Source organism: Haemaphysalis longicornis, unplaced genomic scaffold, assembly GCF_048455015.1.
Source record: "Haemaphysalis longicornis isolate Haplotype H1 unplaced genomic scaffold, Haemaphysalis longicornis Haplotype H1 scaffold_4, whole genome shotgun sequence".
Classification (NCBI taxonomy): Eukaryota; Metazoa; Arthropoda; class Arachnida; order Ixodida; family Ixodidae; genus Haemaphysalis; species Haemaphysalis longicornis.
Window position 1 is genome coordinate 26,859,815 of NW_027526361.1, and position 114,682 is coordinate 26,974,496.

General features: G+C 48.0%; 3 protein-coding genes across 3 annotated transcripts; all 3 read right to left on the reverse strand.

Annotated features, from left to right (window-relative positions):
* Positions 1 to 3,979: 3,979 nt before the first annotated feature.
* Positions 3,980 to 44,178, reverse strand: LOC144179694 (beta-mannosidase-like). Its single transcript, XM_077708140.1, has 17 exons — positions 44,022 to 44,178; positions 40,123 to 40,269; positions 37,516 to 37,664; positions 36,339 to 36,544; positions 31,278 to 31,354; positions 30,360 to 30,550; positions 22,741 to 22,894; positions 22,511 to 22,647; positions 21,493 to 21,669; positions 18,838 to 18,920; positions 17,512 to 17,702; positions 13,823 to 14,005; positions 12,278 to 12,372; positions 11,192 to 11,336; positions 9,538 to 9,761; positions 5,989 to 6,180; positions 3,980 to 4,419 (listed from the first exon to the last, which is right to left on the reverse strand). The coding sequence occupies exons 1-17, from the start codon at positions 44,176 to 44,178 to the stop codon at positions 4,153 to 4,155; spliced, it is 2,775 nt and encodes a 924-aa protein (XP_077564266.1). The 3' UTR covers positions 3,980 to 4,152.
* Positions 44,179 to 51,119: 6,941 nt separating this feature from the next.
* On the reverse strand, positions 51,120 to 54,278 carry LOC144179695 (beta-mannosidase-like). The gene is made up of 3 exons (XM_077708141.1): positions 54,264 to 54,278; positions 53,935 to 54,126; positions 51,120 to 51,380 (listed from the first exon to the last, which is right to left on the reverse strand). Exons 1-3 carry the CDS (start codon positions 54,276 to 54,278, stop codon positions 51,120 to 51,122), a joined length of 468 nt encoding a protein of 155 aa, XP_077564267.1.
* A 1,363-nt stretch (positions 54,279 to 55,641) lies between these two features.
* On the reverse strand, positions 55,642 to 107,821 carry LOC144179696 (beta-mannosidase-like). The gene is made up of 16 exons (XM_077708142.1): positions 107,623 to 107,821; positions 96,499 to 96,645; positions 95,065 to 95,206; positions 93,119 to 93,128; positions 79,497 to 79,699; positions 76,486 to 76,556; positions 75,922 to 76,010; positions 72,211 to 72,358; positions 69,474 to 69,616; positions 69,221 to 69,397; positions 66,872 to 66,954; positions 62,983 to 63,173; positions 61,671 to 61,853; positions 60,378 to 60,490; positions 59,507 to 59,657; positions 55,642 to 55,883 (listed from the first exon to the last, which is right to left on the reverse strand). The coding sequence occupies exons 1-16, from the start codon at positions 107,819 to 107,821 to the stop codon at positions 55,642 to 55,644; spliced, it is 2,292 nt and encodes a 763-aa protein (XP_077564268.1).
* Positions 107,822 to 114,682: the final 6,861 nt, after the last annotated feature.

The window sequence follows — 114,682 nt, forward strand, 5'->3', positions numbered from 1 at the left end:
TTTCTTCAAAGGAAATATTACATTAGTCAGTGGTGTTTTTTTTTTCGGTGTCACGCTTAATATAAACTCCACTTTTGTGGAAACAAAATTTACGTTTCGATTCAGGTGAAATCCGCTTCCACATCAAAGTGAAAATTCGGATGGAGGGATAGAACCATGAGCGGGGCGGCATGTTTCGTCGGCGGTCCTCGTCCGAGCACAGATCTGAACCACAGAACGCTTTTAACACTTGTGACTAAGTCCAGTAGAGCAAACCCGGGCCCTGCACATGTAAAGCAGGAATCATGAGCACCGATTCTCGTCTAGCCATGAGACTCAATAGCTTACTGCGAGGTAAAATGGCGGGATTTTTATTCAAGTCATCACGTTTTACGACAGGGACAGCCGGAGGAAAATTCATCATTTCTTGTGTATTTTCGATTACTGAAATTTGGGACGTCAAGAAATTTTCGCGGGATGTTAATGCAGTTAATATTTATGAAAAATTATAAAGTACAAATTGGGACTTACAGTAATGCATATTGATCGACAGCGCCAAACTTTCTTCGTAACAGGCGCGTCTCAGGATTGTTCAGTGATAGCATATCGTGTGAGCCAGAAGCCTTAAGTAAACTGCTAGTATGAAATCGCACTGATTGTTTTTTTTTTCGGCTCATGCACACCAATAGAGAAAAAGAAGGGGTTAAGGCTGAATAAAGAAGATATGGGGCCGGATTTTCATAGAATTTTTGTTGCACGTCAGGGAACAAACTGCAGAGCTCCGAAATCTCGTCAAAATTCTTTTGTGAATCCGACCCATGGTGGCCTTCCGCCTTTCTGGAAAATAAAATTGTCGCTTCCTTGAGAGTCTTGTTCTAATGGGACAATATCAGTCCGGGCTTTTATGTAATTAGCGTGCGCCTTCCGGGAACTCTTGCTTTGCTGATGTTGCAGATCGTTACGTAATGGCTTGCATAAATGGCTCTGTCACGTCCTTTTGAAAAACCAATTTGTGTTGAGCGCAGCCCACGCCTGTATGCCTCCTGCGCATGTTTACTCCTAGCTCGAGGACCTTCGCTGGGCGCTGTGTTTTGCTGTCAGTGAAATGACGCTGCCGAAATCAGCAGTTTTTATGTCCGCGGCTTGACCGGTACACTTGATTACGTCACTTACATGCTTCAGGAGGATGGCAGGGCAGTCCCGGTTGCCAAGGTCCCGACTTGAATCCGTATCGAGTGTTGCTTCATGTAACTCACGCTTGACTCTCCTTCATGAGCAGTTTGTTTGGTGTAACGTAAAACCACCCACCTTGAAGGAATTCGATCCGGGAAGGCCTTGGAGTGGCGTCCCATATGGCTCCCGACATCAGCTTGGAGACCCGCGCCGTTGTCGTCTACTTCAGTAAAGTTGAGTGGGGTCACGTTTTCTGTGCTCGTCTTCGCCCGTATTCGGGCTATGTTGATTCTAAAAGCGTTTTTACACCAGTCCTACCGCATTGTAAGTTCACGGCCGCTCGATGGAAACTAGTAAGTTACTGAAGCCTGTAATCAACCCTCGAGCTGTCTGTCGCAACAAGTTATTTTTCAACAAATCGGGGTAAGATCACCGCGAACAGCAGCATCGCACGGCAATATCTAAGACGGCTGTCTTCCTTTTCGTTCTTTCATTTGTACAGGTTAAAAGAGTGTTTAAAGCGAAAGCTTTCTTAGTGGGACAAATGGCGTCCTGTAAAAGAACTAATGCATCTCTCCATAGACTGGTTGGTCGACCGAAAAGCTCGGATAAGATGTCTGGACACACAGCGCTTGTGTTAAGCCTGTCTTCCATTGTGTCAGCACGGTTACTTGAAAAGCGGGAAGAAGGAACGGTTCTAGATTAGACAATACACGCATCATAAAAGAGGAGTACAATTGTACACCTTTAGGTCACAATTAAACTGTGTATCGGCATACATTCACATAGAGGCGTTCACTTAGTGCGCGAAAAATCGTCTCATGGGTTTGTTCTTCGCTTGCGATTTGGGTCTTTGAAGCTTTGACGATCGGTTGGACGCACTTTTAGTGAAGGTTTTGACGCACTTTCGCCGCAGTTTCGAGGTCAGAAAGCTTTCGCGCTTCTCTCAACTTTCTTTAAGAAGGGATAATAAAGTTTTCTGCTTAGGTTGGCGTAAGGGCGCATCTGGCTGTGATACGAAAAATTCGGACCCTATAGCCGGTATTCAATGGCGTGGAATGCATGCAGGCAACCAAGTGTGCGCCGCCATATCTGTGGCCAAGCGTCTGTTGCTAGGCGACGTTGTGCGCACCGCCCGCAGATAAGGCACCCCTCTTCTCCTCCATGCAACCGTGCAAGTGCGCCGTCATTCGTTACGTCGGGCTCCGCGGGATGGCGGTACTTGTCCATGCTAAGCACGGCTGTGAAACACATGACGGTGTTTCAGTCATTTGTTTGCGTTCAGGAATGTGTCTGCAGCCACACCGAACGCAAAGTATTGCGTCGAGTTCAATGTGAGTGGGATTAATAACATCTCTGTTGAAGCCACCGTTTAGAATCGGATTGGAACGGAGCAGATGACGCACGCCGGTGTTTTTTTTTTCTTCGGCGTGCGGCCGTAGTGGCCCAAGCCGCGCTGTGTCCGTGGCGCATCGGCCATGTCTGTGGCGGTTTCCAGTGTTGCCAAGCGAAGAAATTGACCGCTAAACTTTTCAACGAATACCGCCTATTGGCGTACACAAGCCATCATCATCATGCCATCATCATCATTGCCACCAATGTTGGACGGGAGACAAAGGTCGGAGAGTTGCCCTAACTGGCGCTATAGTGCGTACTTCGTGGAGCATGTCTATTGCCTCGAATGGGAAATGCAGAGTTACTGGATATATCCCATTTGCGAAGCTCCCCATAGGCCCCATGTATCAAAAGCCGGACTTCGGTTTCCCTCCGCTGGGGCAAGCACGGGGCAAGTTGACCAGCAAGCACTTCAGTAGTACTCAAGTGCTTGCGGCTGCTGCTGTACGAAAAAATAAAAACATAGGTACATTTCACCTAATTATTGTCTTCTAATTTTAAAAAAGCAAGCTTTATTTTACAAAAATTTGTGATTAAGTAATGCTTTATCGAAGTTCAGTTTCTCAGCTTCAACGGAGCATGGGGGCACGCGCAGCCCGGATTCTGAAGCTGAGTTTCGCAACTGGTAAAAGCCGTGTCTAGATTGCCGTCCGACGGTATTATAGCAAACCACTATATCGACGACCACCGGCGTTTCGCAAAAAAATTGCCGCGTCTGGCACTGCCTCGCTCTGGATAACGTAAAGCTAGGTAACCTAACCTAAGCATAACATCATGAACAAAAAAAAAACATTTAAAGCACCAAAAACTAACCTCAGCCATAAAAATTATGGGTCAATTCAAATATGAAAAAGAAAACCGAGCCATAAGCCGGTCTCGAACCACTGTCCTTGGGATCAAGAGGCTCAGACGGATCCTCTACACTACAACGATAGACACTTATACCGCTGCTAGCCTAGTCTTAAATATTCGAATGTCGTCGGAGGCCACTCAAGCTGATCGCTGCAGGCATGGCTAGAGTGCCGTAGGACGGCACTCTAGACATTGCGATTGAAGAACTCTGGTGAATGCACATATCTAGAGCGCTCAGTAGTGCTCCGAAGTCAGGCAATATCGCTGCTGTGTTTACCAGAGTTTGTATAGGATGCGGCAGCATCGGAGCGCATTTACTGGCGCCTAAAACAATGCCCTATAGTTGATGTGCTGCACGTAGACGCTATAGCGTCTACGAGCAGCACATCAACTGTCGCTCGAAAACAGCGCAATACCTGCGCTTTTCACCACCGAACCCCTTTCCGTGTGCCTTTTGCTCGGCGGGGTGACCTGGACAAATTGGCAATGCGATTCCATCGGCATAATTCTGTAAACATATTTTTTTTTCTTATTACAACCACTGCTTCAAACCATACCGCAAGGCAGAAAAACAGCTCACCACTTTATTTTTAAAACCTGAAACGAGAAACCGCGAGAGTTTCGGAAACTTTAACAGAACGAGGAGAAGTGGAAGTCACAGGAAACAAACAAAAAAAGCTGAACTCAACAAAAGAAAACAGGTGCAGTTTTGGTTACGGCCCAGCCCAGAGCCCCTTGGTAACACGCGGTGACTCAGCGGGAGAGCTTTGTGTAGTCCGTCATCGTGGTCACGTTGATGGCCTCCTTGAGCTTGTCGGCGCTGATATTCTCGGTCGTGTGGAACTCCACTGTGACGGCGCGATCTTTCATGACGAAAGCGTTGTTCGCGAAGTGGCCTTGCACTCCGGGTGCCTTCAGCCAGACATACAGGGCGATCTTGTTGGCAGCCAAGTGCACCTTGAAGACTCTCTTAGAAGGACCCAGTAGTGACAGGCCGCCCGCGGCGGTGACCGACGTCACCTGCGAGTGAGGCCGCGTAACGCACTCCGTAATTTCAGTACAGAAAAGAGGGTACGAGGTAACCGAAAAAAATAATAAGACTGTGCTCCAACATCTAGACAGACATGAATCCTTCCAATAATCTAAATCAAATAGTCTATGACCTGTACGATACTCAGGCTTGAACTAAAGCACTTGCAACGCTATAGGTGTAATGTCTAGATAACCCACACCAGCATGGGAAGGAACAAAGATTGCCTCTTTTGTGGCGACCTGGTCACGTTTTCTACTCTATGTGGGCATGCCCCCAAGATCCTTTTCGATGTGCAAATAGTGACAACCTGCGGGAGGGTGCGCTGGTCAGCGCGTACCTGGAAGTCCGGACACTCCTGGTCGCTCGGGCTGACATCGTCACCGCCAGACTTGAACAGGCGGCCACCATGCAGCACTAACCGACAGAACTCAATACACGTAAGTCTATCTCTATCGGCTCTGTACGTGCTGACATTACGTTTCCTCTCAGTAATCACTGTCCTCCTTTGCCCTTCGAGTATTTTTTCTCTTCTCTTCGTTACTATATATAGCAGGGCTATGGTCAATAGCCCTTATTAGGCCTATTTGCAGCTTAGCGTTAAGTATGCGCAACCTTGCGTATTACCCCGCGCCAAGCAACGGCAATCTCCTTGCACGTAAATAAAAACTGCGGGTGCCGGATGACGAAGTCACAGCTCAAAGCGTAATTTTAGGTCTAACATCTGACCGGCATACACCCGCATTCGCATCTCCAAGGAAAAAAAGACATTTAGCAGAAACATACTTTCCGACTTGCCTGTTTCTAACACACGTTGTTAAATCGGAGGACACAACACATTCATTTCGTACACGTTTAGTTACTTAGACCCACGGGGCCGTAGTTCTATATCTGCCCAATTTTCTTTTCGACTTATTAACTTTCATTCTTTTCACACCATGGGCCATTTTGCCTGCCATCTTATGGTTACGATGTACACTGCAATTTATTTTCGACCTACCCTGTTCGGTGATCTGGTAACAAGGCCTGAAGCTCTCGTAGCTTTCGGGGCACCGGAGCGCATAGCTGAGGGGCTAGCAGGTCATGCACAAGCCTTTTCTCACTTTCAGGGTTTTTTTTTTTTTTTTTTGAACACCCACTACGTCTCCCCCAGGAGTGTTTGAGGTTATTTTACAGCCAAGCTGTTAGCCTCTCGCCGGTCGGAAAATTTCGCGTCGTAAACAAAAAACCCAGCAGTTCTCGCCCAAGACGCCGAGTGCATGCGTCAGAACCCAGCATTTGCCGCCAGAGAAGCCGAGTGTAAGCGACAAGCCCGCCGAGGCAAATCGTACCCTCCCCCATCAGCATGTGTAGTGGTTTACAGCAGCTGCGCTGGCCATCGCTTTTCGCAGGGCGGGATGGCGACCATTTTTTTCGTCCGCTTTTTGTTTCCACTGATAATTCAAGCGATGGAAAATAACAAAAGTGCACGATGGTTTTTTTTTTTTTTTTTTTCATGAATTCTGGATACTCAGGGAACTTATGGTGAGAGGGTATTTCCTAAAAAGTAGGGGCCCCACCTTGACCGTCGGCCTGCGGTGCTTCGAGTGGTACGGCGACGAGGGCCACACGAATGACTCTGGTGCGAGGAGCTTGCCGGTCTTCTTGTCACGCAGCGTGCACCACAGGAAGCAGCGCTCGTCGTCGCAGAAGTCCTCGTTCAGCAGGGACTTCAGCAGTGACTCGAACACGTGCGTTGCCGTACCGTTCGGCTGCGCCCAGGTGGATCACGTTGATGGGGCGCACTCTAAGCATGGCGCGGCAAGTCTGAGGTACGTATTGCATAGAGATTCGACAATACATCATCTGACTATGCTAGTTTTGTGTGCCGTGCCCATCTTGTCAGGTGAGCTACCTACTCCCCGCTATACTGTTGCTATGACAGCTGACTTATTAATGGATCTGTGAACTTCCTTTGCTGCCACGTATCGTTATCGCAAAGAAAGCCTACCGTTTTGCAGGAGCGCCAGAATTGTGTGTAGTTGCAAGGGGTCTCAAGCCGCAGCAGCGTGCGGGTCGCAGTAACGACATTTAGTCCCGCAAGGGCCGGGACAGCGAAAGGGCTGAAATAAAATGTCAGCTAACGCTGCCATTTGAAAGAGACAAGTCATTACCCGCATCATGTACATATGCCGGGTCATTTCTGATTGTAATTTGACGTCAGGATACGAGAAACATGTCGATACCAATAAACTCGACTTAACGGCGTTCGAGTTGAGTGGCCTCCGAGAGCCTGTTCTCTGGTAACGTAAAGGCGTGAAAGACGATATCTGTTGAAAATATTACAGACTAAGGAGAGGTGGCTGTTAGTAGCTTCCTTACAATCACCATCGTTACAGAGCAGTTCCATCCGCCATTAAAGAATCACTCACGCCCCGCGATCCCCGCCCGTTTCCTCAACAATATCAACGCGTTTTCGAGCAGTCTCTGGCCATTTAAGTCCTTGGCTACGCGAACAAATAGCGCACTCACGCATTCGCTCTAAAAAAAAATAAATGAACGAACACACGAGCTTCCGGGCCATAATCGAAAGGTCCGCGGGCCGGGTGTTTCAGACCTCTGGCTTAGAAGTTGAGAAGCGATTTTAAAAGCGAGTTCCCACACTGTTCTTTCGGTGAATAAGAGGTGGGAAGAGGGTTGCTGGGGATGTGGCGAAGAGGAACATGGCAGAGGAGGGGAGAGGAGGAGGAAGAGGAGAACACACGTAAGGGACAGACGGAAAAGGCCGGGGCACATGGGAGGAGCGTTGCCTGGCTGGGAAGGCAGAACTTTCGACAATATTGCAGCGAAGCAACCAGATACGCGACTATTTTTACAGCGAAGCTGCAGTATAGGTTTAATCTCTTGATATGGCTCCCGCAAGCCGCTACATATATGAATTCTAATTCACGCGTAAGTTTGCTCAGTGTTCGTGTGTTCAGCAAATGAAAAAAGTCATAAAACAAAAAAAAAAGCTCTTACGGTCTCCATATTTCGACATATCTTACATTTTACTTCGATAAATGTCTTCCCAGCAATGCATGTGTGTTTAAAGGTGAAGCCGCATTTTTAAAAAATCGGTGTAAGCTTGTTTTTTTGTAAGCTGGCTTTCGAACCTTGTGCTTTGCGCAGTGAAGCGTGGCTATCTACGGAGGGAGTATGGTTAGAGCCCCGCTTTATACTCCCCTGCACCGGTGTCGCATCTTTCCCAAGTAGTGTATACGGTTCGCCACGTCCGGGGTGACACCCCCCCCCCCCCTCCCCCCGCTACCCTATGCTTTTGCGCAATGCCACGTGCTCTGGCCACCTGTGCCGCGCAATAGAGTCTGCGCTGTCATTGGCGTAGCTGCCCTATATTAAAGGTTCATTGTGTCTACCCACCCACCTTGCGTGTTTGTTTATTTGTTTCCATAAACGTACACACGTTGTTGTTGTTGTTGTTGTTGTTGTTTTTGTTGTTGTTGTTGTTGTTACGGCGGCAAAAAGGGTACAAAGCAGCACTGAGCTACTTGACAATGCCCTACATCATTCACAGAGTCAGAATAACAGCGGGGTGGAAAAAAAAAAAAAAAACTCAATACGTAGACACAGCTTGTGGGTATCAAACAAAACTCCTAGCACCGAAATACAATATACCCAAGAGCGCAATAGATAGTGCATCAATCAGTGCACATAACGACGTGCATACATTTAAAAGAAAATGTATGCAACATACTGTCCAAAATAGCAAGAAACTAATCAGAAACGTCATAGTCTTTCCGGAAAAACAGGTTATAAAGCATAAATATAGCGCACGAGTCAATATCAAAACCAATAAATGCAAGCCCATTCAACAACGTCAGAAGGGTATACCCAATAATCTGCAAGGTCTAATTTGAACGTGGGCGAGGAACTTGCCAATGTTCACGCAGTTTAGTCAGATAGGGCGTTTGATTAATTTGGAGATTAGCTATCTACGAAATGTTCTTGAAATTGTGTGTGCGTTCTAGAGTATATGTGTAGGCTAAGCGGTACTTGAAAGGTCCTGGATATTCGGTAGATGAAGTTTACTAAACAAAGGGGCAGTAGGAGCATCGCAACGTGCGTTACGTAGAAGCTGAATAATCTTTTTGTAGCAAAAATAACGGATTGTTATTAGTAGCAGAAGTTGTGCTCCACACGAGACAACAATAGTTTAAGTTACCTAAAAATTGCGAATTGTACAACAGTAACGTTACTTTAAACGGAAGATCACGTACAGAATATACCATCCCAACTATGCGCGAAAGTTGCCCTTCTAGAAAATTTATGTGTATTGAAAGACATTCCTTGGTCGAATAAAACACTAAGCCTTTTTGAAGACATGACCACTTCAAGTTTGCAGTTTCTTAACATAATATCAGCCGGTAAAAAGATATTTCTGTTTCTGGATTGAAAAAACATCGCTTTCGTTTTATATACGTTAATACTTAATCCGCTGCCTGCTGACCACCTGTGTATTTTTTCAAGCACTTCATTAGCGGTTCGTACCAACTACGTTTGTGCTTATCTGTGACGTAGAGATCGGGCAACTGTCCTTATAATTCAGTATAGCAAATCCGCAATATGGCTAAACCCCAACATGGCAAATCCTACAAGACCACCAGCTTCGCTGGACTTCCCTCTTTCTGGAGTGGAAGGGCTCTAACTTTTTTGTTTGTTTGTTCTGGTTTGATCGAGTTAACCATGGCCTGCAGGTGTGACCATGCGTCACGTATCGCTTCCCGATTGCGGTAATACTCACACATAAGTACGCACGTCACAGAGATGCGCTAATGACGCGCGCGTATTTGCACTGGTACTCCTAAGGAACCTATTAAAACCACTTTCTTTTCAACGCGAGCGTCACGCTCCAGCCATGTACCGGAACTTTTCACAATATTCCATGACTACCCGCTCACAGAGGCGCGCTCCAGTAGTAATACCGTTCGAGGTGTACAGGCAAGAACAGCTTACACACACTTTACATCCAGTAGAAGCAACGCGCCCAAAGCCGGTGCCGTTTTCGTGCCATTCTGAATGCCCCTTACCTTCGTCTAGCGGGTGCCATTTCGATCGGCCGCTGTGCTTACCAGTGTCTCGACCTCAACGATCTTTTCGCCGACTGGTTCGAAGGACTTCCACGTGTACTGCTTTATGGAAAGCGTGGCGGGGCCCAGGCTCTGACGCAAGTCGTTCACAACGCACACTTTGAGCGTGGCCGTCAGGAACTTCCACTCCAGGTACGCAGACACCAGCACGGGACTGAAGAACCGCTTGGCGAAGTAGTGCAGCATCTTCCAGCGGCCACCGTACTCTGCGCGTGGACAGCACCTTCAAATTCCCGCCGCTGGTCTCACACGCCGAGGCCGAACCAGGGCTTTACCAGATGCAGCGATATTGATGGTTACCGATTGTTAAAGTAGCCTGAGGATTCCTAAGGCGTAAGGAAACCCTGACCACTTCCATAGGGGAAAGAAGCAGAAGCTGCTGCGACCGAACCCGCTGCCTCGCTTTCAGGATGACATCGTTACAGCATTGAACCTTCTGTAAAGGAGTTTCGAAAATGAAACATCACCCACCCCCCTAAGAAACACGAAGTCTTTGAAGAGATAAATTATTTCTCAATAATTTCGTTGCAAACGTCGTGTATACTGCCACAAACCGACAATAATCTGCTTGTGGCAGTTGACTAATTGTCAGATATGTTGTACTAAATACAAGAAATGCGGAAACGCGGATTCCCTTCGCGTTGCCACAGACGGCACATCGAACGCGGCAAATACTCCGGGGACTTCTCCCCCATGAGATGACCTGCAAAGTACGTCCGTGGGGTTTTTGTTTTTTTCGAGGGATGTGCCAATGGCTGCAATAATTCTTTAAAATGAACGTATTAAAGGATTAGGTACCCAGTCATTTCCTCCAACCTTCTGTTAACCTCTTCGTTTTTCTCTACCATATATAAGCTCGACAAGTGGTGGCTATTTCAGCTGCCTTTTTTTTTTTTTTTTTTGCGCACAATGGAACTTAGAGCCTTAAACCACAGCCAATCGTCCACAAAATAGTTGTTGGCCTAGTATTTGTTTCGGCATAAAACAAACAACACAAAAAAACGGGTACGCTCTGCAACAATGCCAGAGAATATGGAAATGATTAGCGCAGTCGTTGAAGGGTCGCAAGCTATGGCGGAGGAAGAAGCGTACTGGTGGTGGCCGAGAACAGACACACCCTCCCAAATCCATGGAATCAGTCATATAGCCCCTTTTCTAACATGCTCCGCTTAATTGAAAAATTCATGATTTATATATTAACTGCGCAACGGACGAGGAGTTCAGTGGAGGATTTCAGTACAACTTTCTGTTAACTTACGTGCAGTAGCACATGAAGTGCCTTGTCAGCACTTGCAGCACCTTTTTCATCAGAAGATTTTGTTGTGGAACTGCGCTCGTTTGTGCCCTCTCTTGTCCTCGTCCGTTGCGCAGTTAAAATTTAAATCATGAGTCTTTTTCAACTCGCCCAGCTCTCTCTGATTCACTGAAAAAGAAGGCCATGTGAATGCGTCTTGTACATGGCCCAGGCAGCGTCCGCCACATCGATACTAAAATTTCGGAAAAAAAGTAAAATTGCCCGAGCAGCCCCGAACAGGACACTGTAAAGCGGCGAGGAGATCCAATGAGGTGACGGACTAGCCTTCGTGCACCCGGTAACCGTTTGCAGTTGACCTTGTCGCTCACTCTAGCAGCTCACCAATGGAAGACCAGCTGGGAGCCGGCCAGACGTCGTTCAGGTGCCAGTACATAGCCCCCATAGTGTGTCCGTAATTGTTGTCCATTTGGCCCTGGTTTCGACGGAACTGCTCCGTGGCGATGCGCACAGACTCGGCTTGGATCAGCTGCGTGAATGAGTGCGCTTTTAGGAATTCGGGCAAGCATACAGCGCAACTTAAATTGTGGCACGTCCGCAATTATAGTCTAACGGTTGATATCTCCTTCGGTGGAATCAATGAATACGTTCTATCTAGGCATACCAATCGGTTTGCACGCAAACACACGCACGGACACACCCACCCACCTCAGCCCAAGGACGCGGGTTCTATCCCCGGCCGCGGTGGCTGTTTTTCAGGTTAAGGCTTCCGGAAAGCGAAAACACCCGTTTGTCGAGATTTCTACGAACTTTAAGGTTCGGCAGGTAGAAAAATTATTCTGGAGCCCTTCACTACAGCGCGCTCCGTAGCACAGGTGTTGCTTCGGCGCGAATAAACCACCCACACACGTACCCACCCACACGGCGAAAACACACTAAAACGGGGCTTAACATCCTTTAACAATACGAGCTGCGCCATAGACAAGCACGACAGATTAATTTAAACCATCTTCAACTTCTCAGTTTTGTACACGAACAACGCACGCATGGCTACTCTGGCATTCCGTCTTCACCATAGAAATGCAGCCTCCATGGTCGCGAATGAATTCTGCAAACTTGTGCCTCAGCACAGCCCCATAGCTATGCAGAACCGAGCAGGGCTCTCGTGCAACTGACAGACGCCCAAGTCTTCACTAACGTTATTTGATAACTCTTTGTAGAATACTCGATTTATGCTCAGCTCATTGCCATCGCTGCTGGAGTAATCGGTTTATTTTTATTGAACAACTGTAGATGTACAACGAAGACAAACTACACGTTTAGGATCTATGCTTTTGACTACAAAATGCAGACCAAATATTCTATTGGTCCACAGTGTTCACAACCGTAAAAAGCAAAATTTGTTGGTAGGCATCGGCAAAAAATAAAAATAAATCAGTAAGCGTTAGAACCCCGTCGGGGCAAGCTCACCTGGCTTAAGTAGGAGGCCATGTCGTAGCCTTTAGCATCCGTGTGATCGTTCGGCCGGAAATGACGGTGGAAGTTGGTTGACACACTTTCAGCTCCTGTAATTGGACGGTAGTATTTTTTGAAGCTCCTTTCGTTTTTAAGTTCTTGAAGTTTTGAAGTCTTTTGAAGTTTTTTGGAGTCTCGTTTGAGTGGGCGGAGTACTACGATTTACACAGGGCGTCGCAAACCAGCACCGCAAAAGAAGTTTCTTTTTTTAATTTTTTTTTTCTGAGCGATATCGTATCAGACAATCACGATGACACCTAACACTACTTCCTATGATGCAGTCAATGTGAAAATATTAGTAATCAACTTCGTAACAGATTTGCCGGAACTGTGGGCGCCTGTGGGGATTCTGGTGAATGCAGCGCCACCGGGCGAGGAAGCGGCGTAAGCGCGAAGCTCGCTGCAGCGGGTGCTCAATTGGCATGTCCTCTCATACTCGTCGCCTTCCTTTTTCACACCATTTCCTCAGAGCCTTGGTTGATCACCCTTGTTAAGCCTATGTGTAGGCTTAACTTTGAGTAGGCGTCGCGTTCAGCCTTACAATGGGCCAAGCAACTTCAAACTTGGTATTTCACATAGAGCTGCGGCCACCGGTTGACGATGGAGCTCAAGGTCACGTTACGCCTAATGTAAGGCCGGCACGTAGCCGTGTCCGCATCCCCAAGTAAAGAAGGCACTCGGTGGCAACGTACTTTGCTACTCGCCCAATTGCCACTTCTGCAATTAGCATGCGCAAATTACCCATTCAGGTCTCTAATACATGTTTTTAGATGCAACGCATCTCATGCTCGCCCCTCTGTCCTTCCTGCGTCTGTCCGGCGTTGTCCGCACAGCTGCGCCTCTCCTCCTCTCCCCTCTCCGATAGCGAACACTCTCTCCCAAACAGCTGCGGGTTGGCGCAGCGCGCTCTCACTCCGTTGCTAGGCGAAGTGGGCGGCGGTGCACTCGGCGCTGCGCGCGCTGCGCATGTGCAGTACTCTCTCTCTCCGCGCTCTCCTCTCCTTCGGGCGCTGTGAATATAAAGCGGCATGCCGCGCTCCGGCGGTCTCAGTCGACGGTCGTCCGCCCACCTCCCCTTCGCGTGAGAATACCTGCTATAAGCGTAATCAATACGATTGAAAACGCCAATGGAACCCCCCATGAGATGCCTTGCATCACACCAGGGTTCCCGCGAGGGGAGGTGGGCGTAATTTTAAATCGAACGCCGCAGCCTATTCCACAGGTCCACCTCTGGTGAGCTAGAGCCACCGAGCTGTCGTTGCGTAGGGAATGCAATGATCGTCTGGCAATCCGTAACCTCTAATTTCGATTCCAATACACACGCACATTTCCCAATTTTCTTTTCAACTGAATTACTTTTGTTTTCACTTCGTCGTCGGCAATTTATTCCTTCATCTCTCGGTTAGGACGCCGACGACGCCAGAGTTTAGCACAATTGAGTCTCCTAGCGCTTTCGCGTCAGCAGGAAGCCAACCAAAGGCAGGTGGGAAGCCGCCTTACCTCCAGCCCTGTGCTCGCGGTGCTTGAGGAGCTTGGAGAAGGGGTAGGCAATCATGTTAGCGTCGGCGTACTTCTCCATCAGCTCCCGGGAAGGGTACGACTGCACCCCGTAGGCGGACATGAAGCGAGCCAGCGGGTACGTCTGGTAGATCCAGCTGTCGTCGTTGTAGTTGAAGTGGTGAACTGAGGAGCCAAGGGAGAAGCGCACACCGACACGCTCACTTTACGCCGGAAGCTCGAATGGGATTAAAGGGGCCATGAAGACAAAACACAAGTTTGGTTCATTCAAAAGATTGTCTCGTTAGAATCATACTGACACTACTTTTAACGTAAACTTGGCTAGAATAAGCGATATAATTAGAAAAAAAGGGGAATGGCCATGCGACCCACTAGCTCATTCCCCGTAACAGAACCTATGCTGTCATACCAGCCAGCTCTGCGATTGGCGGAGGCCGGCAAAAGCAAACGCAAATTAGGCAGAGCTTATAGTCTTGCCGAACGAGCTATGTGCGCTTAAATTTAGGCCACATTCTTTTTGAAGCAGTAAGAATGGTCGGACCTACAGTGGAAGTTACGGAATCACACGTAAACATAGAAGTACCGATGCGTACTGCTGTTGGTACTATACGAACTACGTTTGGTTTAGCTGCACAGAACAGCGGGGCTTTAGAGTAGTTTTAGACGACACTAGCCGATTGACGCAAGCAACGGTGTCTTACGTGACCATATTTGTCGAGCGAGCACTATGTTTCACGAAACGATTATTTGCTCCCAGAACAAAAACAAGCCACGTTTAAATACGGCCGAAAACAAACCAAAGGCAGAAAACGGCTTGCAGCGGTATGGTGGCGCCATCTAGAATCACGAATGGTAAACAAGGCTTCAGAATCGGCTACACAGCGGTAGGTTCCTGTGATGTCATTGCGGACCACGATAATACACGATTTAGCGGGAAAATCAAAATTTTAACCTAAATTGAATAATTTCTTAGTAAACAAAGCATCGATTGTATCCGGACAAGCACTGGGGGCACTATAAAACATAAAATCTATTGAGCAGAACAAACTTGTATTTTGTCTTCATGGGTCTTTAAGGTTTCGAATGGGATTGAGGTAACGAGAAGTGGGGGTCCCAGCACTGGTCCCTGTTGCTTTCCTTAAGATAGTGAGGAAACCCCATTTGCCCACACTAGACAGAACAAAACCTATCGTCCTGAGCACAAGTTAAAGCAACTAAATCGCTCTGACAGAAAAATGCACCTGTATCCCCCCCCCCCCTCCGCCCCCGCCCCCGCCCCATATTCGGGCTCTCTCCTAAACCACTCCTTTATCTGTTCTAATTGATTCCTGAGAGGTTTGTTAGCGTTATTTAATTATTGGTAAATTTCGCAGCTCGAGCGATAACGGTGCATCCCCAGTACGAGAAGCGCTAATATATTTGTGCTGAGCACAACTGTCTTGAATGCTAGCTTTGATTAGCCGTGAAGACTTCCAGCCACCGCACAATTTGCTCTTGTGTTACATCTAATAGCACGTTGACGACGTCAGCATCTTTAGGAAACCAGCTGCCCTGGTCGTGAGTAGAACATCAGTCCACCGTTCCCACCGAGGTGAAGGTTATAATCTCTGAACGCTCTGTCCACAGCTGCGCCAGTGACATTAATTGGCGGTAAGTTAATGCACTTTGTTAGCAGCGCTGATATCGTTATCTCAGATAACTTTATAATTTTGGGAAGTTCGACTCTCAAGTTGTGAATGAATTCCGCCTGGCTGCGTGTTTGCCTACCAGTTTGAAGGGAGCTCGACGTGTGTGTTACTCTAGTGTCCCTAATTTCTTTGACGCAAACAGTCATGGTTACGTGAAGAAACAATTCAAGATTTCAACAACAATTTGAGAAATTCTGTCATTCAACATCAGGACACTGGCTAAAACGGGTCCTTAACAGCTTCAAGACCGAAGACCCGCCTGTGGTCCTGCGAGCCTTACCATTATGCACGCTGGCGGTTGGGCTGTACATTCCAGCAACTCTCAACACTCGAGTAGTCATCTGCGACTGTCTATGCTTTCGTTTACAATGAGGATAAAGACGAGCAGTCTATGCGTATGACATGTAAAGTGATTCTTGAAGAAACGACCATTCATCTAAACAACACAAGGACAACAATTCTTGAAAAGTGGTCCGGTTAAACTGTAAGTTGTTGCAGCAATACATTAAGGCTCTCAGAGCAGCTGTGGCAACAAAAATATGCGGTCCACGCGGGCGCCGCATTCCGAGGCGTAGTCTCGTGACCAGTATGTTTTGGAATAAATTATGTTTCTAAGGGACTCGTGACGAAATGACAAAAAGTATTGGTAAGTGCGGACCGTCCTGCAGCAGGTTGGCCTTGTTGCTTTTCTTTTATTTTTTTTTCGCTTTGCATTTCTATTGAATTAGGATGAAACCAACCTGACAAACCTTGTTTCAATATGTAATAACACCGTTAGGCGGGATAGTTGGTACTCAGAATTCATGCTGAATTTTAGCGCAGCGTAAGACTAGGACAGATAGAACAAGGGACACGAAGACCAGCGCAGTCTTCGCTGGTCTTCGTGTCCCTTGTTCTATCTGTCCTAGTCTTACGCTGCGCAAAAATTCAGCATGAACTTGTTTCAATGTTCGGTTGAGAATTGATGCAAGCAAAAAGCTGCTGCTACGAGTTCATCAAGCTGCAAATGGCTTGAGGCTCTGGGGGGCTCGGACCGCGACCGCCAAGAGCTGGTCACCGGTCGGGCTCTCGACGTCGCGGCGGCCTTCTGGGCCACCGCCACTCCCCCATCCTAAAACCAGAGTTCCAAATAAAGTGGATTCTCTCTCTCTCTCTCTCTCTCTCTCTCTCTCTCTCTCTCTCTCTCTCTCTCTCTCTCTCTCTCTCTCTCTCTCTCTCTCTCTCTCTCTCTCTCTCTCTCTCTCTCTCTCTCTCTTGCAGCCACGTTCTCCCTGAAAAATCAATGTAGACCCTTAGTGCGTTGTCTTTCCTTTTTTTTTTTTTTTTTTCGGAGTGAGGGCACCCATATCACCTATATTCAAGGCGGCTGTCACGCACGAATAAGTCACATCTTGGCAATGCCCAGAACTGTTCCGTATGGTTTGCTAAAAAACTTTAGCACGTTTTCGCGTGGCTTTGAGGAACGTCTAGTTCGTGTAGTAGGCAGTACTATGTGTACGTAACCTAGTGTACGCAACCTAGTACCCAATCGCGTAGTCCTACATATGTCTTGTCCCAAACGGAGAGAAATGGGTTCCAACAAACTATTTTGCAGTCGATCGCATCACTTCAAAGAGCAGCACGGCACAGACTCCAGATTTTTTGCTGTTCCAATAGTTCTCTTCGGTTGGAGCGCTTGCGATATGCGCGTGAAGGATACATCTACTGCGCAAGGGGCGCCCGCATCTGTAACGCATGCGGACGTGATCATGACAACCCAGCCTAGAAGACCTTCAACATCACCGCTCATGCCAATGAACTTGCGCTCACCCCGTGCTGATGAGAATGGCTTCTTTTGCGGCAACCATTTTGTACACTGCGGGCACCTGTAGGTACCCTTCCGCTTTCTCAATTCTCTGAACGCCCAGCTGCGGCATGCCTGACCTTGTTTGCCTCTCCTCCCCCTCCTGCATGATTACACGGTGTGAGAGATGGGCTCCTCACCGTCGCCGTACCGCCTGGTGTTCGGGTTGAGCGCGATGCCGTCGCTGAGGCGGCTGTTCTTGCCGTTGGTGGGGCTGGAGAGGATGTAGGGCCGCGAGCCGTCCTCTTCGTTCACCAGCCGCTCTATGGTGTCCACGAAGAGCAGCCGGTAGTCGAGCTGGTGGCGCATCTCCCGCACTAGCATCTCGGGCCTGCACCAGGCGGACTTTTCTGTGATGGCCGAGGCGTCGTCGCATTGCTCCTTCAACTTACTATGTGCATCGAACTGCTTGCCACAAGAAGAACGTCCCCCTGTCCGCGCTAAAAATCTTCCGCCAAAACAGGTACATAAAAGTAAGAAAATAAAAAAGACGCTCCGTTCCATTCGCTGGAGCAGCCTCGCTAACATCCCTCGTGACACCCCCTCCTCCATCTACCCTCAAAAGGACGCTGTCTAGTGCAGTCAGCAAGAAGCCCGCTGCTGGCCTTTCGTCGACGTGGTTGCAAACTACACGGTCCACAGCTCAGCAGTGCCTGCATTGGGGGACACTCATGACACACCGCGTGAGAAAAAAATGCTCGTGGTGAGCTAAAAAGACAGGAGAGAAAAATTATAATGGCGGTATGCGTGGCCAAAAAAAAAATGATGGCAAGAGAAAAAATGGATGTATGATATTATTCAATGAGAGCAGTGGGCGGGACTACTGTCACTAGATAAGGTATCAGAGTACCGCAGCTGAGGCACGCAAGTCAGCAACGGCGGCCATTTTGGCGTTTATGAGTGTTGCAGGATTGCCGCATCTACGGTCTCACCGCTAACTTCGGCCATCGTTTGTAAACAACACTGCCGAAGACGCAGCAATACGGCATTTTCGACACACTTCTGCAGCTGAAATTCTGCTTAGCGCGTTATCTTTGATTCGCATTTGGAAGGACGTCAGTCGCGCGCAGCCGCAGAGAAAGTATGACAAGCTAATCCTACCAGAGTTGGCGGTCTAAAACGCATAAACAACAAAATGGTGGCGTCCATGAACCGTCGCAGCGTAAACAAATGTCACGTGATGCGCACTGACCAATGATCATGGCGGCGGCACGAAACAACATGAGAAAAGAGTGTCGATACTCTGTACCCTTATCTAGTGACACTAGGCAAGACCACACAGTAATTACCGCGTTTCGTAAAGGCTCATTCATCGTTTAGTGCATCTTGAAGTATAAGGTTACAAAGGTTGTCACCGGCATCTGGGCGCAATTTCTGAATATAAGTATTCTGACAAAATCGGGACACGAGCCTACGTGGATAACTTGTAGTTGAACAGACGGCACTGTAGGGCTGCTGGTACGTACCACCACTTAGAAGCGATTCCCTGCTCGATTTCATAGTTTCCAACCCAAAGGATGATGGAAGGATGTCGTTGAAGTCGGCGAACCTGAAACGTAAAGTACGAAGTTAGTAAAGGCCGGTACCCGATTCAGGTGCTTCATTTAGATTGGGGGATCCCTCTGTAGACTGTGTGGGGGAAATTTCGCAAGGGGAAACGCGCTTCTTCCCACGAGGCGATCCGCCACCTACAGCAATTCTCCTTTCATTCCTGCTGGGCATTTGCAATGATGCTCGAGAGATAATGCTCGGAAATGGCACTATCAAAATTTTCTATATTACTACCAGAGGAGAATCTGAAGTATCAATGCGTGCGTGAGATAACATAAATGTAAGGGAAGTGCACATTTTTGTGTTGACTCAACTCCCGATGCCACCATGGCGGCAACAATACTGTTTCATTTAAAAAGTGCGGATGTAGCATTCAGCGCACGAAGCCTCAGAATAGTCCGGCAAAGTCGCATGAACAAACACTGAGTAAAATTGAACGCTTCTATGCGGGTAATATTTAATGCGAGGGCGTTATTAGGCTCATCTGGCAATTTTCCGTGGGTGCGTGGGTGCTAGCCGTGCTCATCAACCGTGCTCATCAGACGTCCGTGTAACCTCATCACCGCCAACAGGAAACTATGCTGGCGGCAACCAAAAGCGAGCACCCACCGAAGCCGTCATCGGACGCAGCGACAACTGGAGAATACAAAGCGGGAGGAATGCCTTTCGGTTCACCGACAGTGATAAGCGTCGGAGACGAACGAAATGATGCTCGAGTTCAGCCAGCGCCGCGGCTGCGTAGTTGAGTTCGTGTACGGGCCCCCGTCGGTTCTCGCATGGTGTTCGTCAGAAACGGGCGCCACACGTACCCAGAACCGACGCCAACACACCGAAACGACCCTCCCACCGGAACTGATTCTGGCACGTATACACTGCACCACTTAACTAAAAAAAACTTATAATCTGCTGCACACATTTGACTTCTGTGCAGCGTATTATGATGTCAATCGCCCTTACGGAACACGGCCACCAGTATCGGGAATAGAAACCGTGAATCTCAGCGCTATAACGGTAATGGAGTGACTTCAGGGTTTGGAGCTACGAGAACTGAAGCGAGGACCCCAGCGCCTTGCGAATTGCGATAACGGGGTGGATTTCGCTTGATGGATATTTGTGGAGGTCGATATTTTTGGAGCCATTCGGAGCCATTTCATTTACGTTACTCGTTAAGCGAAAACATTAAGACGACAAGGAAAGAAACAGACTTTTTAGAAAAAGACTTCCCTCTGTACGAATGGAGCGGTTATGAAATGCCCATTGTGCGCGCCATCCGATCGTTGAAGAAGGCGCACACACCCCGCTCGCGTTATCGGGACACACTGACAGGTCGGTAGTCTCGGCGCGGCCATTGATCGGCGAAGTAGCAATGACGACCGCCGAACTTGTCCCGTCCATCACAAGGAACGGTGAGCGGGCGAAAAAGTTTTTGAACACGGACTGGCGCCCGGACTCGCGTATGTGAAGCATGTGCACTTCCAATTTCCCAGGTGGGTACTGTCGTAACGATTTTTGCTGCATTTATAATAATGTACGGCATGTTTATGTTGATTGCCGAAATTAACAAGGGTGGGCGGAATCTGTGCGTGGTTATTCACACGAACGACGCCTTCACCATCGCTCCCAGCTGTTTAAAATAAAGATGTTATTTCTCGTTCGATTCCCCAACTCGTCTTCAATGTTCATTTCACGACAACATTGACCATAACGGTGCTGACATATTTTTCAATAGCATCTGTCGTTTCAGGTCTATTCTTAGATCCATTTTTGAATGGAAGCTTGTGCACCATACTGAAATTTGCAGAAGGGTGTGCGTATAAAATCAGAGTACAGCTTATACAAGGGTGCGGTTTAATTGCATATGACACACGCTGAAGGAATATGATTGCACGGCAGCGACACCGCCTCTCCGTTTCAACGAATGCGAAAAGCAAGTGCTCCACCTAAGCAAAAAGTCAGTCGCGTTTTGGTAAAAGGGGAACTACGCACCGCTACCGAAAGCATTTCATTGTATCACACCTACATTGGCGCACGAAATTCTACCTCTAACGAGCGAGATTTGAATCCAGCTTTTATCTATCGCTCACCCACGAAGACGTACGCCGTAGCGGAGGGGGCTAGGAACTGATTGGTGAACACGGGGATGTTCAGTTGAATTAAGATGTCAAACAATCGGGAGCGTTCGCTTGTAGCCTGCCCCACAAAACTTTAACTGCGGCCGGAAATCACATCTTCGCTTTATGTTCAGTAGCCTGTGAGCCGCCAGTGGGAATAAAGTGAATTCCTAAAGACACGACGCGTAAACTGGTGAAGAAACTCGAAAACAAAAAAAAATGTTAGAGAAACAGAAGCAGAGCCTTCATTAAAAGAAACCCCGCAAGTTCTTTCTTAAAATGTTGCATATTTAGCAGGGAACTCGATGGATCGGCGCACCGCAGGCATGGTGAGGGTACCCGGCACCTCCGTTTGTTGCCACATCAACCGAAAGCATACACGGTAGCCAACCACGTATTCGTACTCGTAACTTTTCCGGAGCGCTATGTTGCATCAAAAAATCGACTGCACGTACGTACCTGCTGCTGCACTTCGAGCGCTACGTCGGCGAGGAAGCTGTTGTGCGCCGGGTAAAGGCTGGTGGCGAACATCATCTCTTGCCACACGAGGATCCCCAGCTCGTCGCACAAGTCGTAGAAGGCATCCGACTCGTAGTAGCCGCCTCCCCACACGCGCAGCATGTTCATGTGCACAGCCTGAGGTGCGCGATAGAATGGCACCCCCAGTCCGCATTGAATTAGGGTGATTGATATTTCAGTTACTATGTTAAATAAATCTCACCAGGGTAGTGAGAACCCTCATATACAGAGCTTTGTGTAGTTTTCTTCCGAAAGGTGGTGCCATCATTAGTTTATTGCGCTTTACAGTATGAACAGGACTATTAAGGACGCTGCAGTGCATTCGTCGAACTCGTACTTGTGCACATGGCTGCGCTGTGTAGCGCACATAGCCTTACTTCATTTGTTGACCCAAGAACGCAGGCGCACTTAAGGGCTGCCTCATGAAGCATCCAAATGACGCCACAGTAGCTTGAAACGTGGCTTCATTCTATGCCAGTCTGAAATTTACCAATATAGTTAATTTATGCTTAGAATTGACCTTGTTCACGCACAGTTAATGTATGTTAAAAGCACTTCCAAACTGCTAAATTTCCCCCGTGGAGACTTGACGCGTCGTCGTCACAGGCAGCGTCACGACATCGGCAAAGATTGTGGTGCAAAAACAACCCTTTTGAATGCACTTTTCTCGCTTGAAATGCTTAAACCCCCTAAAAGAAACTCAACATACGGCGCAGAGATTTTCAGCTCTGAGCTGATAAAGTAATTTCGGACAATCTCCTTGGCTCCCCGAACACGCGCAGGAAAAGTTACTTAAAAGTTTAATCTTCCCGCCAATTTATTTCGAAGTAGAAACTGGCACTTCCCTAACAACGCTTTGCAGTATAAAGTCGGTTAATTTTGAATTTGGGCTAGGGATTTCGGTGCAGAGGGAGGTTTTTCCGCCAAGATGGAAATGGAATGCTTGAAACAAACTTACCTTCGCCGACCTCAGGAGGTGCTCCACATACTCGGCCGACACTCTCTCTGGAAAGCTGTCCGGCGGAACCCAGGTGCTGCCTTTAGCGAAGATGGCCACGCCGTTCACCCGGAAGTAAAACTCCGCCCCATTTTTTTCTGCGACCGCAGGAATGTCGCAGTGCCTTGCTTAGAAAGGAAAAGGGCGCGCTAAGATCGGAACTCGCGCATGATAAGGGATGGGCAACCCACTCTTTCCGATGACGTCCTCAACCAACTCCACAGTACGGAAGCCGAACCTGGCCCCTTTGGTGTGCTTCTCCTCGCGTACAGATGCGGTCACGCTAAGGGAGTACAGAGGCTGAGCTCCGTAGCCGTTCGGCCACCACCGCTCGACCGTGATGGTCTGAAAGGGAAACGTAGGAAGAATCCCCTTGAACGCCCGATTGAAATTACTACCGGATTGATTCGTCGCCCGGTCCCGGAGTAAAAATTGGCCGCGTATCTGCTCCTTTCGTGGCAAATGTCGACAAAAGACGATAGTCTTTGTGAATGCCTCCTACGGCTATCCCGCTCACCTGTCATGCTGTTCCTCTTCCGTCGCGCCCCTCCCGAGGTAAACCCACTAAAGGTATGCTCAAGTCAATTTAAATTTACCGCGTTCCACTGCTACAGGCCGGGTTCCTCGATGCCAGCGCCTCGATGCCCTCGATACGGCGGAAATGTTCGTGAATCGAGGCGCTCTACCTCGACGTCTAGTGGAACATTTTGTTGCTGTTGCCGTGTGATTTCTCAAATGCCGCAAGGAGCGCGGGCAATTGCAGGCGACGGTTTTCTGCAGTAGATGTAGTATATCATTTGCTATCGCAAAAACCAAGCATCCGTGAATTTTTTTTAATAAAGTGACACTGCAAATACCACTTATGTATTGATTTCCTGCCTCACATTTGCGTAATGCTTTGTTCTTGTACAACAATTTTGATAAGTATGAAGATTACCACCGGACTTACACGTTTAGATTTGGCTGTGGGTATATAAGAGTATCGCGCAGTTTCTGATTCACTTTGACCGGGTGGCTGAATAGAGTCACAGACAGACAGACAGACACACACGTACAGACAGACCAAAATTTCTGGGTTTAAGTAGCCCAAGAAAGACTATCATCTTCGAAAGACCACCGGCCCCACCGATTTGCGTCGTAGTTTTTCAAGTCAAAGCCCGTATCTTAAGAGAAAGATCGTTAAAAAGCGAAGCTGCTTCGACCGGATGGGGTGAAATGTGTTATCGGGATTGCTTCGCTAGTCTTATTGTCAATAAGCAAGTTACGCCAGGTATTCAGCTTCTATCGTCGGTTAAGCAAGGCTCTGAGTGCTCTGTTGTTTGCCATCTACTTAGAACCGTTTTGTTTAAAGATTAAGAACCGTGGAAAAATAAGTGGTTATAAGTTCTTTGAGAGCGAAGTAAAAGTATTAGCATACGCGGATGACATAGCCATAGTCTGCTGCGACAAAGAAAGTGTTCGAGAGGCAGTAAAAGAAGCTGGAAAGTTTTGTAAACATACGGGTAGTGCTATAAGCTGGAAAGAGTCACTAGGTTTTTGGCACGGGGGGTGGGAAGACGCCTGAGATCTTTGAAAATATGCAGTGGACGTTAACTCCGGCCAAATACTTGGGCGTACCACTCAATAACTACAGGCAGCCTACCGAATTTTGGACGCTGGAAACAGAGCGCGCAAGAGTTCAGACAACCAGGTGGGGTGGGAAGGATTTGTCGATGTTTGCACGAGCTACTGTGTTCAACTTATTTCTTGTAGCCAAAGTGTTCTATGTCCTTCAGGTGCTGTCCATGACGAGAGTTTCTGTTCAGAAGCTACACAGAGTGTTTGCGGTTTTTATTTGGGGATCGACTTGGGAGCGGACCAGCCGCTCGAACCTGTTCCGCGCGGTTCGAAAAGGACGCTTGGGGCTCTGCCACTTGTTTCTGAAGCAGATTGTGTCCAGGTTTTGTTTCTTATGGGATCAGAATAATCCCTTTCTACGTACTGTCATTCAAGTGCGCCTTCGTGATCACATACCTGAATTTGTTGTGTCCTCTTTTGGGGGTAGACGAACGAGTTTATGTGGTTTCAAACGCGAAGTTGTATGGGCGTTCAAATTATTGAGAGTGAGATTTTCGATTGAGTACTTGAGCAACGTACCACGCAAAAGTTATATAAGGACCTTATTGATGTTATGTTACCCTTTCCCCTATACAGGTCTATGTATGCAGTGGGAAGGGAAGGTGATGTGCTCAAGAGGGTAAAGAGAATGCCCGTGCGCGCCTCCGTTAAAAGTTTCTTTTTTCAGCTCCACAGTGGCACGCTTCCTGTAAAGCCATGGCTCTAGGAGAAAGGATTAGACATACATTGGAATATTAACTGTCGCATATGCTTAAAGCCGGAAACTATTGACCACATTTTTCTAGACTGTTCAGACGCAAGATTTCACTGGGACATCCTACAGCGCACTGTTAAAAAGGACCTGCCCATAAACCCTTTCGGGATCCGTTTTCTGTCTGTGTGTGATACAGGAGGCGTGCCATTCGACATGTTTATGTTGATAAGCATGCACAGCTTGTGGCGCACAAGAATGGCTGACAGGCATGCCGATCCCAATGCGCGGCCCGCCAGAAAGTATGGTCAACATACGTGAGGTATACAAAGCGCTAAGCGAACCACCTGAATGGTTACCAATGCTTGATGACCTTGTTCAGCTGAAGAGATTTTAAACTTGTGTTATCGCAAAGGTGGCGAATGTTATAAAATCACTGTAACCTAGTTTTTAGTTTGAGACAAACGGTAATAAAGAAAAAAAATGTCGGAATGGCGCAGTCGGATAGACGTCGGATTCATAACGCGGAAGACCCAGGTTCGATTCCGACCTCGGGAAGCGTTTCTTTTTGGGGGGCGCTTGATGTGTATTCACTTATCATCATCATCGTTTTGTGAAACCCACTGTGTAAATTTAGATTCCCTGCAGTACACCTTGGTGCGGCAGCTAACGCCATCAGTGAGGCATAGAAAGCTGTGCTTTAAAACCATTGAAGCAAACGCAGTAGAATCTCGATAAACTGCAAATACGGTAGAATCTCGATAAACAGAAATCGCGTAAACGGAATTGCCGCTTAAACGGAACAGTAGCCTGTAAGTTGGTTGCTTTTGTATTTCAGATAACGTAAAAAAACTCTCGGTAATCGAAGCTAAACTTTCTGCGTCACCGTGTAAACGGAACCAGAAATGGAACTTCTTGTGAAACCCATTGGCATGAGAATCAGCTTTTTGCGGTTCCAGCTGTTTCGTTTTTGTTTTTTCTTCCTCCATGTTTTTTTAGCCTCGTTGGCCTCGTAAGCCTCGTCTCGTTAGTGGTCAGCCGTGTTTGCGCAACGAATGCAACATCGCAGTTCTTGTTCCAGTCGTTTGGTCTGGATTCAAGACGCCGAGGTTACAGGGCTCAGCTCCTGCCGCCTCGTTCGTGTCATCGTGGCGCTATTCGCGCTTCGTTACCGCGTTGCCGTCTTCTAAATTCGGTGGCTCGTAAGCACTCGCGAAGTTGAGGCCTCCAGCCTCCATGGAGATGGAGTTGCGAGGACTCAAAAATAATTGATGCATTTTGTAGTGCACAGCGACTCATTGTTTCCAAATAAAGTTTGTGAATGCTGTGCCTAAACCTCTTGTAGTTTTCTTGCTTTCTGAAAAACTATCAGCTACATTCACCTTCTAGAACTTAGAGTTCAATGAAATGCTATTAGGAGTGTCTACGCACATAAATTTGCACTTGCACACATATATCTCAGGAAACGGAACTCCTGTTAAACGGAACTAATTTTTCCGGTCCCTTGAAGTTCCGTTTATCGAGAGTCTACTGTACATGCAACTTGTAGGCTTTGTTTGACTGCGCGAAGACGCGCAGGAAAAGTGTACTTTAGGTTACAGGCGGCGACCTCTTTAATAGGGCTTATGTGATTTGTTTGTGAATTTGCATTTGCGGCTGTGCTTGTGTGTGTGCAGGTACCGTCCGAAGTGAATGAAACACAGGAGTTGTGGCCGAGCCGCATCGAAGCGCCGTGTAGCTGCACCGCCGTTGCCGAGAAGAGGTAACCATGCATGAGCGCATGCTCGTAGAGACGATAGTCCGTCCACACATCCTGACATATTTATTTTACCTTTTGCTACTTGCATTGTAAGCTGCAGGTCGGTTATGACGCTGGTAGCAGACGCTGAAAGCGCCTATCACTCGCTTCCAGTGCGTATGGCGAATGCATGTGAAGTCATAAAAAGGCCGCATAGTGCATACGTTTGGAAATAAATGTACTGTAATCGGCAGTACATTTGTACAAATGTACTGTAATCAGCAGTAAACATCAAAATTTGGTGATTTGGTTTATATATGTGAAGTAACGGGTTGTTCGAGCACATTTGCAAAATTCCATAACTGCAAGGTATGCAGGCATGGGGAGATTATTCGGCATTGCAGAAAAGAAATCGGGTATAATTTGCGTGTTCAGTTTACTCAGTTTTTTGTTCTCGTCTCATTTCGCTACTTGTCACATGTGCTTTTGTTGACACAGAAATACAGCGCCTTCAACGTGACTGACGCCTGCAGTAGCAAAGTAGAAAAATGCAGCTCAGAAAGGGGGGAAATATGGGTCGAAATACGTCTTTAAGGGTAGACACAAGCACTGCGTCGTCACGTTAACCCGTATTCCACACCGTTGACCAATTAACCCAGGTATCCCTGCTTGTTGGCGTATTTTGAAGACAGAAAAGCATGCAAAATATAATGCAAGGACGTACGAGGTCTTTTTGTTCTTTTTTTTTTCTTCTTCCTCATTGTGTGTGCGTTAGTGAATGCCGAACGGGACGTACCCACCAGCCCAATACACTGCCTCTGGCTGGATCGCACATCGTGCGTCTCGATTAAATTTCTTCATTCGATTCGTCCGCTCCGCCCCCCCCCCCCCCCCTTTTTTTTTTTTCAGCTACCTTTTTTTTTTCTTCGTGCGTCAGAATTTCACCCTCACGCTGCCGGTGAAATGACCTATTGACCGGACGCCATCAACGAGTTCACCGTGAAATCCAACACCCGCATCAGGGCTGTAGGACAATGACACTCAGCTCGACGGTTTCGTGTGAGTTTACGACGTTGGAGGCGCCTACGGCTAAAACTGCGCGAGAACGAGCACGCAGTTTGGCCCCAGAAGGCGGGGGAGGGAGGTTGGACTTTCGGTCGGAGACGTCGTAAATCTGTGAGTTCTGCTTCTAGAGCACACGCGTCAAGACGCGCACAAGCGACACGCTTTGGTGCTCTGTCTTCTATCTGTGGAGGGTCAATCACACCAAATTTTCACAAGGCGTCTAGCACACGACAAAAAATAAAGCGATCGACATGACGCGGTCACGACGGGTGAGACAGCAGTATCCACAAGCTGAATGTTGAGCCAATAAGTAAGCAGCGCCACCTTGCAATTATGCATTAATCAGTGAAAGAAGCTTTGCCTACGGCCGATGTCTACCAGCCAAATACGTCCCGTTGACAGTTTTACAGCAAAGCGGTATTTAGCTACCCTGCGGTGGTGGACGATCTCCGCCTGTCTACGCGTCGCTAATACACGGAAAAATTTTGTCTCCAGTTTTTCCCGAATGCTCTGTAGCTCTCAATCTAACGTAGGCATATTGAAAAAAAAATCACTGGGATTGGCGGCTAAGACGGCTTTATCATTAGGCCGAGCTTTATTTATTTGTCGTAATTAGTTCACAATAAAGTTGTAAACGTTACAGAATGCATGGCCGTGGTCTACGAAAGTGTATGGTAACAGAAAACGACGGCAATTTTTTGTTTTATCGAAACTATCTAAAAGCAAATTTTGACATTTGGCCGCTAAAGCGACTCTAAGATTACGCCGTTTCATTTACTTTTCTTAATTACGTAGACACCAGTTGAGTTGCAAACGTTACAGAAGGTCCGCTATATCCATACGTGAGTTTATACGGGAGACAAGGACCGCCCCGTGTTTGTCGGCTGCAATAACACTCTAGTCCTCCCAAGATTCATTCAACTAATTAGCTAGGAAATATGCTCTATCTGAAATTAGAAAAAAAAACGTGTTTTGTTTTGTGCACTCCTTAAACTGCACCCAGCTTCGCCGGCCAACGTGCTTCACAGACTGTAAGGGCACTTAATTTTTTAACGGACGTGAATGTGCTTGCTATCTCTTATCTTTTGTAGCGGAGGCTACACTACGCTACCTCGGGCAGTGTTCGCGGTGTGACCAGTTTTGACCTTGAGAGCTAGAGGTCAAACTTCGCCCTCTTCCGCAATCGCCCGGCACGGAGCAGCGGGCCGATGGCGGGGAGAGATAGGCGGCAGCGGAGATATTAGAGAGTTTTAGTTTGGCGTTTTTGCGCTCCGCTCCGCTCCGGGTAGCCCCGCTAAGCTGCAGCGGAGCGGCGAGCGATTTTCTCGTTTTAGTTACGCGTAATCCGCAGCGGACCGGTCCTTTCGGACTAGCAGCGCCGTCTGACCAAGTTTGGCGTAATGAAACAGAACGGAAAACCATTTAGCCACTTCAACAAAGTAAAACCAGTACGTATAGCTTATTTGTTTATTAAGTATTGACACGTGCAATCGTATTGCGTTACTGGTCAATTACAATGAATGAAAATAAATTTCGACTTGACGATAGCCACACAATAGCCAACAAAGTTGCGTTCCAGATCCATTTGAATCCTTTTTGACGGCAACGATCCAACGCGGCGTTTTGTCGCGGCGGCAGTGAACTTGAATAGTTCTGTGTAGTTTTTATGTGTAGTTTTTAAATCGGTTCGCAGTCGCCATTTCTCGCAGCAAGCACAAGCCCTCGTCGATGCAGAACCGCTTTCGCGGTTTGCGCGTCAAACAAGAGCCTGAAGCCGCGGGGCTCGTCGCAGACGTGGCAGCCATCTTAGAATAAGCAAAGTCGTCGCACGCGCGCGAGAGGGCGCCCGCATCGCCCCGGCCCCGCTGCGCTAGCGGAGCGAGCCGCGACGGTCCGCTGAGGCTGCGTTTTAGCGGACCGTGCTTCTCGCTCCGCTAGCCCGCTTAGCCACTAAGCGGAGAGCGCATGCGCAGTCGCACTCCCGCTCCGCTTAGCTGCTGAGCGGAGCGTAAAAACGCCAAACTAAAACTCTCTATTGGCGGGGAGGGAACGGAGACGTCCGCCGGACCCGTGTCGCCACCTGGCGGAGGAAGGTGAAGAGGACGCCGCCGCAGCGATAAGCACGCGCCAGTGCCAGGCGGCCACGTGCGGCGGAGAGCCCCCTTCCCGCAAGCTCCAGCACGGAGCAGCGCAACGCCACCTAGAGGAAAGCCAGTCTAGGTGGCGTTGAGCAGTGGCTCGATGGCGGGGAGAGATATGCGGCAGGGGCGATATAGGCGAGGAGAAAACGAAGACGTGCGAAGCTTTCGCTATCAACTAGGATTACCCAAAGCTAAACCACAGCAATTTTTGTAGGTGCGTTGATATTACTGTGCTTTTTTGTTGCCTCAGTCACGCCTGTAATGATTTTTTCTTCTCTGGTTTACTCAACTCGTGTCATTTATTTTAACTACCCTTCTTGTCAAGCACCTTGAAATGGACTTCTGCAGTACATTATAAATAAAAACAACTAAATAAATTATCTCACGTACTGAACTACCCCGAACATATCCTGGTCGGATATTCAATCAACTTATGCACGTGCGTGGTTGCGTAATAATGTGGTGGGAATTGAAAAGTAGTCGTCTTGTTTCTCAGTTATACACTTTGGGATAACACTCGCCTTCCTGGCTGCACCGCCAATGGCTGGGCTTTCTTACCTTAGGTATGGCAAAATTGAACGAGAGCTTTCCTTCGAGGTTGTCCTTGGTCTCGAACAGAAGGTCTTTTTTGAAGGCCAAAGTGTGACCGTTCAAGGTGAACAGTAACGAGCCATTCCTCACTTCATTCGAAGCCGATTCGAAAAAGACGCTGACGGCGATGCTCCACTCCTGCTTACCGTCCTTCGATTCTGTAAAAAGCAAATTTTGTAGCGTGAGCTACAATAGCCGAGGTTGAGCAGTTTCACGTGGCTTCTGGAGAGCCGTGCTGCGCATGCGCGAGGAGCAGTGCCGTCTCACGGCGCACAGCCGGCGCGCTGGAGTCGGCGCCGTCGCGACTGGGCTGGACTGGATAGGATTGGATTGGAAATCGTTCTAGCAGCAGTAAGAATGATAATCAGCTAATCCTAGAGAACTAGGAAACCTAAGAATAATCAGCTCAACCTTAGCTCACACGACGTATATCCTGGCATAGCCGGGCTAAGCTACTGCTAATTTTTCCAGTGGCATTAGGGCGAGAAACTGCATGTCTTCTATGGGGTTTAAACCTCATGAGTCCCGCATCTCGTTGGAAGCAAATAACATTCACTCTTTCACTGCTGGTCCTCCGATTCCCTTTGCTATCTCAAGTCTTCAGCTTTTCACATTGTTTTCGCTGTTGCTGCTTCTTACAGGAATTGAGCATTGAATTTCCCAGTTATTTTAAGATCAGAAAGATACTTGAGTCAGCTGCTATTCCTTGAACAAAAACGTTTATCGCAGCTGCGAGATAAACAGCTCAACCACTAAGCACCTGTATTATGTCATCGCCAGCTGGACCCTTATCACAGAGGGAAAAGATTATGCTTTATTTATTGATAAACTTTCTGAATATATGTTTCAGCTTTAGGGACATTTATGTCCTTTTTATGTACTCACGCTTGGCAGTGGGGACGACGGTGACGTCACGAATCAGCACTTCGTTGTACGCCTCGAGGCCTATAGGTTTCCTGCGCAAAATACCCCGGGACGCATGTCAGTCTTCCCAGCAGTGTTCTTACTGCCTTGGGCTTTAGGCCAAAACCCCAATATTTGCACTGTTGGTCAGAGAAATAAAAAAACATTCTTTTAACCTTTGCTTTGGGTTTGGGTGGGGTGAGAGGGCCAGGAGAGGGCATCCGTCACCTGTTGCTATTGGTGCCACTTCGTTTACAGGTCACCAAGTCCCACTGATCTGGGGTTTTGTACGCGGACATCAGCCATTCCTTAACTTGCTATGCTTTGAGCGCAGTGGTGTGTGTGTGCATTCCCATAGTAGATGTTCTTGGCTTTGTGTGGCGCTGCAGTAGCAGCACGGAGGAATGGGGGGTGAGGTTGGGGGTAAAGAGTGAGCTGGTGGTCCCACGTCTTAGGCTTTGTACCAATGCCGGCGTTGGTAGTGTGTTGGTTTGCGCTTGTCTGTGTATTTTTCTTGTCTCTCTAACGAAGAACTAAGAATCTAAGGGGGGGGGGGGGGGGGGCAGGGTTTACTTCGTCCTGTTAGGTGCAGCCTGAGTTAATAAGTGGAGGTTAGGTTCCACGGTTCGGTCGTGGTGAGCAGGTGCCTGAATAAGTGCTTCTCGAGCGAGCTGATTTGCCCGTTCGTTCTGAGCCAACCCCATGTTCCCAGCCCACCAAGTGGATTCTAGATTGTGCTTTTACTGTTGTCTGTGTAGATGAGAAGGCCAGTCCGCTTGCCAGAAGTTGACATGTCTTCTTGGAGTCGGTGTAAATGCTAGCTCGACAGAAGGGGGGAGGGGGAAGAAATAGTCGTATTGCGGTCCATACTGAGCCTTCGTCGTCCTTTGGGTTGTCAAATGCGATTGCACAGATCCGTCCTTGTTTTGCAGCATCCGTGAATATGTGTTTAAAGAAGACCCTTTCTCCTCTCGAGGAGAAGAATGCCACTCCAGTTTTCCTCCGAGATTAATTGCTGTTTTTGTTCATGTGCCTACGGGGGCCACCTGCATGTAGTTGAGGATGTCTTTCTTGATGGGGGTTGTGTGTATTTGAGTGGAACCTGGTCGGTAGCCGGGCGTCGTAGGGTACGGCTCGTCCTGTGAAAGGTCTGTTTACCCGTAGTAGTCAGTAGTGTCAGTGCGTGGTCTGGATTTTGCCGCAAAAGTTTGGAGTAAAGGTAACGATAGAAAGCGTTTAAGATGTTCTGCAGCCGTACTCTCGAGTTCTGAATGTAGTTACAGAAACATTTTGCTCGCCTTAATTTTTTGTACACGGGCAAGCATCGCTGTACGAAATTGTTAACACTTCGAGGGAGAGTGCCCGTTAGGGCTGCTGGCAAAACCCTTATAAATCCGGCATAACGACACGGCTTGTCTTGATCCATAACGCAATAAATTTTGGCCCTCCTTCCATTTACATCAACATCGCTTCTAGCATTTCGTGACAACATCTGGCCAGGTGGAATTTCCAACTGAAAAACTACTCCATACAGAGAAATACTGGCCCCTGCTGAAGGCGAAGCTTAACATTTTTTGCACATGATATCATCATCAGCAGAAGCCTGTTTTTATGTCCATTGCCTGACGAAGACCTCTCCTATTAACTTCCATTTGATCCCTGATCATACTCCCGACTGTCTGAATCCGTTACTTGCAACCAGATTTTCTTATCTCATTGCTCAAGTTAGTTATCGGTCCTCTCTTACCTCTAGAACCGTCTCTCCGTAACCACTCTGTAACCTTGATGGCATACTTGTTGTCGTTTCTCCTTATATATGTCGAGCCAATTTCACGCCTTTCTCTAATCTGACTACGATATCGTTCACCCGAGTTTGCTCCCTAATGCAGAACGCCCATTTGGTATCACTGAGTGTTTCTCCTATCAAAAGTTTCCATGGCTCGTTGGGCCGACCTAAGTTCCCTTTTAGTGTTTACAGTAGGTAGCCCATTTTTTGAGCCATACGTTATCCCCGGCAGTACGCCTTGATTTTACACATATATTTTAGTGACATAAGTAGCCTACTGTCAACTACTTTATAATTTTGTTGGCGAATGCCCTTCAGTACAAAATAATACTACGCCTGATTTCTTTCTCGCGGTTTGTATCGGCCCTCACAGCGTACCCAAGCATTTCAATGCCTCAACTGCAAGCGGGTCATTCTGCATGTCTAACATTACTTTCGTCGTGCTTATATTTGTCGTCATTCCTAGGACAAAGCTTTCCCTGTAGAGTTCCTAAAGCATTGATTATGTGTATTATTCGCTGCTATCATTCCTCTGGAGTGCTAAGTGAAACTTTAAGATTGTTCGTTCCGCAAGGGTATCAGCGATGACGCGCTAGGCTTTGAACGTTTCGCTTAGTTAACTTTTGCACTGATAAGCTAAGGCAGAAAGCACAGCCGTAATCATCAGTCGAAAGCGGTAAGAAATCGAGTAGCATTTTAGGGGCGAACACCCTTCTCCTGTCCTCATCGCAATCGTCGTGTCATGTAGTCACGGTACTAAAACACCGGGAAACTCGTTTACGCCTCGCGCTAGAACGTAACGCGTGCTAAAAAAACACCCGGACACTCGTTTACGCCTCGCGCTAGAGAGCTTCGGGCTTCAACGACGCGAGCCTTTTACAGCTAAGCTGTATACCTCTACCCCCCAACGGTTTTATCACCGTTGGCAAAAATGCCAAGGCGCCAAGTATATACTTTTACACTGCATGCTTCACCCCTCCCCAAGATATACGTCAGTGGAGATGGCCCGATATTTTTTTTTTTTTTTCATTAGGCCAGGAAATATGCTTGTAGGAAGCGAAATCATTTTTTTTAGATTTACTCTCCACTTCCCTTCGCGCCGTTGTGCCAGTACGTAGCAGCGACAATTACACGAAATCACTAGTTCCGCGCATTAAGTTCTGATAGCTCCATGCTGCGATCGCATTAATGCGAGAATTCGCAAAAGCCGTTAACTCGCCAAAAAATATACCGCGTAAAAGGGTACAACTATCTCCATGGGTTACAATCTGCGCGTAGGCCAAAAGAAAATCGAAAGCTCTGGTCAATGGACTCGTAAAGCCAACGAACTAACGCGTCGCTACGAACATACTTTTAGCTGCAAGACTGCATACTTTTTATAGCTGCCGGTAGGAGTGCCTCGGCGCAGATTCAAGGCTCGTTGAACACATTGTGTAGCGGCAGCCAAATGTGACCCGTTAAATCACCCGTAACCGCAAAAACAGGGCCCACCCCAACTTCGAGGAAAGTAGCGTTTTCCGTAAGGACTTCCCACCCTTTCGTTAATGACGTCGGCCCGTGCTTGGGCAGGGGTTCAATGTCTTCGCCCTCTCGCGAGCTTCACTCACGGATACTGCGAGTGGTTTATTCCTGTAATAGCGGCCACAAAAAATAACCGGATATCACGGATGTACATGTATGGACATAAACGGATGTAATGTTGGATACTAAACTGTCGTTTCATTACGGTCACCTTTCTGCACTGTGGCTGCAATTCTCTGCCCAAGAAGAGAATTTTTAGGAGGACGATACTTTATAGCTCTGTTTCATGCACTTATTGTCAAGACGAAGTCCGCCTCGGCAGCTTGTAATTATTAGTGCGTTGCCATCTTAACGTTGTCGTTCGGGGAGAATGCAGAAGCAAAAGACTCAGTGAACAGTTCGCGTTTCAGTTGAGAGACTCCATCACCACATCCATCGCGTCGAGCTATCTCTGCGCTCTTACACACGCTTATCCTCGGCTGGGACTTCGTGCCATCGGCGTCAGCTATCGATTGTTGCCGCTCATCTCTGCCCGGATTAGGGCGCCAATACCAGTCCTGCGTTCTCACAACCAACTGCCTCGGTTTAACGGTGACATAGGAGCTGTTATTAGTGTTTTGGCGTAGCGGGTAGCGTGCACTACGCTAGCCGTAACGTTAGTGTTTTTAATGGGCACTTACACCTTTAAATAAATATATCTTGATGAATGAACAATTAACCGAAACCCTCCTTTTCCAGCATTCCCTAATAATTTTGCGGCTTAATTAAGAAACATATGCTCGCACTTTAGGGCCGCTATATCAACGTCCCCCTATATCAAGTTCACGAACCATTGGTGATAGAGTCGTTTTCTCCAGTTAATGCAAGAAAAAACTGAGGCCCTATTCCCGCCCTGCAAAAGTGTATGCCCAGCGTAACTGTTGACAATCACTACACCCGCTGATGGGGAATGCATGGACAATTTCTTTGTGTGGTCGCTGTGGTGCACAGTTATTGGTTCTAAGTTGGCCTAGGTTGGCCAAAACCAAATCCTAGCATGACCCTTACAGCACAGTTGGTTGATGGCGGTCGTTGTAGCTTGCGAGTAGAAAGTTTTCCGAAACAAACGCCGGGGAGCAGCCTTTTCTGTCGTGTTTCGGGATGCTAACAGTAAAGTCACTGACGATAATCCCTGGGGTGTCGTTATCTCAGACCGACACAAAGCGGTTTTGCACATATATATATATAACATATGTTTTTAAATGCTACGCTTGTCACATTGAGTGAATTTTGGGACTCGCGCGAAACAGAAAATCTTGGAGGAAGCGTCGGCCGGGCGTGTGCATTTCTGGTATCCAACAGTGTGAGAATTGAGATTCGAAATGTAAAAAAAAAGGGGGAAAGAAATCTCCGCTGCGGGCATGTGCCATGGCGCTTGTTAGGCTTAATTAACGGTATGTGGCACTAACGTGGAACCTAACGACGTGCGAAGCTATGTCGAACTCCCGCTACGTAAAGCTACGGGTACGTGCTTGTAGCAACAAGCACTGGACGTATTAAACTTTTTTTTGGTCAAGGGCTGCGTACTGCTCGACCAAGCTTTTCACGCACCTAACAAGCTCATTGAACCTTCTATTTAAAGCAGGTGGCGCGCCGAGAACAAGTGTCGAGAGCAAGTGGCGAGAGCAAGTGGCGAGAGCAAGTGGCGCGCCGGTGCGGTTGCTTATAAAGGCCCTAAAATTGTTGCTTATACTGACCAGATTCCCTGTGAAGCGAACGCCGGCGCCATCTCCGCCCCGAAGCCGCTCTGCGTGCGTCGAATTTGATTCACGTGACAGAAGCCGTGCTGGTGCGACGGTGGACAAAGAGGGTACACCGCGTAGAACTGAGACTGCGTCTGGTGCCGCCGCAGTGCGTAGTTCACCGCCGACTCGCACCGTACAGAGATTTGGTTGTCCGTCTCCTGCGGGCAGAGAGCGGCCACACGTTACCAACAGCGCTTGGGACCCCGTCTGGGCTCATGACGACAGCGGTCTCACAAAGTCCTCTTCAATGTCTGGTTCACGGGAATAACTTGTGAACGCGTGTGGAACTGGTTCTGGGGAGTGTGATCAACCAGCAATATATATATTTTTTTGTTACCGATGCATGATGTAAATGCACACAAGGTTGCCACTGCTGGTATAAGGAGCCTATGAAAGCTGTAGCATAGGACGCGCGGTAATTTCGTTCATATCACTCACGCCCGTCAACTGCCTTTGAACTCCTTCTTCATGAAGTAACGGAAAAAATGTCGTGCCTCTGCCTGTCGGTGGCTCGTTCTTATTGTCTGAGGAAAAGAAAATAAGCAACCAGCTAAACCACGAACGAAATTGCTTCGATTGCAGCTCTAATGTTGGACATGGTTCGCACGAGTGTATGATGGCAAAAACACCGACCCGATTGCGCCAGACAGACAGACAGACAGACAGACAGACAGACAGACAGACAGACAGACAGACAGACAGACAGACAGACAGACAGACAGACACAGCCAGACAGACAGAGGGACGGACGGATGGACGAACACATAGAGGGAAAGACGGACGGAAGGACGGATGGAAGAACATACTTTGCGTCAGGTAGCTTAATGAAGATTTTATATCGCCTTTAATATTCTGTATTACAGCATGGCTCATTCAGGGAAGTTTTCGAAGAAAATGACCACTTTCGTATGGGGCTGTCACTGAAATCAGCGCGCTAATGGGTGGAAATCGGTGCATTGATCTTCGTTCAGAACGACGCGTCCTAAATCATTGCACGCAAAATAAAAAAAATTGACAGTTGTGATCGTTTTCTTTTGCCGAGACATTGTTCCGCGATATGGTCAGCAGTAGTGGGCGGGCACAAATGGGGACGAGCTCTCAGATATATGGCCACGCAACGAAAACCCACCCTGAGCGCGTGCTTGGCGTCCGCCACGTAGCGCACAAACATGTCGGTGGAGGAGAACAGGAGGGCGCCGTTTATCTTCACGTCGCAGGCCGTGTCCAGTCCGTGCGCCACCAGGTTGACCCGCTTGAACTTGAACATCTGCGCGGGCACTGCACGGATAAAGAGCAGCTTACGCGGGCGCCTGCTAGGTGGAAAGCGAGCATTTCGTTCAAAAGCCCACTAATGTTGGCCCACTAAGGAAAGCTGTAGGCACTCCTTTCCGGAATGCCTACAATTTGGGGGAGGCTGAAATAGAAGACGCTGCAGTCCGATGCATGTTGCAAGCAAAATGGGTCGTAATTTTCGTTGTTATAGTGGCTTTCTTCGGTACGTCCCGCTTTGGCCCCGGCGTTTCCGTTGCATTATTCATGCCTATTTCTGTTATTTTAACTGAAGTCGCTACCCATTCCAGCACCACCGAATTTTTGTGACCGTACGCTGTGAAGTACTCTCATGAACCCATGAAAGGCGAAATCGAAAATATGAACCAGAACCCGCAAAATTGAAAAATCATGTTCTTACAGGTAGAATAAAGGAGCGCTATTCCTATATTTCGAAAGCCACATTTCCCAACTTTGTTACTGTAATTAAATCACGCGTCAATATGACTTGCATGGAAGGACATTGCGCTGTTTGTGTGTACCGGTTCATATTTTCTTGATCACGTTTCATATGTCCGCGACTATACATCTGCAAGCAATCGTCTACTCTGCGTTCTGAAGCCCATAAGAGACCACTTTTCACGAGTGGAAACAGTGGTATCGCTGATAGAAAAATGGAAAAAACTTTCTTTATCGCGACGGCGACATGCTCCTAAAAAATCGTAGATTATCTTACATGCCGAGATGCGTATTCGAGACGCACTCGTATATTCACGCGGGGAGCTTTGTTCGGAAGCCGCGAAGGACGTTTTGCCTTTTCCCCATAATTAGGCGCTTTCTGGCCCGCCTTTCTTTAGAATAAATAGGCACTCAAATTTATTTCTTTGCTGCCTTTGTGAATAAAAGGGGACTGAAACTAAATGTCTATGATAACAGCAAAAGCTCCTTAATTCGAACCCCAAGGGTTGCAATATCAGTTCCAATTAATGAAAGTTCAATCTACTGAAAAATAGCAACAGTACACTGCAGTTGGGAAGCCTTAGGTCATGTCAACACGTTGGTGCTCGAAAGGCCCTGTGCTTGCGGCCTGCCTTTTGTCCCTAAAGGCGACTGTCAGCACTTCTTGCACTAACAAACAAATGTAGCTGAAAGCCTCATCTTTGCCTTCTTCGAAACTGAAAAGACGGGCAGAATTTCATCCATGAGTGGACAGCCGTACTATGCTTCGTCCTCGTTTTCTTTGCCGTTATCGTCAGCGACAGGTCCTGCGATTATGACCTGCAGGTGGTTTGATGCCCTCACCTGTAAGTGCACCCCACACACAACTGTACTCGCGTCCTCATCAACCGAGTTTGCAAAGAATGCGTCTTCTAAAACGCCCGTAATGCACAATTTACATTAGTTTTACCCTCCATTCTGCGCAGCCTCACGTGTAGGCCCAGAGCCGTGTGCCAGGCGCCAAGGCGGCGGCGCGGCGGCGCGTCGTTCGAATTACCAGTGGCGGAACCTACTCGGGTACGAATTAACGAGCTTCTTTATGCATATACTTCTATGGAGGCATGGGCAGACCAAATTGTACAGTTTGAATTATCGATAAATTCTAATTATTGAAGTTCGAATAAACGTCCTTTCACTGTAATATTTTTACGCTCAGCTGCCGGAGAGGTAAAAGGCCAATGGTGTGCTCTCGTGACCTTTTATCTTCTTCAACACCTCGAGGGTCGCTGTGCTATGATCTTCGTTATGCATAACGTAACTGTACTACACAATAAAGAGAATTCGTTCTGGAAGACATTCACACATAGACTGACCAATGAGCGGGTTCCGAGTGATGAGGCAGGCGTGACTACGTTAAATGGTTTCCAGCGTTGCGAGTGTCGTAATCATATTATCATAAGTGCGGAAGCAGCAGTGGATACGTCCTCTTTCCTTCCCCAAATCAGGGACATTTTGCTCAACTGTTCTCATATCTTCTTACCACGGCATAAAATATTTTGCTGTTTTTGTAGCAATAATCTTTTTTCTGTTCAGTTTTATTCTTCGAATTTGTGCGAAATTTTAGGGAAGTATTGGTGAAGCAACGATATTTTTTTTAGAATAGCCTATTTTCGTTGGTGTTCACAGCCACAGAATCGGTGCGCGTGACAGAACTACTGAACTTCCCGAATACTAACAGGGAAATTCAGTTGTCAGAAAACGTTGAATCCATGCAGGATTTGCACGAGCGCATTTTCCTTTGATTGGCCTGTCAGTGCTTTTCAAAGCAGTTTTGGTGCTTCTTTTCTCGTTTCATAAAGCCTCAGAAAGAACAAGCTGTTCCCGAACAACCGCCCTTTGTATGAATCCGAAAATTCGAGCGCAAAAATGAACGCCGAAGCTAATGCGTCGCAGTTCACGCACCCTCAGTTTCCACGCGCACAAAAATTGCTCAGAGCAAGGAACTGCATTCCGGGAGTGCGTATCTCACCATCGAAGGTCCGGGTGAAGGTCCAGTTGTCCAGACCAACCCAACGGTAGTGGTCGTCGTTGAATCCGTAGTACGGTTCCTCGATGACCTGGTTCTTTTGAAGAGCCGTGTACATGCCTCCGGGAATCGTCGCCGGCACAACGATGGCTGCGTAGAAAGAGCGACTGATATTCCGGTGCTCGAAAGAAACTGACCGCGCATCTGTTTTGTTGCGCCACAGAAACCGCAAATACAATCAGGAATTGGCGCTTTCACCTGGTACTAACACAGACTATTCGTGAAAGTAAGCTAGCTCAGTGGGGGCGTGTTACTGTGAGCGTGGTTGTGCAGACGGTTTAACATAGCGCGCTGCGTTCCGAAGCGAAAGCCGCTGCGGGCCGCCCGGAATCATGTCGACGAGGTGGAGGTCACCCTCCTGATAACACGGTCTCCGAAACTAACTACCTAAAAATTGCTAGGTTGCCTAGTTCTTCACGGCAACTTTCCCGATATCTAGGCCTCTCAAGTTATATTAACTTCAGTACAGAAGATGGTTCATAATTGTGTAAGTGCAGCCAGCAGCTGGTGCTGTCACCACCATTTTCGTCGCACGTCCAAACGCCGAAAAAGCGAAAGTCGCTTTCACGTGGCTTCCACCCACACGCATCCTGTATAAACCAAATCCATTATGAACGAATTTTTAACTCATTACTACGTCTAGTGTTCCAATGCAATTTGCTTCTCGAAGAAATAAATGGGAATTTGTTTCTTGCTCAATTTTCAAACAATGTAAAATTGATTGATATCTTGGTGCCTCCGAGTAACTTGAAAAAGATTCGCAAAAGCAGTGATGGTCATTACAAAACTTTATGTCTTATTGTGAATTTTTAAGCTGCAAGAGGCAGTCCCTGAGTTTACAAGTCACCCAATTAGTAATAGCGAAAGTGCTGTGTTCACCATCTCCGCCGTTGTCTTGTTTTGGCTAGTGAAATACGTTCAAGTCAAAACCAACTAGCCTAACTGTCAGCCTTGACTATACTAATCTGTTAGCCGTGCTGATGCTGCTCTCTTAAGGTAGAAATTTTAAAACGCAGGTTAGCCAATTTTAGAACATGTAGTCGACGGAAGACTCAGAAAGTATCGAAACTGCACCCGCAACCTTCCTATCAGCAGCTGGAAGCCTCTACCACGGCTGAATGACGAATTGATAATCGCTGTTACATTAACAATGTAATATTTAATCATGATTGATTGATTGATTGATTGATTGATTGATTGATTGATTGATTGATTGATTGATTGATTGATTGATTGATTGATTGATTGATTGATTGATTGATTGATTGATTGATTGATTGATTGATTGATTGATTGATTGATTGATTGAAAAGCTAATTTATGTCCACTGCAGGACTGCACTCTCTCAGGAAATGGGAGGTATCAATCGAACATTATTATTGTTGGATCTTATTGGCGCAAGACGAACTAAGGGCAATGAGCGCCATTAACTGAGCACTACACCAAAGTTCTGGTGAGGGTCTGCTTTCCTCAAAAACGATAGCCTTTCTTGGGCTACTTAAACGCAGAAATTTTGGTCTTTGTCTGTCTGCGACTCGATTCAACCACCAGCCAAAGTGAAACAGAAGCTGCGCGATAGTCATATACCCACAACCAAATTTAAACGTCCGAAGTCCGGTGTCAGTGTTCATACTTGTGAACATTGTTAGACAAGAACAAGACATTACGCAAATATATGGCAGAAAATCAATACATAAATGATATTTGCCATGTTTCTTGATTAAAAAATTCATGGGTGGTTGGTTTTTGCGACAGCAAATGAAATACTGCATCAACTGCAGAAAACCGTCGCCTGCTGTTGCCCGCGCTACTAAAGCTCCTGGCGGCATTTAAGAAATGAAACGGCAACAGTAACGAAAGGTTCCGCTAGATAGGTTCCACGTTCCACTTGTAACGCTCGTGTTACGTGCTCGTGTTACGTGGTTCTATAAACGTTGGAGTAGAGTACCTCGATTCATGCGCGTCTCCGCCGTACGGCAGCACTGGCATTGAGGCACCCGGCCTGGACTCAAGCGTGTTATCTTGGGAGGAACGAGGCGGGAGAGGAATAGCATGAGAGGTGAGCAGGAAAGAGAAGGGAGGTGTTTACTTGGCAGGGGCACCAGTCGGCTATTGTCTTTCGTCGACATTTGCAACGAAAGGTGCAGATGTGCGGCTTTTTTTTTTTTCAAAAAGCAGATATGTTGCCTCTCCGGTAAACGATCATGTTATTTCTACCTTTCTGCCGGAGCAAGCAAGCACCCCAGTCCTGCACAACGCATTTACATGTGTAACGGCTTGAGAATACGGAAGGGAGTGACGCTTGACGGGTAGCCTCTGCCAACCTCAGCGAAACCGTATGCGCAAAGGCGAGTACAGCACATGCGCGTTCCAGGACAACTCGGGTTTCTTGAAAGCACACCAATTTCACCAGTTTATCACAATCATCTGTTTTCTATCCAATACTGATGCAGAAGCGTCAGACTGATCATACGTGTAACAAAGAGACTTTTCCTTTTTTCTTTCAAAGTGGTCTCCAAATAATTTCCTGAAGCACTATCCCGCGTATCTGCTCACTGCACTGCAAATGACGTCGAACGAAGAGGGTATTTCTGCCCCTTTGCCTCTCTATATTCCCCCTCCCCCTCCGTTCTAATCTTCCCCTCCCTCTTTTTTCCTCCACTCCTTGTCCCCCTCCTATCCTGCTCCTGCTCCAATCCTGTTCCCCTCTCCCTCTTCCCATTCCACTCACCCTTTCTCAAATTATCTTTCGTGCATTTCCCAATTGCCTTTTTTCCCTCGTTCTCTTTTTTACTTAACTCTCCCTCCAATCACATCCCCCCTTTCCCCGTTCCTACGCATGTCTGCCTCCTCAGCATCCTCCCCCGTCTCCACTCCCGCTCTTTCTTTCCCCTAGCGCTGCATCCCTAATCTCTTCCTCCTACCAATGCTTCCCTACCCCTCTACCGTTTCTTCAAAATAAAGAGGAAGATGGGCGCTAGCATGATCTGAAGTTATCTTCCCTCTGGTCAGCTTACTGATGGGCAGGATTATACGCCACGAAATCCCTCCCCACACTCTTCACGAAGGATTTCATTTCTTCCCTGCAAAAAAAAGGCCACTTTTGCAATTGACATGCACAGACTGAGGAAACAGTGGAGCTGGTGGTCTTTACTAGACTCGGGAACAAGTTTTTTGGTTGATTGGTTGGTCGGACCCTTGAATCATGGCGCATACCCACGAATGCGTGATATCGACTGAATTTTCTCACGTAGTTAGTTTGTCGTCGCTGTAGTAGTTTATAACCATACTAAGTCCAAGAAATCACGAAAACGGCTCGTGCGATGTTCAAAATGTTCCCAGTAACGCACTACTGGCGCCGCCGGAGTACCGTCCGGCTGCGGTGATGAGGCACAGCGGCCACTTCCGTTGCCGCTCTTAAGTTGTACCTTAGTATAGCTTCAACTTGGCTCTGCTTTGGTCCACCCATATCATCGGTAGAACGGACACAGAAACCGCCGAGCGGATGACGCCTCTCTCAACTAGAACACGTGCGCGTCGGCGCAAACCCTGACGCGCGCCGCCCCACCCGAACATCTGCGCCGCGACGCGCACTCCCCCAGCCTGTTCGTCGGCTCCTTTGCCTCCTCGCCATTTCTTGGCCTAGTATTTTTTTGTCCTCTTCACTTTGTTGTGCCGACTTGTGAGCGACGCCCGGCACGGCTGGAACCTAAGATTCAACAGCTACGATGTTGAAAAAAAAAAAGAAAAAAACATGCGAGGATATCTGCATTGCGTAGCCTCATTTCTCGTAGCGATGGAAACGCCTACCGCCCGTGTTGGGCGACGCCGCGCGCACTCACACTGGTTGGCGTTGGAGAGCTTCCACCTGCCGTCCAGGGAGAGGTGGCGGCTGTCCGGCTGCTGTCCGATGTAGTACAGCCCGACGGCGAGCACCGCCAGGCAGACGGGCACCACGCTCAGAGTCTTGGGCGAGTTCAAAGTGCTGCTCGCGTGCATGTTGGGGCAACTCGTCGGGAGCACGTCGAGGAGGGCGTGGAACGATGTTCGCCGGCTGTTGAACGTTATCTACCTCTTCTTCTGCCACGTGGTGGTGGTGCTAGAAGATATGGCTCATGCCCGCTCAAGGGGATTGGCCAAAAGGGGCGTTCACCGAGAGAAATTATACTCAGTAATTAAAGAAACGCATTTAAGTAATGCAATTAAAATAGGCGCTTAGGGGGAAATATAAACAGAAAGAACTGCCCAAACATGAGACGTAGCACAAGGAAGTGTTGAAACCTAAATAAAATCAAAACTTAAAAAAAAAACTAAAGGAAAGAAAACAAGCCACGTGCCAGCCCTCCACGTGCGCCAACCTGATGATGACAGCGCCGACTGCAACATCGGGGATTGATCCTTAACCTTGCCCTTGAGAACATCGATGCGGAATCGCGCAACTTTGCGCCGTAAGTTGTTTGCCATCAGCGCACACGTAAATGCCAGCCGTGACCTCATTGCATTACTACTGAGGGCACAAGCCATGGGCGTGGAAGTGTAAAACGGAAAGTTCCAACAGGTAAGGCAGTTCTGAGGGAGCTGTAAAGTAGTGCGAGAGTTATTAAAATGCATCGGGCTGTTTGGCTTTATTTCACGGACGTCAAAGCAGAAGTGAAGTTTTTTATTCAGACGGGAAGACCAACCAGTAGCATAGTTCTTGGCACCTTGGTTCTAACATGCCCGTTCAAATTACCTTCTTTCACCTTCCTTCCCCATCTGGGACCCTACTTAGTTGTGGACCCTAGTGTGTAGCACACCTTGCTTGCTAAACCTCAGCTTAATGAGCATGGACCGCACCTTTTTACAGCGCATATACTCCGCACTGCCCCTAGATCATAGGCGTCGCTAGCTATATAGTTCGACCGCTAGGTCATTGTCGGTTATAAGTGGGCTATGGCTGGGCAGAAAATATTGTTGTTGTTGCTGCTGCTGCTGTTCCTCTATTACCGGCGCATGCCCAATCAGGGGATCGGCCAAGCAACACTGGTTATAGGAAGGGACAAAAAAGTTTGGTCTAAATGCTGTGCACTGCAAGAGGATAATTATGGCGGCTTGAAAGGATTTTGAACCAAAATCTATGTATACAAATTAAAGTAATAAAGGTAAATCTTAATAATTGAGAGAAAATGTTAATAAAACAAAAATTTCGTAAGTGACGAGAGCAAAGAACTACAGTTATAGTTACAATCGATTATATTATAAAGTGAAGCCCGTGAGGGAACAGCATACATCCAGTCGACAGAACCCCGTTTTCGAAGCCCCTAATGAATGTAAAGACGGCTCTTGTCATGGTAATGCCAGCATTGCGAAGCAACACTTCAAGGGTCTGACACCTGCGTAGACAATTATCTTTCGTAGAGCACTGGACAATAAGTGGTCAAAACAAGAATCGTCGTTGCTATCGTCGTCTTAGTTGATACTGAATATTTGCCAAGCAGGTGAATGCAAACCATTATACGTGTCGCCGCCGTCACGTGCGTGGTATCTGGCGCGGTGTCACTACACGGTCCGGCTTAACAACGTTTAGCTGTGAAATTAGACGCACGTCAAAATCACCTACAGTTGCTCCAACTTACCTCCAGTCCACTGGCTCCTTCGACAACATGCAGCGTTTGACAACGTGCGGGGAGAGGACGATGTGTATGATAAAGTTCTAGCTGTTTCCGAGCTCCTCCTCCTACCTTCCATGTCGCACAAACATCATTCATCCATAATGCAAGAGCAAGCTTTTGTCACCCAGGACTAAATCTTTCGCGAATATTGCGAATATCGCGAATTTTGCGAATATATTCGTAAAACCAGAAGCAAGATATAAGAAGAAAAGAAGGAAAGAAAGAAAGAGAGAAAGAAAGAAAGGAAGAAAAAGAAAGAAAAAGAAAGGAAGACGGGAAAACAAAGAAAGAAAGAAAGAAAAAGAAAGAAAAAGAAAGAAAAAGAAAGGAAGACTGGAAAACAAATAAAGAAAGAAAGAAAGAAAGAAAGAAAGAAAGAAAGAAAGAAAGAAAGGAAAAGAAAGAAAAAGAAAGAAAAAGAAAGGAAGACGGGAAAACAAAGAAAGAAAGAAAGAAAGAAAATTAACGCCGTTCCACTCAACGTGGAAGCTGTCGGAAGGGCATAGCAGCGATTCGCCATAATGGGCTGTAGCGCCGTTAGCCACTCCCTGCTACCACACAATGCAATTCGAATTTCCCGCCTTCGCAGTGCTCGCGCGCCCCCTGCCTGAAACTGCGCCAGCGGGAGTTATGTTTCTTTTTCGGCTCGCTTTTCCTCCCGCACGTGCCGGCGTTGCACTGCTACTTTTTTCGCTTACTATCGTACAAACAAACCCAATGAGCGTTCCTAACTAAATGAACGCGGGCGCTGCTAGTTAATTACGTATGTTTTGACTAAAACGTACCTACAGTTTTCTTCGCGCTAAACAACGGGGAGATGTATGACAAGCGCCAGCGGTTCACGAGTTTCGAACGCTTATGACTTTATGAACAGCCGACTGCGACACAATATTGAGTGACTCCCAAGAAGCCGTCCGAAACCTGGCGAACGGACGCGTAAGCAGCAAAGCAATCGAGATCATCAAGAAGTCTGGTACCCGAGAAGACCGGAGAGTGGAAGTCAGGTGGATTCCGGCGCACGCGGGCGAATGCTCGCCGCACGCACCGAACCACAACGAGACGGCCCACAGGGAGGCGCGCGCACTAACACACCGCGCCCCCAGAGTGAAAAGCCGCCCCGAGTGGGAATGGTGGACAGAGACCAAAGATAGGGCCCGAGGTTACGGTGAAGCACTAAAAAACGCGCGACTGTCCAGAAGAGAATACCCCCCGCCCGATCGGGCCCTGAGCCGCGAAGAGGCGACGATTCTCAGACAACTACAGACGGCGTCGGTCACGTCGCCGGCGGCATTACATCGCATGTACCCAGAGGAGTACACAAACAGTGATGGGACTGGAAGTAGGGGAATACAGGTATCGTTATGGGGCCATACAAGGAGAAAAATGGGGCCAAAAAGAATGGGTTCGGACAGTGCAGAACAGGAGTGGTAAGAAGTTTATGGTACAGCTCTCGTCGTCCTCAACAGGATGCCTGGTGGTGATGATTGATCCGGAGGCGTCCTTACCAAGCTTATTAGTAGCATTGCCAGCACGTACTTAGTCGCTTACAGAAATCTGCTGAATACCAAAGCATATGCAGCCCCCTGAGACTATTCACACTAAACAGTGAGACTCGTCTAAACCGATGGCGCTACGGTTGATCGGATCGTAATGTTGATGTTCTCGAGAACTTCAGCAACATTCGGGTGGTGGGTGCGATTCCTTCTACGTGGCTACTCACCTTGGTGGGGCCAGTTCTTAATCCTGGAAAATACCAGGCGACTGATGCTGGCACCGTACTAGCCACTATTGGCCTTGAAGGAGCCATGAAGAGAAAATTTAACCTTGTTTAATTTGAAAGAACTAGGATTCAGTATCTCACTCAGCTCTATTAGAGCCACAAAAGATGTTTTTTAACGAGAAAAAAGCAAGAAGTATTTAAAACCTTTCAAATTTTGCGCCACAGTGACGTGTTATGAGCAAGAATGACGTCATACGGGCCAACAATAAAATCTATTTTTCAGTGCGTTAACTGCACGTTAGCATTCAAGTGATGCGGTCAAATGGAACTAGAGGCCCCATTACAGACGTCCAGTCATGTGTCGTCGCGACAGGTCAGTTAGGCGGCCGCCAATCGCACAAACAAGGTTCCGTGACGTCATAGAAAAGGCTAGGAGGTCGCGACTGCTTCATACGTTTTCTTTATTATCTCCGTTATTTGTTCGAATATTGCGATGATATTGGTATCATTGTTATCGGGACTGAGCAGTCTTTCTAATAAACCCAACTTGTATTTTGTCTTCATGGCTCCTTTAACAAGTGATGGTTTTGGTTTCTGTCGTGGACTGCCAGGTGCTCTGCGAAGTGCGGATATGCCACTATTGCGTGCGCCGCCATGTGCCACAGCCTCTGTTGATGTAGGTGGTTCAGAGTACGTCGCCTTATACACCTCATCGATGGAGTTTAAGTACTTCGTGGGTTGCAATGCGTTCATTCTGAGCACGGTAATCACGTGGTGCCTACAGTGGCACTTGGCCAGTGTCCTCGTGTGTCCTGTCATCATCATCATCATTATCATAATCCTTTTCTCTTCCCGGCGTTTTCTTCCTCTTTCGGCTACCCGCCGCGGTGGCTCAGTGGCTATGGTGCGACTGAGCACGAGGACGCGGGTTCGATTCCCGGCCGCGGCGGACGCTTTTCTGGTAGAGGCGAAAAGCGGAAACGCCCGTGTGTTCGAGATTTCGGCCCGTGTGTTCGAGATTTCGGTGAATGTTAAAGATCCCCAGGTTGGCAAAATTAATCCGAAGCCCTTCACTACGGCGCGTCTCATCGCCTGTGTAGCGTCGGCGCGTTAAATCCTACAATCAATCAATCAATTCCTCTTTCGGTTACTATGAATAAGATGCTTGGCTAGTCAGCCTTATAACGTGCTTTGCTACTTACCTAATTGCTACTTTTGTAATTATCACGCTTAAATTTTTCGTGCAGTACTGAGTACATGACTCTGACCCCTTTATGAGTACATAGTTGCTAATTGTGTAATTACCACGCTCATATTTCTTCTATAGTACTGAAAGTATGTCTTTAATACACATTTCTGCCACTGCCCATTCATTAAGCTCACCCAGCTAGTATCACCGAGCTTTTAATAAAGCAGTGAATGAAATTATTGTTAGGCGGGATAACGAAATAGAAATTTGGTGGGGAGCAAAGTGGGAGCTATGCAAGCGAGGCATCATAAACGCAGACCACAGAAAGGACCGTTTTCATTAAAAGAGCATAGAGAGAGGAAGAAGACACCCGTCGACACTACCTCAGTCCTGTGTAAACGTTAGTGCGCCAGATGCCAGGAATGTTCGGCGAAGACATCGCAGCCAATAAAAGCAGGCCTGAAGCAATCGATCAAAAACGATGCTGGGGGCAACAACCAGGGCGCGTTCGGAAAGCGGGGGAGGTGCCCGCAAAGCGAGCATTAGGATGAGCCGCGCTATTTAATTTGGCCATGCAGACAAAATACAAGTTTGTTTTATTCGAAAGCTTTCCTGTTACATAGTGCCCCCAGTGTTTGCCCGGAAGCAAATGATGCTTTATTCACTGAGAAATTAATCAATTTAAGTTAAAATTTTAATTCTCCCGCTAAATCATGTGTTCTCGCGACGTCGTCAATGACATCACGAGAACCGCTCTGCAGACGATTGTGGAACCTCGTTTACCGTTAGTTAACCTAGATGGCGCCACCATACCGCGAAGGGCCATTGCTTTGTTTTTGACTGTATTTGTACCTAGCTTGCTTTTTTAAGCTATAAAATAATCGTTTCGTCAAACATGGTGTTCGCTCGGCAAATACGGTCACGTAAGACGCTGTCGCTTACGCCAACCGGCTAGTGTTGTCTGAGACAACCCCAAAGCGTCGCAGTGCTGTGCAGTTCGCGCAGTGCGCGCAGTACGAACAGCAGTACGCATCGGTACTTCTACGTTTACGTGTACATTCGTAACTTTCACTGTTTACTCCATTATTCTTACTGCTACAAAAAAGAATGCTCGTTCGGAAAGCTTAATTGTAAGCCCTGACTAATTTGCGTTTGCTTTTGCCGGCCTCAGCCAATCGCAGAGCTGCCGCATATGACATCATAGGTTCTGTTGCGGGAAATGAGCTGGTGGGTAGCATGGCCATTCCTTTTTTTTTTTTCTAATTATATAGTTTATTTGAGTGAAGTTGTTAAAAGTGGTATCAGCATGATTCCAATAAGGCAATCTTTCGAATGAATTAACTTGCGTTTCGTCTGCATGGCCCCTTTAGGGTCTAACAAAATCGAACAAATTAACAAGATCGAACAAATAAATTGTCAGGGCCTGGCTATACGCGTGTGCACGAAAATATAAAACTTGAGTTCGTGCGGTATGACACCCGAACTCAAGCTGCGTTCCAGGATTAAAACAGCGCAAGGGACAGGGCGAGAAAGGTTGACAAGGGGGGGAAATGCTAGGCCAAGAAGTGTGAGGGAAAGGGGCGAGGAGGTGAGAAAGCAAAAAAAAAGTAGTTCATGTAGTCCCGAGAACCGAACCCGGGACTTCTACGCCGTAAAACCGGCATCCGAGCCACTGGGCAACCCCAAAAGCTCGAGGGGTGCGGGGTTAGCAGTGGCAGCCAACTGAGCAGCCAACTGGAAAGGGAAAAAAACGCTTCCCGTGGTCGGAATCGAACCTCAGTTCCTCGGGTTATGAACCCGGCGTCTATCCGATTGTGCTGTCATCTCATTAGGGGCGCGCAGTATTTCTTCGTTCGTAGCGCGGGTGTTGACTTTGAACTTTGGCTGAGATGAAGTGAACTTTGGCTTCGGACTTTGGCAGTTCGGATTTTGGACTTTAGGAGGGTGCATTGTGGACTTTAACATAACTCAGTCTGCACAAAAAAAAGCTTCGCTTTTTAGCCATCTTTTTTGTAGAAAAGGGGCAGACCTACGAAAAACCAAATTAAAGCTCATGATGACCACTAGCTCCGCTGTTTCCTCAGTCTTCGCATCTCAATTGCGAATGTGGCCAAATTTTTTTAGAGGTCTTCCGGCAAACTGTATTTTCCGACAGAAACGAACAGAATACTTGTGTTTGTTTATCATTTCGTTACTACGTTTTACTCATTATTTCAGCAGCAAAATTCACGTATCGTTTTCGTGTAACTAAGATATTTGTGTCTAGACATATAAGCCTTGTTCGCTAAGAATTAAAGTTTTCACAATACCAATGTTGTCTCGAATACCAGTGAGGGATGAAATACACAGAACGGAGTCAATTGGCCGTTCGGATAAGATGTTAGGTAGTTTGGTAGTTGGCAACGGTGTCTATGGTTATGCGCTCCCGCAGTCCCTGGCATGTGACGTTCTCCTCGGAGGTGTAAAACTCGATAACTTTCGTGCGGTCCTTCAGTAGAAAGCCGTTGTCTGAGAAGCGGCCACTGAGGTCACCGGCGTTGAGCCACACGAAAAGCGCAATGTTGTCCGTGCGAATGTGCACATCGAACGTGTCCACGTCGGGGTCAGCAATCGTCGTCCTCGGGCCCGTTACCGACACCACCTGAAAGCAGATGCAAGTTGCGGAAGGGATATATCCCCTTAACTATTTGTCGCCGGCCTGTCTGCATTCATAGCATTTTAAGACACTGACGACAGGGTTTTAGTACACATTACTCATGCCTCGTAGTGGAACCCATTACAAAATAAGGTCAATGTTGTTGCTTCGTAGCTTCAGATTAACGCCATTACCCGGGCGCTAAAGAAAGGTTAAATAACTTTTTAAAGCGGAGCTTTTGGTGGAGGGGGGGGGGGGGTGGGGGAGGGGGGGTCTGTTTAGTCAGGTTTGGAGGAGCTGCTGCTGCTTTCTGGCATCGTGCGCCGCGGGATCATTCGTGACGCTGAAGGGCAGATCAAGTAAGAGGGAACCGGGGCCCTATTCTCTACCTTGCTTCATCGTCGTAACCTTCCCAAAAGCCTGGTGTCAGTGGCTTTCACTTCTGAGGCAAAGACGGAAAGCCAGTCAGAACGGGTATTACAGAACCGATCTTGGTATGGCGGCGCCCCTAACTGGATGGTCATCAAGTCTCGCTCCTTCATAGGGCGGGCGTTCCCGTGAGGTCTTTCTGCCTTTGAGAAGGCACAGAAGACACGGGCACAATTGTCCCTAATACTAACGGACGTCCCGCGCAGGAAACCTAGCCGATTTCGCTAAGGATTTCTAGTTTTCGCCACTGACAATTTTATGTGTTTGTGTTGGTGGTAGCAGGTACGGTAGGCTCTCGCGTACACCCACAGGCGTATTTTGACTGCCTTTTATGCAAGGTGAAACATTTCAACGAATTTAAAGGAGCCATGAAGACAAAATACAAGTTGGGTTTATTAGAAAGACTGCTTAGTCCCGATAACAATGATACCAATATCATCGCAATCTTCGAAAAAATAACGGAGATATTAAAGAAAACGTGTGAAGCAGTCGCGACCCCCTAGCCAATTTCCCGCAACTTTTCTATGACGTCACGGAACCTTGTTTGTGCGATTGGCGGCCGCCTAACTGACCTGTGGCGACGAGACATGACTGGACGTCTGTAATGGGGCCTCTAGTTCCATTTTACCGCATCACTTGAATGCTAACGTGCAGTTAACACACTGAAAATTATGTTTTATTGTTGGCCCATATGACGTCACTCTTGCTCATAACACGTCACTGTGGCGCAAAATTTGAAAGTTTTTAAATACTTCTTGCTTTTTTTTCGTTAAAAAACATCTTTTGGGGCTTTAACGGAGCTGAGTGAGATACCGAATCCGAGTTCTTTCAAATTACACGAAGTTGTATTTTCTCTTCATGGCTCCTTTAAAACTGAAACAGGGTCTTCCACTTGTTGTGAGTTATCCCATCTTATATTCCCTAACTGTGGCTTGCTGGGCTGGGCGGAAATTCTCGCATTTATTTATTGTACATTAGCGTTTCAGGAAAGCGCGTAGACAAGCTGACCAATCTCGTTTCACCTATCGTGATTCGTGATGTCACAAATTGTAATGCCGGAAACTATGTGGGGCATCGGTACGGGTTTTCGCGCTTTTGGCATTTTTTGCTTTAGCAAGCAAGTGCTGCTGCTGCGAGTGGTATGTTTCATTCAGGAAACTTTAATCTACCGATTTAGACTCCCTTGCTCCAACACATAAGTGTCCATTTAAGGGTTTTGGTATGCACATTATGTCTTCGCCATTTAACACCACCACACACGCACCTAAACACAACTAGCCAGCTGAGTAGCGCGCGTGCTTTCAGGAGGGCATAAGCTTCAAACACGGAACTGTCGACGCACCCTCGCGGTGATTCAGTGACTAAGGCGTAGTGCTGCTGAGCCAAAGGACGCGGGCTCTTTTTTTTTTTTTTTTTTTTTCTGGAAGAGGCGAAAAACAAACACGCCCGTGCGTAGAGATGTCTGTGCACGTTAAAGATGGCCAGGTGGCCTTAATATACCACAGCACTTTACTACGGCCCTCCTTATAGCCCTGGTGCAGCTTCTAAGTGCAAAAACATCGAAATTATGAAAGTTGGAAATCGCATGCTTCATATCACTACATTAAACATGCTTCCGAACAGTTGTGCATGCAAGCACGACCAAGCGAGTCTGACTCTGGGAAGAGACGATCAGCGCCATTTTAACACGAAAGTGTTTCCTTCCGGGATACAACCAAGAATTCACTTAACGTCATATCCGTTACGGAAATGATGCGCCAGTACAACGAAGCAAGCGGACTGTAAAGGGTGCATCCCTGCACACAGGGTCTTCTTGCGGGCAAGTAACCTTTAGTACTAAAGAGTACGTTATACTTAAGGTTTTTGTTTTCGGGTTTTATATTTTAACACGACAGTGTTGTATGCATGGATTCACCAAGATTTCACTGACGTCATATCCGTGCCGGAAATGACGCCAGTACACATTTGCCTAAGCGACCCGCCAGCAGGAAGTCGCTCGCCAAGCACACCCACAGGGCAGCCGCGACCCGCAAATCATGCTCAGCTGCAGATTTCGCTGCACATTTCACTGCACATTTCGCTTTCGTGTTTTACCGATTCCTATGACAGAGGAATCAACCACAGTTTCTACCACAATGTCGGCCGGTCCTGTTCTCGCTACGCTGGGCTCAGAGGGCAGCAGGTACGCTTCTGGCGCCAGGTGCGAGCCCGTCGAGGCGCTGTACAGCGTGAACCAGAGAAAACACGAGGCCCGAGAGCAGCCGCTCGCCTTCCAAACCTCGGACATCCGCACAGTGAGCGCGTCCAAGGCCGCTGCCTTGGGCTGCACGCGGAACAGCAAGGGAAGGAGAATTCGTGTACAATATCTGTTTTAGAGGGGATCGGTATACAACAGCTTAGATTGCGATAAATAGATGAGTTCGAAGAGATGGATTCGTGCCTTATTCGGCTGGACAGTACGTGGCCACCTGTCATGATGGGATGGATGCAGCAGCGCCACCTGTCTCTTCTTATGACGATGAGGCGCTCGGCCTTCTGCCTCTCACGTTAATGGGAAACGAGTCTCTCCTCGCTTAGTGAAGGCCGGTGCGTGGCGATGTGATGTGTTTTGGCTTGCATATAAGTACGTAAGGACGAATCTGTACTTGCAACTAGGCATCCATCCCGTTCTTTCCTTGATCTTCTCTTTCTTTCTTTCTTTCTTTCTTTTTTTCTTTCTTTCTTTCTTTGTGTATTTCTTTCTTTTCTTTCTTTTTTGCGTTCGTTCCTTCGTTAGTTTGTTTTTTCCTCTATAGCACATGAGTACGTATGGACGAATCTCTACTCGACGCTAGGAATCCATCGCGTTCTTTCTTTCCTTATTCTTCTCTTTCTTTCTTTCCTTCTTTCTTTCTTTCTTGAATTTCTTTCTTTCTTTCTTTCTGTTTTATTTCTTTTTTCTATTTTTCGTTCATTCGTTCGTTCTTATATCTTTTTTTTACCTCTTTAGAAATGGAGGGGGCTGAGGAAAAAGCTGCCGAAATATCTTCAGGTTCCCTCCCCCCCTGTGACAACCACAAATGAGCGGAAGTTGTTTTCTAATAGGGAATGGCGGCGTTTCAAACTTACTAAGGTTACTGACATTTTTCATGACTGTGGAATATTTCCAGTGGTAAGCATTGTGTGATACGTTTTATGAGAAAGGGCATTCGAGCCAGAGATACGACTCCGTACGCACAGGCACTCTACATTTCGAAAGCTGCAAGAAGGGCCGACATGTTTGCAGCGTCCCGATCTTAACCATATGAGCCGCCTGGTTCGCACACATTCCTTCTTTAGGAAACAGTTGCACCTTAAGCAGGTTTTATTGTTTTTTTAAAAGAGACAATTCGATGTCACTTATTATTAGTGTCGTTGATTTAAAACAAAAGTCGAACTTACTTTGCGGTCTAAATATTATACAAACTCTCTTGCGCCAACTAGCTTCCTGAGCGTCACGAACAGTATGCAATGAAAAATAATCTAAGAATCTAACTCACTTGTACAACGCCTCATATTGTCTACTGATTGATCGTTATCTTGGGCGCAGATTAACGTTATCAAAGCTAAGTAACTTGTACTCCGCAAACTCTACATCCTCGCGGGACACCAGACCCTTTTCTCGCAAAGGTCCTAGCGCATCTAGTACCCGAAAATGGAGTACACCTACGTCATTTAGTGATCCCAACCAAACTAGTTAACACATGCACTCATATGCACGCTAATACACTTTTCAAACCTATTGTAACTGTTTGGTTATAACAAAATATGTCTTTCTAGGCGTTGCTCCTTTTGCATTCCTATAGCAATCCCCTTTCTTTCACTTGAGATCAGGCTTCTGTATCATGCTTACCACACTGAGGTGCAGCGTCTTCGTGTAAACGGGGTCGAAAGATGACCACTTGTAGATCGTAAGGTTAAGCACAGCTCGCTCCAGTGGCCGCAGGTGATCGTTGATGATGAATACTCGGAGAGAAAGGTCCGACACGTACGGCGACACGAGCACGGGACTGAAGAATCTTTTGGCGAAGTACTGAAGCATCTTCCACCGACCACCGTACTCTGAAAAATAAATTTGTGAGATGTCCGCTCTCTCTGCTTTAGTTGTTTAACTCCTTTTCCCCTTTGTGATATATATATATATATATATATATATATATATATATATATATATATATATATATATATATATATATATATATATATATATATATATATATATATATATATATATATATATATATATGTACCATGTTACCATGTTAACCTTCTCGCATATCCCCCTACTGCTGTGAACTCTTTCCTCCATATCCCACCTCCCCCCCACCCGCAGGCGTTCCGGTGTCCGCCCCTAGGCGAGACAATTTACGCCTGCTGGCGGACATCCCTCTCTTCCTAATGATCAATAAATACCAACATACATGTCCTCGCAAATACATCTAAAACTCGAAACAGAAAAACACGCGTGGTCTACGCATGCCGCGCTAGACGGTGAACTGCCCGACGAGAGCGCGGGACCGCACTTGCGATGTGGCGCGATGCGAGCGACGACGCTGATTGGTTCTCACTAACCGGTTGTACTTCGTGTGGTACCGGGGAGCTATTGAAAGCTCCATTTACTCATGTGGCGTGATATAGAGCGACGCCTATGCGCGCACGCACGCTAGTCGTCATCTTTATTAGAGCACATGTATAAAGTTGATTTCGCCACAAGGCGTTTCGGCGTACGCCACCACCGATGGCGCAAGTCAGCCAAGAAAAAAGAGTCTGCCGAAGTTCCTTCCTCAACAAACGGGCTTTTAATGCGGATTTGGCATGAGAGGACGGCAGGCCCACTCCAGAAATTGGAAGACACTTGCTATTCATACGCAACATTTTTTAAATGCAGAGCATTTCTTTAACTCACGATGTCACCCGGCGTTGTCGGCGTTTGCGTGCCTCGGCGTCCGCAACAGCCGTTCCAGGTGCGCCCTCTCCCCCACTCCCCCTCTCCCACATCACGCTACAGTCCTCGCTCTCAACAACAGGTCCGCACCCCTCCCCCTACACTATGTAAAAAAATAATACTTACCGGCGCCTGGTTTCGATCCCACGGCCCTGTGGGCGAAACGCAAGGTACATGGTGCTCTACCCATCATCATCATCATCACCAGCCTATCTACGCCCACTGCAGGGCAAAGGCCTCTCCCATTATTCTCCAATTACCTCGGTCCTGTGCCAACTGTGACCAATTTATCCCCGCAAACTTCTTGATATCATCTGCCCATCTAACTTTCTGCCGCCCCCTGCAACGCTTGCCTTCTCTAGGGATCCACTCTGTTACCCTTAATGACCAGCGGTTATCTTGCCTTCGCATTACATGCCCTGCCCACGTCCATTTCTTCTTCTTAATTTCTACTAATATGTGTTTAACACCAGTTTGCTCTCTGACCCACTCCGCTCTCTTCTTGTCCCTTAATGTTACACCTATCATTTTCCGCTCCATTGCCCGCTGAGTCGTTCTCAATTTAAGTTGAACCCTCTTAGTGAGCCTCCAAGTTTCTGCCCCGTAAGTGAGTACCGGTAAGTTACAGCTGTCATACACTTTCTTCTTCAGCGACAATGGTAGGCTGCTATTCATTATCTGAGAATGTCTGCCATATGCACCCCACCCCATTCTGATCCTTCTAATTATCTCTGCCTCATGGTTGGGACCTGGGGTCACAACTTGGCCTAAGTAGATATATTCGCTTACCACTTCCACTGCCTCGCCACCTATCTCAAACTGCTGTGCTGTCCCGAGGTTATTGATCATTACTTTAGTTTTCTGCATAATAATTTTCAGGCCCACGGTTCTACTCTGTTCGCCCAGTGCGGAAAGCATGCTTTGCAATTTGTCCCCCGAGTTACTTAGCAAGGCAACGTCATCAGCAAATCTGAGGTTACTGAGGTATTCTCCATTAACCCTTACTCCCACCTGTTCCCAGTCCAACGTTCTGAATACTTCTTGTAAGCATGCTGTGAATAACATTGGAGAGATTGTGTCTCCTTGTCTGACACCCTTCCTTATAGGTATTTTACTGCTCTCCCTATGGAGGATGATGGTAGCTGTAGACCCACTGTAGATATCCTCTAGTATTCTTACATAATGCTCATCTACCCCCTGGTTCCGTAATGCCTGAATGACTGCTAGGGTTTCGACCGAGTCAAATGCTTTCTCATAATCTATGAAGGCTATATATAGGGGTTCAGTATACTCAGCGCACTTCTCTATCACCTGATTGATCGTGTGAATATGGTCCATTGTTGAATAACCTTTACGGAACCCTGCTTGTTCTTTAGGTTGACTGAAATCTAAGGTTGCAGAGATTCGGTTAGCGATTACCTTGGTAAATACCTTGTAGACGACTGACAGTGCTCTACCCACTGCGCCACAAAGCCGACACAGAATGGAAGGCTACGAACGCGCCTTATATCCTTGACTCATTCAAACTACGTCAAGAAGCTCCCAAAACACTAAACGTTAACGCAATACACCCATCCCCTATGTGACGCATTACTCGAGTCCCCCTCGCGGGGAGATGGGCCCTTTTTTTTTTTTTGTAAAAGCTGGCGTGGCATTCATAAGCGGGAAGAGGAGGACGGGATTGATGGTTCATGAGAAATCAACCCTCTGGGTATAAGGTGTGTGACATGAGCTAGGACATTGGCGCGTTTTATTTAGCGCGAGCTTTGCTGGTGCCTATACCGTGTCCTAATGCCAGCAATTTCGGTGTTTCGTCGCGGACCATCACTAGCGGAGGCCATATCACGGCAGTACACTGAAGAGGCCGATGCAGTCTTCACTGAGGCGGCGGCATACCCCTCCTACCCAGCCTTCGCCCTGGCAGTAAGCCCCGCCCAAGGAGGACCGACTATCACTGCCTCTATCAAAACACGCTCACCAGCTGAAGCTGAAGAGGCGGCAATAGCGCTTGCGATCTCCTCAACCAAGGCTACTACTGTAGTGACGGACAGCCAACAGGCCTGCCGGCACCTCCAGGCCGGAACGGTGTACGCTGCTGCCCGCGCAATACCACTCCGCCACTCCCCGCAGTGACAGATCCAGATCGCATGGACTCCAGCCCATCTGGGAGGGAGAGGGAACGAGACGGCCCACGACCTTGCGCGAGAAATGACACGCCGCACGAGGAGTGACGACGCCGCCTCGGAGATATTTACTCCCCTGCTGGCATACACAGAAACGACCCAACAGCTACGCCTGGCCCGACGCACCCTTACCCCACCCCACCGACCCCTATCAATCGAGCAGGCACACCACTACCATGCCTTGCAAACAAACTCCTTCCCCGACCCAAAAAGAGTCTGCCACTACTCCGAACAAATGACGTCCCCTAGCTGCCCCTTCTGTGGAGAAGACTGCACTCTTTTCCACATGGTTGGTGCATGCCCCTCCCACCCTCTCCCCAAACCAAATCCGTACAACCATCCCGAGCTCTGGAGGCGAGCCCTGTCCAGCTCATGCCTGTCCGACCAGCTTCGACTGGTGGAGCGGGCTGTAGCGGCTGGCAATGCATATGCGGTCCTGGACTGAGGACTCCACCTCCTGAAGACGCCATACAAATTTGCTACACAATAAAGATGTTTATCCTCCTCCTCCTAGCCCGGCCGTACCAAGCAGCTGCAAAAGCGGCCTTCGAGCATACCGATTGCGGACCACGAGGGTGCCGGCCAGATGTCATTGAGCTGCCAGAAGAGCACGCCCATGTTGTGACCCGAGCCCTCGGCCTGCAGGAGGTGACCTCGCCAGCGCCGGAAGGCTTCGCAACCCGTCCGCACTCCCTCCGCTTGCACGATCTGCTCGCGGTGCAGGAATTTGCAGCGAAAGGACGCAAATTAGGATCTCGGCACACGCACGTGTATCCCGCTAATAATATCGAAATACATGAGGTTCCCAACTGCTCCTGAAAGCTTTTACAGGTTTCTAGTATGTCTGATTCATCCCCCCTATAGTCACTGCGCATTTATTCTCAACCAAAACACACACACACACACACACACACACACACACACACACACACACACACACACACACACACACACACACACACACACACACACACACACACACACACACACACACACACACGCGCGCGCGCGCACACACACACACATGCGCGCACACACACCCACACACACACGCACACACACGCACACACACCCGCGTGCGCACACACACACGCACACGCACACACGCACATACACGCGCACACACGCACACGCGTGCAGACACACAACCAGCGCAGTCTTTACGTCAAGTGCATGCGTCCTTTTTTATTCCGTCTTTTGTTATAACCAGCGCAACAAGCCCGCCACCAAGCGTTACTAAGGAACACACACACGCACGCACGTACACTCACGCACGCACTCAAACACACAAGCACGCACGCACACACACTCACGCACGTAAAAATTGTGCTGCCTTGCGCCTCTTAGAACAGTGGTACTAGGAAATATCTGACAATGCTGATATGCAAATACGAGAGCAATGCGAGAGCTATATTCTCGGACACTAACCTGGCTCAAAAACGCGAATACGTCGTAAGCCTTCTGCTTGTTGGTGAGTGCAGGCTCGCCTTTAAGCATTAAGCTAAAGTGAAGTCCTATACCAGAGACCACGTGCTCGGCTCCTGTAAGCGGGAGGAAAAAAACTATAACCGCGCCGCGCACGTATTGCCATGCTCTCTTTCTGGCTCCCGGAACAGGAGACTGCATAAGACAGGCACATAAAAATGCAAGCTAACGCGAAGCTCGCACCGCTGCCCGGCGGTCGAAGTGGTGGTAAGGGTGATGCAAATCCTCCATACGGAAGTCACTTTCGTGTGGACTCAACTACGCCCATCAGCGCCTCGTTACAGCACCACGCTGACGAGAAGACTGCTTAACTGGCCTCATCGCCAATCGCTATAGAGCACATCTGACGATGCCACCGATATTCAACCGACGCCAGTTACCGAGCGTGCCGTACGCCGAAGCCTCGGAAGTGTTTTGAAGGAGATGGGTTCAAGACAATCGACGAGAATGACGAAGATGATGATAATCACTGTGATGGGGATGGTGATAATTATAGTAATAATTTTGTGGTTTCTTCAGTGCGGTTCTTTTCCGTCAGCAATGAATAGGTTTTCCTTTTTTTCACAGTGGTGGACCCTGGTTTTTACCGCTGAATCTTGCATGAAACGCAATTCTATTATAAGCAAGAGCTCGTTATCCGCTCGAACATCATACGTAATATAACGATTAAGGTTATCTTTTGTTTAGTTAGGGTAGAGCAGCAGTAACCCTGCGTGGCCCATCAAACTGCACTTGCAAGCGCCTTCACGCACCCCCTGCGTTCTGACAAAGGGGGCCGGGGGGGCGTGTTTCCAAACGCTTCGCTGCACAGAGCACCCACGCGAAGCGTGATGTCACTGCGCGCGCTGTTCTTTTGAGCTCCTGCTAAAGGAGCCCCACAGTTCGGTCTGTGTGGCCTCCATGTAAAGTACTGAGTACCGGCACTAGGGACTTGGGTTCGAGTCCCAGCAGGTATTGGGTTCGAGTCCCAGCAGGTCTATGTCTTAGTTTTTTTCTAAATTTAATTTTTTCGAAACACAAATCTACGTGTTTTTTTTTTTTGTTACTAATAGTGATTTGATATGTCTTAGGTCGCTTTAGGTTTGAGGCGCAGCCAATGACGACATTTAATAACCGTTCTGTATCGCGATAACAGACATGTCACGTGGGTGCTCTGTGCAGCGAAGCGTTTGGAAATACGCGGCCGAGGGAGGGGGGAGGGGGGATGTCAAGAAAGGAAAGGATGTGACACGGTACCTTGCATTTGGTGCTGCCGATGATCCAGGAACGTGGAGAGGGGGAAAGTGAGCATGCGCGCCGCAGCAACTCGTTTCATGGTTTCCCTGGACGGGTAGGATTGGAGGCCGAACTCAGAGACGAATCGCGCCCCGGGGTAGGAGGAGGGTACCCAGGCGTTCGCCACGTAGTCATAGTGGTGTTCTGATAAAGAGAAAACGACAATCACTGCTTTTTGCGTGAGCAGAAGGCCGTAACGTTATAATAAATGGCAGCCCCAGCGAGGAACGAAAGGTGCTGAAGCGTCAGCGCCATATTGACTGACATTGCCGAACTTGGCCCACCGGTACGTTACTCCCGGTGTTTAGAAAATTTTTGGGTATACAACCCCATGATCTGAGATTAGGAGAACGTGGCAGACATTTTTGACGACAATAACGCGGATATATATTCGAACCTCGTTAATTATAACTCGCTAATTTCGAACTTCTGCTATATTCGAATTGACGCTGCGGTCCCGGCAAAGTTTTGTGGATTTAAATATCTTTCGTTAATTCGAACTTTTTTTTTAATTCGAACAAATTTTCGGGCCCCTCCGAGTCTGAATTATTGAAGCTCGGCTGTATTTCATGCGCATCTAATCTGACAGTGCCGTGATGGTCGACGAGCCCAAATGCTGTCGCTTCGATCCCCAATTATTCTGCGGAAAATGTATAGGCAGAAAACTTAGTAGAAGTTACAATTTTTTTTTTTTTAGAATCGTCTGCCGTGTCTAAAACAAGCTGAAATGAACGTCAGAGCAGGCAAGCAGGACATCATTGTTTAGAAGGCTTGCTCGCAGCTCTGCGTTGCTGAGAGAGCGAGCGTCTTACAACACGTGTAAGGGCTAATTGTGATCAACCTCAGGGCGGCAAGCAACACAAGGATGAAGGAGACATACAGGACGAACAATGTCACAGCGTTCGTCCCGTATGCCTCTCTTTCGACCTTACGTTCTTGGTCGCGCTGCTGTTAATCATAGATTACTAACTCTCCCAATCGTGCGCTCGGGTAAGTGTGCTCCTTAGCGCCTATTCCTCATATGGCAGTAGGCCCCGTGACTTGCGATGACACCCCCCCCCTTACTGATATCTTTTTGTGGCTTCATTGCGGTCTGAGCATCTAAGTTGACCGAAGATGTCTCCTGTTTTAAGATCAGGGACAGGTTGGCACGAGTGACATTAGCCGGCCTGGTCAATTCACACGCCCCTGCTTAAAAATGGCCGCAAGGACACAGCAGCGCGTCACAAACGCCGTCGTCACACGTATGGTCTCCGTCAAGTATTATCCTTACTGTCTCCGCTGAGGTGGCTGTTGGGGTCATGACTTATCCACCCTTGCCGCGCCGTCAGGCGACCGCTGCTGGGAGTGGAGGGCAGGAATGGCCGCGATGTGTCCTCTTTGTCGATGACTTCCTTAACCGTTCCGACGTACAGCTTCTTGTAGTCATCCACATATTGCTCCATTCGATCACTCACGCCATCCCTGCGAGGTGATGAAGAAAACGGCTAGACAGCGGCCTCTGTCAATGCTAAAGCGGGCGTGAAACAGGTTTGTTTGTTCTTAGGAGGCTTTTTTCTGTTGTGTGTAAACTTTTTAATCAAGGTTTAATTTTCAACGCTTCGGTATACATCTTAACGAGAGGTTTAATTTTCAACGCTTCGGTATACATCTTAACGAGAAACGAGGTAACGTCACCTAGTGCAAGTTAGAGCACTGCATGGGCCCGGGCCGTCCGAAGTCGATTTTCGGCGGGCCCGGGCCGGGCCTGGGCTCAATGCCGTGGGCCCGGGCCGGGCTAGGGCTCGACGCCGTGGGCCTGGGCCGGGCTCGGGCTTGACGCCGTGGGCCCGGGCCGGGCTCGGGCTTGAATTCATAGGCACGACCATTAATAGGTCCGACGTGAAGTGCAGAAAAGAGCACCAAAATGAATATTCTTGGTTTATTTTTGCGCGCTTCTTGCTGTTCGTTGTACTCATTGTTTTAAAACGTGTTTTGCTAGGTCTGATGGCCACTATACTGCAATTTTAATGACATTTCTTGTACTGCATCAAGATTTTATATTTTGGTGTATAACATACCAAAGATACGATTACAAGGAATGCCCAAGAGGGGAAGGAATTAATTCAGACAACCTGGAGCTGTGCACCTATGTCTATGTATGTACACGTGTGTTTTAGATGTCGCACCAATCAAAATGCGGCTGCCGTGGCCGGGAATCAAATACGCATGCCAGAGAAACACCACCGCTTAACGACCACTGCAGGTGAAGTTTTTCAACACGCGCACATACTCGCTGATTCAAATGCGGATAAAAAAATTTCTGCAATACCAACTTGTGGCCGAGACAACCACGTGAAGTTGCCAAGAGTCTGGTAATCAAAGGTGATGATAACTCTCGTTTAAGAATACGAGCTATTATTACGCCGATGTGGCGTGAACTGCCGACGGTGAAAGCTAAACTACGTGCACTTTTAAACCGTTATTTTTTGCATTCAGTTCATGACGTGCTTGTACAGACTAGATGCTCCGTCTGGTCGCCCGGAATATAATAAACAAACTTTCTTCAGCGTCAAAGACCGGGCCTGGTCGCACACACGCGGGCCCTCTCTAGGCCAAAAAATAAATCACCGGGCCGGGCCGGGCCTGGGCTTGAGATGGCGGGCCCGGGCCGGGCTCGGGCCAGGCTCACTTATGAATGCCCGCGCCCGGACCGGGCTCGGGCTAGGTGTTACGGGCCCGGGTCGGGCTCGGGCTTCGCGAAGCGGGCTCGGGCCGGTCTCGGGCCTTAAAATCAGGCCCGTGCAGTGCTCTAGTGCAAGTTGCCATCCGCAGTCAATACAGCGGTAGACTATGCTCGATAGAAGCGATTGGAGTTCCCTTTTTTTTGCAAGGATATCTTAAATGTAACCACTGAGAGTGACTCTGTCGCTTCCATCGAAGCCAGCGGTCAGCCTACTGCGGAGAAACTTCTTCAGCAAGACATAGCTGCTGTACCTTAAGCTTGGAGCCGACCCCCTCTGGGAGTTCATCACAGGAGAAGTGCATCATCACCGCAGAAACAATAGTCTGGTCGCACTAAACACCGTGTCCAGTTGGATGTATCGGGGGATCCTGTCAGTACTTAGTTCATTGGGTGTCCCATCGAATGCTTCCGTGTTGCTAGTGAGCACCAACTACGAGGTGCTGGGCGAAGTCCGGGGCTCTTGAAAGAATATAAACGACTGATGAGACGATGGTACCAGACAGACTGGAAAGAGAGAATCCTCTAAAGAGGGGAAAGGCGACGACAATGGCTAGCCTACTTCTCAGAAAACGGCAGCAAGCTCGCTACAAATGTAGCGTGAAGCACAGAAGAGGGCGCACAGCCCCTAGTGAGCCGGAACACCCGCTTGCACGAGAAAGAAGCGGCCACAGTAAGATTGATCCCAGTTCGGGCGATGACAAGCGACAAAAGGTTTAAATTCTGCGCAGTTCTTCTCTGCATAAAGCGGTGGTTGCGAAGACAGAACCGCGTGTTTTCCAGGAGCCGTCCGGGGCGGGCAGTGTTGGAAGTGTACCCGGGCACTTGTAATTCGGTCAGAGTCTGATGCTCAATTATCAGAAAGATTTAATTCTCGGAGCTTGCGGATTTTATTTTTGTAGGGCGGGGAGGACGTTACGTTTCATAGTGTTGGACGGACATTGCGAATAATCAAATTGAAGAAAAGGATCGATCATGAGGGCGGCCATGGGTAGACAAAGGAACAGGAGGAAGACGATGAATGCTCGGATGCCATGACCATAGTAACAAGGAATTCAGTCTAATCTAAATATATTCTTTCTTTTTGTGTGGCTTCAGACTCCCTTCGTCAACATCTTCAGTGTAACTTGCGAGGTCGACCAACCGAAGTGACCGCCGCGCTGCTTCAGAGTTTTGCGAAAGTTTCATAGATCATCTTACATTAAAAAGGCGAATAAAATTTATTTATTTATTTATTTATTTATTTATTTATTTATTTATTTATTTATTTATTTATTTATTTATTTATTTATTTATTTATTTATTTATTTATTTATTTATTTATTTATTTATTTATTTATTTATCCTACATTTTCAAGGGATGATGTTTACTAAGAATTTTATGTAGTTGCCACTCCGTTGCACAAATAGTAACGATCATGAATTCATCGTCATCATAATCATCAGCCTACTGAGGTCCGCTGCAGGACGAAGGCATCTCCCATTGACCTCCGACCGCTCCTGTCCTGCGCTGCTCCAGCCCACAGTTCACCCTCGAATTTCTTTATTTCATCCTTCCATCGGGTTAATGGCCTTTCCCTTCTTCTACACCGATCTCTTGGTATCCAATCTGTTGCCCTAATTGTTCACCGGTTGTCGGTTCGTCTCACTTTATGGCCAGCCCTAGTCTATTTCCTTTTTTATATATTTAAAATATGATATTTTTTACTCTTGTTTATTATCTGATCCAGTTAGCTCCTTTCCTATTTCCTTTTTTATAAATTTAAAATATTATATTTTTTACTCTTATTTATTATCTGATCCAATTAGCTCCTTTCCTGTCCTTCAGTGTTACTCCTAACATTATTCGTTCCATGGCCCGTTGAGCAGAGCTAAGTTGGCTTTCTAGTTGTTTAGTAAGGCGCCAGGTTTCAGATTCGTGTGTCATCACCGGCAGGATGCACTCATTGTAGATTTTTCTTTTGAGTAACAGAGGTAGCTTACTTTTGATCATTTGGGAGTGCTTGACGAGTGCTCCCCAGCCCATACCTATTCTGCGCCGGATTTCTCTCTCGTGGTTGGGATCAGCACTAACCATTTGTCCGAAATAGTTATATTCTGTTACTTCTTGCAGCGTTTCGTTTTCTAAGCTGAAAAAGACGCTTTAGGCATGCTTGTTCCTTCTTACTTTAGATTTATTCATATTTACTTTAGCCCCACAGCCGTGCTTTCTCATTGTAGTTCCTCAAACATTGTTTACAGGTGTTCTGCAGTTTCACTCAGCAAGACTGCGTCGTCCGCGAACATCAAATGGCTCGAGTAATTTCCACTTTACCCTCAACCCTGTGTTTTCGTGGTCAAGCTTTCTGAATACCCCCTCCGGGTTTACGTGCTATTTTCAGGCGAACTACGAGGAAAGGAAAAGCCATTAGCAGAAATTCACGCGTTCGGCCAGACGTACCACCAGACGTACGCCATCGCTTCTTCGTTCTCGTTGTTTCCAACCCATACCACAAGAGACGGGTGTCGCTGGAGGCGTCGAACCTGGAAAATGGTCCCAACGGAATGCGCACACTGAAATTTCTCAGCCGCACTACTGCAGCCTATACGCCCGCCTGAGGACATAACGCCTGAGGGGCGGCACACCGGGAGACCTCCGCAATGGACAATGGCGCAGCGGGCCCCCGACCCGCAACTGCCCAGGACCTCGTTTCTTCCCTTTTGATCCCCTTAGGGTTTTTTTTTTTTTTTTTGCCTTTCACAGCAGCCCCCCAGGGGCAATTTAAGGGAAATGAAGACGTGAAACGACAACAACTTCTCCCACCCCAAGCGCCTCGCCGCCCCGATATTGTTGACATCGTCACCATATAGTTTCTTACACTATACACTAGAGAGGAATCTGGCGTTAGCGTCCATGCGGCTCACATCAAGTCATGCGCCGCCATTACATCATGGGCTCGCCTTAGTTTCATTATTGGCTTGGATTTAAACGCTTTAGTGGCCGTATATTCGAACACAGTTGCACAAAAAATGCAAAGAATGGTGTGTTATTATATAAGTGGAAAATAAAATAAGCTGTTTTAAAGCTAAGGAAAAAGTAAGTAAAGCGTATTCTTGCAGGAACGGTTGTGCCTACCATTCTGCAGGCCAAGCTATATTGGGGAAACTCATAACATACTCTTATTTTATTACTTTTATCATTATTTATGATAATAAGTTGTTTGCAGAGTTTGGAAAGCTTTATGAGCGTGCCTATGAAAACGTCGTCTTCGCGGCGAACCGGTGCACCGACCGTCAGCTACAGTTTAACAAAACTTGTTGCTGAGTCAGTTGGTTCATACTTGAAGAAAAAAGAAAACGTGGCGTTAAGCAGTCCCGAACGAAGAGAAGATAGGACTCATACAGGCGCCCGTATCGGTCGAATCTTGTCTTCGTCAAAGTACGTTTTGTTTCTTTTTGTTGTTTTTTTTTGGCAGCTACAACTTTCGCGGCAGCATATTACCCGCTCAGTAATACGTTCTTCGACTGCGGCATTACCAACGTCAGGTACGATCACCCACTGCCTGCCTTTTCACCGAACACGGCGACCACCTGCAGAGCAGGGAGGATTTCGGCTTCTTCGTAGCTCGTATGTGCGTTAATGCACAGTGAAGAAAGCAAATCCCCAAAACCGCTTAAAAATCCAATTGTCATACAAAGACCAAGCCAAAAGCGGGGGTCTTCCCTAAACCCCTACGCCGACAAGGATTCCGAGGTGCAGTTTCCTTTCTAGTATACGTACAAAGAAACTCTATGATCGTCACCACACTAACGTCACAGGATTTGTTCTGCGCCTCTCGCGTAGTCTCCGCGCCTTCTTTCCAGAAGATGCGAACAGGCGGGTTCGCGAGGTCACGCGCCGCCATCTGTGAACGAGCGCTTGTACTTGCTACGGGTGGGTGCCTGCTTTTCCCTTGCGCGAGTATTTAAACCGTGTTAGTTCAGCCGGGATGACAAACGACCATCACACTACGACGCAAGATCGAGCGTTTTGACAAGCTGCGATGTACCTGTTTTTGCTATTCTAAAAAAACATGCATTTAAAGAATTTACTTCACAACGGCAAAAACTACCCCTGCTTCTTCTTAATGAAGTAAACCAAGGACGAATTACTTGATTTGATGGCTGTTTATTGAAGGAGGCCGGGTCACAAATCCCTGAGGTTGATTTGAGAAGGCGAAAAATTGGGAAAGTTAAGTGATAAAGGTTATCAAAACGTATTTGGTTTCTTTATGTCACATTGGAAGGTACGTTCGGCCCTTGTTATAGATTCCCTAACCAATTCAAGATTAGATAAATGACTAAGCATAAAGCTTTACAGAGATTATTTTGAGAAGATAACTCTACAATTTCCTCTGATAAAAAAAAACGGGTCAGCTCAATTTTGACAAATATGGTTCTGTTCGTCACACGCAATGCAGTGTGCTGGGAAGAGTTACAGTCGAACAGTACGGAAACACATTACATTAATACTCAAAGTGCGGGTACATTTTTCAATCCCGCCCCAGGACGGCTGTAACGTGCACTCGCACAAACTAGATGTTTCCCCTCAAGTGCCGTATTTCTGTTCAAAATTAATGCGCTGGAATTCAGCAGATACTGATTTCGCTAACCCGCATTTAACGAATTCTCTGGTTTAGCGAAAACTATCTGATTGTTCATTCGTAGATACCGGAGCTTAGTTTTTCTTAGTAAAACCATTTTTTACTGTGTCCTTCCAATTTTTAGACAAATCTGGAGTAGTGTTTTAAGAAATTGCCGGAGCGCTAACCTGTTGCTCGACTTCGGTGGCGACGCTCTGAAGAAAGGCTGAATCCGCGGGGTACAGGCTGGTGGAGAACATCATGTCTTGCCAGATAAGAATCCCCAGCTCGTCCGCCTTGTCGTAGAAGTCGTCGGTTTCGTAAACACCGCCACCCCATACGCGAAGCATGTTCATATTGGCGTCCTGTGTAAATTAATGTTCGTGGACCAAAGACACAACACGCTGCGACGCTTTCGGCCGCACCTGCAGCACCGTATACCTTGGCGGAGATCAGCAGGTCCTCCACGTAGTCACTCGTCGCCCTCTCTGGAAAAATGTCCGCGGGAACCCAGTTGCTCCCCTTGGCGTATATTGGCACGCCGTTGATTTCGAAGTAGAACTCAGTTCCGCCGTTTGTGTTCTCTGCCGGGGGGCGTATACGTTGGGGTTAAAAAATGATCTGCTTGTAAACATCCGTGCAAATGGAGCCGTCGTCAAACGCAATATTTGCTTCTTCGTAGAAATCTTACAGGTCCCATGGCAGGGCATTGAGTAAAGATTAGAGGGGTGTAATTCGTCACCGCGCCAAGCCCACGGCAGTTTTTCTTTTCCTGTTTTTCCTGCCCAGCACTTTCTTGTGTCTTTTCTTTTTCCATTCCGAACTTCAACAGAGAAGCATGTAGGCGACTGTACACACCGGCAAACCTCTCTGCTTCTTCAATAAAGAGCTCTCTCTCTCTCTCTCTCTCTCTCTCTCTCTCTCTCTCTCTCTCTCTCTCTCTCTCTCTCTCTCTCTCTCTCTCTCTCTCTCTCTCTCTCTCTCTCTCTCTCTCTCTCTCTCTCTCTCTCTCTCTCTCTCTCTCTCTCTCTCTCTCTCTCTTCGAAAAAGTACAAACAGGTGAAGTAAAACTTTCAGGCAGAAAAAGTGCAGCAGCAAAAAATACAAACGTAAAAAACATATTTCGAGATTCGAGATACAAAGTGAGCGACACTTGGAAGTATGCACGACACTTGCTGCCTTCACGACGGAAGAGGGGTACAGTTTGTAAGAATGAAGTACAAAATAGCTATAAATCTCAATAATACGCTATGCTTTGGAAATTATTACGATTAAATAAGCAGCATAATAACTTGCTTTCTCAGGGGATCGTGAACTGTGTATAACGAAACTATCTCTGGAAAATTAGAACGAAACTTGAGAAATTCGTTACTGAATTAAGTAAGCAAATATCTTGTAGCAAAACACCATTAATTTATATGGAATTGACTGCAGTCTTGAGAAATTCCTTTATTTAAGAAGCTTTCGTTAAAAATTTTGCACTTGCAAGTGCTTGACGTAGTCTAATCACGTCATTCATTTTATGACGTTTTACAACCTCCACTTCAAGCACAAGCGGCAAAAATTGCACTGGCACAACTCTACACCACCTGTCTCGTTTTTTATATAGGCAGTACCTCGGTATATAAAGAGCTTTCGGCATTTCTGATAACGAAAATCTCTTCTTCTAAGTGACATATATATACCAGGATCATATCTATATGAACGGGTGACCATTAAGGGAAGGATGCCACTCTGAGGTAGAATTGAGACTGTTAGGATCTTATTATTAATTGAACACAGAATTGTTAATGCCATGCTAAGATCTGATCTCTACAAAATAGTGAAATTTTTGTGCAAGGGTAGAAGGTCTAATTTATTTCACAACCACATTTATGGCTGACTTGTGCTGTGGAGCGGTGTAACATGCCTGCAAGCGGTTCTAGCACTGTGCCACGACTTTCAGTTACATCGTTGCTGCTTGAATGTATCTGGGCTACTGTGAATGTTCTGCATAGCTTTCTTTTTTTTCACAGCGAGCCGATATATGGCTAGAATGGCTGCATTTTTCTACTCCGCGAACAAAAACCCACTCGCGCACGGTACAGGCCGTTTGTCGCTGTGAGAAGGTCATGTATAGTTAAGATTCCAAAACCAATGAAGGGCGACGGAGGGAACACAGACGGCACGTGACCGACGAGATACTGTGCAAATACCAACCAGGGTATCAAACGGCAGGTGTAACACATAGCATGGTGATAGTCTTCGGTGGCTGCAATGTAAACATTTACAAGAGAGGCAAGAAGTGGAAGTGGATGTACGATCCAGGTCACGTTGGAAGGGCTTGAACTAATGATTAATGACTCGCATCAACCATCCACTGAACATAGGTCTTGTATAGACTTAACTTTCGCAAAATATCTGTCTCGAGTTTATTATATCATTGTCTCCAAACCAGAAAAGATGTCTTTCATCCTGTTTATGTTGGAAGAGTTGGTACTGTCGTACAGCAATGATTTCCACCAGTCAATTAGTGTACATGTATAGACGTGACTTTCCCTAAATACCACGTACCCATGGCTCTCAAAAGAACAAGGACAGCGAATGTGGGTATGGCTGCGCCGTACAAACGGAAGATAGGATTGCAGTGCCCCTTGAGTATTCTAGTAACGTGGTATTAAACCCTAGCTTAGTCACGTGGTACTGCCGCGGTGAGGTTCCGAGCGAGCACAGCTGCGACATCTCTCCCCAGCTGAACACGTGGCGGACGTCACATCTGCCAAATTTGCGCTTCGGTGGCTCAAAGTCATTGCGACGCGATGAATGACCTTGTCCTTTCTCTTTATTAAATGCGTGTACCCCTGCCTCTACGGTGTGGTACATCTTCGCTGGTCATCCATCTTTACAAAAAAAAAATGGCTGCTCACTTTTTTCAATCCTGGATCATATGGATCATATGTAACAGAAAAAAAAAGTATTTTGTGCGTAATAAGTTTTTTGTGCCTGCTCTAAGCAGCGCTAGTATTAAACCAAGAGTATAAAACATAGGTATATTAGTCCTTTTTGGTAAAATGGCACGTCATCACCCCGCTACAAATGGGAAACCAATAGCAATCACCACAACCACCACCACCACCGTCATCATCATCATCATCATCTCATTTGTTAGCTAAGAAAGGGGAGTCGCTCGACTACTTACCAATTTCGTCCTCGTTAATCCGGACGGTGCGAAAACCAAACATGGCGGTTTTCTGCGACGACTCTTTTTTGCCGTATAGGGTAACGTTAAGACAGTATAAATTCTGGCTTCCGTAGCCAGTCGGCCACCAGGGTTCAACTTTAATTGTCTGCGGATGGAAGGAATTATTTTCATTCGCTATCAAATGTGAAGTGTAACAAAGAGTGTGATGAAAACAGGGCGAGTTCGTTTGAGTCTAATACGCGTTGTTTCGTTGCAAAAGACGATTTTGCTTTGTCTAGCTTGTTCCGCCCATCTACTCTCCACCTGCATTTGCCCATAAATTTTACTCACAGCTAAGAAAAAAAACCCTAAAGCTCACAATGTGACCTTAATAATTCCTACCCCTGGAGTAAAAGATCGTTGAGCGCACCTGTTCAACGTCTGGATAACCAGGACTACAGCAGCGACGGCAATCAACTTATCATCTTTTTTTTCTGAGCTTCAAGTATACTTTTCTAAAAGCGAGTGGATTTTTCAGTAATGAAATCCGAAGTTGTGACAAGCTTTTACGTGATGTGGTTCTACAAGCGACCCCCGTTCAGCTCGGTGAGACAAGTGTACCTAGAGAAACATTCTTTTCGCACTGAAACTGCGCAACGGTAATATTGTTACGCTGTCTTCTGACTCACAAAGCGAGAAGGTAACCGCCGCCGAGTCGTTCTGGAAGTGTGACAAAAGTGCGTTCGGTAAACGAATTTCTTCCTTTCCAAAATCAATAACAGTACCCTAAAAAGTCGGTGCCCATCGTGCGCGGAGAGGGGAAGAAAGGTGAAGGTACACAGCTGCTGAACAGGTCTCGGGCGGTCGCGACGTTCCACCGCCCACTCTACGAAACGTACCCGGTTGTCCCCAAACATTTCTCTCCGACCCAAGCGATGTTAGTGGCTTAAACTCTTAACGGTAACCGTATAACCTAAACGCTTAAAAGCCTACGGAACGTCCTCTCTTTTCTTAAAAATTAATACGCCCGGGCAGAGGTGCATTTAAAAAAATTATGAAAGGGGCCATGGAGACAAAATACAATTTTGTTCTGTTCGTAAGAACTGGACTCTAGTAACTCAGTCAGCTCCATTCATTCCTTTCATGAGAGGCTCTTCTTTAAAAAACGCGCGAAGTGCTAAATTTTTTCAAATTTTGTGCCCTAGTGACTTAATCTGGGCAGGAATGACGTATTATGAGCCTACACTACTAACATTTTTATCAGTTCTTACTCTGAACTTTTGCATTTATTAAAGACGATAGTCCTTCTTGGGCTACTTAAACGCAGAAATTTTGGTCTGTCTGTCTGTCTGTCTGTCTGTCTGTCTGTCGTCTGTTTGTCTGTCTCTGACTAGATTCAGCCACTCGGCCAAAGTGAAACAGAAACTTCGCAATAGCCTTATATACTCACTACCAAATCTAAACGTCCAAGTCCGGTGTTAATGTTCATACTTGTCAACATTGTTGAACAAGAACAAGACATTGCGCAAATATAAGGCAGAAAATCAATACATGAGTGATATTTGTAGTGTTCCTATGTTAAACAATTCACGGATGATTGGTTTTTCGGATAGCAAATAAAATACTACATCAACTACAGAAAACCGTCGCCAGCTGTTGCACGCGCTACCTGAAGGCATTTCAGAAATCAATCGGCAATAGCAACGAAAGGTTCAACTAGATGGGATCCACGTTCCCCTTGAAACGCTCGTGCAGTAGGGTATTGTGGTTCTATAAATGTTGTAGTAGGGTGCCTCAATTCACGCGCGTCTCCGGCGCCGTACGGCAGCGCTGGCATCGAGGCACCTGACTTGGAGCAGTGGAACGCAGTAAATTTAAACTGACTTGAGCAAACCTCTAGCGTGTTATCTTGGGAGGAACGAGACGGGAAAGGAACAGTATGAGAGGCGAGCGGGAAAGAGAAGGGAGGAATTTACTTGGCAGGGGCACCAATGGACTATCGTCTTCCATCGACATTTGCACCGAAAGGAGGAGATACGCGGCCTTTTTTTTTTTTAGTTTCACTCTACTGGTCTTGAAAATGGTGCCTAATCTACTCTATTTGAATATCCAATTGATGAGACGTATAAGATTAAAACCAAAATCATGTTTTGAATGGCGTGCAACTTCAGGGCTTCAAGTTTTCTTCAATTTCTCGATTTTTATTCCGCCATTTTGCCACAGGGCATCAAAGGAATGGAAGTATAAATAAAAGGAAAGTGACGGGAGGCAAAAACTTTATGCACTTCAGAATGCTGTATAGGCTAGCCTCAGCAAGAAAGTCTGACAGCTCGATTACTTTTGTGAATTTCGCGGTAAAATTGGTATCAAGATAAAAGGACAAAGCATTATTTTTAATTAACTAGACTTGTATTTTGTCTTCATGGTCCCTTAAGTCTGCTTACGTGCTTTGAAGGGGACCCCGCAACACTTCTTCCAACTTTTTTTGAAATCTTAAATGCTTGCAGAACGTAGTCACGCAACCCTCCCAGTACTTATATTAGGGGGTCGCAAAGTACATCAGCCAAAAATTACTGCTCTATGCCCATCAGATAACTTGTAAACTCGCTTTAAAAAATTTTCCTCTCTTTCCCGGTCTTGACGTTCTTCGACGGCTCGAATCACGTCACTAAGGCCATGTAGCGGCTGCTGGCCGGTTTTTCGTCAGTTCCAGCAATGAACGCTTTTCGACAGCAACTTTAAAAAAATCAAAAAAAAAAAAAACAAAGCAGATACAGAAGGCGTATCTGCTGCGACCGGTCAATCACGCAGTGCGCCGCTCCGTGCTGGCGATAACTGTAGCTTTCGCAGTGGTTCCAGACGTGAAAGAGAGTGAGAGCGCTTATCGAAAGTGTTGAAGGGTCCCTTGAAGACGAAAGCCTGGCGGTACTTATTAACAACTTCTTGGCTGTTCCATCGTATCTGCGTCTCTCTTTATGCTATCGTTTCTCTGCCTTTCGGCGCGGATCGCTTCGACCGGCTTCTTCTCTGTGACAACGTGTTTGCGTCTCTTTTTTCGCCTCGTTTCTTCGTCATACGAATAACGGCAGCAAGCAGACTGGCACACGCCACAGCTTCTCTAGAATCAGGCTTCTGCGTGTTGCTGTGCACACTTTCTACTCACACGTCATCACTTCCGTCCGGGTATCACGCGGAACGTTCTTATTCTTAAACTTTCGCGCTTCCAATTTATAGATTTGCGAATTTTGTGAAGCTTGAACATTTACCCACACAGTTTCCTATTCCTGGCCGTTACTGTTCATGGTACCACCGAGAATTATTCACGTAACGGTGGATCTGCACGACAAGACAATCATATTAAATTCCTCTCTGCTTTTTGGTGTTATTCTCCAAATTCGCTGCGTAGCATGCTCGAATGGCGCGGACAAGAATGTGTTAACGGCACTTGGGGGTGTTTTTGCGTCTTCCTTGCACCGTGGTTGCCATTGCGAGAAAAAAAAAAATGGTCCTAAACTATTTTAAAGAAGACGAAAACTATAAAATAAACTCAAGCCGGAAGACTTTCAGTGCAACCCAGGTAGCGGTGCATACGGCGTTCCACAGAAGTCAACGAGGATCAACACTTACACGTGGGACGGCCAAGGAAAGTTTTAGCCTTCCATCAAGCGACGCCTCCGAGGATTGTAACAGCACCGACCCAGCGTACAGAAGGGAGTTGTTCAAGCTTACACGGATGGTTCCGTTCCTTGGAGCTCGAGTCGACCTTTTGTAGAAAACGGTGAGCTCGATGATCCACTTTTGACCTCCACGGGGTCTGCCTACACGGCAAGCACAAATTGAAGGCAAACAACCAGAAATTATATAATTAACATTAATAATTGGCTATCACTCTGCTCGAAAAAAAAAACATATACCAAAGAATTGGCTTCATATCTTCCTTTGTGGTTTTGTTACTTGTTGTGTTTTTTTTTTGCTCTTGTAATGAGGCCGGTATGCGTTCTTGGCGCTTATTTATTACATTATAACATCTGTGTTTCTATATAAAATAATCGCCTCAGCGTTGTCGGCGAGAAAATAAAACGCCAATACTTTGTCCCACCATGGTTGGCTCTTTTTCAATACTGCAAATCGAAGAAAAATAAATAAATGAAAAGCTTATTATTTTAACATCTTTTTCGAAACCCGCGTGCGTATTTTGCGCTTGCCCGGCTCAAAATAAACGAATTTTAGACTAGTTTCTAACAGCTTGCTCACAATGCATTAGCCCAAACTTTCAACAAATTTCCCACTCACGTTGTGGTGTCGTCGTCACCGTGACGTCTCGAATGACCACTTCATCGTATGCTTCGATTTCAATCGATTTCCTGCCACAGAAAAAAAAAAACAAAGAAACGACCATAATATTTGAGTTCGTCGGCGGGTGCTCGACACCTGACCAATGCTTCAAAAAGAGGTTTTTCTAAACGCTGAGGAAAAACTTTTCATAGCGTTCAGACACTACACCGCGTATTGGCTGTGAACAACCCATTATCCCGTTATGCTTTAAATGCGCGTTTTAGTTGTACAGCTTTGTGCTTGCCATGAAACAGCTGTAGAGCGTGATCGCAAGCCCAAGAAACATCAGTGAGAGGGTAACTAAACTTGTATTTCGAAGCGTACTTGAAGTGCGTCGGAGCACAAGAAAATATTCCGGCAACAACATAATGGTTGCAAGAAGCTGCGACAATCTTAGGTCCCCGCAACACGTACAGTCGTGAGCAATTTAAATGCGAACACGAAAATATGAGCCAGGACACGCAATATCTTAAAGTACTGTTCGTGGAGGTCAAATAATGGCTCATTATTGGCATATTAGGAAAGCCACTTTTCCCAACTCTGTTACTGTAATTAATCCACGCGTCAGTTTTACTTGCATAGAAAGAAGTCGCGCTATTTGTGTGCTCTGATTCATATTTTTTGAAGTCGCGTTTCATTTATCCATGAGTGTACATATATCAAACTATCGTCTCTATATAAGTAGCTTCCAGCCTTACATGTAATGAGATGCTTAAGGAGACAGATGAAAATAGTGACCTGGGGCAATTCGTCAGTGCTTGATCCAAACAAGAAGTAAAAAAACATCGCGGAGAACACCGAAGTCTGCTTATGTGCGGGGATGCGGAATCACGGGTGTGTCATGCGGTGTTTGCGAGATTCGTTTGCGAGATTCGTTTGCGAAGACTTTACGCGTCTTGGTTGCAGGACTCGCCACTGTCGATGTCGAAGGAGCCGCAGACGTGGAAGCAGTCGACGTCGAAGCAGAGGGGAGTAGAAGCAGCCACGGAGAGCGCAAAACTGGGCGCGTTGCATGCAGACATCACGCGTCATCACGTATACAGTAGCCGACCGATTTTTCGGACCTGGAGGGGAACGAAAAATAGACCGAATAAAGAAGCAGTCCGAAAAATCCGCGAGTCGCGAAAACGAACTTTAGTTTATTTAGATAGGACTGAAGAAGTCTCGAATGGTTCAGAACAGACCTACTGAGGATGTTGCATATACGTCAGCGTCACCTGGTGCCTAAAAAAAAAAAGAGCCACGAATGACCCGTTTCCGGCTTTCGAGATTGCTTCCGAAGCAGAGTGTACATGCAAAACTATGGCCTCCAAGATCAAAGTTTGTTACCAATCCCCATCCTATCCGAAGCTAGCCAGGTGGCTTAGGATTCAAAACAGCGTCGTTTTGGGGTCGCACTGTGGCTCTAGTGTCTGTAAAATCGAACTTTTGGCTTCCTTTTGTCCGAAATATCCGTTGTTCATATACATTACTCCTGTGGGGCAACTGACGGCTCCACGGGAATGTCCGGAATATCCGGCAAGTCTGAGTTTTTGTAGTCCGAAAAAACGGTCGGCTACTGTCGTAATCAAAAGCGTCTTGTTAGGCCTAAGGCTCGACAGGCTCATATTCGCATTTCCCCTTCCGCGCCGCCGCCAACCTCTTATCGACACAGACACGGAACATTTTACTTTTTGTGCGTTGGGGTGCCGCGCGTGCTTGAATCCGCCGCCGATGGGGATTTTTCTTGCCGCAGTTTTTTAAATGCAGAGCATTTCAGTAACTCACGATGTCACCCGCGTTGACGTCCGTAGTCGTAGTCCGCACCCCTCCCCCTACACTATATAAAAAAAAATACTATCCGGCGCCTGGTTTCGATCCCTCGACCCTGCGGGCGGAACGCAATGTACATAGTGCTCTTCCCACTGCGCCACAAAGACGACACAGAATGGGAGGCTACGAACGCGCCTTATATCTTTGACTCATTCAAACTACGTCAAGAAGCTGCTGATACAACGCATTCACTACCACCAACTCCCCAAACACTAAACGTTAACGCAATACACCCACCCCCTATGCGACGCATTTACTCGAGTCCCCCTCGCGGGGAGATGGGCCCAATTTTTATCTTGATGAGCTACCTGTGCCTTCTTCTGTAGTGTGGATCGGCGTGAAATAGGGAACAAATAATGTCAAATAAAAAAACTGTGTAGGCTACCTCGGTGAACAAAAATAGACAAAGGCATCTCATGCGAAATACAGGAGCTAACTGTATACGCTGAGTCATGTTTAGTAGTTTTAATCATGGGTTTTGACAGCGTCATAGAAGCGCGTACACGAAGTATGACACTTGACGTATTCATCATACTGTCCTCCCACGGATTCACGTGTCTGCATTTATGTCACCAACTTCTGGGAAAGACCGGCGTCAGCACTCTTTCTCGACAGAGCACGAGGTCGCGGGTTCGATTGGCCACGGCCGCCGCAAGCAAAAGCGCCCGTGTGTTCGAGATTTCGGCGCACGTTTAAAAAATCTCCAGGTGGTCAAAATTAATCCGGAGCCCTCCACTACGGCGCGCCTCATCGCGTGCGTTCAGTCGGCTCATTCATAATCCCGCACACGCATGTAATTGGGATAGCAAGATTCTATGGGGGTCACAGTATTTAGCTACGCAAGTGTCATTGAAAACTGCCGTGGCAGGCTAAATACTGTAACCCCTTAGAATCACGCATGGGATCATAACCACACGGGCTGGGATTCGTAAGCGGCGTCCGCAGGAACACGATTAAGCTGCATTAATGCGCACTTCAATGTCGGCCTTTCTCCGCATTGTGTCATAAATGCAATCCCACCACCCCCACTGCGGCATTTCTTTATTGTGGAAAACTTCCGCTTGAGAGCACTAGCGGCTTCCTGAGCTTTTTCGACCTGGATCCGAACTGCACCGGAGAAGTGCAAAGCGGGGAAGGCTTCGAGTCGGGGGTCTCACCATATGCCGGTGGACGGAAACGAGGGTGCCCAGTCCCAGCCAAAGGAGCAGGGCATCTTGCGTATGAAGTTGACGTGGCACTGTCCGCCCTGGGCAGGCGACGGGCACAGCGGGTACACCGGGTACTCGGCCTGCTGCCGCTCGTGCATCCGCCTCGCGTACGTCACGGGCGACTCGCACTGCACCCGGATGCGGTTGCGCCCCTGGGCCAGAAAGAAGGCAGGAGGCAGTCGAAGCGGACCTCACGGGCAGTTCCATGCCGACCCCCCATAAAACTGCGACTCAGTCCGAGTCGCCACAGGAACCAGAACCTATCCTGCACCACAGCGGGCGACAATGTCCTTCGCCCGTGCCTGCGGACACGACAAGGGCTTCATACCCAACCCGGGAAAGGAAGCGCTTCGCCGAGCTTATTGGCCGTGTGAAGCACCGCACAGGTTTCGTCCTGAGGTCTTCAGGAAGTTAATGCATAGTAGCTGTGTACGGAGGAAGTGACAGCGCAGCGCGATGCTAGGAAATTGCTGCGTATTGCGTACTCATTTTCGGAACTGGTGTGACGTCACCGTACATTTGTATACATGAACGGGGCAACAACATGAATGAAGCAAGCAATTCTACCAGCATGCCTGAGCGAAAGCTGTTAAGATATTTCCTATTTGTATACTCGCAGTGTGCATTAAAGGGACCCTGCCACCCTTTTTCAACTTTTTTTTTTTCGAAATCTTAAATGCTTGCAGAATGCAGTCAACCAACGCATCCTGTACTTAGATTAGGGGGTCGCAAGGTACCTCAGCCAGAAATTACTGCTCTATGCCCATCAGATAACTTAGAAACTTGCTTAAAAGATTTTTCTCTTTTCCCAGTCTTGGCGTTCTTCGAACGCTCGAACTACGTCGTTACAGCGATGTGGTGGCTATTGGTTGGCTTTCATTCAGTTGCAGCAATGAACGCAGTCGATAGCCACATTAAAAAGAATGCCACAAAAATCAAAGCAGAAGCCGAAGGTGGATTTTCTGTGACGAGCAAATCGCGCAGTTCCGTTTCGTGCTGGCGATAACTATAGCTAGACTCGAAGGAAAGAGCGAACGCGTTTGTCGGAAGTGTTGCAGAGTCCCTTTGAGCACTCCACATACGTTTGCTTTTCCGTACGACCCCTTGTTCAATTGTCTGGTGTCCGTACTGTCATCACATAAAATAAAGTGAAATAAAATGAAATCGCAGTTATTGCCGTCCACAGCTCGAGTAGTACTTTAAGCTCGCAAAAGTTGGGCCGTTGGCATTTACCATGCAATCTTTCGCCTGCATTTATACTTCAAAAGCTTGTTTTTTTTTCGAATATCGTATGTATATAACTCCCCATGGTGTCACATGCGTCCAACCTTCATGTTATGTTGCGTGAGGAATAAATGAGGCATGCCGGCAAAGTGGAGAGAGAGAGAGAGAGAGAGAGAGAGAAACAACTTTATTAGACACCGGCTGTTTGGGGACGTGGCCTCTCACGTCGTGACCGAGCGGCCCTAGCCAGGGCTTACTCGTAACCCAACTGATGGGTCACTTTCAGGCCTCTGGTTATCCAGGGCCTCCGTCACCAGCTGGACGGCCAGGAGTTGAGTGTTGTAATCGCAACTCCGAGTAGCAGTTATGAACTGCGGTGGGATCCCTTTTTCTTTTGCTTCGGTTGGATGAGTTCTACAGTCCCATAGGATATGAGCCGTAGTAGCTCTTTCACTAGCACACCACTTGCACTTATCACTTGCGTACACTTTCGGACACATGTGTCTAGCGAGCACTGGAGTAAGTAACGAGTTCGTTTGCAGTTGTCTGTAGGTCACTGCTTCTTGTCTTGTAAGTCTTGGATGTGGCGGGGGCATGGTCCTACGGCTGGATCGATACCATTCGAGGACCCCACTGTACGTGTTGATCGTTGAATCTTCGTCGGGCTCCTGTTCCGCAGATGGAGAATCCGGACATCCCGACGCGTCTCGACCGGTTAGCGCACGCGCCGCCTGGTCCTCCTCCTCATTGCGGTTGCTGTGTCCCTTGGTTGAGTGGAGAAGTCCCATGTGCGCTGGGAACCATTTTACCGTTGTGGTCACAGTTCTGGGGGGTAGGGCACCGCACAACCTCACAGCACTCTCAGACACGTTGTTGTTGGCGTAGCTTAGGATTGCTGAACGAGAGTCACTAAGTATCGTGGTGCACTTAGGGTTAGTGAGCGCTAAGGCAATGGCTACTTCTTCTGCCTGCTGTGTTGTTTTAGCCCTAATGCTGCCGGCGGTGAAGATTTCTCCGGTAGTGGCGGCTATGACGACGGCAACATAGGTGTCGGTCCGATCCGGATATCGGGCTGCGTCCACGTAGAGAGCGCCCGTGTCTGTTCCATGTGTATCGATGAGGGTTCTAGCCCTTGCCTTTCTCCGCTCTGCATTGTGTTCTGGGTGCATATGTCGAGGCAGCGGACTAATCTGCAAGCCGCGCCGTATGCCTTCAGGGAGTACTGTAGTGCTTTCCTGTTCTTTCGGTGACTCTTGTCCGTGGATTCCGAGGCGTTTGAGGATGTATCGTCCGGTGCGGGTTTGCATTAGCCTATTTCGCTGAGCCGTGCTCACCGCTTCTTCAATCTCTTCGAGGGTGTTGTGTACCCCTAGTTCTAGTAGCTTGTCCGTGCTTGCGTGAGGATAGAGACCCAGGATTTCTCTGTACGCCTTGCGTATAATAGCATTTAGCTTCTGCCTCTCCGCTGTCTTCCAGTTATGATATGCAGCGACATATGCAATGTGACTGATGGCAAAGGATTGCATCAATCTGAGGAGGCTTGCCTCTTTCATGCCTGATCGTCTTGTAGACACTCTTCGAATGAGCCTGGTAGATGTGTTGACCTTTGTCGAAAGTTTGCTTATGGTTTGCCCGTTGCAACCACTCGCTTCAATTATCAATCCCAATACTCGTAAGGTTTTTACATGTGGAATGGTGGCTCCTCCCTTCGTTTTGAGAGTGATGATTTTAGCCGTGTCCTCCTTCTTGTGCCGCTGGTGGGGTGGTAGGATCAGTAGTTCCGATTTGGTGGGTCAACATGAGAGGCCTGTGTCTTGTAGCCGTTCTTCGATCACATCGATTGCTTGTTGCAGCGAGGATTCAATATGGCCATCGCTGCCTCCCGTCACCCATAAGGTGATATCGTCGGCATAAATGGTGTGCCTGACATCGGGAAGGCAAGCGAGTTGGTTGGCCACATCAATCATAACGATGTTGAAGAGCGTTGGAGAGATCACTGACCCTTGTGGTGTTCCAACGCTTCCGAGTTGTTTCTTTGGCAGCTGCATGTCTCCGGCGGTGATTGTTGCGGCGCGGTTTGACAAGAAGTCTCTGACATATTCGGAGGTGTGTCTCCCCATGTTGAGCTTGGAGATTTGTCTTAGGATGGCCGAATGTTTGATTCTGTCAAAAGCGCTCTGTAGGTCTAAGCCAAGTACTGCTTTGTTATCCAGGGAGTGTGTGGGTGAGTCGATTATCTCCTGCTTCAGGAGTAACATTGCGTCTTGCGTTCCCAGCTTTTGCCGGAAACCGATGATTGTATTTGGATATAGTTGCTCTTTTTCAAGGTACGCTTGCCATCTGTTTAGCAAGACGTGTTCAAGGACTTTTCCGACGCAAGACGTAAGCGAGATGGGTCGTAAGTTGTCTATGTGTGGGGGCTTGCCAGGCTTAGGTATTAGCACCGTCTTAGCCTCCTTCCATCGCTCAGGTAGTTTCCCTTTTCTCCAGCATCTATTGTAGTAGTTCGTGAGTGCGGCTATGGCCGAGTCGCTTAGGTTACGCAGAGCCTTGTTTGAAATACGATCCGGGCCTTCGGCCGATTTACAATTGATGTGTGACGCGCGTGCAGGGCCCAGTAGGAGGAAATGCACGATGGAAGGGGAATGGCGGCGACAAAATACCGATACTGGTGGTCCACAGAAGGAGGCAGCAGCCATTGCCGCTGCTAAAGATAGCAAACGGGACCACTGAGAGCGTTAGAACGTAAACCATGGCTGGCACGGTGTGCGAGGGGCGTTCGAGGAACGCCGTGTTGCGGCCTTCTCAAGCCGGCGCATGGCGTGCGCGTCGAGCCGAGCATCACACTCGCGAGGACGAGGAAATAGGGGTCCATATACAGGGTGGTGCGACGATAATTGATCAATTTAAAAATTTTCCTGAGTGAACCGCCGCTCTGTTCGCGCTCAAACTTGCCACGAAGGTCGCATTTTGTGGTCTATTTTGTTTGATACCAGGAACAACGATGGTACTTACCTGTGTATTATGAAAATAAATAAAAACGATTTCGCCTATGGGAAAATTGCGGCTGAATTGGACGTGCGAGCCAGCGCAAGTTGATGTTGGAACGACGGAATTACCTGGGGTATGCAGAGCGAAACGCACGTTTGGGATTCACGGTAAGAAGGAGCCAAATGGTGCAGCAGACGATCAGAAAATGCACCTAGGAATGAGCAAGCAGATGATCAGAAAACCCGGATTTCGGGCTCGCACATCCAAATCAGCCGCCATTTTCCCATAGGCGAAAATCGCTTTTATTTATATTCAGGATCAACAGGTAAGTACCGTCGTTGTTCCCGGTGTCAAACAAAATAGACCACAAAATGCGACCTTCGTGTGAAGTTTGAGCGCGAACAGAGCGGCGGTTCGCTCAGGAAATTTTTTTTAAAGTGTTCCAATTATCGTCGCACCACCCTGTAGATAGATCCTCCGTTGATTTTCACGTCACAGTTCCGTAAATTCAAGAGAAAAAACTATAGTTTAAAGTACGTTTTAATGAATCTGTTATGAATCTGTAACAAGTAAAAAAATGGACTTGTTAGTTCCTTTTTATTACTTCCTCTGCCTGGCGCACGGGGCCATAAAAAAACGGCAGTGTGGCCTAACCAACAAAAACAGAGCAAAGAACATACGTGTCTGGCAGGGTTTTATGCTGTACACACATGTTTCGCAAAATAATTCTTTGTTTTTCTGAAGTTGCCACCCCCCCCCTCCCTCCCCCCTGCGCCCTGTCTACAGCGGTCCAAAATCTCGAAGTTGAAGTTGTTTCATAAACTACTTTCATCACTGGGGTCAGACAACTTCAAAATTTAGCGTCCGTGTAAAATCACTTGCTTGTTGCCTGTATGACGCGCCTTAGACGCCGCTGTAGCTGGCTGTCAATACTGGGCCCGAGTGCAGAATTCCCTAACAAAAAATATTTCCGTGGACACCGAGATTTTATGAAGTTCTATTCGTCTTTAACCATAATCCGAAAGGTATTAGGACTCTTGCGAAACCAGATGGGTGAGCGTTGCGCCAATAACGCATGCTGCAATAAAGAAAAACATCTGTTGTTATCAGTGTTATCAAAGCTTTAAGTGCATCAGTCGACCTAAAAATGTCAATTTTAAGAGGCATTAGTAATCCCACATCCACTTTTGCAACCAACCTAACGAGAACAAATTAAGCGACAGGCCAGTCATTAGACATGGAATGCCACAGGTCACAACTTCCGGCAGCAGCTGCGTAAGCGAGGAGCAACGCATCGAATTAAAAAAAAAGTCGCTCCTGTTTCGTAATTGATCTCTACCTGCAAACACAAGCAAACCTTGCCGAGAGGGAATATTTCCCTGTCTCGATGTGTTACCCAACCAAATACGCGCTACTTTGTGCGTCGGATGTGCAGTAACACGAACGACATATTCGACGCCACTTACTCAAAACGATGGTTATATAAGGCTTTTACGTGTCTCTAAATTCAAGCAGCTAGCTTTCGCACTAATTATTTACGGTTATCTCATGGTCATCAAAAATAAAGCACGAAAGTAAGAAGCGTAGAACTCTGGACATGGGTGTGTGGGGCCAAGCCGACAGAAACACATGCACTTGCGAACGAGGAGAACAAAGTGAACCTATTGTTCATATCACAAGCTAGCTGCAGCACTGTGGAGGCTACATTATTATCAATAGTGCGCCCACTGAGGGCGCCTAATTAGCCGTGAAGAGGGTCCTGAAAGGACACTCCCTTCTCCCCTCTCGGCAAGTGGCACCGCACGGCCCCGGCGCCTTTTGTCGCTCCACAGTGCTGCAGCTAGCTTGTGATATGAACTATAGGTTTACAGTGAAATCTTCGGCGGAGCAGTCTGGGGAGGAATCTACGGACGAGTTTGTAGTGTGTGGGGTCTCGACTAGATGGCGCCACGGCGACCATCATCATCAGTGGACAAACTAATTCTAAGTGCGCTAATAAAGCAAGCAAGCCACTACGTGTCCAGCTTTTCATGTATAGGTACCTAAAAACCTTACATTGCTCTCAACCTCCATTGCTCTCAACCTCCTCTCAAAACACATTTTACTCTGTGCTTCTCGAACTTCAAACGACGCCCAGCCCATGTCTCCTTGCACTGCTTTGTTAGTTGTTTTTCCATGCGCTCCTAAAGCCAAAGTTGCTCCTTATGAGTTCTTAAGTAGTTATCCCCTTCGTTTATCCACACTCCGGAATATTTATACTCCTTCACTCTCTGGGTAATTCGCCATGCTGGATAGACACTGCGTCAGTGGTAGTGTCATTGAAAACCATTATTTCCCATTTTTCTGCGCTAAAATTTAACCCGAGGTTGGTGGCTTCCTCACCGCTAATATTTATGAGCCGTTGCATATCGATATGGTTATCAGCTAAAAGAACAATGTCGTCTGCGTATAACATTCCCGGAATACTCTGTTGTACTTCTTCGCATACTTAACTTTCTTCCTGTCTCTTTTCTAACCCTGCCATGTAAAGCATAAACAGTGTTGGGCTCAAAGGACATCCCTGTTTCAGTACCCGATGGGTGTTGACCGGCTGGGCGCATTTCTGTCCTTCCCATGTAAGGTGCACTCTATTATCTTTACATATTGGTATAAGGAACTGTATTATTCGTCATCTAATCCCTGGAGTTTCAGCATTCTCCACAGCAGCTCTCTGTTTACGTTGTCATATGCACCTTTGATGTACAGGAACGTAATCCATAAAGGTCTATTCTGCACTTTCGCAATTTCAATGCATTGCGTTATCACGAACAAATTATCATCCAATCGCCTGTGTTTTCTAAACACATTCTGCAATTTCACAATGATTTCATGTTCTTCCATCCATGCTTGAATTTCTGATTTTATCGCCTGCAATACAAATCTATTCACACTGACGTTACTGTGAGTGGTCTGTATGTTGTGCTAGCTTCACCACAGCAAATGTGTAGCTGTTGTGGAGCCCGCTTTAAAAACAAGCTTCGGTGAAGACAAGCTTCGGTAAATATGCGTACTTAACCATGTTTTACATGATTATAATGGACCTCTTTTGATGAGGCCATCTACAAAGGGTACCGTATTGTCAAGCACAAAGCCGAACACCGTGATTACCTGCGCGCAGCAGGTGCCTTTTTAGGGGCGAAGCCCCTCAGGGGCTCGGGCTGTCGGCGTCTCCTGCCGTCGTCGTGGTTTCATGTAATCACAGTACTAAAACACCGGGACACCCGTTTTCCAACGCCTCATGCTAGAACGCTTCATGCTTCAAAGACACCAGACTTTTACAGCGAAGCTGTATACCTATAGGTCCTGCGAAGGAAAGTTTGACATCCACCTTTATGCAGCCATACGGCTACAAAGGAAAGCTATACAGCTTTCTCAGAAACTTCGCAGTTGAAGAAAAATTCCTCCTGGCCCAGGATTTGAACCCGGGACCACCGCTTAACCGGACCAGTCGCTCTACTAACTGAGCTAACCAGGAGGCTAGTCGTTTGTAGCGCGAGAACGAATTGATCAACAACTCGAAGTGAAGGACAGGTGTTAATCGACCAGATTTAGGGGAAATCCCCGAGGTGGAGTTTAGGTCCTATATGCCAAGGCACCAAGAATACATTTATACACAGCATGCTTCGCCCCTTCCCAGGTTTCACGTTAGTGAAGACGGCCCGCTTTTCTTTCTTTCTTTTTTTTTTCACACCATATGCCACGCGAGTTCCGGTCCCTACTTTCCGAAGTGCCGAAGTGCTTTCCGAAGTGCTACATACCGAAATGCTAATACGAAGACCACGTTAAAAAAGAAATCCGAAGCATTTCCTTTCCCCACAGGAGTTAGTCGTAAGGAATGTAGCTGTCAGTGCTGCTGGGCGCAAATCAGCTCTAGTTTCAGTGGGGGCAATTCTGATACTTTTTCTCCGTTTTGTCGTTGTTGCGAGTTTTATTAAAGTGTTTTTAACATAATTTTGAGGCCGCAAGCGAAATAACCCGTCTGATAGCGGCGTTGTTTTTTTTTTTTTTGTTTTTGTTTTTTTTTGCGTCCCATATAAGTGCGCGTAAAATATGGCCAAGCATTAATTAACAATGGGAATAACCTAAAAATCTTTTGGGCGAGTTTTCAAATTGTTCGATGTGCGCTGAGCAGTAATATTTGACTCGGGTATGGCCACCTAATCTGTGAACTGGACGCGCTTATTGCCGATGTTTTCAAAGCGATACAGGGGACAAAAAAAGCAGAACTTCTTTAAAGATCCTTGACGAGCACTGGAGGAATGTTTCCAACGTTAACAGCACCCCAGCTTCACGTTTTGTGTTCCGCCCTGTACGTCTTCATGAGGAAGCCTGAATTTAATTTATGCACCAAACCACATCGTTTTTAGACCAAGCCCTGTCTCCCCACCCCTTCCTGTCTTCTAGCCCTCCTCCCTCCCCAATCTCTTTCCACGGCACGGCATGTACCGAGTACAATAAAAGCTCGTTAATTTGAACTCGAAGGGGACCATAAAATTGTTCGAATTAAGCGGAGTTCGAATTAGTGGGTGGGCTCTAGAACGAATGGAAATCACGCTACATTGCGCGGGCAGAATGCAAAGTCATCTATGGACTCGTTATCGCGAATTAGGCGCTACCACACGCTTGTGGCCGGAGATTTCGTAAATAATGCTTTGTACATAATAATGGCATGCGCCGGAGAAATGTCGCCGGTGGCGCGGCGCCCTCTGTAGACGCGAAATAAGCTATTGCAGGAGCGTAGCGCGTGCGCCACGCTGTTGTTTTAGATGCAAAGCATCTCTTGCTCTCGGCTCCGTCGTCCGTCGTCCGTCCATCCGACACCGGCAACACTGCCGCTCCAGGAGCCCTTTAAGAGAGAGAGAGAAAACATTTTTATTGAGCTTTATGTGGCTCAGGGGACGGTTGTGGCCGCTGGCTTGTGCCGGGCGGCGACATCGGCAGCTCTGGTGACCAAGCAGGTTTGCACCTCTAGGTCTGAGCTCCCCAGCGCCTCCTCCCACTGCTCATCAGAGGAGATTAGGGGAAAGGGATCTTTGGGACACCCCCAAAAGATGTGGGGAAGGGTGGCGAGGGCTCCACATGCAGGGCATTCTGGGGAAGGGGACGCCACGTGTGTTCTTCGGAATTAGTTAGCTTGACGTGAGCCGGGGGGTACCTACGGCGGTCGAGGCGGTAATGCACGGTTATTTCTGTGTACGTGAGAAGTCTGTCTCTGGCGGATCTGGCCCCGTGATAGGGTTCAAGGCTTGCCCCGGCTCGGATTGTGAGCCCTCGAGCCGTATTGTGGGCAGCCTCATTACTCGCGAGGCCAGCGTGCGCCGGAGTCCAGACAATTTCTACCGGGGAGTCGGGTGGGTGGCGTCTGAGAATTTTGGATGCCTGTGGCGAAACGTGGCCGTTGGCGAAATTTTGAATGGCCGCTTTGGAATCGGAGATTACTATCGAGGGGGTCGGCCTTTGGGAGAGGGCTAAAGCTATTGCCGCCTCCTCCGCCGTGGCGGGATGGGAAGTATTTAAGGTTAGGGAGTCGAGAGGGGGATTGTCAGGGTCGTTAATAACTGCAATGGCGAATGCGGCGCGGTGCCTGTATTCTGCAGCATCCACATAGACCACGTCGGATCGAGCGGAGAGTCGTTTTTGGAGAGCACGTGCTCTCTGATCCCTGCGGCTCGCGTGGTGTATGGGATGCATGTTGCGGGGTATTGGTTTAATTACAAGCTTTGCATGGGTTTCAGAAGAGAGGGGAATTTTAGCCTCAGGGCAGTCAATATGACCTATACCTAGCCGCCTTAGGATATGATTACCGGTGGGAGTTTTAGACAGACGGACGACCTGATTGGAAAGGTGGGCTTCTATAAGCTCTTGTGCCGTATTGTGCACGCCAAGGCCTTCGAATCTGGCAGTGGGTGTGTTAAGGGGGAGGTGGAGGGCAGATTTGTATGCCTTTCGGATGAGCCGATTAACCTTATCTAATTCAGTTGCAGACGGGTTCAGGTAAGGTAGGGAGTACGTGATCCTACTGATAATGAACGCTTGGATAAGTCGGATTCTCTCCTCCTCCTTGAGACCCCTGCGGCGGTTGGAGATACGTCTTATGAGCCCTATAGTTTGAATAACATGTTGTTCTAATTTCCGGAGAAATTGTGTGTTAGCCCGATTATTTTGTATAAGCATCCCCAGAATTTTAAGGGTAGAGACCTCTGGAATCGGGTTGTTTTCTATATGAACTCTAATGTCGGGTGGTACCTTGGATCTCCTCTTCGGCGATAGCAAAAGGAGTTCGGACTTACTGGGGGAGCAAGTAAGCCCCGCGTTGGCAGCTTCTTTTACTACTATTTGAACGCCCTCTTGTAGGGTCTCCTCTATATGGGAGTCGCTTCCACCATTCACCCACAGTGTGATGTCGTCGGCGTAAAGGCTGAATTTAAGATTAGGAATTAGCTCAAGGCGGCGGGGTATGTTAATTATGGCCAAATTAAATAACAAAGGGGATAATACCGCTCCTTGAGGTGTGCCTTTAGAGGGGAGATCAACCGTGTCGGAGGTAATGCCCCCGATTTGAAGGATGGCACTTCGATTGGACAGGAAGCTGCGAATATAGTTGTACGTACGAAGCCCCGGGTTGGTGGATTCCAGTCCAGTCATTATGGCGTCGTGAGACACGTTATCAAAAGCCTTGGTCAAATCTAAGGCAAGGATAGCCGCAGTATCTAAATTGTTTTGGGGGACTATGACTTGTCTGGAGATTTGGAGGAGGACGTCCTTCGTCGACAGGCCCGTACGGAAACCAATCATGGAGGGAGGGAGCGGGTAGAAATTCTGAATGTGGGAAACCAAGCGTGCATGAATGATATGCTCAAATAGTTTTCCCAGGCACGAGGTGAGGGATATGGGCCGGAGGTGTTCTAATGCAAGGGGTTTTCCTGGTTTTGGAATAAATGTAATTTTAGCATGTTTCCAGGATTGTGGCAGCGTGCCCTGTTGCCAATAATGGTTGAAGTAACCAGTAATCGCTGTGATGGAGTAATCATCAAGATTCTTTAGCATTTTGTTGGTTACCTGATCAGGGCCCGGGGCCGAACCCGATCGCAGCTTGAGTAAGGCTCCTCGTACTTCTGCTTCAGTTATGTCCCTATCCATATACGAATTTGGCAAACCGGTGTATGGAGGGAGAGGGTTGCTAGTGCCTTTGGGCAAATACATGTCCTTTATCTTATTTACTAGGTCTGCATCCGTCCCTGGGAATCCATGGATGATGCTGGTGAGGCGATGGGCTTGATCTGTTTTTGACTGGTTCGGGTTTAGGAGGTGTTTGAGAAGCTGCCATGTCCTTTTCGTCCCCAGGTTGCCACGCATTTGGTCGCAGATTTCGCCCCATTGATCCTGAGAGAGTTGTAATGTGTATTTTTGAATTTTCGCATCCAGTTCTGCTAATTTACGGCGCAACCTGTGGTTTTGTTTGTTGCTTCTCCAACGTTTTTGTATGCTCTTATATGCGTTCCATAGGTGTTGCAGGTGGGGATCTATAGTCTCCGAAGGTATGTCTGGGTCAACTGGCTTGGTTACGGCTCGCGAGTCCGCAACCAGTTGCTTTACCCAGCTGTGTAGATCTAATGGGTTATATGTTATCGATGTTTCTTTGTGGGCTTCTCGACAACTCCTGAACTCGTCCCAGTTTGTGAGGTGCTGCTGTCGGGGGTGAGTTCTAATGATGGGGGCAAGGGTGAGATCAGTTTGGATGATGAAATGATCACTTCCATGGGTGCTGTCAGTGATGCTCCATCTGGCGTTTTTGACATGGAGTGTAAAGGTGAGATCTGGGGTGGAGTCTTTTTGAGCGCTGTTGCCAATCCGGGTTGGAGTATTGGGGTCTGATTCTAATGTAAAATGGTGGATCTGCGCCTGGTCCCAAAGGTCTCTTCCCTTTTTTGTGCACTTGGAATAACCCCACGCCGTGTGTGGTGCATTAAAGTCACCCACTACAATTAGGGCATTGGGGCCGGCTTCTTTCCTGGCAAGGGAAAACAAGAGATTGAATCTGTGATTGTGCACACGGGGGCTACTATATACGTTTAGAATGAAAAGTTTAGAACCTCCCCTTTTTATGGGAAGTACCGTTATCAGATCGTGGGGGATTTCGACGCTGTCAAATTGGGTTCTCTCCGCCGGGATGTTTCTTTGGATTAGGACGGCTGTTTTCGGATCCACTTCGTTTTGGAATGCTTTGTAACCCGAAATTTTAACAGCTTTGCCCGGCTCTTGGAGGGCTATAATGTCTGGGGGGGTTTCAACCGACCGAATGTGCAACTGCAAGTTGCTTCGCTTTCTATTAAAGCCCCTGCAGTTCCACTGCCAGACTCGAACGACCGCGGTGCTTCTACTCGAGGGCTGGTCCATATTAGTTGCCAATTTGGGGGACGTGCCCAGACAGGTTGCTGACGCTGTTGAGAACCTCTCGTATGTATGTAACAAGTTCAGCGCGGAGGTTATCTATGCTGCCTTGGAGGTTAGATTGAATTGCTAACATATTAGCCTGCTGAGCTTGGTGGTGTTGCTGAAGCTCGACAAATTCATTTTTCTGCTCGTGTAAGAGCTTCCAGGTTGACGCGACGCTTGCTTCGAGGGCAGTGATTCGCTTATCATGCTGCTCATCATGCGTGGCATTCTCAGCTGCGGCTTGGCAGGTTTCACCGACTGCTCTGCGTTTGGTTGCGGGGGGTGCTGGGCTCGGTTCTTCTAGAGGGCGGTTTTCAATTTGCGACTTCAGGGCTTTGTTTTCCTGACGCAAAGCGAAATTCTCCTGTCTGAGCAGGTTAATCTCCGCTCTGATGCTAGAAAGCTCTCTTATTAAGTCAGGGGGGAGAGAGGAGGGGGGTTGGTGCAGGGAGGATGAGCAGTGCGAGGGAGCACTAGAGCAGCTCACCTTTTTGTCAGCGCTCGGCTGCCTGTCTTGGGATGGTGGTATGGGTTGTTTCTTGAGCACTTGTAGTCCTCCAGGTGAGTTCTTTTGGCTGGGAGGGCGTTGGTGGCCGCTGGCAGGGTGCTTCCCTCCCCCGGGCTCTCTGGGTTGTCTTTGCTTGGAGGGTTGGGCGTCCTGCTGCTCGGGGTTGCAAGCTTGAGCGTAGGTTTGGGGGCGTCTGCGGGGTTGGAAGCGGCGGGGACAGTCCGTTGCACCGGTGATGTGAGGGCCTTCACAAACGATGCACTTGGGGAGACAGGGGTGCTGGTCGTCGGGGTTAAGGGTTCCACACTTAGGACACCTTGACGGTGGCTTTGCGTTGGGGCATACGTCTTGACGGTGCCCCGGCTGCCAGCACGCGGTGCAGGCTTCCGTTTTACGTCGGAATGGTTTGCACCGGTACATCGCGGCTCGGTACCGGATCCAGAAGGGGACCCGGTTGCCATTAAATAGGATCTGAGCGTTATTGGAGGTTCCGAGTCGTTTCGCAGCGAGAATCTGTAGATCGGGATTGTAGTCACTCACGCTCTGGAAAACTTCTTCGGGTGTGTCGTTTTCGGGAATGTTGAAAATTACTCCAGTTGCCGTGTTGGCGGGAGCAGAAACATGCGAAACGACATCGTACTGATGTCCTTTGAATGAGAGGGACTGGATGGCAGAGTATTTTTGTGCGCGTTCTTCCGAGGGGGTACTTATCAACAGGTAGTTCGCCACTTGTTGGACCCGTATTTGGTCTACCGGGTTCTGAGGGAGGTTGGCTCTTTGAAAAATGGCATCCGCAAGAGAGGCTTGAGCGACTGACCTGAGATCGAGTCCCCCTCTTGGTCGGAGAACGATCTTGATGTCTGTTTCGGGAAGTGGCGATGCCGGTGGGTTGCGCCGCGCAGAGCGGTTGCGAGCGTCGCGATGGGCTTGGTGGTTCGAGGTGGGGGCCTGCAAGGAAGCGTTCCTGGCGTGCGTCGAGGTAGTTTCGTTGTCGGCGGCGAATATCCGTCCAGCCGCCTTGGTTGAGCTCGACAGGATCGATGTTTTCTCCGGCTACGGCGACTTCCATAGCCACGGTGGTTGTAGGGAGCTAGGCCTAGCGACTAAGCCTAGCTCCGATATGACGAACGAACGAGGTGGGCTTCCCACCAGAAAAATGCAGGAATGTCCGAAAAAACGTTTTCCGATCGTTCCTTACACCTTCCGGCGTCCGCTGGTACCGGCCTTCTGGGTCCAAGACGACGATTTCGGCTCAACACTCGAAAAATAGCGGAGCTCATGCGGGGCACGTCTGGTCAATTCGAGCGACTAGAGCGCCCCCTCGCCCTTTAAGAAAAAGCGTGCTCGTCTCGTGCTCGTCTCGTGCCGGCCCAGGAAGACACCGGCAACACTGTCGCTCCAGCATCTCATGGTCGGGGCTATGACCATCCCTTGTTGTGGCGCCGTCCACACCCCCACTGCGCATGCTCGGCTCATCTCGGGCCGGCCGAGGAAGACACCGGTAACACTGTCGCTCCAGGAGCCATTAAAGGGTAAGACACCACCGGGCGTTCAGCAAGCCGAGCATGCGCAGTGGGGGTGTGGACGGCGCAACAATGACAAGGAAGGGACATAGCCCCGTCGCATCTAATAAAATTACACCATCTTCCCGTAGGGGAACCCTGAGTAGTATGCGAAACAGCCATGAGCTCAACGCAATTTCCCATTTCGTAGTCCCGGTAAGTGAAAAGTGTGGTAGTTACCATGGAAACCAAACTGTAAATATAACGGTAGCTACGTAACTCAACCTAACGGAAACGACGAACTGAAAACTAATGGGCAGTTGGATCGACCCCATGGCTGCTTTGCATACTACTCAGGGTTCCCCTACGGGAAGATGGTGTCATTTTTTCTATTTCGTTGTTTTGCATCTCTAGTAAATATGATTTGGTATGGATTTGCAACAGATTGTAATCACTCTGGGGTGACTTCTGCCAGGAGTGATGGAAACTAGGGGATCATAGATCGAATGAACCGTTCTGGATACCAACGCGTTAGAATTTTCTAGAATTTTCCCCCATTGAAATATACAGGCCTATAGCTGTGCCGGGAACGGGGCGTGAGTTCGAATTTAACGGATTTCGAATTACTAACTGGAAGTTCGAATTAACCGAGTTCGAATTAACGAGCTTTTACTGCAATAAAAGTCCTAAATAAACGCCCTAAAAAAAAGAGAAACCAGACCGAGTTCGATAAGAAACGCGCAGCATGCTTTGTCGCCTACTTCAAGGTCTGCGTCTGCAAAAGGTATCCACTTTGCACATTTAGCTTACCTTGAGCGAACTCTTGACGCTGGCCTCGTAGCGAACGAACATGTTTCTAGCTTCCAACAAAGCAACGCCGTTCAATGTTACATTGCAGACCGTGTCAATCCCATGAGCCACCAGAATAACTTCGTTGTAACGTAGAAGGTTTGCTGGAACTGCGAACGCGAAGATCCGAAATAAAACTGCAGCACTTGCCTGCAACGACTATAAGATATCATACACGTTCGTCAAGGTTCTATACAAGGCATGCTCTTACACGGACGCACTTATCATACCGCTTTTTACTTGTCGAGGTACGAACCCAAATTCGATCTGATAAATGTGTTTGGTCACGTGGCAAGCAAGAGATATCAACAATCTTCTGGTTACTTTTTGTTTCTTGAGAGTCGGAATGGACTCTGTGAATTTTGTGAATGAGCTGCAATAATATCGAAGCGGAATAATATAATTAACGAAGCGAAAAAGGCGGTTTCAACCAGGGGTCAAAAATAAAAATCCTAACCTGACGGTTAATTAGAAAATAATAGTTGAATAATTCATTGCAGTCTTCCGCTCCTAGCATAAAGGGGTAACCACATGAAGCGACGGCGACAAGCGACGCGAAAAACGCAACTCAATGGGTGCAGTAAACAGGTAGTGCGGGCGACAGCGACAAGCGAAAAAAAATTTACACCCGTGTGGAGACACGTGCAGGCCGCCGGGGGGCGGGGACAGCGGCAGACGACGGGCCGTCGCTGTCGCTCGCTTCTGGGGGCTCAGACTGTAGGCGTCTCATGTCGTCGTAGTATCATGCGGTCACGGTACAAAACACCGGGATACTCGTTTTCCAATGCCTCGCGCAAATGCACTTCACGCTTCAAAGAAACGAGACTTACAGCAAAGCTGTATACCTCTACACCCCCGATGGTTTAATCTCCGTGGGCAAAAACACCGTAGTGCCAAGAATACACTTATACACTGCAAGCTTCGCCCCTCTCCAGGTTTCGCGTTAGTGGAGATGGCCCGGGATTTTTTGCCGGAGAAGCAGCCCACAAGCGATCGGCAGCGACAATCGACGACGCCGGAGAGCGGCAGGGCATTAATTTTATTCGCTTGTCGCTGTCGCCCACACTATCTGTTTGCTGTACCCATTGAGTTACGTTTTTCGCGTCGCTTGTCGCCATCGCTGCATGTGGTTACCCCTCAATTCCCGGTGAAAACGTGGTGAAATAAACTGCGCGGTACAGTAATTCTTTTTAGCTGGCTCAACTAAACGAAGCACCACGACTTACATTTCATAATAGCAGCTTACTTCTTCAAATGCATCCGCTTCCTATGTTGCCCTCAAATTTTCCTGGCCTTCTAGCGGCTCTCTTCAACTACTGTTCGAGACTTCATAATTTCGGTTAACGTAAATCACAATTCTGTACTGCACATGATCGCCTTGAAACAAATGAGAAACCCATACCTTTAAAGTCTCTGTAGAACGTCCAGTTTTCGTGGGCCACCCATTCATAGTTCATGTCATTGAACCCCCAATACGGCTCCTCTATCACGCCCGCTCTTTTCAGATCGGTGTAGATACCTCCGGGTACGATGCAAGGCACGCGAATGGCTGCGTATTAGTGCAAAAGGCACACACTTGTTCTCTGGTTTGTTCAAAACGATCCACATTCAACAGACCCAACTTTTTACTATTTCCCCATGCATTGAGAATTTAGGCACTTGGAACTACAGCAGGCATACTGTTACATAATCATGCACGCTGCTCTGTGCTGGACGACACTCTAAAAGGAAGGTATAAATTTATTTTAGTTTGCTGACTTCTAGTCGCACTCCTTTTAAAGCGTCAGCGAAGCCTAATTTGTCCTCACTGCAACCTAATTAAAAGTATGTTACTGCCGCGACGTTCTAAGTAACTGCAGGCCGTACACTTCCGTTACGACCATCATCATCATCGTCGTCGATGTCAGCCTATTCAGGTCCTTTGCGATGCAAAGCTTCAAATAAACGTGGAAATGAGCTCCTGTGCTCCCCTAAACCAATCTAGAATATACTAAACACACGTTATTTTGCGCAAAAAAGAGTAGAACAACGAAGGGGGCTTTTTTTTTTTTTAATAAAAAACCCCGAAATTTAAAAAGATAGGGTGTAGACCTCCTGGGGTACTAGCCTAGTAAGCAAACGTTTAAAGCCGCTACGCTACTATGGTGTCTGGAAGGGGAAGTGTGACGGGCGGAAGCGAGAGGCTGCACAGATCAGCGATTACAGCTCCTAGGTGGCGCCACAATGGAGGAGGGGAGCTAGCGCTAGCGCTGAACGCTGCCACCGAAAGTACGGAGTGCCGGCGGTTGGCATTGCGTTTCTTCCGAAATCGCCCTTGATAGGCGGAAATTTGATTTGTGTCCGTAAATATGCTACGCAAAAAGGGTGCAAGCAGTTCCTTAATTGAAGAAACGACTAAAAGGACGATGTAATTTGGAACTGGCGCTGACACATTTTGCGTGCAGACGGCTTCGTTGCTACGCTGTTTCTTCCGCGTCTTTCGGCGCCTAAGATCCTTTCATTGTCCAGAGCTAGAACGGCTGTCTGTTCGATGCAGTCATTCACTAACAATGCTGCGCCTAGATATTGATCCAGGTGCATTGGTAACTTCCCCCAGTATTTTATTGCCATATCGCGGCCAAGGCAGTTTTCGTGCGCATGCGGGCGAGCTTGGAACATGAACGCATACTGAATGATGAAAATAGCGCAAAAAGAAGACGGGCCCCATAACTCAGACAAGAGCGATCTTGTCTGCGTCATGCAAATGCCACGGAGGCATTATCGGAGGCATTGGTCGTGCTGTCGGTCTTCCTTCCGCGCTATTTTTCATCGTGAACGGACACCAACTTCCCCAACTCAGTACTGCACTTTCAAGCGTGAATAATACAATAGAAATGTACACAAAGAAACGTAAACATAGTAGCTTCTGGAGGAGGAATACAAGCGATGTTGAATAACACTTTTAAAAGGCAGTCTTTGCGCCTTCAAAGCGAAATAACCTGGGATATAGTATCAATCGTGGTGGAATACAGAAGCGCTCAAAAAAACAAGGACGAAGGAAGAAGTAGACAACACGGCGCTTCTTCTTCGTCTACTTCTTCCTTCGTCCTTGTTGTTTTTTTTGAGCGCTTCTGTATTCCACCACGATGAACACATACCAACTAGCCCAACTTTCCGTTCTTCTGCAGTATATAGTATCAACCTTTCCCGGCCTATGATTGAACTTTGCTTTTCGTGTTTCAGCTCTTGATTGCGGTTCATTTGTTACTGATGTACAATTATTTAAAACGAATTATCTGACATCCAAAAAAACAATTGCAATGTTTACAATAGCAAATGTCGGGTAAATAATTGCAAGTTCGCTGGGAATCAGTATACACCTGCAAAATAAGTACACACAAGCACAATTTGAAGGGCATGTTCCAGTTTATTTCTTGCATACACTTCAATAAAGCATGCTAGAGTGCATAAATTTGAAAGCGCAACATCTCTGAAGCTTTAAATGATTTTTCCTCCCGGCCGCGGCGGTAGCTTTTCTGACGGAGGCGCGCAAAGCAAAAAAGCCCGTGCGTTCAAGATTTCGGTGCACAATTAAGGATCCCTGGGAGGTCAAAATTAATCCGGAGTCCTCTACTACAGCGCGCGTCATCGCCTGTGTAGCGTCGGCGTTTAAACCCCGCAATCAATCAATAAAAAAATTAATGCTTTTGCCGGCCGGCGGCTCAACTCTTTCCTTATTCAGGGTCTTACAGTGAGCCTGACAACAAGCTTGGTCGAATTTTAGGCAGCTTAAAGAAGCGATGAAATCATGCAAGCTGAACGCATGAAGTTTTATCATATGAGAAAATCATTGTAAACGCCTCCTATAACACCAATACAAACTTGCCGTCCGTGGCTTCGGCGGAATGATGTGCTTGAAGATTTCGCTACATTCCTGCCAATGTCGATCGACAAGGAAAACACACAACGTACATTCAAGACGATAAATACGGTACGCGTACAAAACAGGCAACATCCACAGCACAATTGGCGGTGAGATCTTTGAGTGGCGCCCCCTGGCTCTGACGTCGGCTTAGGGATTCGCGCCGCTGTCGTCTGCTACACTCCGCTTGTGAGGGGCAATGTGCCTGGGCTAGAAATCGCCCGCTTCGTTGCTGTAGTGCGTTAAAAAGCGTATTTCTAGCGACTCAGTTATTTTGACAGCGTCTGACGCACCTGAATAATTTGAAGCTGTATCCCCCGCAAGTTTGCAACACAGGAAGAGATAGAGAACAACTTCCTTCAGAGTATCGGTCAGAAGATCGTGTGTAACTCGTCCTTTCTTGCTTATTCGCGAGGATCAGCGATCAGAGCTTCTCGATAAGTATTCAAAATGCGTAGGCTTCCCTGCAGTATTTTTGAGATGCTCCTATGAAGACTCAACAGTCTAATACTACGTACCAAGCAGCGGCCTCTACACGCTCATCGCACAGCAGGAAATAAAGCGGCTTTCTTCTGTTTCTTTCGTTGTTGTCTTGTATGAGATTGATGTTTCTTGCTTTTTTTTTCTGCCCAACGCATTAATTTTTCTGCGCCGTCACCAACTTCTTATTAGGAGGTTTCGGGATGTTTGGGAGCCTCACAAAGGTCGTGTGGATATTTCCTTCATTTTGTATGGCATACATTCCCTCCTTCACAAATTGGCTTTCATTACGGCTGCGTGAAGAAGGTGCATATCCGCAGCGTGCTTTGTTTATTCACATGCAAATACAATGAGAAGGTTTGTGCTACGCCACCGCGATCGCGCCCTAAACAACGTGGTCCACAGTACTGGAAGGCGGCTTTTGTGCTCCGAATTTCTATCGTAATTATATCGTTATCATAACGAACTGACTCTCAACTCGAACAATGATGACATGATTACGGTGTTGAAGGCATGATATACTCGCTAACTAACGTAATAAATAGTATACCTGCATATATTACAAGACTCGAAACCGAAGAAGAATTCCAAGTAGCTCTTTATTGCTTTTCAACCCTTCCAGGCGCGAAGAACAAATCCTATTCTACTCGGGATGGCGTTCTATGATTTCAAGAAAATTACTTTTACTCTCTTGCCCTGGACTGAGGACCCAGCCCACTAACCAGATCGATTTAATTGTTAAACAAAGTTTTCCCCTCCTCCCCTTACTCCTCCTCCGCCTCTTGAGTGCAGTTTTCCTATAACGCATATCCGAATATCGGAAAGATATGGCTGTGCAAAATGTTCCGAAATATCTCTCCAGGTCTTAACAAACATATATGTGTTACTATAAATTTAACGAAGACGTGACCCGTTTTGCTCAATAAACCTCCATACTGGTTAGATGCCTGGTATAGAATCAGCACGCGCGTATATACCCACTGGGTTATTTGGAACTCAACCTACAGTTTTTGCAGTCTATAGTGCATGTCGGTAAACTTTCATGCCTTGACAACGTAAAGTGATGTGACAAAACGCGTTCGAGCGTTCGGCAAGGTTGCAAAAAACTGTTTTACCTTACATGATTACCGGGAATCGTGATGCCTTCTGCCAAAGCCGACAGCCCTGAAGGCCTAGAATTTGTTTTGGTCTACTTTGTCGGTTATTAGCAGCTGACTGTTCCTTTTGTTCGAATGCTTACATGAGAAGCTGACGCCTAGCTCCGACTCTTCGCGCTCCGCACAGGACCGGCTTCGCAAGGAATGGGGTGGCGCCAGCAATGTTTCTCCCGTAGCGGTATCCAAAACTATACTTTAATTGACACCATGAGCTAGGGTATGCGATTTTAAGCCTATTATTATGATAAAAAGTTACCCACACGCCAATTCTGGTGCGGACAAGCATCAGACGTTGACCGAGCGCAAAGAAACAGCAGGGAGAGCGATCCTGAGTGAAGCAGACGACAAATGCGAGAATCCCTAAGCTGACGTCACGGAGGCGCGCTTCGCAGCGCCGCCTGTGTTCGCGCTCACCGCCAATACAGGACAACACGCTTGGCTGAAAGGTGAACACAACGCCGGCGACGCATGCGACGACCCTTCCAAGGCCGCTCCCCTCCCTCGTGCAGCGCCCCTAGCGGACTGCAAGGTTTTCATCGCGTTTCGTGCAGCCGCCAAGCATGGCGCGCATATAGCGCCCGTCACACTTCCCCTTCCAGACACCATAACGCTACTCTCTATGCCCCAGAGGTCGAAAAGTAAGCCGGCTTTCGCAGCTCATCAAGGAGGCTGCACCAGTGTTAAAAGCCAAACACCAGACGGCGCTGCGTATAACAGGAAGCACGCGGTCTGAAGTGACTTGGAAACGGAATATCGCGTTAACGCCGAATGTATAGATGTATGACCCGCACCACTTACATCTGTTGCTATTGTGAGCACTCCAGCGTCCGTCCAATGAAAATCGCACAGATCTGACTACATCGCACCCAAAATACAGGAGAGACGCAAGCCGAACAAGTGACGGCATCTCGTTTTGCTTCCTCGTCGCCTGTTCTGAGAATGCCGTACTCTTCCATGGGCGGCCGCGATGGTGGCGCCAAAAACGTGGAGGTCACGTACCCGGTTAGGGGCATTGGCCGAGAAAGCGAACAGAGTCACTACACGCAAGGCCGAGTGTCTTTCGGTTGTAACTGAATAACACAACTTTCAAAGCTGTTTCAGCGTTTCGACGACGGCAAACGACGTTTGGAAGCGAAGCCTTCTGTGCCCCACGGATGGCGTTGACGTTCGAGTAAACGCACTGCAGGAAAGCCAACTTTACACAATGAGTTTTACAAATGGTACATCAATCTGACACCACATAACTATGGGATGTCTTTGCACACCTAGCGGACCTCTCGTTATACGCAAGATATAGCGATGATGATGATAATTAAATACATTCTCTAAGCAGGGTTAAACAATGGCTTTGGTGTTTCGTGGTGTATACGGCTAAACGTTGGCTTTGGACTTCGGCTGAGCTGAAGTGGACTTTAGCTTTGACTCAGGTGGCATGGCGGAAAGCTTCGCGTTTGAACCACCTTTCTCTCATTGACCTCTGTAAGGATTTCTTACAGGTACTTTTCGAGCCCTGTCTATTATTCGCGTAGTTCAGATAAAAAAATGCAGAAAGAATTATCAGGATCGGTGCGTAAATAAGGAAGTTATTCCATTTTACGTCTACAAATACAGTAATATCTCGTTAACTCGAAATAGTAAAGACCGGGAAATGTCGAGACAAGCGGATTTTCGAGATAAGCAAAGTTGCGCGAATTGCCATGAAATATCGAGTTCTTTGCAAAAAAGGCGCTACTACTTGCCTGCTCTTCAACGGCAGCTTCCAGTTTTGCTTTTCATGAATGTTTGAAAGAGGGAAAAAACATACAAGAGACGTTCACCGGCTGGGTTTTGTGGCACTGCCTCAAATAGTCTTATTTATTTATATTATGGCATAACGGTTCATAAAACCCTTCAATTAACTGTTGAGTTTGGTTTAAAAACTTATAGGTGGCGCTGGCTGCGACAGGAGTTCTCCGGGGAACGCCTGCGCTCCATACAATTTTTTTTTTCATCGCAAAAGGGACCCGCGCTCTCTATTGTGTTTTTCCCCGCACGACACGCCTCTATCTTCTAGTACACTGTATCTCTGCGCATGTCTCTATCGTCACATGACGTGTCACAGGGTTGCTTGACGAAGTTGATATGCCTATAGGCTCAAAGTTAATGTTCGGGGGAAACATCGGCTTTGTGGTAGGCGCGGCTAAACAAGAAAAAAATCGAGGGACTTAGGCGCGGCAGCATCACGCGAATTTTCTGAAACGGTAGGCGGCGGCGAAATTTTCGTTCCACTTTCAGACAAGATTTCGAGATATCCTCAGTTTGGCCCGAAAATAATTCGAAGTAAAGGGCAACAAATACATGGGACGTATAAGAAATGGTTCGGTTCCGCGGAAAATTTCGACTTAGCCGATTTTTCGAGACATGCGAGTTGGAGTTAACGAGGTACTACTGTACAAGCAAATGCGGCACTGCCTACGTCCCACCCGAAGCCTCCGGATATGACGACGCAACGCGTGGAACCTATGCACCGTACGATTGGCTGAGCTCGCAACATTGTGTATATGTCTTTGTATCAGCCAAACGAGCCTACATAATGCTTTAGGTCGTCCAGAGCTGGTTTCCTCCGCGTCAGCACTTCGGCTGCCACTGCGGGGCGCTCTAGTGTCTTTAGGCTCGAACCAGAGCTGGCTCCCTTCCCGTCAACCTTTCGGCTGACACGAACGCGACACTGAGACTGACACAGGAAAAAAAAACTGTAGTCTTCACGTAAAAATGTAGGCTTTTCCCTGTGTCCGTCTCTGTGATCTTAAGAAGCGCAATTCACCTTCAAATGCAAACAAATGTTCAGGGCAGGTGCTTTATGCGCCTTCCCTGAGTCAAAAAGGATCAGGACCACGAACTTACTTAGTGTAGGGGTTCCGCGTCTGCATAGCAACCTGCCGAAGTCGTGTACGAATCCAGTGAGTTTTGTCTTTTCTCTTTTTACTGCGAAGCAGTATATGTCCCACCCCCAAGTTTTCATTCCGGTGAAGCCGGTTTACTTGGCGCCATTCTGGGTATCCTCCTCGCCACCACCGACCCCCTTTTCACAACGGTTATCACACCGATTATTACCCTGGCCACCACCGATGCCTCTTTCACAAGTTGCGCAGTCGGCTGAGAGCGGCCGTAGCACCGTTATCAGAGGATTTCGGAGAAACAACAGCTGCGCGAATGGGTGCAAAAACGCCCGAAAGCCACCGCCGCCGCCGGCGAGAAAGTGGCCACGGCCGTTGCCGCCTCAAGTTCCACCTCGCCCTCTATCTACGGATCCCTGTCGGTTGAAAGCGAATTGGCCCGTTGGAACGCCGGCGTGAGCACATAATTCTTCTTTAGCTTGAAAGCCATCCCGAGCGACATTGTCGCGTCGGAGGCCCTTGTTGACCAGCTGGTCATAGTTCTTCTGGCGAAAGAATGATAATAGATGTTATTCTGACCCCATATAAAGTCTTTTTCTCTCTCCAAGCTTCGCCGGTGTATTTCACGACTAATTATGCGCCCGTCCACGGTGGCCGATGTAGGCGTGTACGGGCTGGGGGTGGAGGGAGGGGGCATGCACGTACAGTCAGGCTTAGTGCCGCTACCGATAACATACCCTATCTAATGGTGGGAGATTTAGACGTGGGAGTCTCATGGCTCAATGCGCCCTGTCAGCTACCCTCCACAATCAAGCGGTTTGGGTCTGGGTTATTGGTGTGTTGCACAGACAACAAGATGCCTACGACTGGGCAGCGAAAGGGACACGCACGTGGGTGTCCGCTAGAATAAAGGTCGAGGACTTCGAGGTGTTAACTAGCTATGGTACAGACGCATGTCGTTCGCTTGGAGGAAGAAGAGCGGAAACTGAAGAAGCGTCAGCCCGAACAGAAGCGTAAATGGACGCGCAAACAACGGAAAGACGCTGCCGCCACCTTTGCGCCCTGAAGTTCCAGCTGGTCGAGTAGCTGCGAATCCCTCCCGGATGAACAGCAACTGACCCGCTTGGAAATCTGACGGGGGCGAATATCACTTGTTCAGCTTAAAGGGCTTCCAGCGCGACATGTTCGACAGTATCTTGCCGGTTGCCGGTTTATGCGTGCACGGGATGGCAGTGGAGGGAGGGGCGGAGGGGAGGGGGGGCACGTGCAGCTAAAGGTTTCATGCCCATTCTGATGGCATGCCCGTTGTGTTGGCGTGAGGTTTAAGTGTAGCCGTCAAAGAGCCCAATGCGACCGGTCCGGTGTCCTCAGTGGTAGAGTGGATTGGGTTGGCGGGTTACATAAACAGTAAGATGCCTACGACGCGGAAGGGAAAGAGACAGCTCTACGTTTGTCCGCGAGGATAAAGCTCGGGCCTTTTTAAATTCAATTCAGGTGATTGGCTAGGAAGTATGCTCAGTCGTAAATTACAAACAAACGTCTTTTGTTTCGTGCACTCATGGAGGCTCTGCAGTTTCGCAGATAATCCGTTTTCACAGAATGGAAGGGCAATAATATTTTCGTTCGAAGTGTAGGGTGCCACTTATCGTACGAACATATTTGTAAATTGCCTACGATTGAGAGTGCCCTGATGGGAGTGTAATTTTAAGCTCTTTGACAAGACCCTTTCTGTGAATTAGAAGGATTCTGTTTCTGACATTCCTCCAGGATATATAGTGGTACCTTTATTGCATTAAGCATTCTCATAATAATCCAAAATAATTCATGTGGCTATTCCGGGAATGACGAAATAACCCGGGAAAGATTCGGGTCTATGCCGTCGTCCCCTGAAGGTTTCTCCCTCTTAATTTTCTTGAGCGCCTAAGTTTTTACCCTGTCTGGAAAACCACTGAGTTCGTGTCTGAACGGCGGCTGTTTTTACTTATGCGTCTCCTTTAAACTAAGCGGCGCTCAAACATAAAAATCTGATATTTCGGATTTCTTATGGAAACGCGTCTGTCAACACATTCCCCGCTAAGAAAAATTACGCCCACCTCCCCTCGCGGGAACCCTGGTGTGATGCAACGCATCTCATGGGGGTTCCATTGGCGTTTTCCATCGTATTGATTACGCTTATAGCAGGGATTCTCACGCGAAGGGGAGGTGGGTGTAATTTTCCATTTTCACCATGCAATGCGCATGCAGTACACGTACTCTCAGGTACGGACTTTATTGCAGACGAGAATGAGTGCCTTGTGGTCCGTAAAGTGCACAGTTAGGGGCTCGACGATTGCATCAAGCAATCGTCGAGTACTGCGAGAGAGTGCAAGCGTAATGCGGACGCCCGTCGACTGAGACCGTCGGAGCGCGGCATGCCGCTTTATATTCACAGCGCCCGAAGGAGAGGAGAGCGCGGAGAGAGAGAGAGCGCTGCACATGCACAGCGCCGAGCGCAGCGCCGCCCACCGGCGCCTAGCAACGGAGTGAGAGCGCGCTGCGCCAACCCGCAGTTGTTTGGGAGAGAGCGTTCGCTATCGGAGAGAGGAGAGGAGAAGAGGCGCAGCTCTGCGGACAACGCCGGACAGACGCAGGAAGGACATAGGGGCGAGCATGAGATGCGTTGCATCTAATAAGCAAATTAGTCGTGATGTGGCACCGCTTTTTTCTCCGCAGAACCCTGCTGCCTCAAGTTTGCTCATGTTTCACAGCTTTCCGCTGAAACGCAGCAGTTAACTCCCTGTGAACGTGCCGTTTCCAAAGCATCATCATCATCACGGCCTGCGTTTGTGAGCATCACCATCATCATCGTCGTCGTCGTCACCGTCATCATTTCTACCCCCCCCCCCCCCCCGCCACCATTACCACCCCGATGGCGGCCCGCAGTCCCCAAAAGTACGCCGGGGCAAGTTACAGATGGTACCTGCATGCCGGCGCGAAGACGCCGAACCGTCAGCGTTTAACACCGGAGGCGTCACCGCCCCCCGCGAACCCTGAAGGGCCTCCTCTAGCACGTTCTCCAGCAGGACAGAAGGCGAAGATAATGCCCCAAGGACTGCCAAGGCGCTCAGCCGGCTGTGGCCGCCAGTGAAAGGAGGACTCCTTCAAAACTCGTCTCTGCCTATCATAAGAGCGCCGTTTACACGAACGCGCAAGGATTTTTCCTTAGGAAGCGGCGCACGGTGTTCATATTTGCCTTGGCCACCGTGGTAATCACTATGGTGCTTACGTACTCGCCGGCGTATACGCTGGTACAGGTCTCAAGAGACGGAAGCTGAAGTAGGGGACACGACCACAGCCACGACGCTTCGACGAAGAGAGATGTCCGCCCACGACGGGACTCTGGCAGCCCGAAAGGCGACCGTAGAACTCACCACTGAACTCGACACGTCAAGAGACATTGTGTAAGATAGAAGAATGGAAGGGGACGCTTCTAACGAAAGCTCTTATCTGTATGATGAGTTTACATTCAACACGAGTGATATGAAGTATGAAGAAAATCTTCTGTAGAGAGTGAGCGCAAAGTATTGGAATGAATACCAAAAGTGACATTTGTGGGGCTGTTTCCTTTCCGGCCTGGTATAAACAGCAAGGTGTGGCGACAGCTTTTTTTCGTCTCCTCGTGTTGCTGTCTAGCGCCTGAGTCTCGACACAACAGGTAGCATTTCCCGCAAGGGGGAGGAGAACGCTTCGGTCGCCGACAAGCGCGGACGTGTCTTCGCAACGTTCCTGAGTTTTACGCCCGCAGTACCGTCACAGAGAAAAATCGCACAAACCGACCCCACCAACGAGTTATCCTCAAAGTAAGGCCTCTCTTGACATAAATTTTATATCGCTACCGTTCCCGATACCAGCACTACCGCCTTGCAAAATCGCCACCACGCTGCTGTGCCGCCGAGCCTAATTTTAGGGCTAGCGCCATCGAACCTCGGCGACCAGTCCCTGCGACACTGGCGCCGCCTGCGGTAGCCGAGGAAACCTCCAACGCAACGGCAGCTCCGTATTCACCGCAAGACAACTGCACCACCATGAACGCTGCCATCGCCCCCGGCAGCGAGGGAAATTCAAACACTTACCCAGGTCCCACCACCTCTCGCGCACCAGCACCGGAAAATTCGCCTGGCGCTTCACTAATCCAGACGACCTCCGGTATGGAATACGCCGTTGCTGGAGAAGACATTGATCCACAAGTCCTAAATGAGCCAGGATGGAAGGAAATTCGCCAACGGGCGGCAGCCGCGACCGCAGCAGCCGCAGCGCCGACCAAAAACACATCCATGCGAAGGCAACACCGCAAGAAGAAAAATACCACCTTCCCAGAAGACCCGCTGCCAACGGATGATGTTAAAATCATGCTGCGACCACAAGGAGGCCTCAACCTCATGCAGGTGAATGCCATCCTAGCTTTTGGCCGACACCATCTTCAAACAGGCCAACCTCACCCACACTCACGAAGGCCAAGTCCGAATTAACCAACGATCAAACTTCATAATAATCAGCACAACGTCTGAAGCACGCGCCCAACAGTGCCTGAATCTCCAGTGCCTGAATCCAACAACAACGTCTGGTGTTGTTCCAAATGGAACAACACCAGCTACGCCCTGGCCAACCATATCCTTCCGCCCAGTACAATCGTAACAGGGGCACTCGTACCCCCCCCCCCCCCTGACGAAGTGTTACGTTGGCGAAGGCGCCTCCGTACCGAGCTCCGTCATGTAGAGGTAGCGCGGTGGACGAGCGCCGAGCAGAAGAGCTGCCTTGGTGTTGACTACAAAGAGCCGAGAACAAAACTCAACTGGTTCACTGCACTGCGAGATGAACAGCGACGATTTACAGAAGCAGCAGCCTGCTGGCGTGTTTACATGACTCGAGCGGAATAACGCCTTACTCTCATGCCGGCGTTCTGAAGGGCACTCGAGGGGAACGCGTATTTATGACCCAAAGCGCCAACGGTCAAACAGCCTTCCAGTGCTATGCGCACGACACAAAAAAAGTAGACAGAACCCAAGTCACGTGACGCGATCCGCAGGGCCGGTGCATACTGTTGCCGGAGCGATGGAGAGAAAGGTCGAGTCTCTTGCAGTGCAGTTGTTGATGAGTCAGCCTCCGTCTCCGACAACGGCCGTTCAAAGGGGTTCTGGCCAAGCCGTATTTACGGAGGAATGTTTGCTTCATGTTAGTTGTGGATGAACTTAAGTGTTTTTTCCTCTTTTGCGTTCAGTCATACAACAGCTGTATGTTTTGTACGTATACGCTCTGACGATCTTTGAACGCTACTCTTATTTTATTTTGATTCCTACTCCCGCATGGTCCTGACAAAGGCTCACAGTATAAATGAGAGAGAGAGAGAGAAATAACTTTTATTTGTCCAGTTTGTGGAGGAGAGCTAGACCTCCACCCTAGGCGTCGGCCAGGAGCCCTTGGGTCCTAGCAGCGTCTTCGGCTAACTGGACGGCCCAGACTTGATTCGCCGGGTCTGAGCTGAGCAGTACGGTCTCCCACTGCTCATTACTGCTAATTTTGCGGCTCTGAGGAGTCGCCTGAGGACATGCCCATAATATATGTGCAAGATCGGCCCGTTCCTTGCATCTCCGACATTTATCTGAAAACTGTCCAGGATAACAATGACTATACGCGACGGGGTTCGGGTACGAGTTCGTCTGAAGAAGCCGCCAAACCACAGATTGCCTTTTACTGAGGGATGGATGAGCGGGGGGGTAGCGGGCTCGTTCAAGCCGGTAATGAGTAGTCAGCTCCCTGTAAGACACGAGCCTGTCTCTGCCCGTCCAGCGGAGCGAGTGAGCGTCTGGGTCAGAAGTGTCGACGCCAGCTCGGTCGGTAAAGCCTCGAGCCGCATCGTGCGCACACTCGTTTCCGGCCAGGCCCGAGTGGGCCGGTGCCCATATCAAGTATATCTTCCCGTTCCGCTCGTCATGGGATCGAGATTTTAGGATTTGGGACGCCTCGGGTGAAATTCGCCCTCTCGAGTAATTTAAAATAGCCGACTTAGAGTCGCTAACAATGAATTTAATTTTTGGAGAAGCTGTCATCGCCAGGGCGATGGCCGCCTCTTCACCCACCTCTGTGTCCGTCGTGCGGACCGAGCATGAGGCAATTGAATCCCCACGGAAATTGACCACTGCGAGGGCCATGGCGTCGCGAGCAATGTAATCAGCAGCGTCTACGTATACCACGTCCTCTGATTTTTCATATCTTTTGTGTAGGGCTTTGGCCCTAGCCTGTCGCCGCTCTTGGTTATGTACGGGGTGCATGTTTTTCGGTAGCGGTGGTATGTGCATGCGATCCCCTATTTCCGCTGGTAGGTCTATTTTGGCTCGGGGTATCCCTGCAGGAAAAATGCCAAGTGATTTGAGGATATGTCTGCCGGTCAGACTCTGGATAAGTCGCTCCCGCTGTGACAGCCTTTGAGCTTCAATAATCTCGCTGAGGGTATTGTGAAGCCCGAGTGCCTCGAACCGTGCGGTTGGGGCTGTTAACGGGATCCCTATGGCCTGTTTATAAGCCCGCCTTATCATGGCATTTAGCTTGGCTTCTTCATCGCGTTTCAGGTGCAGGAATGGGGCGACATATGTTACTCTACTAATGACGAAGGCTTGTACCAGTCTCACGAGGTTGTGTTCTTTCATCCCGTGGTGTCTATTGGCTATTCGTGAGATAAGGCGAGTTGTTTGGTGTACGCTCTTTTCGAGAGCGAGTATGGTCTCTGAATTGTGTCCGTTGGCCTGGATGCGGAGGCCCAGGACTCGGATACTTGAAACTGTCGGGATGCGTTGGCCTCCGCATGTAAAGAGCTGGATGTCCGGAGCTACTGAGTCTGTCCGGCGTCCCCTGCTAGTTGGGCGATAGAGTAGAAGCGCTGATTTCTCTGGAGAGCAGTTCAGGCCACGAGGGATCACGTAAGTTTCTATTACCTCTATTGCCCTTTGTAGTGTGTCTTGTATCTGTCCGTCACTTCCACCCGGAACCCACAGCGTGACGTCATCTGCATACAGGCTGTATTGCAAGCCGTGAATGTTATCCAGGAGTTCGGGGAGGCCAATCATGGCTACGTTGAACAGGAACGGAGAGAGGACAGAGCCTTGCGGCGTCCCCCTGCTCCCCAGTTCCAGCGTATCCGATTGAATACCCCCTACGCTGAGCGTAGCCGTGCGGTCCGAAAGAAAGTTGCTAACGTAATCGTACGTCCTTCGGCCTAGACCCAGTTTGGTTAGGTTTTCGAGGATGGCCGTGTGTCTTACGCAGTCAAATGCTTTCGTGAGATCAATTCCCAGTATAGCCCTGGTGTCTAGGGATGAGCAATGCGCTCCGTCTATGATGTCATGTTTAAGTCGAATCATCACGTCTTGTGTTGAGAGTTCAGGCCGAAAACCGATCATTGTGTGTGGAAATAGGCCGTTTTCCTCCATGTATTTGTTAATTCTGTTGAGGATCACGTGTTCCATAAGTTTCCCGGCACATGAAGTAAGAGATATAGGTCTTAAGTTTTCTATCTGGAGCTTTTTGCCTGATTTGGGAATCATGACTACCTTCGCGGTTTTCCACTGGCCCGGGATTTGACCCCGTTCCCAGCACACGTTCATGTATCGGGTTAAGGCCTCGACCGAATTGTTGTCCAGATTCCGTAGCATTTTATTTGTAATGCCGTCTGGACCCGGGGCGGAGCGGGTTCGCAGGTTGTGAATGGCATCTCGTACTTCGTGCACCGTGAGGGGGCGGTCCATGGTTTCGTTCCCGGTCCCTGAATATGGCGGGAGCACTTCTGCGGAGCAGTCCCCTATGTACTTCTGTCGAATTGTTTCAATTAGCTCTTTGTCGGAACCTTCAAATCTGTGAAGCAGAATACTCAAGTTGTGCCTTTGCGTGGTCTTGCTGCTTTCCGGGTCAATGAGGCAGCGGAGAAGATTCCAAGTTTTCGCAAGACCAATCTGGGATTCCATGCTGTCGCATGTACTGAACCAGTTCTGCCGCATCAGTTGATTGGCGTAGTTTTCAATGTCCCTATTGGGGGCAGCAAGACGTCGTCGTAAGGTACGATTTAATTTTTGTTTTCGGAGTCTCTTTTGTAAGCCTTGTTTGGCCTCCCACATGTGTAGGAGTTTAGCATCAGCCTGGTAAAGATCCGCCTCTACCGGGATATCCTTGGTGGCTTGCTTAGTATCTCTGTGCAGTTGTTCTGCCCATTCTTGAATATCGTCTATGTCGCTTGTAAGAGGGACATCGTTTATATCATAGACACGCTCGGCGTCCCTGATCTTGCGAAACGTATCCCAGTCAACAATCCTAAGTTGTTTCCCATTGTGCTTGGCGATCGTAGTCTCCACTGTGATAGTGATGATATAATGGTCACTACCTAAATTTTCGTGTGTGTTTAGCCACGTGGGTTCTTTGCGTGTGTTTTTGGTGAACGTAAGGTCCGGAGTCGTATCATCGCTAACACTATTTCCCATTCGTGTGGGGTGCGCCGAGTCCGTCACCAGGGAAAAACCTTCCTGGTGCGCGTCGAGCCACAGGTTCCTACCCTTAGTCGTGGCCCGCTTGTATCCCCACTCCGTGTGGTGGGCGTTAAAATCTCCTACTATAATTATCGTGCTCCCTCGAGCTAAGTCTAACACTTTACGAAAAAGCTTAGCGAATCTGTGGTTGCTTCGGGGGGAGCTGTAAATGTTTAGTACAAAAATGCTGCTTCTCCTGTGTTTTCTATCTGGGATTAATTCTACAAGGACGTGGTTCGCAGCCGTCGTGTCCTCTCCGATGTCGCGACGCACGGCCGGAAGGTTCCGCCTCACAAGAGTGGCTACTATTGGTTTCTTTTTTGGACATTCACCCGACGCGCCCTCTTCCAAATCGCAAAATGATTTATAGTTTGAGAGTTTTGTTTGGACGCCGGTTTCCTGGAGACAGATGATGTCCGGCGCTTCATTCGAACCTGTAGTTTTAATAAATTGTTCTAAGTTACCTCGTTTTTTTCGGAACCCCCGACAGTTCCACTGCCACAAGACCAGCGCGTTACTCTTTCCCTGCAGCATAATCTATGGGCGATGCATACTCAAGAGACGTTCTTGTGCCTTCCACCAATGTGGACGAATAAAATTAAAAAAACTCCCACCTCCCCTCGCGGGCATACCTGTGTAGATGCGACGCATAGGGGGTTCACGTTGCAGCGTTGGACAGCGGAGGAACGGCGCTGGAACGATGGAGCGGAGCGGCGCAGGCACCGCGTTTTATAGCGCGCATAACGGTGAGGGGACGCGCCGGCGCCAGTGCGTCTGCCGCGGCTATGATGCAACACAATCCACTTTAATCCAATCCAAATCCAAGCCAAGCCAAGCTAATCGAATCCAATCCAATCCAATGCCCCTCGCGAGAGAGCGTTCGCTATCGGAGAGGAGAGGGGGTGAGCGGCGGACAGCGCAGCTCGCGCGGCGAGGAGAATGGGGGAGGGGCGGATGCCGACGACGACAGCGCCGACGACGCCGGATGCCGGGACAAGGCGGGTGAATGAGATGCGGTCGCATCTAACATATGACGCAAGTGGTCCTACCCTTCCAGCGTCTAAGCTATGTGGGAAAACGTCTCGCCGCGTAGTCATGCATTGCGCAATCGCGGCTCGCGCACCGTGTCAGCAGGCGCACACACAGTTGATTCGTAACAGAAGGCATTACTGCAATGGCATTACTGCAATGACTGGAAATGACTATTCCTCTTTATAAGACATCACTCATTCAGAGCAAAGGTTAACCGCACTGTGCAGCACAGGCCCGGATGTCCAAGTTCGGGTGGTCCGGATGGCTCAAGGCGTCTTGTCTCTGCCTGAGGAGGAAGAGGGCTGCCGTTTCCTCAGCTTATCTGTACTTATTATATAGTAATTAATAATAGTAATAGTCACTCTGGCTAGACGGTCACAGCTTGTCATCCGTCAAAAAAAAAAAATGGATGACAAGCAAAGCTTTTTACTGCACGGTTTAGGTGAAAGGCATGAGCAAATTTTATTTCTCCTGAGAGTTGACGGCGGTCATCGCTGAAATTTATCGACGCGCAAGCGCAGTGCCGTCCATTTCTTCTTCCAAGGTGTCTGTTTTGTGTGCAGTTTCTCACGGTGCACTCACACCAAGTCACTCAGTTTGCTGTTCTAAAGACAATCGTACACGCACACATTTTTTTTTTTTTTTTTCAGTTTCGCTATACTGGTTTTGAAAATGGTGCCTAATCTACTCGAGTTGCATATCCAATTGATGAGACGTATAAGCTTAAACCAAAATCATGTTTTGAACGGCGTGCGACTTCAGGGGTGACCGCGCGCACACACCATGACGTCTCGTTTTCAACGCCTCGCACTTCAAAGACACGAAAGTTTCCATTCTCAAACATCAAGATTACACCATCTTCCACAGCCTACTTATGTCCCCCGCTGGACGAAAACCTCTCCCTTGACCTCCACCCGCTGCCGTCCTGTGCATACATGCTCACCTCCGCAATTCTTTCAATGCACAATAACCTCCTCTTACCTAATGCGAGAACTAATTATGGGAAGTTCACTACTATATTTGCTGGCGTATCCAGCTGGAATTCCTTGCCCCATGGCATTAAAATATCCCCTTGTCAACGCATATTCCTTCGCCGTGCTAAAAACTATTTTGTTCAATGTTTAAGCGACATCTACTTGCCTAAGACTTACCTTGACTTGATCTTGTCCTTTATCCGTAGCACCTTGAAAATCATTATTTTCTTTCTTTTTCTGTCTATTTATTGTGCACATAATTTGTTTTTTTTTCTTTATTGTGCAGTTTGTCACCATATTTTGAAAACCCGCATGTATATTCTGAAACATATATTTTGTCTATTTATTGTACGATCAGGTAACGCGGGTGTCAGTCTCTTCGCTGTCTCTACATATCTCCGTCTCTACATGGGGGTTCACACTACGTTCCCATTCGTGCTCCGATAAATGAAACAACATAACGGCAACACAATGGAACCTACACGGAACCCCCGTGATGCTTCGCATCCTCCTCATGGTTCCCCGCGGGAAGATGGTGTAATTTTTATACTTATGTTGTTTTCACTCGTTTTGTACTGGTCTAAACCACTGAACCCTTTATCGCACCTTTACCACAC

Bases quoted from the DNA above. Each gene is read 5' to 3' on its own strand.
- LOC144179696 (XM_077708142.1), bottom strand. From the start codon at position 107,821: ATGTGTTTTTGGTCGGCGCTGCGGCTGCTGCGGTCGCGGCTGCCGCCC. The intron at 59,658-60,377 runs GTTAGTGTCCGA...CACCGCGAGCAG, and splicing joins TATTCGCGTTTTTGAGCCAG to ATCGTGCAAGCGGAGGGAGT. The intron at 55,884-59,506 runs GTATGCTCGAAG...TTTATTTTTCAG, and splicing joins ACCCTCGTGGTCCGCAATCG to AGTACGGTGGTCGGTGGAAG.
- LOC144179694 (XM_077708140.1), bottom strand. From the start codon at position 44,178: ATGCACGCGAGCAGCACTTTGAACTCGCCCAAGACTCTGAGCGTGGTG. The intron at 36,545-37,515 runs GTGGGTTTTCGT...CTCTGCCCGCAG, and splicing joins ACGCCAAGCACGCGCTCAGG to GAGACGGACAACCAAATCTC. The intron at 4,420-5,988 runs GTGGGGCCCCTA...CCTCACTCGCAG, and splicing joins ACCGCAGGCCGACGGTCAAG to GTGACGTCGGTCACCGCCGC.
- LOC144179695 (XM_077708141.1), bottom strand. The intron at 51,381-53,934 runs GTAGAAACTGTG...ATCTGCTTTCAG, and splicing joins CAGGACCGGCCGACATTGTG to GTGGTGTCGGTAACGGGCCC.